This window comes from Oryctolagus cuniculus, chromosome 3 (genome assembly GCF_964237555.1).
Source record: "Oryctolagus cuniculus chromosome 3, mOryCun1.1, whole genome shotgun sequence".
In the NCBI taxonomy this organism is placed as follows: domain Eukaryota; kingdom Metazoa; phylum Chordata; class Mammalia; order Lagomorpha; family Leporidae; genus Oryctolagus; species Oryctolagus cuniculus.
Window position 1 is genome coordinate 53364337 of NC_091434.1, and position 144179 is coordinate 53508515.

General features: G+C 37.7%; 1 protein-coding gene and 1 long non-coding RNA gene across 6 annotated transcripts; one reads left to right on the plus strand and one right to left on the minus strand.

Moving 5' to 3' along the window:
* Positions 1-41905: 41905 nt before the first annotated feature.
* LOC127491733 (uncharacterized) lies at positions 41906-79299 on the minus strand. The gene is made up of 2 exons (XR_011387206.1): positions 79163-79299; positions 41906-56500 (listed from the first exon to the last, which is right to left on the minus strand). It is a non-coding gene; the product is annotated as an uncharacterized lncRNA (long non-coding RNA).
* Positions 79300-79361: 62 nt separating this feature from the next.
* On the plus strand, positions 79362-115007 carry ZSWIM2 (zinc finger SWIM-type containing 2). 5 transcript variants are annotated; one of them, XM_008258821.4, is made up of 9 exons: positions 79362-79787; positions 80834-80910; positions 82279-82319; positions 88410-88620; positions 89621-89872; positions 106504-106588; positions 107475-107584; positions 112623-112776; positions 114027-115005. In XM_008258821.4, the coding sequence occupies exons 1-9, from the start codon at positions 79506-79508 to the stop codon at positions 114741-114743; spliced, it is 1929 nt and encodes a 642-aa protein (XP_008257043.2). In that variant the 5' UTR covers positions 79362-79505; the 3' UTR covers positions 114744-115005. The 5 variants fall into 5 exon arrangements, with proteins under 5 accessions (XP_008257043.2, XP_069926595.1, XP_051705332.1 ...); XM_070070494.1 differs by having other exon boundaries at positions 114035-114182; XM_017342979.3 differs by lacking the exon at positions 82279-82319 and having other exon boundaries at positions 79654-79787; positions 114027-115007.
* Positions 115008-144179: the final 29172 nt, after the last annotated feature.

Below are 144179 nucleotides of genomic sequence, written 5' to 3' on the forward strand. Positions count from 1 at the left end.
TGAAAGCTTGGGCAGGCGCTGTGGCATATCAGGTAAAGTTGCCACCTGCAGTGACAGCATCCCATATGGGCACTGGTTCAAGTCCCGGCTGCTACACTTCCAATCCAGCTCTCTGCTATGGCCAAGGAAAGCAGCAGAAAATGGCCCAAGGTCTCGGGCCCCTGCACCCTTATGGGAGACTGAGAAGAAGCTCTAGGCTCTCAGCTTCCAATTGACCCAGCTCTGGCCATCTGGTGACTGAACCAGAGGATGGAAGATACCTCTCTCTCTCTCTCTCTCTCTCTCTCTCTCTCTCACTTGCTCTGCCTCTGCCTCTCTGTAACTCTGCCTTTCAAATAAATATATAAATCTTAAAAACTACCTGAATGCTTAAAAAGTTGGCGTGTGTGTGTGTGTGCATGCCTTAACAGTATACTCTCTTTGAATATAAATAGTATTTAGCAGTACTATAAAAGCCGCTTTTTCCTTCATTAGATACATAATAGGTATATGATTGAGTTTATTAAATCTTTAAAGTATTTTAATAAGTCCTAAAAGCATTACAATTCAAACCTTATAATTGTTATGTTCAATATAACCTTTCAACATAATCTCATAACCTAATCTAATCTATCGTTAGTCTTGCCAAGATAGAATACTGTGTCACAGAAAGGGTCTTTAAAAGGTAAGAGTAAGCACCTCAAGCTTACAAAGCCAGAGAATAATTTTTTATAATTTTCATAAACATTTCTAAGATGTTTAAATCAAAATCAGCACTAATTTTCCTCATGATATACCTAGTAAATTAAAATTCAGATATACTGTCATCCCCCCAAAAATGACTTGATAATGGGAATTAAAGACGATAATAAAGTTGTAAATGGGGAAAAATTCACTCCTCAGAAAAATTTTGAGGTAGAAGAACTAGAAAGAAGCATAGCTGACATTACAAATTATTACCACTAAGAATGAAAGTGAATGATTATTTTCTATGGAGATTAAATATGCAGTATGATTTTTACCAATTTATGGATCCACTCATAAACAGCTCTGAAAACAAGTTAGTAAAACTAAGTTATTGCTAAACTCTTCAGATATTACAAAAAGATATTCACATTAAATAAACTCTAAGTAACAATTACAGTGTTCAAGCAGTTGCCTTTACTGAAAATACCTTATAAATCTTACTTGTGTAAAGCTCTCTCATATTTAACTTCCAAATTTAATACTATAGCAATCATTTACAACCCTAAATCAAAGCTATCAACCCTGACTGGATATTTAAAAATTAAAGTAAAATATGTATGTAGGTGTTTAATTTATTTTGTTTCTTTATTTCTTTACTACTTTTCTTGAATTTTCTAGGATTCTTTGTCTGAGATACATAGTCAATGTATTAGAATTATTATTTTTTACTATTGACACCTGTGAAAAGAATCTGAATTTTAAAATAGAAACAAAATTTGTTTACTTTAAATGAAATACAAATTTACCCTTTGAGAACAAAAGTGTGTTGTGATGTTCTCTTACAAACAAAAATAAGAAAATCAGTCCATGCATTAGAAGAATGGTTTATTTTTTGTTGTTGTTTCTCTCCTCAGCCTCTGAATATTTATTAGGAACATTCATGCCAATATTCTGTTGTTTTTTCCTGCAAATACGGTGTTGTTATCATTCCTGCAAATTAGATATCACCAGGTAACTTTCTTTGGAAGAAACTGACTTGGTCTCTTCTGGTAGAAACTTTTTTTCTTTCTAGCTTCTTTTTTTTAAAAATTTTACCCAGAAAACTTTTATTTAAGGTATACAAATAATGCATTTAATAAGTGGAGTCCTAGCTCTGCTTCCAATTAAAACATCTGGCTTAATGCACACCTCAGAAGACTGCAGATAGTAACGGCTCGAGTGATTAGATCCCTGCCAGCCTATTTGAAGACTCAGATTGAGTTCCTGGCTCCTGAATTTGGCCTGGCCCAGCTCTATCTGTCATGGGCACTGGGGGAGTGAATCAGCAGATGGCAGGACTTTCTTTCTCTCTTTCTGCCTTTCAAATAATTTTTTAAAAATTTTAATTTAAATACAATGAAAGAAGACACAGTGGGAAAATGCAGTGAGTGTCTAATTATGTCAGTTTTGGACAAATTAATTAGAGGTGTTTAAAAAACAGCCAGACAAAAATGTTAAGTAGGCAGTTAAAAATATGTTTAGAGTTCAGGAAATGTTATGGAGCAGAGACATTTGGTACTGATACACAAAAAGAGTAATAAATGCAATCAGGAAAGATAACATTATGTAGGCAGAGGCTGGCGCTGCGGCTCAGTAGGCTAATCCTTCGCCTAGCGGTGCCGGCACACTGGGTTCTAGTCCCGGTCGGGGCGCCGGATTCTGTCCCGGTTGCTCCTCTTCCAGGCCAGCTCTCTGCTGTGGCCTGGGAGTGCAGTGGAGGATGGCCCAAGTGCTTGGGCCCTGCACCCCATGGGAGACCAGGAGAAGCACCTGGCTCCTGCCTTCTAATAGGCGCTGCGCACCAGCCGCAGCGGCCATTGGAGGGTGAACCAACGGCAAAGGAAGACCTTTCTCTCTCTCTCACTGTCCACTCTGCCTGTCCAAAAAAAAAAAAAAAAAATTTATAAAAAAAAAAAAAAACCATTATGTAGGCAGAAAGACGAGAGACACAAGGGCCCTACCCTGAGCCTTTAGCAACTTGAATTTCTAAAGACCCAACAGTGGACTAGGAACTAGCAGAGACTGGACAGGAGCAAGCAGAGAAGGAGAAACTTCAGGAAAGAGTGATGGGATAGAACCTGAAAAAGGTGAATGCTCCTAAAAACTGAGTATCAGCTGTGTTGCAAGCTGCATTAGATGCCGCTCTCTGCCCAATGAGGACATAAAAGAGTCTTGGGTTGTTGGTAATCTTGACAAGGGCTAGCTCAAGAGGGCAGAGCGAAACAAAGCTGGATTATGGAGTTGAACAATTTATACTGGATGAAAAGTTTAGAAGGCAAGGATACCCTGTTCTATTGAGATACTGCAATGCAAAGCATAATGTAGAAATGATGTGAGTAGCTGGAGAAGAATAAGGAAATTTGAGATCAAGGAACAGTTTTTCTTTTTTTTCTAAAATGGGAATTAGCAGATCATAGTTGTAGTCTGACACAATTCAGAAAGAAGGGAAATGATGTGAGAATGAAAACTTAAGAGGACACTGAGTTATTTCCTAAAAACTTTTTTAACTTTTATTTAGCAAATATAAATTTCCAAAGTACAGCTTTTGGATTACAATGGCTTTTTCCCTCCCATAACTTCCCTCCCACCTGCAACCCTCCCAACTCCCGCTCCTTCACCCATTCCATTCACATCAAGATTCATTTTCAATTCTCTTTATATACAGATGATCAGTTTAGCATATATTAAGTAAAGATTTCAACAGTTTCCAACCACACAGAACAAAAATGTAAAATACTGTTTGAGTACTAGTTATAGTATTAATTCACATTGTACAACACATTAAGGACAGAGATCCTACATGAGGAGTAAGTGCACAGTGACTCCTGTTGTTGACTTAACAATTTGACACTCTTGTTTATGGCGTCAGTAATCTCCCTAGGCTCTTGTCATGAGTTGCCAAGGCTATGGAAGCCTTTTGAGTTCACCGACTTCAATCTTATTTAGACAAGGTCATAGTCAAAGTAGAAGTTCTCTCCTCCCTTCAGAGAATGGTACCTCCTTCTTTGATGGCCCGTTCTTTCCACTGGGACCTCACTTGCAGAGATCTTTCATTTAGGTTTTTTTTTTTTTCCATAGTGTCTTAGCTTTCCATGCCTAAAATACTCTCATGGGCTCTTCAGCCAGATCCGAATGCCTTAAGGGATGATTCTGAGGCCAGAGTGCTGTTTAGGACATCTGCCATTCTATGAGTCTGCTGTGTATCCCGCTTCCCACATTGGATCGTTCTCTCCCTTTTTTATTCTATCAGTTAGTGTTAGCAGCCACTAGTCTTGTTTATGTGATCCCTTTGACTCTTAGACCTATCAGTATGATCAATTGAGAACTGAAATTGATCACTGGGACTAGTGAGATGGCATTGGTACATGCCACCTTGATGGGATTGAATTGGAATCCCCTGGCACATTTCTAACTCTACCATTTGGGGCAAGTCAGCTTGAGCCTGTCCCAAATTATACATCTCCTCCCTCTCTTATTTCCACTCTTACATTTAACAGAGATCACTTTTCAGTTAAATTTAAACACCTAAGAATAATTGTGTGTTAATTACAGAGTTCAACCAATAGTATTAAGTAGGACAAAAAAAATACTAGGAGGGATAAAGTATTAAGTTGTACATCAACAGTCAGGACAAGGCCGACTTCCTTTTCACATTTTTAAGTTCTTCTTTATTCTTTCTGTTCATAAAGAAAATGGATGATGGATTGAAATTCATTCACAAACCCTAGTATAGTCAAGTAACTGTTCCACAAACTAGTGATTTAGTGATGAAAAATATTTTTACCTTAATAAATTTACATTCTGGTGGAGGATAAAAATCCAAAAATAAACAAACAGGTAATGCAATTCCTGACTACAAGAGCTATTAAGGCATAATCAGGAATATGTAAGAGAGAAAACACAGAAGATTTAATTGAGGTAAAAACAAGAGAAGTAATTCTGTGAACCAGAATTAGATAATGGTGGTTCCAGGCTGAGTTCCTTTAGGATGAGATATTCTAAAAATGTTCTCTATAATACATGCACAGTCTCCTGTTTAAAAGTAGAGGGGTAGGGGCCGGCACTGTGGCGCAGTGGGTTAACACCCTGGCCTGAAGTGCCGGCATCCCAAATGGGTGCCAGTTTGAGACACTGCTGCTCCACTTCCAATCCAGCTCTCTTCTATGGCCTGGGAGAAAAGAAGAAGATGGCCAAAGTCCTTGAGCCTCTGCACCCACGTGGGAGATCCGGAAGGAGCTCCTGGCTTCTGGCTTCGGATCAGCGCAGCTCCGGCTTTTGCAGCCAACAGGGGAGTGAACCACCAGATGGAAGACCTCTCTCTCTGCCTCTCCTCTTTCTCTGTAACTCTGACTTTCAAATAAATAAATAAATAAATAAATAAATCTTCAACAAAATAAGTAGAGGGGTAGAAGGGGGCTTCCTTCTCCATTAACAAAAAAGGTTGAGAAATAAGGTGATTTGCTGTTCTGTTTTTGGAGGCCTATGGGGACATTCGGGGAGCAATATAAACAGAACCTGAGCTGAAACTACCCATTTACTGTGTGAAGGATCTGTGATGTGCCCAATGTCACTGAAGACCAAGAGCACTAAATTACATTAATCATGCTCTGACCAAGCACCTGAGCGGTGAACAGATACAATCACAAAACCGTAAATGGTAGGGGACTGTGGTATCACAGGTTAAACCACTGCTTGGTACACCTGCATCTCACATTGGCGTACCAGTTAGAGTCCTGTCTACTCTGCTTCCCATCCAGTTGCCTGCTAATGAGGTCAAATACTTGGGTTGCCAATACTCATGTGGGAGACTCAAATGCAGTTCCTGGTTCCTGGCTTCAGGCAGGTCCAGTCTTGGCTGTCATGGTCTTTGGTGTGTGAACCAACAGATAGATGATTCTCTTCCTCTCTCTTTCTCTCTCTCTTTTTCTCTCTCACTCTCTCTCTCTCGGATGAATAAGTGAATAAACAAATCTTTTTTTTTAAATATATTCACTTATTTATTATGAGTCAGGGTTGCACATTGGGGAAACTCTACAAGATATTGACATAGGCAAAGATTTCTTTGAAAAGACCCCAAAAGCACTGGCAATCAAATTAATTAAAAAATGGGATTACTTCTAGCTGAAAAGCTTCTGCACTGCAAAAGAAACACACAGGAAAGTAAAAAGGGAACTGACAGAATCAGAGAAAATATTTGAAAACTATGAAACTGACAAAGGATTTAAATCTAGAATCTATAAGGAGCTCAAGAACTCAACAACAGCAAAACAATCCAGCTGGGAAATGAGCAAAGGACTTAAATAGGAATTTTCCAGAAGAGGAAATTCACATGCCCAACAGACACATAAAAAAGTGCTCAGGATCACAAGCCATCAGGGAAATGCAAATCAAAACCACAAAGAGGTTTCACCTCACTCAAGTTAGAATGGCTATCATACAGAAATCAATGAACAATAAAAGCAGGTGAGAATGTGGGAGAAAAGGTACCCACATTCACTGTTGGTGGGAATGTAAACTGGTACAGTCACTATGGAAGACAGTATGGTGATACCTCAGAAATCTGAATATAGACCTACTATATGAACCAGCCATCCCACTCCTGGGAATTTAACCAAGCAAATGAAACCAGCATATGAAAGAGTTATCTGTACCTCCATGTTTACTGCAACTCAATTCACAATATCTAAGATATGGAATCAACCCAGATGTCCATCAACTTAAGATCAGATAAAGAAATCACAGTATGTATAACTATGGAATACTACACAATGGTTAAAAAAAAATGAAATCCTGTCTTTCACAATAAAATGATGCAACTGGAAACCATTATACTTAGTAAAATAAGCCAGTCCCCAAAAGACAAAAATGATATGTTTTCTCTGATTTGTAGTAACTAGTAGAGTTTCTTAAAAGTAATCCATAGGAGTGAAATTGACATTTTGAGATTTGATGATTTTTAACAGGCCTTGTCTCAACTATTGAGGAACAGTGTTTTTTCTTCAAACTATTTGTTGAACTCTTTACTTAATGTAGGGTTAATCTTATGAGAATAAAGTTAGCTGAAAATAGATCTTTGTAAAAATTAAGAATATGAATAAGAAAGAGAGGAGGAAGAGGGATGGTAGTGTCGACAGGAGGGAAGGTAGGGTGGGAAGTATTACTATGTTCTTAAATATGTATATAGGTTATACATTAAATTTGTATACCTTAAATAAAATTTAAAAAATCTTTTGAAGAGTAATCTTAAAAGAAAAAGAGTTACAGAGGAAGGATAGAGATCTTCTATCCATTGGTTCACCTTCCAGATAGTCACAACCACCAGCACTGGGCCAAGGCCAAAGCCAGGAGCTTCATTCAGGTTTCCCACATGGGTGGAGGGAACCAAACACTTGGGTCATCTTGCGTTAGTTTTCCCAGGCCATTAGCAGGGAGCTGGAATGGAAGAGGAGCAGTCAGAAATGAATTGGCACATTTGGGGATGCTGGCATCACAAGCAGTGGGTTTACTCATAACACTACAACACCGATCCCATAAATCTTTTTTTTTTTTAGAAAACAATAGTATAAGGGAGGGAGGAATGAGGCAGACAGGGAAGGAAGAAGTAGGGAAGAAAGGAAGGATAGAGGCTAAAAGAAAACCACCATACAAATTGGATTTGCAGTCTTAAATCTCAAAAGACAATTTAAAAGTTAAGCCTAAGAATGATACTTGAGAGAACAAGAACAATAAAAAAGCTGTAACAGGAATTCAGTTTCGATGAACTTAATTTTAGGAAATGAACTTATGAAGACTTTAAAACAAGTTATGTTTTGGGAGCTCAGTTTGACACATGAAAGAACACAGCTATCTAAAGCAAGCAAGAAAACATAAAACAAAAATAGGCAGAAATAAAATAAACCTAAAGTGGAATTTTTTTTAAAATATCAACTAAAAATGGATATAAGAAATGAAGACACTAAAGATAAAGTTTATATGGCAAGTAAACCCTAGACTGAACACAGAGCATCAATAGATTAGCAGATAACTCAGTCTTACCATTGCCAGGATACCTAATTTGCTATTTAAAATACAACTTCTGTTGAGCTACTTTCCACAAATTTGCCAATATTATTCAGTCTAAGACAAAGCAAATCTAGCCAGCCTATCTATACCCAATTCTTCATATAAACACTGAATATATGAAGAAATGATTTTAAATAAATTAAAATGCATTTAACTAAATTAAATATGCCACTTTCATCTTCCTGTTCTAATTGAACCTATCTTAGAGTAAGCAATTATTTTAATTCATAACCATATCATGAAATACAAAGAGTAACTGAAGTCTAAAAGAAAAATTAAAGCAAAATAAGAACATAACTTATTTTGTAAAGATTTGTAATCACCTTGGTTTCTCTATTGAATTATCAATATATTAAATACAGTAAACATATATTATGGTTTCCCATACTACCTAATGCTAACACAAAATAGAATTTATTTAAAAACTGCCTTAGAATTTGTTCTACATGATATCCAAGGTTTGCATTTTATCTGTGGTTGCCTTCTGCAGGTTATGTTTCTATTACCTAATATCTCCCAACACAGTCAAAATCTGATGTAACTATGGGGCACACACAATTTTTGACCCAGAACTAGCCTGCTTATTTAACCCTGGCTTTTGCCACCTTTGTTCTCTTTTTTTCAAGATTTATTTCTTTGAAAGGCAGAGTTACGGAGAGAGAGGGGGATCCCTCTGGGGGTTCATTCACCAAATGGCAGCAAAGGCTGTGGCAGGACCAAGCTGAAATTGGGAGCCTGGAATACCATCTGGGTCTCCCATGTAGGAAGCAGGGGCCTTAGTACTTGGAACATCTTCTGCCGCCTTCACCAGAGCTGGATGGAAAATGGAGCTGCTGGGATTTGAACCAGCACCCATATGAGATGGCAGCATCACAGGCAGTCGCTTAACACAATACACCACTATGCTAGCCACTTTCTTTTCCCTGTTTCTCTCCTCAGAACAGACTTGGCTCCCCAAAAACCAACAATTCTAAGGATGTTCTCTGACATTCCAAGCTCTCTTCCCACCTCTCACCTTCACATGCTTTTCCATAGGTTAAAATCCTTCCATCATCTGCACTCCCTGACAAGTCCCCACTAACCCTTCAGATCTAGTTCAAATGCTGTGCCACTCCCCATGGTAGACTGAGAAGGAAAGGATGCTGCTTTTCTCTCCCTTAATGCTGTACTGTCCTCATTGTGTCAATTACTTACTAATTTAGTTTTTGGAAGTTTCTATTGATATATTCTCAGGCTTAGAGACTGTCTATCATTGGCACATAAAAATGTCCATTGCACTTTAATTAGAAAAAGCCAAGTAGATCATAATGAGTAACAGCCTTGTCTATTTGTTAAATTCACTTTGCTCTATCACTTAATTTTAAGCCTGAAGATACTCTGAAACTATACTTTAATAACAACATTTTTAAAAGCTTAGTAGTCAAGGACACTGGTTGTGAAGTCCAAAAGCTCAGACTCCCCATCCTAACATCAACATTTATAAAATATTTAATCCCAAGTGAAACACATTTAATCAGTAAAAGAAAAGAAATAATAATAGCTAAAATTTACTAAGTGTATACTTTGTTCTAGGAACCCTACATGTATTAACTCATTGGATCCTCACAACAACTATGTAAAGTAAATGTTATTACTCTATAGATGAAGAAATTAAAGCACATAAAGCTATATAACTTAATCAATGCTGCATAGCTTAAATGTGGTAGAGCCAGAGTTCAAACTCAAGCACCTGGTTCTAGGAACCATCACTTTAATATGACCTTACGATGATTCTCTACCATAGTATTGCCTTAATATGGGGATTAAATGATACATGCAGATCATCAACTACATACTTTGTAGAAGGTACATTGTAAACTTTCCACAGATGGTAGATAATACCTATTGTCATAGTAACAGTTCAGGTTTGCTTCTTTTCCAATAAAAATACTGTAAATTCTGCATTTTTATTTATTTTTGGAATATGTATTTTATTTGTTTGTACATTGATTGTATATTCTTTTTTTTTTTTTTTTGACAGGCAGAGTGGACAGTGAGAGAGAGAGACAGAGAGAAAGGTCTTCCTTTGCCGTTGGTTCACCCTCCAATGGCCGCCGCGGCCAGCGCGATGCGACCGGCGCACCGCGCTGATCCGATGGCAGGAGCCAGGAGCCAGGTGCTTTTCCTGGTCTCCCATGGGGTGCAGGGCCCAAGCACCTGGGCCATCCTCCACTGCACTCCCGGGCCACAGCAGAGAGCTGGCCTGGAAGAGGGGCAACCGGGACAGAATCCGGCGCCCCGACCGGGACTAGAACCCGGTGTGCCGGCGCCGCTAGGCGGAGGATTAGCCTAGTGAGCCGCGGCACCGGCCTTGATTGTATATTCTTAAGAGCTACATTGTACCATTTCAATATATACAAATGGGTACTAATCTAAACAAGAGAATCAATATTTCCTTTTCTTTGACATTACTTTATGATTACAGCCTTAGAAATCCAGTCTTCTATTTGCTCATAAAATACATAATAGGTTATTGTGAACTGTAGTCACCCCCACTCTTCTGTGTAATGCTGAAAATTTACTCCTTCTATCTAACTCTGATTTGATGCCCATTATCCAATTCAGTGCTACAAGTGATGGATCAGGAATTGCTTAAGACAAACTTGGTCCTCAAAGTTATTTTAGAGATATTACAACTGACAGGCTGTGTTTAAAGTATAATTTCCCCTCCAAAATTGTTGTTATGAAGTCTTTCCCAAGTTGATTTCAGCAATGGGTCAGAAGTAGAAAGTTCATGTGACTTAAGGTTAGAGGTGAGATAATTACAATAAGATGGTACGTTGGAAAACAAATTTGGCTGGAAGTGCAACAGGAGAAGAGAGTACTTTTGAGCTACATTATCAAATTCCTTGGAGAAATCAAGCAGCCCAATAACCTCATCTAAGATAATTGCAGCACTGGAATCTGTGCCCAAAAAGTTTTATTCCCACACTCAAAGGGTGTGCCCTCTTGGAACAAAATATATATAAGCAAATGGCATAAATAGCACCAGGAACACCTTTTACAAAAATTTCTATGGTAGGAAGGAAGATGTGAAAGATTGGAGTGTTTCTACAATTTCAAATTTAAACTCGGGACTGTATTAAGTAACTGCAACCAGATTATCAGTACTGTTTCACAGATGAAAAATAAAACATTTCAAAATATTTTATCTAATAGAAGGATAATCAGCAATTGCCTGAGCAGTCTATAAATAAATCTTTATATGGAGACAAGGTAATTATAGTTAAAAAAAAAAAATAAAGAAAGAAAGAAAGAAAGCCGCCATAAGAGCTGTGCAAAAGTTCTGCATTGTTTTGGACCAAAGTTGTTAAAAAAAAAAAAAAAGACTGAAATTTTAAACAGTTCACATCACTTATCAAAACATAAGGATTGTATAACTGTCAGGTTGGCTATATCATTTAATTAAAATTATATAAGACAAGTAAAGATATACATATTATTTAGTAATAAGGCAGCAAATTTGAATGAAGAAGGAAATGAAGCAGAAATCAGGCTACTTGGATTCTGATTCCAATTATGTCACTTAAAAGCCAACATCCTTAATCTGAAACGTATTTTTCTCTCTTCTTTTTGCCAATTACCCTAAACCAATGGTAATCCTTTGGTTTTACTGCAAAACTCACATTCAAACAACAAATTACAATGCAATAATAGATACGTGTGAAGGCCTGATTAATTAATGCTCAAACAAATAAATGAATTTTATATGAGTGGTACTAGAAGGTTTAAGCTCTCTGTTTATTACGCATGCTTGTTCTTATCCACTGCTTTCTACATTATCCCATTATTCCACATTACTCAATGTAATTGGAGAGTAAATGTAAAAATGTCAAAGAAATTGAATCTGCCTAAAAATCATAAAAACCATATGGATTTCAGTAGTCATCAGCTTGCAATTTAATGTTCTAATTCTCAAATAAATTAATTTCTCACTCTCATTCTTTCACTGCCCTTATTTATGTCTTTACCATGTCTAAATTATTTTACAGCCACAGTAGGCAAACAAGTGCTCTTTCTCTCTACCCTACACAGCTACCACAGTAATTTATCTGAAACACAAATCCGACCTAGAAAATTCCTAATTAAACTAGTGCAAATAGCTTCCGCCTGCCAACAGGTCAAATTACAACCTCTTTAATGTGTTGCTCAATGGCCTTCATGATCTAATCCCAGTCTGATTCACTGTGATGACAGATATTGTTTATATCTTGCTCCGCATGGTGTCCACACTGCTGAGCAGTGTTTCTGAAGAATAAATATCAAACATCAAACAAATAAAATAATAAAGATCACAATGAATTTGATTGATCAAATATATAAATAAATGAGTAATTCTGTTGGTCTCATGTCTTTTTTTTTTTTTAATTTGACAGGTAGAGTTATAGACAGTGAGAGAGAGAGAAAGGTCTTCCTTCCGTTGGTTTACCCCCCAAATGGCCGCTAGATCAGAAACCAGGAGCTATGTGCTTCCTCCTGGTCTCCCATGTGGGTGCAGGGGCCCAAGCACTTAGGCCATCCTCCACTGCCTTCCCGGGGCCACAGCAGAGAGCTGGACTGGAAGAGAAGCAACCGGGACTAGACGGCGCCGCTGGCGGAGGATTAACCAAGTGAGCCACTGCATCGCCAACGGCCCCTATTGGTCTCATTTCTGACGCTCCCTACGTAGCAATTTGTTTTCCAGCAAGATCAAAGGGCTGCTAATTCCCCACAGGATCCAGGCTGATGCACCCCTGATGTTTCTTCCCCTTCCATCTCTGCCTTGTCTTCTCCCTCTCCTTTCATATGCACCTGGAATGTTGGATACTCCTGAAGTTTCCCCAAATCTTCCTTATGTCATCTGAGCTCCCAAAATACCCTGTAGAAAGTCTTTATAACATAATTGGAGGCAACATGAAGTTGCAAATCATATTTTTATTCCCAAAACTTGACTAATGCCTATGATACAGAAGATACTCAATAGCTACAGTTGTTATATGATAAATGAATGACTAATTCTAATATGAATGTTGCATAGACAAGAGGTCTTCAAAAATATCTTGGAAAATGTTTATTGTGAAAAAACTTCTTGCACCAAAATAAGCTTACATATTAATTCATTTTTCCATGAATTTTTGAAATCCTCTCATATATTATTAATATTAGGAATCAGCTAACATTCACAAAGTTTTTCTTCATAAAGTTGTAGTATTATGCAAAGCAAAATTAACTGTAAATATTCTGACTTAACATCTTCAAAAATAAATAACTAGTCTTTGATTAAGCATAATCAAATTTTAATCAAAGGTTTACCACCTTGACCTCTGTTTTGGTCAGTAGTCTCTGAACAATCTATGAGTTAATTATATCATTTAAAGAAAGAATAATTTTTAAAGTGCTATAAAAATATGCAATACAGTAAGTTACTATTTTAATAGATATTTAATGCTTAAATGGACCAAATACATTGATGTTATCATTATCTGACTGCTATGCTAAGATCACTCCAGTTACTAGCCAGTGAATTAACACAGGTTAAGATATACACAGAATATTATAATATTGATCAGAGTTTGGAATTATGCTGAAGTATCTTAATTTTATAATAAGTTGATAATGTTTCAAGTGTGGGTACATACATACACATAAGCACAGACACTACTAGAATGATAGACACAGAAAAAACAGACCTCACAGGATGCTTTAGTAAGTATATAAAAATACATCATTTTCCCAGTAATGCAAGTATAATGTTAAACATAATATTAGTGAGAGAATTTTATTATATACTTAATTAAAATAATGTTAAACAAAAACTTAGAGAGCATAAACACAGTTTGATATTTTCTCAAAATGCTTGGAAACAGAGATTAAAAGAACAATGCACTAATTAACCAGCTGAACTCATTTATCCAGTGCTTTTTACAAGTATTTTTTGAGTATATATTATGTGCAGAGCACTGAAGAACACACTAAAAAATTATCATATTAAATATTTTCTGTTCTCAAAAGTTTATAATTTATAGGGATATTGTTTGTTGCATGATCATATACAAAATTAAATAGAAGACAAAAAATAAATTTAATGTATAGAAATTTTATATCATGGTTCTTGAAACAATTAAGACAATGGTTTGAAAGAGAAAAGACCAACCAGGCTACAATGCTGGTAGTTCAAGAATAAGAGCCTGTGGTTATGGGATTAAATGTTACATATGAGATAACTATGACCCATAAGAACTTTATCATTAGCTGTTTTTAATTCCTTATTGGAGACATTCTTCCCCAGGATTTTCTTTGTACTCACAATGTTTTTATTTTACCAAAATCATATGACTTATTGTGTTTTGTTTTAGTTATATATTTGTGCCTATCTTCTTAATTAAGTCACAACGTCCTGAGTGCATGTTCTGGTTAAACATATTACCACAAGAAGTAGTAGTTACTCATGTCAAAAATGTTGTTGAGGGTGTTGCTGAATAATGTTTCACAGTGTGCCTCTAAGAATTCAGAGAGAAAATGTTTCATTTTTTTCATGCTCTCAATATCATAAGTTGTACCTTTCTAGAAAAACTAGATTATTCTTATTTTATAAGCAATAAAAATTTTAACTGGTTGTATCTCTTTCCCTTTAACTGTTAGGAAAAAAAGAACAATGTATATTTTCCAATAACAAGTAGAATTCCAGGGCATTTGTTGATATAAACCCTCAATTTCTTATTCCATCTTGTTTTCTTTCATATGCAAGTCTACTTGCTTCATTTATTAATTTTCTCTTCATAAATTATTTATATTTGTATAAATAATCTTACATTCATTTTTCAAAATTTTTAGTTATTTATTTTATTCATTTGAAAGCCACAGAGACACAGATAAGAGATCTCTCATCTGGTGGCTCATACCCCAAATGCACACAACAGCCAGGGTTGGTCTAGGCCAAATTCAGAAACCTGGAACGCAATCTAGGTCATCCAAGAGGATAGCAGAGACCATATTATTTGAGTCATTACCTGTTGACTCCCAGGGTACACATTATCAGGAAACCACAATTAGGAGCAGAACTGGGATTCCAGTGCAGGCACTCTGACATGAGTGAGTATTCCAAGCAGAGTCTTAGCTGCTATGCCAAACAACTGTCCCTTAAACTTGGTTTTTCAACAAGCTGGATTAAAATAATTAAGAAAATGGCAACTGTCCAACAAATGTTTTCAATAGCTGAAAACTAAAATACATTATTGCGTTTAAAATCAAACTGAATTTATACATATACTTGTCTATAAAATTCTCTTATGTCAAGTAAATTAATATGCATACTTTAATTTTCAAACACTGATACAAATTCAAGTAAAAAAGTTAAAGATATGATCAAGACCTAGTGCTAGAACTACTCTGTTGATACTGTATTCTACATTTGTAATACAGTGCATGTAAAGCAACTTTTTCCCAGAGGATAATTCTAGTAATTTAGTAATTCACTAAATAACATGATATTTTAGAATTGTGCTATTTAAAAGTATAATTTGTATCCTTCCTTGTAAAATAACTGTGATCTAATTGCTCTGGGGCCACATATTTAGTCATTTCTTTTGAATTTTTATTACAAATAGCCCATAGTATTCATATTTTAATAAGTTTAAACCCATGAGGGAAAAAAAAAAACTGTGGGAAAGTTTAGGAGTAGTGGGTGGGGTGGGGAAGCACTGGCATTTCTTCAGGATTCCCAGAAGTTTGCATGGAGTTAGCTGACATGTGTAATAGTTAAGGCATTAAAAACAATAACAAGTGGGTTTTTTTTGTTTCTTTGGATTTTTTTCTTTGCAGTTCATAGTTCCTACTACAAAATTAAAGTTTAAAGATGAAAAGCAGGCAGTGGAATTCTTCAGATGAATTTAACTCGAAGTGGCTTGTAGCCAAGGTGCACATTTTTATGGAAAACTTTCCACAGATATTCCAAAGAACAAAATTGCTAGGCAATTTTATATCTGTATATTTAGCCAGAAGTAAGAAAGTATTTATATTTTAAGCCCTATAATTTATTTTAGTAAATAACGTGCTTTACTCATGTTACCTCTGTGACAATGTCAGGTGAAGGAGAAAGTCCTTGGCTTACATTAAAGGCTTTAAATATGTGTTATTTCATCAGCTCATCATGTCTGTCCTCTATTCATAAACCAAACCATACATATGACCCATTCATTAATAAATTTGGAGGGTTATTTCCTTAAAACATAGCTACTAGATACTTGAGTTTTAATCCACTATTTAATATTGAAGCTAGAAAATGCAATCTTCAGGGGGCATGACATTTATTCCATGAAAGAATCAAGACAAATATCCAGATCTGAGCTTCTGAAGACAAATTCTCTGAAGAGAATATAGTACAAATTTCTTTTCTGAAGAAGCTTTACCAAGGCCAGCAATAATGTTCCACTTTGCACAGGAGTTATTTTAAACTCCCATAATAATCTGTGGAATATCAAGGCCTATAAAATGATGAAGTATGTGTTAGCACATAAATTTCTACAGAAACAATGAAATCAGAAGAGGAAACAGCAAATGTTCATAGGTTAACAGACATGCTAGAAAAGAAATTTTGGAGTTTCTCCTAAAAGCTTACGTTCAACTTTTGCAACGTGTCATCAATCTGTTGTATCATCGATAAAACATAGCTCTGTCGCAATAACTTAAATTGTGACAACATGACAGCTAATGTAAGCAGATTAGTCAAACAGTATGAAAAAATATCTTTTTTCAACATTTTTGCAAATTTCTGTCTAAAATGTAAAAAAATCTTATTTTTATACAATTTAGTTTTTATTATTTGGAAATTATCGTCATGTTAGTTCAAAATTAAAGGCTGTTAAGGGAGTTCATAGATAGATCACGGGAAAATGCAAATCATCTTATCATTAGAACTCTACAGAGTTCTTTTCACAATTTATCTTGGGACAGTTTGAAAATATTTCCTATTTAGAGCTCTTGCTCCCTCTTGTGACAGCAAAATGAAATGTGCTGCATGGCAGCAATATTATAAACTTTAAACAGGATTGAGCTAACATAAAACACACTTCTTAAAAGAATTCATTAAGGAGAAATTCATCGTGGCTTAGTGACAATATCAAAAATTTATTCCTCTTTTTTTATTTTATTTAATACACATATTTGCAAGTGCCTAAATATCTTGACATAAAAAACTAGAATGCAAAATAATAAAACAGGAAGCAAAAATCTTTAGATGATTTTAACTAGAACTGACTGATAGCAAGACCTACATTTTTTATTGATGTTTCCACACATATTTGATTTTTTATAAGACTAAAAAGAAGTGTTGGGAGTAAAAAACTGTTGTCACAAAATCTTGTCAAAATTCACAGTCACAGAAATGCTCAAAGATGCAGGAAATAAGGACCCCTTCAAAATAAGTGTTTCCTTTCATGATCTCAGAGGCCAACTGAGATAAACCAGTTGAATTTGCCATGTTAAAATATGAGAAGGTGGAAACATCTTAGATGCATACTTCCCTGTTCAACAGCCCTAATCCCAGCCTCACCCCGACCCTCTTCTTCTTTTCCAAGAATCCATTATTCTCTATAGAAACCCAGGACCAATAAGCATGCTTCAACCTCACTTTAACCAATATCTTTTATTCCAAACTAATTATATCATCACTCATATCTACCGCAAGTCCACAATGTGCACTCACATGTGCATGCACACACACAAACACACACACACACACACACACACTGAAGCTACAATCCTAACTTTTGCTTCTCTTATCCAATAAGTTCATTTGACAGAGAATACCTGGAGATATAATTCTTTAAATCAAAATAATAATAGCATTTTAGGTGCCACTGGAAAATTACTGAGCACCTACTTTATCAAATACTATATTTGGAAATGTACATACATTGTCCCATTTAACTTTCATGGTTTAATTTTTGTGGCTTATAGATTTAAAAACCAGGGCTTAAGAAATAACTTACCCAAGGATACATAGTAGACAGAGGATCCTGTTTTCACTACCAAGTTTATGAAACTCTAAAGCCTATGTTGTTAACGTTTAACAAATAATGACATATTTCTGACCCAAAACATTTTTTCAGGTGACTACAAATTCAATTAACACTGCTCTTCTTCTATCTAATGGTCTACGGTGAGCCTGTGAATCATGCTCAGTGCCTTGAATGTGGAAAAAGTTCTTAAAAGTATAAAAGTGAATATGAGATCACTGAACCAATTTTCACTGGACTCTCAGGGTTTTCATTATTATATGTAGCACTCTATTAGGACTTTTAATTGCATTGTGAAATTCTGTGCTGTTCTACATATTATACATCATGAGGAACATTTGAAAATCACTTGAAATTATTCAATGATTTATTGAAAATCATTGTTAACCAATACTGTGCTAGACACTGTAGACATAATGAACATGATGGTCATGGTTGCCACCCTTAGAGAACTATGTGGTTTATTTTTGTTCATAAATTGAGGTTTTACCTCTTTTTTTAAAAAAAGATTTATTTTATTTATTTGAAAGACATAGTTACTGAGAGAGGTAGAGACAGAGAGGTCTTCCATTTGCTGGTTCACTCCCCAGATGGCCACAATGGCCAGAGCTGCACCAATCCAAAGCCAGGAGCCAGGAGCTTCTTCTGGGTCTCCCACAAGGGTGCAGGGTCCCAAGGACTTGGGCCATCTTCTGCTGCTTTCCCAGGCCATAGCAGAGAGCTGGATCGGAAGAGGAGCAGCAGGGACTAGAACCGGCACCCATATGGGATGCCAACGCTTCAGGCCAGGGCTTTAACCCGCTGTGCCACAGCACCGGCCCCAAAGAACATGTGGTTTAATGATGATGCACCTAAGAGTTAGAATATCAAGGAAAAATGAAACAAAGCTGAGGGGTCAAACTTTGAAGAAAAAAAAAAAAAAACAGTCCAGACAAAGCTATCAAATGACTTCCTATGTCAAACTGAGCCAATGATAGGAAAGAATGTCTGACAAGCAGATAACTATTTCCAGGTATGTAAATAACAGGATTTTATGAGATCTTTAAAATGAGGCCTCAGAGAAAGATGAAGGAGAGATTGTGGAAGGCCTTTTTAAGCTGAGAAACTGATCAGCTAAGGACAGTCATAACCCATATTCATTTAGATATATCTCTCTAGAGAACTGCTAGGAAAGAGTACTCACAGGATGCTGGAACACTTATTGGACCTATTGCAGCAATCAAGAAGAGAATAGCAATGGTGACAGTGGGCATCCTTTTCCAGTTCCAGGTCTTAGTGGAAATGTATACAAGTTTTTTCCATCCAATATGATGTTGGCTGTGGGTTTGTTGCATATTTCTTTGATTGTGTTGAGGCATGTTCCTTCTGTCCCAATTTGCTTAAGATTTTTATTATGAAAGCATGTTGTATTTTAACAACTGCTTTCTCTGCATCAATTGAGATAATCATATGGTTTTTATTCTTAAATTTGTTAATGTGATGTATCACATTTATTGATTTGTGTAAGTTGAACCATCCCTGCATACCAGCCATAAATCCCACTTAGTCCAGGTGAATGATCTTTCTGATGTATTTTCGGATTCTATTAGCAAGCATTGTGTTGAGTATTTTTGAAGCTATATTCACCATGGATATTAGTCCATACTTCTCTTTCTCTGTTGTTTCTTTTTCTGGTTTTGGAATTAAGGTGATGCTTGCTTCATAAAAAGAGTTTGGGAGGCTTCCCTCTCTTTCAATTGTTTTGAATAGTTTGAGAATTCAAGTTAGTTACTCTTTTAAAAGTCTTGTACTATTCAGCAGTGAAGCCATCCAGTCCTGGGCTTTCCTTCATTGAGAGGCTCTTTATTATTCATTTGGTTTCCTTCTTGGTTATTTGTCTGTTTAGGTTTTTTTATGGCTTCATGTCTCAAATTTGGTAGATTGTGCATGTCCAGAAATCTATTCTTTTCTTCCATATTTTTCAATTTGTTGGCATACAGTTCTTTGTAGTAATTCCTGAGGATTCTTTTTATTTCTGTGGTATCCATTGTTACATCTCATTTTTCAACTCCGATTTTATTGATTTGGGTCTTCTGCTTTTTTTTTTTTTTTTTTTGCTTCATTTCACTAATCTTTCATATTGTTGTTTCATTTCAATTTTGTTTATTTCTCCTCTTTTAATTATTACTTTCCTCCTACGAACTTTAAGTTTGGTTCAGAACCAGACAAGGATGCCCTCTTTCATCATTGTTATTAAATATAGTTCTGGAAGTTTTAGGCCAATAGGCAAGAAAAAGAAATCAAATGGATACAAATTGAAAACAGGAGGTAAATTACCATTTTATACAGATAACATGATTCTATATATAGGGGAACTAAAGGATTACCCTAAGAGACTATTGGAACTCAAAAGAGAGTTTGGTAAAGTTGAAGGATACAAAATCAACACATAAAAATCAAAAGTCTTTGGGGCCAGTGCTGTGGCAGAGTGGGTTAAAGCCCTAGCCTGCAGTGCCAGCATCACATATGGGTATGGATTCAAGTCCCAGCTGCTCCTCTTCCAATCCAGCTCTCTGCTATGGTCTGGGAAAGCAGCAGAAGACAGCTCAACTCCTTGGGCCCACTCGGCGTGTGGGCAGCCGAGTTGGGATTGGTGGAGGAGGACTATAAAGGAGGAGAGAGACGGCATGCACCAGGAACATCTAAGGGGAACACATGAGGAACACCTGTGCAGCCCCCGAGAGAGCCGGCCGGCGGTGTGCCACTCCCCTGCGGAAGTGGGGAAAGTGGCCAGGGGGAACCGCCCTTCCACGGAGGTGGAAGGGACAGTAGCCAACCCGGGAAGAACCAGCAGCAAACCCGGGGAGGGCCGAGCAGATAAAAGAACAGCGCAGGGTCCTGTGTTGTTCCTCCACGAAGACGGGGAGCGACATAATGGTGCCGTGACTCGGATAGGAAACCTAGGCAGGGTTCAGTGTTGCTCCTCCATGAAGAGGGGGAACGACACTGGAGTGCCAGCGTCACAGGAGGAGGATTAGCCTAGTGAGCCGTGGCGCCAGTTGCTATATTTTACTTTTTAGACTTTGCTTACAATGTGTCGTGGTGAATATCTTTTCAGGTCATGTCTATTAGGAGTTCTTGTTGCTTACTGTACTTGGATGTCTCTTTCTTTCTCCAAGTTGGGGAAATTTTCCATTATTATTTCACTAAAAATGCCTTCTAATCCTTTCTCTCTTTCCACATCTTCAGGAATACCTAGAACCCATATATTGGGTCATTTGATAGTATCCCATGGATTCCCAACAGTGTCTTTTAGTTTTCTAATTTCTTCTTATTGTGTTTGGTCTGACTGTATAATTCATAGGTTGAGAGAATTAATATCATAAAAATATCAATACTACTGAAAGCTGTTTACAGACTCAATGCGATGCCAATCAAAATACTAACAATATTCTTCTTAGATCTAGAAAAAAAAATGCTAAAATTCATATGAAAACACAAGAGCTCCTGAATAGCTAAAGCAATCTTAAACAACAAAAACAGGATAGAAAGGTAAGTATTACTATGCTCCTAAATATGTAAATGTGAAATACATGAAATTTGTTCACCTTATATAAATTTTTGAAAAATTAAACACCATTAAGTAGAACAAAAAAATACTAAAAGGAATAAAGTATTAGAATTAAAAAAGAGAGAACCATCTAACATGGGAAGCGGGATACACAGCAGACTCATAGAATGGCAGATGTCCTAAATAGCACTCTGGCCTCAGAATCAGCCCTTATGACATTCAGATCCGGCTAAAAAAGCCAATGAGGGTATTTTAGGCATGGAAAGCCAAGACACACTGGCAAAAAAAAGAGGACCCAAATGAAAGATATCTGTGAGTGAGATCCCAGTGGAAAGAATGGGCCATCAAATAAGGAGGTACCTTTCTCTAAAGGGAGGACAGAACTTCCACTTTGACTATGACCTTGTCTAAATATGATCAGAGTTGGTGAACTCAAAAGACTTCCATAGCCTTGGAAACTCATGACAAGAGCCTAGGGTGATTACTGATGCCATAAACAAGAGTGTCAATTTGTTAAGTCAACAACAGGAGTCACTGTGCACTTACTCCTCATGTAGGATCTCTGTCCTTAATGTGTTGTACAATGTGAATTAATGCTATAACTAGTACTCAAACAGTATTTTACACTTTGTGTTTCAGTGTGGGTGCAAACTGTTGAAATCTTTACTTAATGTATGCTAAACTGATCTTCTGTATATAAAGAGAATTGAAAATGAATCTTGATGTGAATGGGATGGGAGAGGGAGCAGGAGATGGGAGGGTTGCAGGTGGGAGGGAAGTTATGGGGGGCAAAAGCCACTGTAATCCAAAAGTTGTACTTTGCAAATTTATATTTATTAAATAAAAGTTAAAAAATGCTACAAAAATTAAAAAAACACCATTGAAATGTAACATGGCTATGAACATAAATACAAACATATGCACCAAAAAAGAGAATAATTAGTTGCCCAACCAAAGGTGACAACTGTCGCTCCCCCTCTTCGTGGAGGAACGACACAGGACCCTGCGCTGTTCTTTCGTCTGCTCGGCCCTCCCCGGGTTTGCTGCTGGTTCTTCCCGGGTTGGCTACTGTCCCTTCCACCTCCGTGGAAGGGCGGTTCCCCCTGGCCACTTTCCCCACTTCCGCAGGGGAGTGGCACACCGCCGGCCGGCTCTCTCGGGGGCTGCACAGATGTTCCTCATGTGTTCCCCTTAGATGTTCCTGGTGCATGCCGTCTCTCTCCTCCTTTATAGTCCTCCTCCACCAATCCCAACTCGGCTGCCCACACGCCGAGTACGCTGCTCTCCTCCAATCAGGAGCAGGTCCTGCTGTTTATTGGTTGAACTGGAGGCAGCTGTGTAGAAGCTGTTTTCTCCTCTCCCAGCGCCATATTGTGGGAGAGCAGATGCATAGAATAAGTCTTAATTCCAGTAACTTAGTCTAGTCCGGGTTGCTCCCCACAGATCCCCCTTTCTTTTTATTTTTGGCGTTGATACGCGCCTGTCTTCGGTGCCCCGCGGCACACACTCTGCTCTGCTTGCTAGAGTTGCCCACAGGTGCTTACAAGTCCTATCAATCAGGCAAACCGAATCCGGGTCCTCTCTTCGCCATGTTGTGAGGAGGTTTTTAGGCGCTGATGCGTGCCTGAGTTCGGTGCCCTGCAGCGCATGCTCTGCTCTGCTAGAACTGCATGCAGGTGCTTACAAGCCCTATCAGGCAAACCGAATCCAAGCCCTCTCATTGCCGTATTGTGGGGAGACTTATTGATGTTAATTCGTGCCTGTCTTCGGTGACCTGCGGCGCATAAGCTGCTAGCCGCCCGCAGGTGCTCACCACTTCCCTAATCAGGCAGACCGAATCCAAGCTCTCTCATTGCCATATCGTGGGGAGGCCTTATTTTTCTGTTTCTCTATCTCCGGGCATTCCTATTTCTCCTATTTTACTTCTATCTACCAGCATTCCTATTTCTCTCATTTTACTTCTTAACTTCTGTTTCTCTTATCCCTGCGGCTTCCCGGCGCCCGCCCCGAGGCTGCTTCTTGGCGGCTTCCCGGCTCTGAGCCGCTTCAGCCCGCGCTGTCGCCCGCCCTGCAGCGGGCTCCCGGCTCTGCGCAGCTCGGCTTCACGCGCACACTCCGCGGTCTCCGCGCCCCTTCGCGCCTACACCACGGCCTCGCACTAGCCCCACGTTCCCTATCTCTTCACGCCCCGTGCTCTCTCTGCACGCGGCGGCTTCCGCGAGTCACACAGCGTAGCTTACGTTTCCGCCACCACCGGTATTCAATCTAAGTTCCCCGGGCTAACCTGGCGAATTCAACCTAGCTCACGCGTCTGCACCTTTCGGTCTGGCTTCCCGTCCTTTGCTCCCCGGGCTAATCTGACGGATTCCAACCTGGCGGCCCACGTCTCTGCCTCTGGTTCCAGATTTTCGCCTTTTGCCCCCCGGGCTGACTTAAAGAATTCCAAACTGGCTTATGTTTCCGCCTCGGCCTGCCCCCCGCGGCTTCAATTTCCCTAACATTTTCTCTACCCGGTATGTTTCCCTAAGTTTTCTTCCAACAATATTCCTCCCTCATTTCTCCTGGCCTCTCCCCACAGTCCGTATCCGAGTCTGTTTGTTCTAGCTTTCACTTTCGCTTTCAATCTCCTAGCTTCCCCGCCATAGTCCGCATCCGAGTCTAAGTTTCTTCTTGCTTTCACTTTAAATCCTAACTTCTTTCCCACAGTCCGTATCCAAGTCTATGCCTAGGCTTTCAATAGCTTCTTCCGGCACCTTTTTCGTCCGGCTTTCCCCTAGGCTCTTTGCTAGTCTCTCTCTCCGGTATTTTCCCACTTCTTCCCGTTTCTTCCCTCCTAAGTTTCCTATCTGAGTCACGGCACCATTATGCCGCTCCCCCTCTTCGTGGAGGAACGACACAGAACCCTGCCTAGGCTTCATATCCGAGTCACGGCACCATTATGTCGCTCCCCCTCTTCATGGAGGAACGACACAGGACCCTGCGCTGTTCTTTCGTCTGCTCGGCCCTCCCCGGGTTTGCTGCTGGTTCTTCCCGGGTTGGCTACTGTCCCTTCCACCTCCGTGGAAGGGCGGTTCCCCCTGGCCACTTTCCCCACTTCCGCAGGGGAGTGGCACACCGCCGGCCGGCTCTCTCGGGGGCTGCACAGGTGTTCCTCATGTGTTCCCCTTAGATGTTCCTGATGCATGCCGTCTCTCTCCTCCTTTATAGTCCTCCTCTGCCAATCCCAACTCGGCTGCCCACACGCCAAGTACACTGCTCTCCTCCAATCAGGAGCAGGTCCTGCTGTTTATTGGTTGAACTGGAGGCAGCTGTGTAGAAGCTGTTTTCTCCTCTCCCAGCGCCATATTGTGGGAGAGCAGATGCATAGAATAAGTCTTAATTCCAGTAACTTAGTCTAGTCCGGGTTGCTCCCCACAGACAACTGTAGTAATACTGAAGAATGAACACATTTTTAAATATATACACCATTAGATTTTTAAAATATTTATATTACAGGGAAGAAAAAGAATAAAGACACAAAAATTATTCAGATTTCTAGCAACTGACTGTTGGGTTGATCCAGGATTGATGCTGTGCTGGTGAATAAAACAGAGTTAGTGGAGCAAATAAATGGGGGAAATGAGAATTGGAAATAGCTTAAGGTTCAGTGTTTCAAAAATAGATGTAGTGAAGCAATTGAACAGAAGAGTTGAAACTGTGCCCCTCAATCTTGGCTGATCATTGGTGTCAACTTGGGAGATTTAAAATAAATTTATTGCATCCTAATTTCAGATACTGTGATCTAAAAAACCTGGGATGAGGCCTGACCAGGCCATAAAGATTTTGAAAATTTCTTGGAGTAACTTATGTTGCTCCATGTGCAAGCCAATGAGCTGTAAGACTATGTTAATGAAAATGGGTTATCTGACTTTAACATTTGACAGTAGAAAAAGTAATGAGGGATATAAAGGCCCAGGAAGTAGCTGAGAAAAGGGTTAGCTGAAGTGCTCTGAAAGCAGGAGTCACTAAAGATGTGAAAATCAAGGACCATGTCATCCACGTGGACACTAAAGCTACCCAAGGTAATAGCAAAACATGAACTGAAAAAGATTGCCTGATGCATACAGTTAAGTCAGTCGTAAGTTCACAAAACACATGTACAATTATTGTTTATAACCCTTTTTGCTTTTTATTTGTTATTTTATTTGGTGATGCTTTAAGCCCTTGACTGTAATGTAAATTAAAAATGTGTTATCTCAAAAACTAAAAAGGAAAAAAATAGAGAAAGAGAGAGGGGGGAGGGAGGGATGAAGGGAATAGCATACATTCTTAGAATACCTATGAACTACATTGAATCTGTCAAAAACTAAAAATAAGAAAATTAAAAATAAAATAAACTCTACAGGTAAATTAAGCCTAAAAAAATATAAACCAAGTATCCATTATTCATTATACAAATTATACTATGTAATTCTAGAAACCTAAAAATTATTTTTGTGTATTCATAAAATACATTCTTGTTTAATAATTTTTAAGCTAAATCTGTAATACTAATAAAATCAGATGAATTCACTGACCTCTCTGCGGGACAAATTATAGTACTACTGTATTAATGACCCATAAAAGAAAATTATACAGGAAAAAGTAGTCTTTAGAATAGGCAAATGACCTTTTATTATTGTGGATTATGTTTTTATTCTAGAGGGTGACAGCACTCCTCCACCTACTAGTTCACTCCCTAAATGCCCATAATGACTGAGATTGGGCTGGATCAAAGCTAGAATCCAGAAACCCAATCCAGATATCCCACATGGATGGTAGGGACTCAAACACTTGAGCCATCACCACTCTCTCAGAGTCCACATTGACAGGAAGCTGGAATCTGTAGTCAAAGCAGGAATCTAACCCAAGCACTCCAATATGGGACATGGACATTTTAGCCAGCACCTGAATGGCTAGGCTAAATGTTTTTCTCTAGGGGTGTGGATTTTAACATGAGCAAATATGTCTGCCCTTTTTTTAGAATTTATATCCATCTATCAAGAAACTGATATTTCCTTATCCCTGATGCTTATCAAGCCAGTCTGTCAAGGTTAACAGGACTTAGGCAGAAAATGCTTAACAGTTTTTATTCTAATTCCAAGATATCACCCTAGTAGTTTTCACCTGTTAGTCTACAGGAGAAAAAATCTAACACTATATATTATTTGACAGTGTTACAATAGGAACTATTTATACTTATGGTAGAATTAAGTATGTGGCTTTTTACAAGACCTACACTCAGTAAGACTATCAAGATCAGGTCCTGTGGGCATTTCAGTAGATAATTTCCTTTGCTTGAGGTTTATTTTGTATTGAAGTTTTAAAGTATTTGGCACAATTCTTGAATTTTCTTTTCAAATTTTAAAGTAATCTAACCTATAGATTATATTGTATATTTGATACCTACTTTATTTCTTAAGCTTCACAAAGGGCATTTATTTTAAAACTTTTGCCACCCTACATTACTTTTTGATAATTTTGGCTATTCTGATATACCCACACACTCACTGAGAGCCTGTGGATATGACTGAATAGGAAAAAATCAATAATAGTAATTCTAGAAACTAATCTCTCAAGTATGTTTTACAGAGTAAATATAGTTCTAAAAATCTAAATCAATTCAAAATTTCCTCTACAGTAATCAAATGCAACTTTTGTTTTTATAAAGGTCCATGGGCAAGCATTTGACCTAGAAGTTAAGATGCCAGTTAAGAATTCTGGGTCCCCTATCAGAGTAACGGGCTTGGACAGTCAGCTCTGGTTTCTCCCTCTAACTTCCTACTAACACAAATTGTTGGGGGCATTGGTAATGGCTTAAGTAATTGGGTTCCTACCACCCATGTGGAAGACCTAGATTGAGTTTCTGGCTCCCAGCTTTGTCTTGGCACAATCCCAGCCCTTTTTGACATTTGAGGAGTGAACCAGCAGATGGGAGTGTGTTCTCTCTCTCTCTCTCTCTCTGCCTTTCACATTAAGAGAAAATTTAAAGAAGGTCCAAAACACACTAGATTTCAATTATAGTAAATATATTTAAAAATATAAAGGAAAAAAATGTGTCCAGAAGGACAAATGTTGGCACTGACCCAGTCAGTATTAAGTAAACAGAGTTTACTAGTGTAAACTTATTTCTATTGTAGAGAAGCTGCCAGACCCTCCAATAAAATATGTAATTTATTGTGATTCTGCTATTATCAAGTCCACTTCTGGTTTCTGTGGCAAAGAACATCTGGTCAGAGAAAAGACGTATTGGATTATATTGGGCGTTTTATTTATTATTGTCAAATAATACACTAGCTTTCTCATTTAAATACTTCAATCTCCTTTGAGTTTAGTGTGTCATCTAATAAGTGTGACTAATTTAAGGGTATTGACAAGAGTCAGCCTTTGACCTTGTAAAGCTTGACCAGGGTGGTCACCAATGTTTTAATTCACTTTGTGTTTGATCAATAGCTTCCCCAATCTCAACGCTTCCAAAGCCCCATAATGAATTTCTTGTATACAGAGACATATTAGATGCAATGCAAATAGTAGATAAGCTCTCTATTTGTTGATCAAGATGTCTCAATGCGATTGTCATATCAACATTATAATTTCAACATTTATATTAAGACTTCCATAATTCATTTACACAGAAAAATCAGAATAAATTACCACATTTATATATATAACAGTATTATTACAAAAATTGTGTTTTCTAAAAGTAAAAACATTCCAAGTATGAAGCAGCTGAAACAGCATTTTGAAGCTATTTTAATGGTATTATGATATATACATATAGAAGAATGGACAAAACTTGCTCTACAAAGCACCCTTCCTCCATTAGTGCCATGGTAGGCAAGGGACAAGAGAATAATCCAATACTGTGCTCTATTCACAAGTATCAGGAATAAGGCCTAAGAGATGCCAAGACAGTGCCTACTATTCCTTACCATCCTCCTCATCCTTCACACCCTTCATCACCAACACACCAGAATATAAAGCTTGAGATTTTGCAACTTTCTGAATCACACCACTATGTAGATCAAGAGAGTTGAGAAAAGTGATTGGCCTGCATGCAATTACTATACACATTTACAAAGAGAAAGATAATAAAGTTCAGCCTCATGCCTCTTAAGGTACAGAGATCTTGCCCACATAATTACTGTCAAATATAGGTGTAGGAGTGATGTGTGGCCAAGGGTGCTAGGCAGTCAAGAGAGCACATAGAGGTGGGGTGGGCATAGAGTAGGTTGATCAAAAATTCCTTAATGCTGCAAAGTAAAGGAAAAAAAAAAAAAAACTACAGGCTTCCATATAAGATAGATCCAATTCACTATCAGTTTATCCATAATCAGCTTTATGATTTCTATATAATTCTTAATTTCCTAATTTGTGGAACACAGGTACTAATCTATACTATAAATATTATGAATGTCAAAGTTACTGATTGGCACAGAGTAGGCCTTCAGTAAATTATGTTTATTATTATTAAATGTTATGGAAAATATTTATAGGTAATGCATAAAAGAGAGTTTATTTAAAAGATGAACAAAATCTTTGTAATTTAACTTATACTAAGAACATTAGAATATTTCACGTAAGAATAATTATTCTTTTCACTACTACCAATGCCATCCTAGTTTATACAAAGCTCATTTCTCTACAGTATCCTAGTAACTGAATTGTTCTCTCACATATATTCATTTGTATCAATACTTAAGAGTCTCTAAGAACACCTTTTGTGATCAGTCTAACAATACAAATTGTGTATATTCAACCTGCTACATTTGTTGACACAAATAATCTTAACAAGTAGACATTTATTCCTTGTCATAATAATATACATAAGCCTTCTTTAATGTTCTAAATATTAATTTTCTTTAGCATAACTATCCCTTGAGATTTAGAGTCATGCCAAAGGTTGCACAGCATCAGGTTATTTCATTTCCCAATTGTAAAATGAAGTCTTGTTCTGCCAGATTCTCCTGCTAGATAATGAACAGTGAAATTTAATGCTCATTAATGAATGTCTTTAGAATATTTTTTAAGGCTGACAATATAGGTCACTGTGCAATTAAATTTGAGCAAACCTTAATTTATAGTTAAATTTTAACTGGCTTTCATTCTTTGTCAGTATCATTTATATATATATACACACACACACACACACACACACACACACACAGAGATATACCAAAATAAAAGTCTATATTGTGAAAACAAAGTTCACAGGAAATGAGATTTCTTCTCTAGTACTAACAAATTTGAACTCAGTAATTTTGGTAATTAACTTACTTATGTTCTGCTTCAATTTCTCATCTGTAAAATGTAAATTATCAACACCTCCCAGAATGTCGTGAGAGTTAAATAAAAAATCTATAAACAGCCTAGACTTTAATAGGTATTCAACAGATGTCAGGTCGCTACCTAACTTCATTCTTATATTCTCTTTCTTTTCAGTAATAATAATAACTGTTACCTACTTTATAGCTACTTTTAGAATAGAAAGAACATAGTCAATTTTAGGAAAACCTAAATTAAAGACACAAATTTAGCTAACATCCCATCAATTTCTTTTATTTGGAACTCTAGTTTCAATCTTAGTTACAGAGAGACTTTATATATCTCAAAGAGTTGTAAAGTATTTCAATCTCAAATTCTCTTCCTTAAGAGGAAGAAGAAAGCAAAAGAAGAAAAGAAAAAGGAGGAGGAGGTAGAGGAAGAAGAGGAGCAAGAAGAGGATGAGAAGATTTAGGAATAATAAAATGTAATGTCTTTAGATTCAAGAAGGCACAGAAAAATTTCCTGGGGACCAAAAGTACTCTGTAACAAACTGTTCTTGAGCCTGTAACATGTTTTTCCTAAGGACCAAGTCCTTTCTTAAGTATCCTGCAACATCTGCTCCATAATTCAAAGAGAGGCAGTGGTAAGTATAATTAGAAGTTCTTCAAAATACATTTTAAACAAAAATTATATGTTCTACAATGTCTATAATTAATAATAAAGCATTGGTACAAATTAAAATAACATTACAGAAATGCAGACTTCTTGAAACAATGTAAGTTTGACATCTGAAATAAAACTATTAGCATACCATATGTCATTAGACTTTTAAAAACAAGTGAAACAGTTCCCAAATTGTCCTAGAGCTGCTGTCCACAAAAGTGCAATGAAAGAGAAATCTTATTTTCACATTTAGGATGAACCAAGCAGGTTACCAATAAACCTCCAGGGGTTACTTCTGAAGTTTCTCAGGCTGGGGGTGGGAAGAGGAAATAGCGTACCACTGACTCGCACCCTCAGATCTAAAAGCTCCAAGTGTAAGCACTCCACCCACACACAGCTGCATGGCCCAATTTAAGCATGTGATCTTGAGACGGAAAGTTAGGGGGAAAAAATAAAAAAGGAGAGATTGCACAATTCCAGAGATTTTTGCCAAAGTGCTCCCTAGCTTGCCCTAGACACCCTGGATCTGGCTCTCCAGACATACTGAAAGGGTTTTCCTTGATCTTCACAAAGCCAGAAGCAGGATGGCTCTAGCAGCCAAATGATTCTCCTGGGTCAGTTAGACCCAAGTTCAATAGCCTTAGAACATCTGGGATGCAGCAAAGACTCCTCTTTGTTATGTCCAGCATAAGCCCAACACAAAACTAAACTTGCTAAATCATATTTTTTCCTTTTGATATTCCCACGGATAACTCCTCCTCCCCCAAAATAAATTAGCCACAGTTGAGTTTTTAATCAAGTTGTAACAATAAGCTCCTCTTTTCTTTATATATATGGTTTCTCAAGAAAAATTCTTTGTATTAAAAACATTAAAAATACTTAATCAATGTTAAGCTATTTGAAAACTGTATTAAATGTGTAAAAAATGGAATTCCACAATGTTAAAACTTCATAAAGTCAACAGAAGTTTACAATCAGAATTGCTAAAACATCTTTATTTTTAAGAAGATAAAACTGATTCTTTACTCCACATGATACTCTATGGCAAAAGATAACTAATAGATTTAATATATTTTATTTTAAAAAATCTGACTGTCAAATCCTCTCCTTTAAATAAACAAAGAGATGAGAGGGGGCAAAACATAGGAATGAAAAAGAAAGGAAAGAAAGAAGAAAGGGAAAGAGGCAAAAGGGTAAGAGGAAAGAAGGGGAGAAAGGAGAGTCAGTGCCAGAGAGTATACAGTAATGTTCCTGGGGATGATGACATGTACTCTCTTATAAAGGAGAGTGTATCAGGACTTTTCTGTTTGGTTCTGATGTAGATAAGGAGCTAGCCTGCAAGGAAGAGCTGAAGTGGCCAGACCCACTTCTCAGTCCAGCCTGCGCTACAGCCTGGCCAGCAAAACCTTAACCATTCCTTTCCAATTGGAAAACCACAACTCCTGTGAAACAACTTCTCATAACTGGCACAGGTCAAAGATAACTATTATGGCTGCCAGTTGCATCCCCGCAATGACCTTTAGCTAATTGTAGTGTTATTATAAAATAACAATCACTGACATTGCTACTTCAATGATGCCCCTGGTATACACGATGCTTCAGAAATTTCCAAAACAGGGTGGTGCTCAATCCATACCCCAAAATCCATTCCTTATGAATATTTATTAAAACGATCCCAGACACACCCTCTCCTTTGTCTCCTTTGTCTCCTTTGGCTCCAAACATCATTGAGTACCCTTGAAGATGCCCACACTCCCCTCTTGAGTGTGTACTTTTGCTTTACATGAAAATAAATCTTATTTCTCTACTGACATTTACCTATACCTTGTCCTCAAATTCCTTCTGGTATTGGAGACCAGAAACTGGACTCAGCCATGGGATAATAAATAGTTTCTTATAAACAAGAGAAGATAATTAGCGTAAAAGTATCAAAATTTTCCTGAGGTCTGAAGTGCAAAAGAACATATATAAAACAACTTTGTCTTAAAGAGTACCTTTATCTGCATGCTTATTTCTAATGGAAAAATCTATGCTATAGCATATAGAAGAGGGCTTTGTACCCTCATGCTTATTGCAGCTCAATCCACAATAGCAAATACATGGAATCAACCCAGATGTCCATCAACTGATGACTGTATAAAGAAATTATGATATATAGACACTATGGAATACTACACAATGGTTAAAAAATGAAATCCTGTCTTTTGCAACAAAATGGATGTATCTGGAAACCATTATACTTAGTGAAATAAGCCGGTCCCAATTCTATATGTGCTCCTTGATCTGTGGTAATTAATAGAGTACCTAAAAGGTAATCTATAGGAGTAATACTGACATTTTGAGATGTGATGATTTTTAACAGCCTTGCCTCAACTGTTGAGGAATAATTTTTTGGTTTTTGGTTTTCTTTTTTTACTTCATACTATTTATTGAACTCTTTAGTGTAGGGTTAATCTTATGAGTATGAAGTTAACTGAAAATAGATCTCTATAAAAAATAAGAATGGGAATAGGAGAGGAGAAAGAAGGGAGGGGTGTAGGGTAGGAAATATCAGTATGTTTCTGAATATGTATAAATGAAATACATGAAATTTGTATACCTTAAATGAAATTAAACACATATATAAAAACAAAGTTTTTATGTGCTATTTTTGCTTATCAATGTTGATATTGTCTCAAACATGAGTTTTTCTCTTTCTATACTTTGGCAGAGGGATCATCATAATTCTGTTCTAATTGATGTCTGAACGATACATAGTTTAAGCTTCTTCACCAGACTACCATTTCTTATTTGCATCTAACCTGTGAATGAATATCTTATTTATAAAGAACCACACTTCCTATACAATCCCATTAACTATCCATCATATACAGCAACTTCATATTTTACTATTGAATTACTTGATGCTAAGGGTACATGCATGACAATGGGTCCATTGCACCCAACAATTAATTCACATGTCATGTCCATAAGAGGATGCAATATATAGAGAAGCATTATCCCTACAGTCACCAGAAGACTTAAATAAGTCTCAATAAAGACACTTGAATATCCTATAATTATTCACTGAATGAATAACTTATGAATTGTTCAATCAATAAAACATGATGTGGATTTTAAAAATGAAGACCATCAAGAATACAAAATATGTGAAAGTGTAATGACATGTTACTTTTTTAAGAAAAAGTGATTGTGGCCAGTTGTGGTACAGTGGGTTAAAGCTGCCTGTGATATTGACATCCATATTGGAGTGCTGGTTTGAATCCTAGCTACTCCACTTCTGATCCAGTTTCCTGCTAATGTGTCAGGGAAGGCAATGAAGGATTCCCAGATGCTTGGGCTCCTGTCACCAATGTGGGAGACCAAGATGGAAATACTGGCAGCCAGCTTCAGCCCAGCCCAGCCCGGGTTGTTGAGGCCATTTGAGGAAAACCCAGTAGATGGAAGATAACCTCTCTTTCTATCTCTATCTCTATCTCTATCTCTGTCTCTGTCTCTGTCTCTATCTCTATCTCTATGTCTACTTATCACTCTGTTTTTACATAAATAAATAAAAATTATAGGCTATTTGTTATTATTCTTGTTTCTTTTCTACTCCAGAAGTTTTTAAATTCATATTGTGCTTAATCTTGTTTAACAGAACTGATTTAAAAAACATTCAAATTCCTCAGATCATTTTTGTTAACAAGCTCAATAAATGACATAAAATCATATTGGTAAATATCTCTGGAATATGCCCTCCATGACACAAGTTATACGTTCAAACCAGATGCAAAGTCCCAAATGAAATAAACAAAATAAAATCCATGACTGAAACGAGTTTCTTTAGTTTGCAAAAGGCACAAATTTTACTTGCAACAAAACTTTAACACACAATGAAAATCCCCTTTTCTTTTGAAATAAGAGGATAAAATGAAGAATTTTCATCATATAAAACAGAAGGAAACAATTTCTAAATTATTAAGAACATTTTAATTGTATGCTTTGAAAAACTGTGCTATTTCCTAACATAACTGTTTTTAATTTAACTTTTATTTTCCTATTTTAAGAAATGAAGTCATCATTCCAAAGGAGGAAGATAATAGGTCCATTTTAATGTGTTTTTTTCCCAATATTTAAAGATTTCTAAGTGCTTTATGCTGGAATCTAATCACATATCTCCAGTTTGTCAGTAATGTTATTAGCATAATATTCTCCTAGCACAGTTCTACCAGTTTTTAACCTGCTTGACACTTTTCCTGTATTTGTGCTCTGTTTAACACAAGCAAGCCTGCAGCTTCCTGTGTGATGGTGATAACATATGCCTGGCTTTGTTGTTGGCTGCTGGAGTGAAGAGGAAGACAATGCCCTTTGACCTGTGTAAAGTAGAATACAGCTTATCAGATCCTCACCAGATATCATTAAAGGAAATGGGCTGAGAAGTCTGCCTCTGGTAGGAAACATATATTTTAGAAAACTGTCACTGCTAATCTTTTTTGTTATGGCACTAGAAAATCACTCCTGCAAATTTCAATACTTCCAGACAATGAAGTCAAACCAAGGTAAACTGAAGACAGTAACATGAAAAGCATAGCAGACAATAAATTATCCACTTGCAATCATTATGGCAATGTTCTTCAGTGAAACAATTTACTTGGTACAATTATTGGAAATGGATTCTGAACTCCATTAAGTTTTTAAAGGACCAAAAGATAAATTTATAAATTTTTATTAAAATAAAAATATAGAAAGTATTTACATTTAAGTTGCAATAGATTTATTTCCAATTAAGTTTATACAGCATCTCAGGAGATTCCACTCAGCAGAAAATTAATAGTCACACATTCAAATTTTCTTTCCCCTTCCCATCCCTATCCTCAAATATACAAATATACAAAGGCCCCTTCCCATCCTCAAATATTTAAATATACAAAGTCTCATCTAAGAGATGGGTATCCTCTGCCTCTTAACCCTTTGCCTCTGCAGTGTCAAGTGACTAGGAGGAAACTCAGCTGCTGACTTCGCTGGGGAGAGAATGTATATTCAGAGTTTAGTCTTTAGACTTCTTTATCCCCTATCACAGATTGCTGAGAGAACCCAGCATACTCTAGAAGCCTGTGGCTGTGGTGGAATGAGAAGGCCGTGCCAAGAAGGCCACTGGCAAGTGAGCATCAGTTACTCAGGAATGGCTTTGGAACCCACCTGGCTGGCAATGGAGCCTGTCTGGCAACAGGCTGTGATTGGTTAGGGTATAAACCACCCCTTGACTGGATTGGCTGCCTCAGCTATATAAGCTGCTATACCAACTGAAATAAACAAGTCTGCAGGCTGCTCGCCTCTGGCCTGCTTTCACCCCACTCCCAGGGTCTGTGTGGTGACTCCGCACCTCTTGCCGCCACCGCACTCCTCCTCTCAGAACGAATCCACAGCATGTGTCCACTTGGAACAAAAAGCTGGGCATTGGGTATTGTTCCAAAGGGACTCACACAGTAAAGCAGACAGTGGCTAATATAGCTCAGTAGCCTCTTCCTCCAGGGTTAAAGAGTGCAGCATGTGTTCTGACTTTTCAGAGGGCCACTCAAAATTTTGATTTTGCCTCTCCTATCTCAGAGCACTGATGGGACCCTGCATATTCTGCAAGCCTGGAGGTCATTCAGAACAACAATAAAAAAAGCTGGGCACACAGCTACTAAAGCTCAGTGGTCCTACCCTTGCAGAGGAGAAGACTGAGATATATGTTCCAACTATGGAAGAAACTTCCTGAGGGATTGCTTTTGGTCTTTGCTGTCTTAGAACATGGATAAGACCTAGCATTCTCTGGATATCCTAGTGTCTGTGAGAAGAAAAAAAGAGCATCCAAAGTTCCAGCTTTTTGAGGAGATGCCTGAAGAACAGGTTTCTGTCTAGCCCAACTAAGCATTCTAATAATACCCACATACTCTAGATGCCTGAGGGCCACTGAGAACAGCAAAGAGCTCAGCAGCTTGCAATTTCTGTGGGACCTATGATACATATGGCTGAGGCCAAAGGGAGTAAGAAATGAAAAGCTTCTGAGAAAGAGAAATCAGCAAATCATTCCACATACATAAGTCCTTGGGCCCCTGAACCCACATGGAAGACCCGGGAACAGCTCCTGGTTCCTGGCTTTGGCCTGGTCCAGCCTTGGCCATTGCAGCCATTTAGGGAGTGAACCAGCAGATGGAAGACCCTCCACCTTATTCCATAACTCTGCCTTTCAAATAAATAATATAAAACTTAAAAAAAAAGAATGCCTAAAAACTTTCCAAATCTCAATAAAATGGACAACCACCACAAGAAGCCCAAAACACCCAAATTAGAATAATTCAAAGAGGCTCACAGTAGCCACATTGTAATAAGATTCTCCAAATTCAAAGACAAGGGGCCAGTATTTTTACGTAGATGGTTTATTTTATTTATTTATTTATTTATTTATTTATTTATTTTTTGACAGGCAGAGTGGACAGTGAGAGAGAGAGACAGAGAGAAAGGTCTTCCTTTGCCGTTGGTTCACCCTCCAATGGCCGCCACGGCCGGCGCACCGCGCTGATCCGATGGCAGGAGCCAGGTACTTATCCTGGTCTCCCATGGGGTGCAGGGCCCAAGCACTTGGGCCATCCTCCACTGCACTCCCGGGCCACAGCAGAGAGCTGGCCTGGAATAGGGGCACCGGGACAGAATCCGGCGCCCCGACGGGGACTAGAACCTGGTGTGCTGGTGCCGCAAGGCAGAGGATTAGCCTAGTGAGCTGCGGCGCCGGCCCACGTAGATGGTTAAACCACTGCCTGCAATGCCAGCATCTCCTCTAGCTTCCTACTACTGTGCCTGAGAAGGCACTAGATGACCCAACTACTTGGTCCCCTGCCACTTGTGGGAGATTAGGAGGGAGTTCCTGGCTCCTGACTTTTGCTTGGCACAGACCTGGCTATTGCAGCCCTTTGGGAAATGAACAGAGGAGCAGGAAGAAGATCTCTCTCCCTCTCTCTCTCTCTCTCTCTATGTCCCCCCACCCCTACCCCGGAACTCCAGAGTCAAATACATGAATAAATAAGCAAATCTTTTTTAAAAATTAAAAAAAATAAAGTTATTGTTGTTCCAATTAAATTTCTTTTAAAAACAAAGACAAAGAATTTTGAAAACAGCCAGAAAAAAGCAACTGGTCATGTACAAGAAAATTACCATTTGACTATCATTGGATTTTTTTGCAGAAGTCCTGCAGATCAGAAGAGAGTATGGGGCTGGCGCTGCAGCTCACTAGGCTAATCCTCCACCTTTCGGCGCCGGCACACCGGGTTCTAGTCCCAGTCAGGGTGCCGGATTCTGTCCCAGTTGCCCCTCTTCCAGGCCAGCTTTCTGCTATGGCCAGGGAGTGCAGTGGAGGATGGCCCAAGTCCTTGGGCCCTCCACCCCATGGGAGACCAGGAGAAGCACCTGGCTCCTGCCATCGGATCAGCGCGGTGCACTGGCTGCAGCGCGCCGGCCGTGGCGGCCATTGGAGGGTGAACCAACGGCAAAGGAAGACCTTTCTCTCTGTCTCTCTCTCTCACTGTCCAGTCTGCCTGTCAAAAAAAAAAAGAAAAAGAAGAGAGTATGATGATGCATTCAAAAAAAAAAAAAAACCTGCTAGCCAAACTCTTGCAAAAATATAGAAAACATTCTTCAATAAACACAATCTGGGAGAGTTAATCACCACTTTACAAGAATCACTAAGAGAACTTCAAGTTTAAATAAAAAGATATAAAACAGCAACGAGAAAATATATGAAAGAATAAAACTTACAGAGAAATAAATATACAAACAGAATATTGCAATACTGTAACACTGGTACATTTATCACTTCTAATTCCTGTATAAAGTGAAGCAACAAAGTGTAAAAATAAGTATAACTATAAACCTTAACCAATTCACAATAAAAAGATGTCTGTAAAATCAATGACAAAGTATGGAGGAGCAAAAGCAAAGTATAAGTATATAACTGAATTTAAATAATTATCAGCCACAAATAGATTTTTACAAGTGTAATATTTTGTCAGTCCCATGATAACTACAAAGGAAACATCAGTACAAGATACACAGAAGAAAATAAGAAAAAAAAATCCAAACATGTTCCTACAAAAAAAAAAAAAAAAAAGAAGAAGAAGAAGACAGGAAAACATGGGGCAAAGGGTTATATGAAAAACAGAAAACAATTAGCAAAATGGCAATATTCAGACCTTCCCTGTCAATAATTTCTTTAAATGTAAATGGATTAAACTTGACAATAAAAAGGCATGGACTAGCTATACAGATTTAAAACAAAAAGACATTCATATAATGAAAGCAAAAGGATGAAAATATATTTCAGGCAAATGGTAACGAGAAAAAAAAAATGAACAGGAGTTGCCATACTTATTTCAGACAAAATAGGCTTTAGATCAAAAACTCACAAAAGACAAAGAAAGATATTATACAATTATAACAGGATCAACCCCCAAGAAAGCTATAACAATTATAAATATATATACATCCAGGCTCAGGACACTTAAATATATGAAGAATACACTGTCAAAACTAAAACAATAAATAATAATGTGATTTAGCAGGCACTGTGGTACAAATTAGGCCTCTGCCTATGATGCCGGAATCCTGTAACAGAGTGCTGGTTTGAGTCCTAACTGCTCCACTTCTTGATAATCTGTGTCATGGGAGGCAGCAAGGAGTCAGGGACTGGCCACCCACGTGAGTTCCTGGTTTCTTGTTTAAGCTTGGCCCAAGCCTGACTGTTGCAAGCATTTGGAGAGTGAACCAGTAGATGGGAGATCTCTCTCTCTTTATTTTTCTCTGCCTTTCAATTAAATAAAATAAATTTTAAAAAACACTTGAAAATATATTTCTCCAACTGTATACAAATAGCCAACAGTATATGAAAAGATGCTACCAGAGAAATAAAAATATGTAAATAAAAGTCATAATGTCACATCACACTTAATCACATGTCACATGTCACATCACACTTGATACAACCACCATTATCAAAATGAAGAAAATACAAGTGTTGAAAAGGATGTAGAAAAAAATAACCCTTTTAAGCAAGAAAGAATGGGAAATGGTGCAGCTGCTGTAAAATACTTTATTTCTCAAAATTCCAGAGAAAAAATTAAAATTAGAACTCCTTGTTTGATTTAGGTTTTTCTTTTTCTTTTTTCTTTTTTTTGGCCTCTTCTTTTTAGCTCCCACATGTGAGAAACAATGTGTTACATTTGTCTTTCATGCTTGGTTTATTTCACACAACATGATGTACTTGAGTTCTACCTATTTTACTGTAAATGACAGGATATCATTCTTTTTAAACCATGAATAATATTCTTATATATTGTTTTCTTTATCCATTTATCTAATGATGGACACCTTAGTTAGTGTCGATCTTTGCTATTTTGAACAGAGCTGCAATAAATATGGTGGAACAAGGTATCTCTGTGATATGCTGATTTCATATCTTTTGGGTATTTGCCCAGTAGGGGATTGCTAGACTATATAGCAATTATATTTCTAGTTTTTTTGAGAAATCTCCATTGTTTTCTACAGCATCTGCACTAATTTATGTTCCAACCAACAGTGTGGAAAAGTTTCCCTTTCTTCACATCCTCAACAGCATTTCTTACTTTCTGATAATAACTATTTCAACAGGGGTGAAGTGACATCTTGTGGTTTTGATTTGCATTTCACTGATGGCTAGTGATACTGAACATTTTTTCTTTTTTTTTTACTTTTATTTATATTTAATAAATGTGAATTTACAAAGTGCAACTTTTGTATTGTTGTGGCCCCCCCCAACCTCCCTCCCTCCCGCGGCCCTCCCCTCTCCCACTCCCTCTTCCATCCCGCCCTTCATCAAGTTTCATTTTCAATCACCTTCATATACAGAAGATCAACTTAGTACACACTAAGCAAGGATTTCAACAGGCTGCACTCACACTATCGCACAAGGTGTAGGGCATTGTTCGACTAGTAGTGTTGTTTTTAAGTTTCATAGTAAAACACATTAAGGACAGAGATCCCACGTTGGGAGCCTGTACTCAGTGACTCCCGTTGTTGATTTAACAATTGGCACTCTTATTTATGACATCAGCAATCACCCGAGACTCTTGCTATGAGCTGTCTAGGCTATGAAAGCCCCTTGTGTTCGCCGACTCTGAACTTGTTTAGTCAAGGCCATATCACAGTGGAGGTTCCTTCCTCCCTTCAGAGAAAGGCGCCTCCCTCCTTGATGGCCTGTTCCTTCTGCTGGGGTCTTGTTCACCAGGATCTTTCATTTAGATTGTTTTTCGCCACCGTGTCATGGCTCACATGCCTGTGAGACTCTCATGGACCTTTTAGCCAGATCCGAATGTCCCAAGGGTTGATTCTGAGGCAGGAGTGCTGTTTTGGGCATTTGCCATTCTACGAGTCTGCTGTGTGTCCTGCTTCCCCTGCAGGATCATTCTCTCCCTTTTAATTCTATCCTTGATTGTTTGCTTACACTGGTCTTATTTGTGAAATCTCTTCGGCACTTACCCTATCTTTTTGATCGGTTGTGTATTTATACTTATCACTTTACCAAGTACACTGACATTTGTACCTGCCTCCTTGGTAAGATTGAGCTGAAATCCCCTGGCACATTTCTAGTTCCACTATTGGAGTAAGTCCGAGTGAGTATGTGCCGACCTATATATCTCCTCCCTCACTTATTCCCACTCCTATGTTTAACAGAGATCAATTTTCTGTTAAACACCTAAGAATGACTGTGCATTGATTACAGAGTTCAACCAGTGGTCTTATGTAGAACAAACAGAGCAACAACAACAAAAATACTAAAAGGAATAAAATAGTAAGTTGTTCCTCAACAGTCTAGATAAGGGCTGATCATGTCATTGTCTCTCATAGTGCCCATTTCACTTCAATGGGTATCATTTTAGATGCTCGTTTAGTTGCCATCAATCAGAGAGAACAAATGATATTTGTCCCTTTTGGACTGGCTTATTTCACTCAGCATGATGTTTTCCAGCTTCTTCCATTTTGTTGTAAATGCCCGGATTTCTTGTTTTTTACTGCTGTATAAGTGTTCCATAGAGTACATATCCCATAGTTTCTTTATCCAGTCATCCATTGATGGACATTTAGGTTGATTCCATGTCCTAGCTATTGTGAATTGAGCTGCAACAAATATTGAGGTGCAAATGGCTCTTTTTTTCTTCCCTTTAATTCCATTTGGGTAAATTCCAATGAGTGGGATGGCTGGGTCCTGTGGTAGTGGTATATTCAGGTTTCTGAGGACTCTCCAAACTGACTTCCATAGTGGCTTTACCAGTTTGCATTCCCACCAACAGTGGATTAGTGTCCCTTTTTCCCCACATCCTTGCCAGCATCTGTTGTTAGTTGATTTCTGTATGTAAGCCAATCTAACTGGAGTGAGGTGAAACCTCATTGTGGTTTTGATCTGCATTTCCCTGATGGCTAGGGATCCTGAGCATTTTTTCATGTGTCTGTTGGCCATTTGGATTTCCTCTTTTGAAAAATGTCTGTTAAGGTCCTTGGCCCATTTTTTATTGGGTTGTTTTGATTCTGTGGTGTTTTTTGATCATTTTATAGATTCTAGTTGTTAATCCTTTGTCTGTTGTGTAGTTTGCGAATAACGTCTCCCATTCTGTTGGTTGCCTCTTCAGTTTCCTATTTCCTTTGCTGTAAAGAAACTCTTCAATTTGACGTAATCCCATTTGTTTATTTTATCTTTGATTACCCATACCCCTGGGGTCTTCTCCAGGAATTCTTCACCTGTTCCAATATCTTGAAGAGTTTCCCCTATGCTCTCAATTAGTTTCATGGTGTCGTGGCGCATCTCTAGTTCTTTGATCCATGTCAAGTAGATTTTTGTATAAGGTGTAAGGTAGGGGTCTTGCTTCAACATGTGGACATCCAGTTTTCCCAGCACCATTTGTTGAAGAGGCTGTTGAACATTTTTTCATATATTTTCTAGCCATTTGTATTTCTTCCTTTAAGAACTATCTATTTAGTTCCTTTTCCCATTTCTTAACTGCATTTTGTTACTGTTTACTTTTTTGAATAGTCTGGATATTCATTCCTTGTCAGATAAATAGCTTCCAAATAGTTTCTCATTCTGTCATGTTTTTTCATTCTATGTATTGTTTCTTCTGCTGTGCTAAAGCTTCTGAGCTTAATATAATCCCATTTGTCTAGTGTTATATTTGTTGCCTTGTTTTTGGACTCTTGTCCAAGAAATCATCACATACACCAACATCTTGAAGCATTTCTGCTGTGTTTTCTCCCAGCATCTTGATGGCTTCAGGTATCATATTTAGATCATTGATCCACCTAGAGTTGATATTTGTATATGATGAGAGGTGGGGGATAATTTCATTCTTCTACATATGTTCAGCCAGTTTTGCCAGTACCATTTATTGACAAGACTATCCTTTCTCCAACGTATGTTCTAGGTACCTTTGTCAAAAATTAGTTGACTATATGGACTTGGATTAATTTCTGGGCTCTCTATTGTGTTCCATTTATCTATGTGTCAGACTTTATACAAGTGCCATCCTGTTATAATTCAAATATCCCACTTATAAATATTTATTACTCCAAACAAATTGAAATTTGAATCTTTAAAAGATATTTGCATCTCCATATTCATTACAACATTATTTCAACAGCCAGAGTATAAATAATCTGAATGTCTATTGACAGTTGAACAGATAAACAAAATGTTGCAACTGTATGCTACCTGCAATAAACTCACTCACATTTGTACACATACACTGAATGTGAATAGAAGGAAAGATATTCTACACAAATGGAAAACAGAAGAGAACAGAAGTAACTAAAATAGATTTTGTCATTTTAAAAGATGATCATTATATAATGATAAAGAGATCAAACCATCAAAGGATATAACAATTATAAGTACAACTACCTGTGCGTCTAACATCACAACACCAAATATATAAACTATATATATATATAGAGAGAGAGATCATAATACAATAACGGTAGGGGACTTTAACACCCAGGTTTCAGCAATGAATAGATCATCCAGACAAAAAAAAATTCAACAAGCAAATTTCAGACTTGAACCACATTTTAGTGCAAGTGAACCAAATAACATATACAAACCACTCCATCAAACATTAGCAGACTATCTACACTTCTCAAGTACATAAAAAACATTCTCCAAGATAGATTATTGGGGGCCTGCACTGTGGCATAATGGGTAAAGCCGCTGCCTGCAGTGCCAGCATCCCATATGGGTGCCGGTTCAAATCCCAGCTGCTCTACTTCCAATCCAGCTTTCTGCCATAGCCTGGGAAAGCAGTATAAGATGGCCCAAGTCCATGGGGCCCTGCACCCATGTGGGAGACCCAGAGGAGGCTCCTGGCTCCTGGCTTCAGATTAGCGCAGCTCCAGCCTTGTGGCCAACTGGGGAGTGAAACAGCAGATGGAAGACCTCTCTCTCTCTTTGCCTCTCTGTGTAACTCTGCCTTTCAAATAAATAAATAAATCTTTTTAAAAAATAGATTATTTATTTGGCTACTGCTATGGTTTAGACATGATTTTTCTCCTGAACCTTAACGTCTGGGGCAGGTATCTGGCCTCGTTGTTAAGATTTCTGTCTGCATGCCTTAACAGAGCATGTAGGTTCAATTCCAAGCTTCGTTTCCACATTCCAGCTTCCTGCCATTATTGTCCCTGTGAGGTTGCAGGTGATAGTATCTGGGTTCCTACCACATAAACAGGAGGTGAAAATTGTGTTCCTTGCTCCTCATTTTGGCCTGGGCCCAATCTCAGTGTTGTAGGCATTTAGGGGCCAAATTAGCATATGGGAGTATTTTCTCTCTTTCTCTCTCCCTCTCAAATACACAAATAATTATTTTTTAAAAAGCCATAAGTTAATGGTACTAAGATGGTAGAAACTCAATCCAATTATGGTACTTAGGAGGTAGGCCTAAAGGGAGTTCCTTAGGTCACTGGAGACATGCCCTTGGAAGGCAGGTATCCCTTTCTATGAGAGGGTTGGTTATAAAGCCTGAGTGGGGCCCTGCCTCTCTCTGCTTTTCTGGCTCCCCATGTGATGATTCCTCCACAAATACCCTACCATTGCCATCTGTCACCCTTACCAGACACCTAACATTCAATGGTGCTGACTGATCTTAATACTGAACCTCCAGAATCATGAGCCAAAATAATCCTCTTTCTTTCATAAATAACTTATGTCAGGTACCTTAGTGTAGTGGTCTAATACTAACACAGCCACTACAGAACTAATTTAAGAAGATTGAAATAATTTCAGTATCAAGTATCTTTTCCCATCAAAATGGTATGAAACTAGAAATCAATCACAGAAGGATTCACAAATGCATGAAAATTAACATGGGGTGAGCATTGTGGTACAACATGTGAAGCTACTGCTTGGAACACCCATATCCCAGCTACTGCACCTCCAAATCAACTTCCTGCTAATGTACCTGGAAAGCAGCAAATAATAGCCAATTATTTAGGTTCCAATACCATGTGGGAGACTCGGATGGAGTTCTAGGCTCCTGACTAGCCTGGCCTAGCCTTGGCTGTTGTGGCTATCTAGGAAGTTAATCCGTAGACAGAAGATCTCCCATATCTCATGTGTGTTTGTGTCTGTGTATATGTTTGTGTCTGTGCATGTGTGTGTGTATCTGCATGTCCCCATCTTTATCACCATGCCTTTCAAATAAAGAAACATATCTTAAGAAGCAAAAAAAGAAAAAAAGAAAATTAAACAACATGCTGCTGAACAACCAAAGGGTCAGTGGGGAAATTAAAAAAATTTCCATACAAATGAAAATGGAAACCCTGTGTACTAGAAATTATGAGAGACAGCAAAAACAGTTTTAAGAGGGAAGTTTATAGCAGTAAAGGCTCACATCATAAAAAAGAAACATCATAAATAAGCAACCTACTTCTATATCTCAAGGAACAAGAAAAAAAAGCTCAAAGTTACCCAAAGGAAGAAACTAATAAAGATCAAAGTAGAAATGAAAGGAACCAGAAAAACAATACAAAAACTTAATAAAGAGTTCTTTTTTAAAAGATAAACAAATTTTATCTTTTGCTTAAAGATAAACAATCTTCAGGTAGGCCAAGAAATGTTTATCTTTTGCTTAAAGATAAACAATCTTCAGGTAGGCTAAGAAAACAAACAGAAAAAACTTAAATAAAATCAGAAATCCAAGAGGAGATAATATAACTGATTCCTGAAAAATACAATGGAGCATGAGAGACTACTGGGAATCACAATATATCAGCAAACTGTATAACCTAGAAAAAATGGATGAATGACTATATCTATAACCTACCAAGACTGAATCATAAAGAAATAAAAAATCTCAGCAAACTAGTAACAAGTGAAGAGATTAAATCAGCAATAAAATTTCTTCCATCAAAGAAAGGCCCAGAACCAGATGGCTTCACATCTGAATTCTATTAAAGATGTAAAGAAGAACTAGTATCTTCTCAAACTCTTTTTAAAATGAGGAGGGAATGCTTTTAACCATTTAATGGAGCCAGCATTACCCTGACACCAAAGCTAGACAAAGACAACAAAAAATCATAGGCCAAGATTCCTAGTTAAGATGGATGCATACACCTTCTATAAAATACTGATAAATTGAATTTAATAGTACTTTAAAAGGATCAAGCACCAAAAATCTAGTCAGATTGATCACAGGAATGCCAGAATGGTTCAACATATGCAAATCCATATATGGTATATATGCAAAAATATATACCATATTAACAGAAGGAACAAAAACCATGTGATCATCTCAAAAGATTAGAAAAAGTATTTGATAAACCCAACATTCTTTCACTGAAAAAAAAACTCAATAAATCAGATATGGAAAGAAAGTACTTCAATACAACAAAAGCCATCCAAGCTAATGTTACACACAATGGTGAAAATTTAAAATATTTCCCTCTAAGATCAGGAAAAAACAAGAATGCCTAATCTCTAGCTCCTTCTATTTGTCAGAGCACAGGAATTCCTAGGTAGAGTAATTAGGTGAAAGAAAGAAATAAAACGTATCCACATTGTATAAGATGAAAAAGAAGTTAAATTATCCTTGTTTGCATGTGTCATGCCCTCATGTATAGAAAGCCCTAAAGATTCCACATATGTAAAAAAAAAAAAAAGTCCTGTTACAACTAATAGATTAATTCAGTAAACAGAATATTGAATCAACATGAAAAAAACTGGTAGCATTTTATACAACTTTAGAGAATTTTTTAATCTCATTTACAACAGCCACAAAAATAAGAACAAATTTAGTTAAATTTGTTCTTAAAATTAAAAACAAATTAATTCTCAAATTAAATTAAATTAAATTGAAAGGTATGTACACTAAAAACCATAAAACATCGATGAAAGAAATTGAAGACACAAATAATTTGGAAAATATCCTATGTTCATGGATTGATTAGAAGAAATAATATTGTTAAAATATCCATACTACTCAAACTGGCCCACATATTCAGTGAAATCTCTAGTAAAATTTCAATGACATTTTTCAAATAAGTAGGAAAAAAAAATCCTATAATGTGTGGGAACATACAAAACCCTGAGTAGCCAAAGCAGTGCAAATCTGAATCTGATAAGGAGGAGCTATCCAAAATATACAAGGAGCCCAAACAACTCAATACTAAGAAAATAAATACATCAACTTTAAAATGAGCGAGGAACCTGAGGGACATTACACAAAGATGATACACAAATGACCAATAGGTATACAAAAAAATGATCAACATCATTAATGAATCATCAGAGAAATGCAAATAAAAGCTACTATGATGCATCATCTCACAACTATTAGAATGGCTATTTTATAAAAAATGAAAGGATTGCGACTATGTGGATAAAAGGGAACACTCGTACATGTTGGTAGGAATGTGAATTGATAAAATTATTTTTTTAAAAAATAATATGATTTTTAAAAAAATATTTAAAATAGAAGTACCATATAACCCAGCAATTCTAGCTCTGAGTACATATTCAAATATGAAACCGGAATATCAAAAAGATGTCTGCAATCCTCCTGTTCATTGTAGCATTATTCACAAAGATACAGAATCACCCTAAGTGTTCACTGAAAGATAAATAAATAAAGAAAATGTGGTATATACACACAATGAAATAATATTCAGCCTTAAAAGAGAAAAGATGCTGTCATTTGCAATAACATGATTGAACCTGGAGAATGCTATATTAAGTGTAATAATCCAGGCATAGAAAGACAAATACTTTATGATCTCACTTATACATGGAATCTAAAAAACTGAACGTATGTAAGTAAAGAGTACAATGGTTGTTAACAAGTATTCCAGTCAAGGAGAAATGTTGAACTGACTACAAAATCTGTAGAAGGGATAAGTGCAAGTGATCTATTGTACAACATGATGACTACTGTTTTAAAAATGTTGTATCCTTTATCATTGCTGAGAGTAAATTTTAAGAATTCTTGCAAAAAAAATAAATATGTGGTGTAATATATGTCAGTTGTACACATTTAGGGGCTGTTGTTGTGGTGTAACAAGTTAAGCATCCTATATAGGTGCTATTCCAAGTCCCAGCTACTCCACTTCTGATCCAGCTCCCTGCTAATGCACCCAGGAAAGCAGCAGAATATGGCTCAAGTCTTTGGGCCCCTGCACCCACAAGGGAGACTGGATGAAGTTCCTGGCTTCTGTCTTGGGCCTGGCCCACCCTGGTTGCTACAGCTATATGGGGAATGAACCAGTAGATGGAATCAATATCTCTCTCTTTCTCTCTCTCTCTCTGTAATTCTGCCTTTCAAATAAATAATAAATCTTTTTAAAAAGATTACCTACATTTAGCCATTCCACAATGTATACATATTTCAAAGTAATTTATACATGACAAATATGTAAAATTTTATCTATTAGAATAAGTAAATGGCATATGCGTACAATTGAGTATTGCTAAGCCATAAAAAGGGAAATCTGTTATGTGTGTCAACATAGATGAACCTTGAGAACATTATACTAAATGAAACAAACATGTCACAGAAGAAATATTCCATGATTCCCACTGATCATCTAAAGTATCTAAAGTAGCCAAATGCAACAAAGCAGAAAGTAAAATGGTTTTTTTCAGGGGCACATGAGGATTTGCTGTTAGACAGATATAAAATACAAGCCATGCAATATGAAAAAGTTCTAGAAATCTATTGTAAAATATTGTGCTTATAGTAAATAATTAGTTAATACTATGTCAAGTACTTACTTAAGAGGGTAAAAATAAGTACTATGATTGCATAACAAAAATAATCTTGTTTGATCATATAATATAATTCAAAGAATCCTCTGGAACAGCATTTGTATCCACTTTTTCATTTTCTCTTAAAGGGAATTACTCAGATCAAGCAGTTCTCTCTACACCACGAGGTAATGCACAGTTCTCAACATATTTTGATCATCTTACAAGCATCAAATAATGGTACAATCTTTTGGTTCTTGTTTCTGTTTTTGCAAGCACCTAAAACAGAAACTTCATTATATTTCCTATTTTGGAATTAAAGGACAGTGTAAAAATTTTGATCCTAAATTAAGCACACAACAATTCTCAGAATATCTAGAATTTCAACATGATCATTACTTCCAGAGCCTCAATGTCTTCAACTCTGCATTATTTCTGAAATCTCCATTTCTTACCTATATCTAGAAAAACCTTTGTTAAAATACTTCTGTGTATGGTATCTCACATACTGTGTAAATAGCTCCAATAGCCTGTCTTCAGTTTCTACCCTCAGGACCTGATTTCCAAATATCCAGCAAAATTTTTTTGTTTAAGGAATGAAGTTAGTTCATGTGAAAAAAAAAAAGGAGGGGAGGGTGGAAGGGAGGTGAGAAGGTACAGTTTTAATATAATAGATCCCAAAAGTATAAAGAACACACAGCATTCATGGAAAACCAGACTTAAAAACTGAAAAACTATTATAAATAGGCTGCTCTACATATCTCTGCTTTTCTCACTGCTTAGGAATATGGGCCCTGAGTCAGGTGATCCATGCAACATCCTGTTCCTCCACACATGAAAAGTATGTCTTATGAAAAAATCATGTGTAAGTGTCAAGATTTTTGTACCAAAACAAATTTATCCTTTAATTTCTTTTTCCATATACTCTAAGCCTCATTTTACCATCTGAAAAGTGTGGATCAAAATAGTTCTTTTCTAATAAAGCTTTGTGACCACAGAAGGTGTAAAGTGCTTAGAATAATGCCTGTGGTATGTGGTAAGTGCTCCATATGTGTAAATTATGATAGCATTTTCTTTGTTTCTTTCTGTGTACACACAGAATCACTCTGGCTCAACATAGCTGCATTCCAACTCTACAATCATAATCACTTCTTCCTTCTCTATGATTGGCTTATCATTCACGTTATTTGAACTATGAAAAACAAAGGCATGGTTAACTTTAGGTTAATTCACCTCTGATGATTTAAATAATTGCTGGCCACAATCAGTATTGAGAGGCCAGAGATATAAGCATGCTAAATTCACTAGAGTAAGAGAACCTGTCTCTGATAGTGTGCTGAATCTATAAATTGCATGTTCTCTATACGTTACTGACCATAATTACAGAGATTAATGTGCATCCATTTGCAAAATATGGATGGCACCTATAGGGCTGTATCCCAAGTGTATTTATTTCTACTCAAAGACTTCTTTATTCAACTCAATGCCCCTAAATGGCTATTTTATATAGTAAGCAAACTATTTCACTTCTTTAATCACTGATTTTTATCAAATGTGTAATGCAATTTATATATATATGTATGTATATCAGTGTTTTTCAAACTCTATGCAATCATAGCAGATGGTGGTTTACACATATGACACTCTCCTGTGGACTGTAGTGTAGATGATATGGACCACAAATTATGGACAATCCCTGGTACTTTATTTGTAACTTCACCCCTTACCTTCAACTCAAAGAAAAATACATAACAGAAGGATAAATCAGGACACTTGAAACATACATAGATGTCTAAGACCTCTTCTATTCAGATTTACAATTCAAGAGAAATTCAAAGATCCCTTCAATAATCCAAAGTAACAAATTCACTACACTTCTCTAGTAATCTAGTAGCCTTATTTCGTCAAATGAACATAGAACTTGCAGAAGCATTCACAAGAATGAATGTTTCATCTGTTACTGTAAAAAAAGCAAAGTCATTGGGCTAAGGGCTACAAATAAGCAAAATTATTTCTTATCTATACATATTAACATTTGCAGAACTAAATTATGCAATGCTGAAAAAGATATGCGGTTTATTATTCAACCTTATCCCAACCTATTTTCTTGTTCTTAGCATTAATTCAAGAAATAATTTGTGGAATATCTAAAATGCAAAAGAATAATTCATTTCTAATATCTTTCAAGTTTATTTTTGGATCATAGTTGATTATTAGCACTTCCTCAGTCAAAAACTCTGGCCTCTTTGCAAAAGAATTTGACATAAAACAGACTTAACTCTAAAATTATCTTTTGTCTAAATAATAAGGATAAAATGTTTTATTAACAAAAACATTTCATAGTTTTATATTATCTTATTCTAATATTTTTTCAGGGCCAATTATCCTTTTAGGCTATTCCCAGTGGGCACATTCCTACATTAATGGTGGAGAGAACAATTCTTTAAGCACAGGATTTCCTATTCAGGGCTGCAAAGTTACAAGGACCTTGGTTTAGAATAACTTTCAGGCAAGTAGTTAATAGTAGATAATAATAGCATACATTGGAAAGAAGATAAAAATGTGGCTCTACGTACAAAAGCAACTTTCATAAAATTTTTATATTATTTTAAAAACATTTACTTATGTTTTCTCAGTCCCACAAAGTAAATTATATAGCCTATTCTTTAAATTTTTACTCTTGTATTGCTAACCTAATACAATAAAATATATCCACTGAGCAATTTATATTAACCATTGTGAAACCATAATCATTATATGATCAACCCCTTCTGATTAAGATTCATTTCATGTTTGTATTAATTCTCTACTCTTTATTTAAAATAATAGGAAAATCATTATTAAAGTTGACTCTAGAAGAGAAATACAATACCTTAATCAGTAAACAATATCTTTTTCACAGATCTGAAACCAGTCCAGAAAATTCTGGAGCAAGCCTAGTAAGAATCTCAAAAGCAAATCCTAAAGAGGTAGAAATATTAACCATTTATGCAAAATGATAGATTGGAATTTTCCACAAAAATGCTTATGTACTAACTCATTTCAAATACAACATGAACTTACTATAGAAAGTAGTTGTAGACATTGTATTTCTTTTGAAAATTGTCTATTCAGGGGAACTCTGACACATTGTTAGTGGAAATGTAAATTAGTACAGCCATTCTGGAAAACAGAATGGAAATTTCTTTAACAAACTAGAAATAGAATTGCCCCACTATAGGGTTTATATCCAAAAGACATGAAATCATAGCACAAAGAGACACCTGTTCCACTATGTATAACATGGCACTGTTCATAACAAACAAGATATGGAATCAACCAAAGTGACTCTACTGATGAATGGATAAAAAAAAGTGTGGTAGGAGCTGACTTTGTGGCATAGCAGGCTGGCATCCCATATGGGCACTGGTTCAATCCCGATTGCTCCGTTTCTGTTCTAACTCCCTGCTAACGCACTTGGGAAAGCAGAAGAATATGGCCTAAGTGCCTGGGCCCCTGCACTCATGTCAGAGACCTGGATGAAGCTCCTGGCTTCTATCTTTGGCCTAGTCTAGCCCTTGCCATTGTGGCCATTTTGGGGGAGAACCAGTGAATGAAGCACCCCCTCGCGCACACGTGCACATGGTCTCTCTCCCTCTCTCTAACTCTGCCTTTCAAATAAATAAAATCCTTTTTAAAAAAGAAAGAAAATGTGGCATATGTATACTATTCTGCCATAAAAATAATGAAATTCCATCATTTGCAGCAAAGAGGAGGACATCAATTAAGTGAAATAATACAGACACAGAAAGAAAAATACAAACTGTTCTCCTTCATATTTGGGTGCTAAAAATAATTAAAAATTTAAACTTTCAATATGAATTTGAAACAAATATATCACACTAATATAAGATGTTAATAATAGGGAAAGATAGATAAGGGGATTGTGGAAATTATTTTTTTTTTTTTTTTTGACAGGCAGAGTTAGATAGTGAGAGAGAGAGAAGAGAGAAAGGTCTTCCTTCCCTTGGTTCACCCTCCAAATGCTTGCTCTGGCCAGCGCGCTGCACTGATCCAAAGCCAGGAGCCAGGTGCTTCCTCCTGGTGTCCCATGCGGGTTCAGGGTCCAAGCACTTGGGCCATCCTCCACTGCCTTCCCGGGCCACAGCAGAGAGCTGGACTGGAAGAGGAGCAACAGGGACAGAATCCAGCGCCCCAACCAGGACTAGAACCCAGGGTGCTGGTGCCACAGGCGGAGGACTAGCCAAGTGAGCCGCGGCGCTGGCTGGAAATTATTTTATAAATTTATTATGAAATAATACTAAAACACAGAGAAAGAAGCTCTAGATATTTTCTAATTATGGCAGTCAGACTTCTAAAACTGACCTTAATTTTAGTCTGGACTGGCTTCTAGACTGGATGACATTTTCTCTGGAAGAAATGCCATCAACTACAAATAACTTCAAAAAGTAACTTATATTTTAAAAAATGCTTTCAATGATCACACATAATAAGAAACCTGAAAGTGGACAGTTTTAAGGTATGTTGATAAGTTAGTGATTACAAAATTCTTAGATTTTCTGCAGTCTTCTTGGAACTTTATTCATGCTTTAATAAGCCTGCCATAGCTTCAGATATTACTTCTCTAATGGCAGAAATATGGAATGAAGAGAGAGCAAATAAAAGTATGGCAAACTTGTGTTCACTCCTCCTTTTTATAAGGGAGAGAGACATTTTTCCTAAAGGTTTGCCAACACAGTTCCCCATTATTCTCATTCATCTGAATAATCACATGGCCATTCCTGAGGATAAAGAATTTTTGGATACGGAGTACTTACCTAAGAAAAACAATTATTGCCATGATTGGCTCAGGTCACTTTCAAATCTGCTCAGATAAATTTCAAATTTCATTATCACTAAAGGAGAATGCATAACAGGAAAAAAAAGAGATAACGACTAATACTTCTTTGTGTGTATGGGTGTATATCTGCTTTTCAAAATCAGTAATATATGCATATTGCATGGATTAATCCCAAAAGCATGCCAAGTGAAAGAAGCAAGACTCGAAGACTACACACTGTATAGTTCACTTAAGATACTCTAAAAATGAAAATTACAGGGACAGAAATAAGTTTCGTGGTGTGCAGAGGCTGAGAACAGAGGAAGAGAATAGACTAAAAACTGACATAAAAAAGATCTTTCAGATAATGAAAATGATCTGTCTTGATTATGTTAGAAGTTAACAACTGTACAAATATCTCAAAATTCATTGACTGTACAAACATACTTTTATAACCTGTATATTATACTCAGATAAACAAATTTAGATTTCTCTTACAAAGGTAACCAGGAGGATATGTTACACTCCTTTCAACTGATATTCCTCTTTGAGTCCCTTATTATAGGTTTTCTGAAACTCCATCTGGGATCTAAAATTAAATCATTTTTAAAAACTGTAGTTGAAGTATAGAAACTCATTTCTGTAAAGGCTAGTTCATTAAAAAAAAAAAAAAAAGTCCAGTTGCGCCAAAAGATCCCTGCAATAATTTTAGCATTTGTGTTCTCCAAAATTTGTTTCTCAGAGTCAGTGGCAACATGTGGAGCTAACAGTTGGCCAGAAAATGTCCTTCTGGCTATGCTCTCTGTACTCAGCAGTCAAAATCTCATGTGCCTTAAAAGTGGCTAATTAATATAAAACTGTTATCTAATATATACAATAGTCATATTTCAGTATAAAAACTTTCAGAAAATGTTAATAATATACAATTTCCTTGTATAGAATGTCTTATATAGAAAAAAATCTCAATTTTAGGGTGATAGTTTCTTTTTTAAGATTTATTTATTTGAAAGGAAGAGCCACAGAGAGAAACAGAGAGATATCTTCCATCTGCTGGTTCCCTCCCCAAATGACTGCATCTGCCCAGGCTGAGTAAGGGTAAATCTAGGAGCTTGGAATTCCATCTAGGTCTCTCATGCGGGTGGCAGAGGCACAAGCACTTGAGCCATCTTCTACTGATTTCCCACACACATTACTAGGGAGCTTGATCAGAACTGGTGCAACCAACACTCAAACTGGCATCATAGGGATGCTAGCATAACAGGAGACAGCTTAACCTGCTGCACCACAATGCCTGCCCCAGGTGTTTGTTTCTTTACACTTATTCAACTATATCATCAATACTCTAGCTCAAGAAACTAAAACATCAAATACTAAATTTGTTTTTACACTCTTGAAGGTTCAGTACTTAGTCCTGTTGAATGAGATACTTGAGCTTCTCATTTTGGATTTAGATGATGCCTCTGAATTAACAGCTAGGATCATACTGGATAAAACTGTAGAAACGATTTCTTAATGAGTAAGCTATTGGCTCAATGTTTAAATGAAAGCAGTGTTGACACAATGAATTAAACAGAGCAATCAATAAAACTAGGCAACAAGCCTAAAAGGCTTATAAATTACTTCCCTATGACGTTACCCCTTTTGGTTTTGTTCATATGGCTGTATTTTTTTTACAGTTACTAACATGCTAATTAAAAACAGTTGTGAGTTTGAATAAAATCAAAAATTCAATCATTTATTGTATTTTATAATATCCAGATGTTTAAATTCATTGATCATATATTTAAGTATTTCTTCTTCACTTTATCCATATGTACTGAAAATTTAGACAAAAAGTATACTAAGAGTGAGAAGCAATGGGACTAAAATAAAACAAGTAAAATTTTTATTTTGGATAGATTTTGGGAAACAGTCTGTAGACATGACATTTGAATGAATATATGTACCTTTTGAAACACCGGGACATCTCCAATATCTATTATGAAACTTGAGTAATTATTTGGTACTACAGTGCAACCATTCTCTAAATGTAATTAAGCTTGAAAGGCCATTTGGAGGCTAAGTGTGCCCCCATTATTCTAGCTTTATCTTAAAAATGTGAAGCAACTTTCACCAAGTTTCCCAAGCTTCCCTAGTAGAAGACTTAAACATAATACCCTTATAAACATAGCAGTTCTGCTGAGTAACCAAACTTAACCTCTCAAAACAAAGCATTTCTATTAAAATACTTGTTTGGCACATCATTAGGGTTGTACTATTATTAGTTCCAGGCAAACAGATGTCTTCCTGGATAAAATCCAAACCAGGCATCTTTTTCTTTCTTTTTTTTTTTTTTTTTTTTTTTTTTTTTTTTTTTTTTTTTGGCAAACGGGTAACATTAAATTAGACTTTTTTTCAGCTCAGTTAACTTTTTAGCATTAGAAAAAGATGCAACCTTGCAATTCCATTTGACTTGAATTTTTGATCTATCCTTTCACAATCAATATTATAATAATTCTTTACAAAGGCAAAACAGTGAATCCTATGTTTTAGAATATAATATCCAATGACATCAGAAGTACAAAACCAAATTATTTATAATTCTTTTTATAGCTTCAATATCCATTCTTTCATAAATAAAATTTTTCATAAATGTGAATGTTTCTAAAGTATGCATAATAATGCCAAAAATTAAAGCATCCCGCAACATTATCATAATGTGGGAAGAACTTTAAAATGTACTAAATGTTTAATATAGCAACTTTTTTTAATATAAAAATTTCCTTTTCCATTTTGCTTTATAAGCATACATCTTAGCAATGTTTACATACTAAAAATAAATTTCAAAATCCATTCTAAATGTTTATGCACCTAAAAATTACAAGTGTTGCAGAGAAACATTCTGACTTTAAGTAACCAAATTCTACTGAATTTATGTCAATGCATGAGTTCTCAGATAAGTATATTTTTTTCAGCCATTCTTGACACAATGAATAGCCACATGTCTATTTTCTGGACACTGGCATATGAAGGGAAGTAATGTGAGCAATTTCTAGATCATTTCCTTAAGTGGACATTACTTTTCTCTTCTTTGCTCATTCCAATGGTCTGCTGCCAATCTGCTAGCTTCAACACTAGAGAAGAAGGAAACAATAAAATGAAAAGAACCCTTAATCTTGATTATTAAGAAGATGAACCACCTACACTGCATGAATAGCTCACTTACCTCTAGAATATTCATAGTCTTACTTGACCACTGGGCATTAAATTTCTTTTGTTACATGATGTATCAGTTTTTATAATGTGATTAATTAACACAAATATAATGTGAAAACATTTTAGAGTTTATGTTACTTTGTCTGCCAATAAAACCACTTATGAAGGTTTTTAACTGATATGTTTTAGACAGGGATGTCTTTGTCATCAACTGCTGTGGTCTGAATGATATCCCCTTCAAAATTCGTGTTGAAACTTAATCCCCAATGAAGGAGCATAAAGAGGTGTAGACTCTGAAAGTCTTAAGTCATGAGGATTCAGCATTTATGAATGGAGTGAGCATCTTTGTATAAGGGCACAATGTTGAAGATAGTACTGTTTTTTCCTTCCCTCCAGATGCCATACGAGAAGACAGCATTGCTCCCCTCTGGAAGATGCAGTAACAAGATACCATGTTGCAAGCAGAGACAGCAGTCCTCTGAAGAGAAAAAACCTATATCTGCCTTGATTTTGTATTTCCTGGTCTCTGGAATCTTGACAAATAAATTTATAGTGTTCATAAATTCCTAGTTTGTGGTATTTTGTTATAGCAGCATAAATGAACTAAGATACCAACCTTTCTTATACAAAGAAACCAGTTATGTTCACTCAGTCTTTTTTTATGCTGATCATCATGAATATTTCATGACTAGACACATGGCCAATACTGGCCCACCCAAATTTTTTTGTTAAAGCTATAGGAAAAAAAGACACGTTGTCTCCTTCAGAGTTTAAAATCAATTAAGTAGCAAACAAGCTTGGACTCTTGAAGCTCTCTTGACCACCAAGTGGAAAAAGTTTGCCTAGAAATAAATACAACACAAGAAAACCAGGCCAAGAGAGGAAGAAAGAGGGTGGTCTTGATTATATTATTTTATCCCTTGTATCCAGTATGTTAAATCAACTTGTACACTTGGTTCTCCCATTGCATGGGCCAATAAAGTTTCACTTTTAGTTAAAGCTTGTTAGAGTTGGATTTCTATGAATTACAACTTCACAGTCCCTGATAAAATTAGCTGCTAATTATAATATTTTAATGAATAGAAAAATATCAAGACTTTCACCTAAAAATAGTTCTTAACTTTAAAGTCATGCCCATTTTTCCAATGTCAATTGAATATTGTTGTTTTATTTTACATGATCACTCTGATCTATTAAAAACTAAATCTGTCATTTTCAACCCCATGTAACAAGTTGGATTAATACTTATAGTCTAGGGGCCAGCACTGAAGCAGAGCAGGTAAATCCACTGCCTACAATGCATCATATATAGGCACCAGTTCAAGTCTCAGCTGCTCCACTTCCAATCGAGCTCCATGCGAGTGCTCTTGGAAAAGCAGTGGAAGATGATCCAAGAACTTGGGCCCCTGCATCCATATGAGTAACCCAGAGGAAGTTCCTGGCTCCTGGCTTTGGACTGGCCCTGTTCTAGCCATTGTGGCCATCCAGGGAGTGAAACAGCAAATGAAAAATCTCTCTCTATCTCTCTGTAACTCTGCCTTTCAAATAAATAAATCATTGGAGGGTGAACCAACGGCAAAGGAAGACCTTTCTCTCTGTCTCTCTCTCTCACTGTCCACTCTGCCTGTCAAAAAAAAAAAAAAAAATACTTAGTCTATTATTGTTCTGATGTCATCCAAACACAAAAATCCTCTTTTCATTTATAGACATTGCCAAAACAAATCTTTTAATTCTGGTGTATAGAATTTAATATGTATTAGTTGAAGTAAATTTTTTTGCAATATGTAACACTTATTTTTTTTAAAAAAAACTAATAAACAGGATATGAGATTTGTTTGGAAGAGAAGTTTCAAACTAATTATATAAACACAAATATTTAATCAGGCCCAATTTCTGTTCTCTATGTAATATCAACACAGAATATATGAATGAAAACAGGTTTTATATTAAAAATGGGGTCGGTGTTGTAGCATACTAGGTAAAGCCACTACCTGCAATGCCAGCATCTTATATGGGCATTAGTTCATGTTCTGGATATTTAACCTCTGACCCAGCTCACTGCTAACAGGCAGGAGAAAGCAGTAGAAGATGAATCAAGTGTTTGCCATCCACATGGATACCTGGATGAAATTCCTGGCTCCTGGCTTTGCATCGCCCCACCTTGGCCACTGTGGTAATCTGAGGATTGAACCAGAGGGCAGAAGCTCGCTCTCTCTCTTCTCTTTCTCTCTCTCTCTCTCCCTGCCCTACCCTTTCTCTGTATCATTCTACCTTTCAAATAAATAAAGAAATCTTGTAAGAAAATGGCCAAAGTAGTTCCAGTAAAAGAAGAGTAAGGAGTCTTGGCTATCTCCAATCAATGCCAACTCACTCAATGGAAAATACTTGAACACCTTGTGCTAAGCAGGATACTAAGAACTGAGAAAACAGCATCCAAGAAAAGTGTCAACCTCTCAATCCACAGAGGAGAATTTTCTCAGATGCACTGAGTTTCCTTCTACTGCTTGATGTGCTGACTTCAGGATCCCTCCAATCAAAGCAATTATTGTCTTGAGGGTATTTTAAAAAGTCATGAATCCTGAAAGAAATCTAGACCCACAGATAGTTGGCCTCATTAGACAGCTACCTGACATCACCTGTAGATATTATTCTTGTTATGATACTGTTTACCCACTTCAGCCAAAATCCATTGATCTTAGTGATCTTTCCTTTCATATGGTTTCATCCCCATACCACTGAATTCCTTCAACACTATCAATGTTCTCTTCCCCAATCTTTTCCTTTGTGGTCTCTGGGATTCTTTGTATTCTGTTTTTTAAATTACTTTATGTAACAATGCATAAATTTTTATAGTAGAAAGCAATGAACTTAATATTTTGTTTTATAAACAGTGAGAAAAAACGTTTACATAACAATGTGTGATGAAAGCAGATGGAAATCGAAGTTTTGGTATTAGCAATAAAATTCAATTTATTGAAATTCTTTCAAGTTACATGCCAAAAATCATGTAGGGATCTATTACCAAACATTTCTTGGTGATCAATCAGTTCCTTCAATTGTTTTGAAACCAAAGAATTAGAAATCTCCTGACTTTCAAAGGAGATATTTCTGAGTCATTACAGATATTACCTTTCTTATCAACAATACAAATTTTCCTTTATTTGACATCCTCATGATTTGTATCCTGAGATGATGAATATCAGATTAAATGTGATACATGAATTTGTTTTATAAAGTGATAAAAGTGCAGATGAAAAAAGTGGGGAAAGAGGACAATAATGATATGTTAACCAAAGTTCTCAGATTTATTAATACTAGAAAAGAATGTTATGGAAGTTGAAGATCTGGACATTGACTTTGCTAAAATTAAACCAAGCCTATGTGCTTGCTAAAGTCTTGCTTGATCTCCAGAAGTGCACACATCTCAGTATGAAGTCTACTGATCCACAATGTCTCCCCAAAAATCCCAACCTTGGGGAAGCTGGCTTTAGCAAATCTCGAGTTTCCATGATCATCTGTTCTCTTTCTTTCAATACACACATTCCATGAAAATATGAGTATAGCCATAGTCTGTATTCACTGTCTTCATTTCCTCACCTCCTACTTGGTCTTCAGTCATACTGTGAATAGCAATTCACTTTCAAAGAACTCCACTGAGCCAGCACATGAAGGAGTCATCACCAATTTTCTAACTGGCAAGTTCATAATATACTGTTCATATGCTTGGCCTTCTTTGTGGAATTTGATTCTGGCAATCACTCCATTTTTCTTGAAATTCACTACTCTCTATGTCTAGTTTATTCCTTCCTTCCTGGCCTGTTTTCCAGAACTTAATTTCACTGCATTCCTAAAATGTTATTCTCCTGCAAGGTAACTGCTCTTAGCCTTTTTTTTTTTTTTCTCTCTCTAAATTTTTTCTCACTGGCCAAACTCTGCCCAGTTGATCACTCCACATCTCTAACCATGTCATTGTATTTTTCTATCTCCAGCTCAAACATCAGACATGAGGGTAGCTGTCTGCTACATTGTCTCATAATGCAAAAATCTGAACTTATCTCTCCCACATAAATTGTACCTCTTCTTTGGCATCCCAACTAATAATGAATGCCATCACTAACTCTTTTAAACTTTAAAAATAATAGAATCTTCTCAATTGCTCAAATTTCAGCTTCCACAGTGGCCAAGTCTTACTAAATCTATAAGTAAATCTATTTATGTCTTTAACTCATTGGTTTAACAAATAGTTATTGCATATCTATATTCCTGACACTGTTAATAAATAATATATAATAAAAATGGACATATTTATTATATTTTTGCATTTAATATATGTATATATGTGTATGTTTATTGTGTTTACTCGTAAACACATATTCTCATTTTAGAGATGTATCATACAAAATTTCTTTAGACTAAAATGTTAAAGGTTGTTTGCTAGGACCACCATTGTGGCACAGTGGGTTAAGCTGGGACCTGAGACACTAGCATCAAATACAAACACTGATTTGAGTGTCCACTCTTCCACTTCCAATACAGATCCCTTTTAAAGTGTCTGAGAAAGCAGCAGAAGATGGCTCAGTGCTTATGCCTGTGCCACCCGTGTGACAGACCCAGATGTAGTACTTGGCACCTGGCTTTGGCTTGGACCAGACCTGGCTGTTGTGGCCATTTGGGGAGTGAACCAGTGGATGGGAAATCTCTCTCTGTCTCTCCTTCTCTGTCTGTAATTTTCAAATGAATAAATATTTTTAAGAAAATAAGGGATGTTTTTAAAAACCTGGGAGATTCTTTAGAGATTTCAGTGTATGTATTTCCCTATATTCTTTCCCTACACAGTATGGAATAATTCAACATTCCAAAATTTCTGTATTTGGATTACTTAATATTAGATGATTATATAATTGATTAATAATGTGAGTATATTGATCAATATTATGAGAATTTTTATTATGGAAAAATGGCCTGGGAAGTGGAATTTTCCTGTGAATTTTGAGTTAAAAAAAAAGGAAATTACAAAATTATAACTGAAAACCACTAATGAATAAGATTAATATATCTAATAATATTCATAATACCCTACCAGTGAGCATATCTTTGTTTCTTGTGACCGAGAACTTATTAAAATGTTAACCACAGGCCGGCACCGCGGCTCACTTGGCTAATCCTCCACCTGCAGCACCAGCACCCCGGGTTCTAGTCCTGGTTGGAGCGCTGGATTCTGTCTCAGTTGCTCCTCTTCCAGTCCAGCTCTCTGCTGTGGCCCAGGAAGGCAATGGAGGAAGTGCTTGGGCCCTGCACTCACATGGGAGACCAGGAGGAAGCACCTGGCTCCTGGCTTTGGATCGGCACAGAGCACCGGCCATAGCGGCCATTTGGGGGGTGAACCAACAGAAAAGGAAGATTTCTCTCTCTCTCTCTCTCTCTCTCTCTCTCTCACTGTCTAACTCTGCCTGTCCAAAAAAAAATGTTAACCACATTAAAAAATTATCCAAAACTGAACACTTCAATGAATTTCACACATTATTATTTTGGAAATATTTCACTATGTAATTTTTTTCCTTTAAAATATGGTAAGAGTTATATTAACCAAAATGGTGAATTTTTTTACATACTAAAGAAAGCAGAGGAAAATATAAAACTCTCATAAACACACTGCTATTTCTGGCCTATGAAAATATAATTCAATTTTTTTTATCTGTGGTGAAGCTGATATTCCAATGAATAAAGGTCAACCCAAAGCCAATGATGCTACATTGAGTAATCAGACAGGAAAAGAATAAGTTAAAAATATCTAGTTTGTGAATTACCTAACACATCCTCTTAACAAGAAATCTTATCAGTCCCAATGACACCAACTTAGTCTATTATTGCTCATATCCTTTAAAGCATATTTATAAACTAGATAATAAAGGTGGAAATGTTATACTTTTGATCTTCCCCACTAGCCAAATGTCTTTTATAATCTACTGAAGAAAAAAAGCCACTGACTGAAAATCCAAAATACAGATGCAGGAAACATACTCATTAATGTTATTTCTGTGTGTGATTGCTTCCTTTTTCTATTCCCTTGATGGAGATTAGGACCAAAGCTTAACTACATTAAGCTGCTAACATTAATTTGAATAGGTTAAATAAATGGGTAGATAATCATCATTACAAAGCACAAGATAATTACATCATTAAAACTGCATTCCACATCACCATCCTTTGAAAGACATAAATAAAATCATGTTTATGAAGAAGCAGTAACTTAGTAATTGTTAACCCAAGAGCATGCATGTTCACAGTGCAATGCTGACATCTAGTGGAATAAAACATAGGAGCCCTTCACTGCCAAGAAGTTAATGTTTTTAAGTTTTCCACACTTAGCTAAAGAATAAATAACACATATGTACTCTACACATATCATAAATATATATAAAAAGACTATATGGCTTTAAGGCCAATTTTGTAAGAAATTACTTGAAAGGAATTGAAAGCAGATGCTATTGGATCTTAAATAATACCTCATTAAATTCCATGAAATTTATTCAAAAGAAACTAAAAGACTTTTCTTTATTTGTATTTTAATCAAAGCTTTAAACTAAACAAAGAATCAATGTTTGTGAAGGTAAAAGTGGTTCCTGCTCCCTAGATACTATTTCCCTAGCCTAGAGGCAAATACTTTTCAATTATTTAGGTTGATTATTTTTACATTTATGTTCATATAGTCTAACAACTTCATAATTTTTTATTTGATTCTTACTATGGAACTCACAGAGTTTATTTTAAAACTTTTTCACCACTACATACATACATGTACCTTCCTCATCCTATCATTCCACAAGAGTTACTTATATCTAAAATGTCATCATATGTCAAAGATAATCAGAGTAGAGCTGTGTAATAAACTATAAGTACATTTCACTTTTCTGCACAATATTTTTACTCCTAGAAGTAGTATTGATGAAGAAGTATTTGGCTGTCTATTTGTTTGCCACTAGGTCTTCTGGATTCCCTAGGCAAAGGAACCTAAAGTAAAATTTTGATGAAAATATTTTACTAATTGGTCTCCCCTTGGCATTAAATGCAGCCAATTGCTCCATTTTGTAGGACCATCTTCAGAGTTTATTTCTCAGGACAGTCTGGGGTAGGGACAGGTAAACATCTTATCCACTGGCTCCTATCTCCATTAGCCTCCCAGGGATATATAATCATCAATATTTTCAAGTTATGATTTTATTAGGTTTAATTTTAGAAGCCCTGCTTCTTAAGTACACCCTGTCCCCCGCCTTGTACTGCCCCCCACTCCTAGGGAAACCAGGATGATTGATCATGTGAACGACATCTCACACCTAACAGTAACAAGTCAACCTGAGGAATGACAGGCCAGACACAGAAGGAGGCATTGTCAGGTTGGGCCCACACTGCTGCTGCTGGGACAAAATAAGTGCCCAAAGGACACCAAGAGATTTCTAGCCAAGATAATCTGAGACAATTTATGAGAAGTGTATGATACAGTTTGTTTCATATTTTTCTGTCTCTATCTTCAACCAGAAAATGAAAATTACTTAAATATCCTCTCAAAACTTTTAGATACCTCATATGTTCTGTTATTTTCATCAACTTGAAAAAAGAAAATTTGGAGCTTTCTGAACTGCTCCAGTCTCAACTACTCTGTTCTGCATGGTAATTACCCTGGAGATTCCCTCCTCCTGTGTTCTGTGTCTTTTTCTTGACTCACTTCAGAGATTTAGTGAAGAACATACTCCAGTAGTTTCACTGGAATAAAATAAAAACTCATGAGAGGTAAATATTTTAAAATCTTCCATGTCTGAAAATATTTGATCCTATCTGCACAATACTATTTGCCTCAGCATGAAACTCTAGGTTAGAAATCACTTTCATTAGAATTTTTAAGGTACTATTACTTGTTTTATAGCTTCAGTGTTGATGAAAAGTAAAAAGCAATTTTGATTCAAGATACTTTAATCTTTTTCTTTCAAATGTGGTAGGGTAGGGTGGAGTGGGAGAGGGAGGGAGAGGGAGGGAGAGGTGGAGGGGGAGAGAGAGAAAAGAATCTCTTTCAGTGCTTAATATTATGAAATTTTATACCCATAGGCCTTGGTATTGGACACTCAGGATCCCCATGTACAACACAGATATGTGTAAAGCAGAACTACAGTTGTGCACACAGGATACACCCTTGGAAGGGCATGATGCCCAATCTATACACACACTCTGCAGGCATGTTACAATTGACAAATCCTATCTGCTAACATGTCTTTCATTTCCAGGTAATTTTCTTACAATTATTTCTTTAGTGTTTTCTTCCCTTTCTTTTTCTGGAAATCATATTATTTAGATATTGACCTCACTTACAATATTTTCTCACTTTAATTATATTAGTATTTGTTTATGAAAGTGGGGATGATTAATTGGATTTTATTGTTTTGTCTGATTTGAGTTTTTCTTTTTTGAAGATTGTAATTTCCTCAGCACTCAATAATCTACATGAGTTTTCTTATACCATAGTTTAAATTAATAAAAGCTCTTCATTTTCTTAATATTATAGTCTTCTATTCTTATTTATGGTTTAAATAGTCATCTCTCTAAAATGATTGCACAAAAGTTTTCTCTGTTTTTCTCTCTGTAGAATGTTTCTTACTCTAAGTTTTGTGCTTTTAGCTATTGAGTCTCTATCTTTTATATTACAGACCTCCCTTATATTTTTAATGCTTGGTTAACAGTTCATGTTTAAGAATGGGTGACGAAAAATGAAGTCTAAAGCTATGAATGCAAAGATGGGGCTTTCTGGCTGCAATCATCACTGCAGGTGATCTGTATGGATTTTGTCATCAGGAGGCCCTGCTATTAGAATTTGGGGCTTTTATCTGGGACTCTATTCTCTTTTTGCTTTCTGTGTCCTTCGAAGGTAAATACTTGACAAAGAGTAGTTTAGTAATGGAGTATACAGGCAGCTGGAATTCAACCTCTATTATGCATATATCAAGTTAATTTGACTCTTTTCAGTATGATACCACCACCTTCCATTAGGTTTTGGTTGTACCAGTATAGGACCCTTATGTTATGTTATCTCTTCCAGAGAATAAATTCCTGATATACTTGAGTGGAGGTAGTTGCATAAATGTCCGAAGTGAAGACAGGAGTGAAGGATAGAACTCCTTCCTAAGCAGCTTTCCTCATTTTTTAATATCCCACTGCACCCTACAACTGCAGGATGTAACAGATCACATAAACCCTGAGGCACTTTTGGAACTCTTCAGGATAAACTGGACTGATTCTTACCTTTCCCAACACAAGTGCAGTATCAATATAGCTTTGGCAGGATTCCTATGACGCCTACCACACATCAATCATTGCACTTTGCTAAAGTACGTCGCTATTGACCCCACTCTCATTCGTTTTATACTTGAGTCCCTGCCTTTCAAAACATTCCTCATAATAGACTCAATAGAATCGAAAGGTGGCTTACTTACACATATATTTTTTAATTTACCAAGAAGCAATTCTGTATCTCTAACAGAATTTTTGACCTTTGGATCACTGAGAAGGAAACCAAAATATCTTACTCAAGACATTGTATCAATGTTTCAATGCAATACAACCAAAGATGACATTTAGAGTCCAGCTGTGCACTTCTACTCCTAACTTACCTTAATACATATAAATTTATAACTAAATTCTCAAATTTGTACCTCCAAAAATAGTTTTATTGGTGGCTTGGAATTTCTCAAGCCTTTGGAAAATAGCTCACACTAACAAGAAATTCACAAAGAACAGCTGTATAAAAAAGGATTATAATTTATTGACAAAATCAAAAATGTAAGATCAAATGAATAAAACACCCAAGTTTAATGAATTGCAGTTCTGCACTCAAAATACTGAAGGCCAAAATTTATATCATTATAGACTATTTCAGGAGAATGAAAACTCAATTATTCTGCAGTGCCAGCATCCCACGTAGGCACTTGTTCAAGTCCCGGCTGCTCCTTTTGGGATCCAACTCTCTGCTATGGCCTGGGAAAGCAGTGGAAGACAGCCCAAGTCCTTGGGCCTCTGCACCTGCATTGGAGACCCAGAAGAAAGCTCCTGGCCCCTGGCTTCAGATCAGTGCAGCTCCAGCTGTTGCAGCCAATTGGGGAGAGAACCAGCAGATGTTAAGACTTCTCTCTCTCTCTCTCTCACTCTCGCTCTCTCTCTCTCTCCCTCTCCTCTCTGTGTTAACCCTGATTTATGACTCTAATATATCAAGCCCTGTAGAATCAGATGGATCGAGCTTCCTCCAAGATGGCAGAATAAGGAGGGAGCACACTGACAGTCCGGGAAAAGATAGTTTGATAAAAGTGGAGATACTGTAGTTTCAGGAAAGAGTTAGGGAAAAAACTGCAGAGGAAACTCTTCCGGAACTAGTGGGACACGGTGGACCAATGAGGAGGGCATGAGCGCCCACAGCTCGGGACCCCAGCCGTCGAGTCTATGCACCAGCGCTAGAAAGGAGGGTGAGGCAAAACCTCAGTAGCCCAAGACACTGGCAGGGAAGTGGCAGGAAGAGCCTAGAGGGAACAAGGCTTGAAGCCCCATGGGGGAAAGTTCACAAGGCTAACTAGAGGAGAGAAAAAAAAAATACAAGGGACGAGTACGGACATGATTCTCTCTCTCCACTCATCTTACAAAGGCGAGCAAGACAAAGAGCAGGTATCATTTTGGACATACATAAAAGCTGTGCCATCTCTGGGATGTGCCCGCCCACAGCCAAGCAGAAAAACCTGTCTCTGCTGGGGAGAAATAACAGCAGGTTAAGACCTAGTGAATGTGTGGAGCTAATGAACTGAGACTGTGAAAAAAAAAAAAAAAAAACTGAGAGTGTGTGAGAGAACTCATGGAGAGCCTGAGACGCCACAAACTCAAGCAACCTTGGCAACCCAGTGGGAGATTACAGGGGAATTTCAGCTTACACTGAGGACTGCACAAATTCTTTGTGTGGTCCTTGGGACAGAGCAAACGAGTATTATACCCACAGGGGCCAGAGCTCACACACTGACTGCCTTCATTCCACTCAGCTGTGCGGAATTACTTCTCTTCTGAATAAAAAAAAAAAGAAAGAGAGAGAGAGAAGATTTACCACATGTAACCTGGGTGTGACACCTTTGGTACACCCTTAACCCTGAAGAACAGAACAGAGTTCTCTGGCCACACCCATCACAAGCTTCTAAGGATTCATCAAAAGCACACAGTCCACTTATTCTAGAGTCATAGTATAACAAGAAAGACCACCATGACAACAAAAGTAAAAAAAAAAAAAAAAAAAAAAAAAAAAAAAAAAACACCAAGGATTATCTCCACAATGCCAAGCAACAAATGCAGAAAATGAGGAAACAAGAACAGGAAGACATTATGACATTATGACACCCCCAAATGATCAAGACACACCAATTCGAGATTATGAAGATGATGAGATAGAAAAAATAAAAGATACAGATTTCAAAAAATTATGAAGTTCTCAAAAACAAATTCTTGAACTACATAAATCCTTTCTGTACAGGATAGAAAATCTCTCTCATGAAAATGAAATCTTAAGAAGGAATCAAAATGAAATGAAGAAACTAGTGGAACATGAAATTGTGATAGTGAAGAGAAATCAAAATGAAATGAAGAATTCAATAGATCAAATGAAAAATTCATTAGAGTGCCTTAAAAACAGAATGGGTGAAGCAGAAGACAGAGCACAGGAGAGTATACAGTCAAACCAAAGAAGAGGAAATTAGAAATCTGAAAAATGTTGTTGGGAATCTATAGGATACTATTCAAAAATCCAATATTCAGGTTCTAGGAGTTCCTGAAAGCATGGAAAGAGAAAGGATTAGAAGGCCTTTTTTAGTGAGATATTAGCAGAAAACTTCCCAGGTTTGGAGAACAGAGACATCCAAGTACAGGAAGCTCATAGAACCCCTAGTAAACATGACCAAAAGAGATCCTCACCAACGACAAGAGGTAATCAAACTCACCACAGTGAAACAGAAAGAAAAGATCCTAAATGTGCAAGAGAGAAATGTCAGATTACTCTCAGAGGATCTCCAATCAGACTCACAGCTGACTTCTCATCAGAAACCCTACAGGCTAGGATGGAATGGTGAGATATAGCCCAGGTACTAAGAGAAAAAAACTGCCCACCCAAAATATCATATACTGCAAAGCTCTCATTTGTGAATAAAGGTGAAATAAAGACCTATCATAGCAAACAGAAATTGAAAGAATTTGTCGCCACTCGTCCAGCCCTGCAAAAGATGCTTAAAGATGTGCTACACTCAGAAACACAGAAACACGGACATCAGTACAAAAGAAGGTAAAGGAAGAAAACCTCCTAGTAAAAGGTCACAGAAGCTCAAAGGGTATATTAGAAATATCTTTGGGAAAATGGCAGGGCAAAGTCACTACTTATCAATAGTCACATTGAATGTAAATGGCCTCAACTCTCCAGTTAAAAGACACAGACTGGCTGAATGGATTAAGGAACAAAACCCATCTATTTGCTGCTTACAAGAAACACAGCTTTCCAACAAAGATGCATGCAGACGGAAAGTGAAACATTGGAAAAAGATATTCCATTCCAACAGAAACCTAAAAAGAGCTGGTGTAGCCACATTAATATCAGACAAAATAAGCTTTAACACAAAAACTGTTAAGCGAGACGAGGGGCACTATATAATGATTAAGGCTTCAATTCAACAGGAAGATGTAACTATTATAAATGTATATGCACCTAATTACAGGGCACCGGTCTATTTAAAAGATATGTTAAGGGACTTAAAGGGAGATTTAGATTCCAATACAATAGTACTGGGGGACTTGACTACTCCACTCTCAGAAATAGACAGATCAACAGGCAGAAGAAACCGGAAAAAGAAACATCAGATTTAATCGACACTATAGCCCAAATGGATCTAACAGATATCTACAGAACTTTCAATCCTACATTTAAAGGAATTACATTCTTCTCATTAGTGCATGGAACCTTCTCTAGGATTGATAACATACTAGGCCATAAAACAAGTCTCAGCAAATTCAAAAGAATTAGAATCATACCATGCAGCTTATCAGAACACAGTGGAATGAAGGTGGAAATTACCAATTCAGGAATCCCTAGAGAGTATGCAAACACATGGAGACTGAACAAAATGCTCCTGAATTAACACTAGGTCATAAAAGAAATCAAAAGAGAAATCAAAAACTTTCTGGAAGTAAATGAGGATAACAACACAACATATCAAAACTTATGGGATATGGCAAAAGCATTGCTGAGAGGAACGTTTATAGCAATAGGTACCTACATCAAGAAATTGGAAAGGTACCAAATAAATGAGCTTTCAAAGCATCTCAAGGATCTAGTAAAACTGCAGCAAACCAGACCAAAATCCAGTAGGAGAAGAGAAATAATTAAAATCAGAGAAGAAATCAACAGGATTGAATCGAAAAAAAAAAAAAATACTAAAGATAAGCCAAACGAAGAGCTGGTTTTTTGAAAAAATAAACAAGATTGACACCCCGTTGATCCAACTATAAAAAAAGGAAAGACCCAAATCAATAATATCAGAGATGAAAAAGGAAATGTAACAACAGACACCATAGAAATAAAAAGAATCATCAGAAAATACTACAAAGAGTTGTATGCCAGCAAACAGGGAAATCTATCAGAAATGGATAGATTCCTGGACACATGCAACCTACCTAAATGGAACCATGAAGACATAGAAAACCTAAATAGACCCATAACTGAAACAGAAATTAAAACAGTAATAAAGACCCTCCCAAATAAGGAAAGCCCAGGACTAGATGGACTCACTGCTGAATTCTACCAGACATTTAAAGAAGAACTAACTTCAATTCTTCTGAAACTATTCAGAACAATCAAAAAAGAGGGACTCCTCCCAAATTCTTTCTAGGAAGCCAGCATCACCTTAATCCCTAAGCCAGAGAAAGATGCAGCACTGAAAGAAAATTACAGACCAATATCCCTGATGAACATAGATGCAAAATCCTCAATAAAATTCTGGCTAATAGAAAGACCATCCACCCAGACCAAGTGGGATTTATCCCTGGTATGCAGGGATGGTTCTGTGTTCGCCAATCAATCAATGTGATACACCACATTAACATACTGCAGAAGAAAAACCATATGATTATCTCAATAGACGCCGAGAAAGCATTTGATAAAATACAACACCCTTTCATGATGAAAACTCTAAGCAAATTGGATATAGAAGGAACATTCCTCAATACAATCCAAGCAATTTATGAAAAACCCACAGCCAGCATCCTATGGAATGGGGAAAAGTTGGAAGCATTTCCACTGAGATCTGGAACCAGACAGGGATGCCCACTCTCACCACTGCTATTCAATAAGAGTTCTGGAAGTTTTAGCCAGAGCCATTAGGCAAGAAAAAGAAATTAAAGGGATACAAATTGGGAAGGAAGAACTCGAACTATCCCTCTTTGCAGATGATATGATTCTTTATTTAGGGGGTCCAAAGAACTCCACTAAGAGACTATTGGAACTCATAGAAGAGTTTGGCAAAGTAGCAGGATATAAAATTAATGCACAAAAATCAACAGCCTTTGTATACACAGGCAATTCCTCGGCTGAGAAAGAACTTCTAAGATCAATCCCATTCACAACAGCTACAAAAGCAATCAAATACCTTGGACTAAACTTAACCAAGGACCTCAAATATTTCTACAATGAGAATTGCAAAATCTTAAAGAAATAGGATTCCAAAAAATGGAAAAATCTTCCATGCTGAAAAGTGATCCCTGTTAAATATAAGAGCTGGAATAAGAGAGGGAGGAGATGTACAATTTGGGACATGCTCAAGCTGACTTGCCCCAAATAGTAGAGATAGAAGCATGCCATGGTATTCCAATTCAATCCCATCAAGGTGACATCTTACTACCCAAATGCCATCTTACTACCCAAACTGATCAATTTCTGTTCACAATTGATCATAATGATAGGATTAAGAGTAAAAGGGATCACATAAACAAGACTAGTGGCTGCTAATACTAACTGATAGAATAAAAAGAGAAGATCCAACATGGGAAGTAGGATACACAGCAGACTCACAGAACAGCAGATGTCCTAAGCAGCACTCTGGCCTCAGAGTCGGCCCTTAAGGCATTCAGAACTGTCTGAAGAGCCCATGAGAGTATTTTAGGCATGGAAAGCCAAGACACACTGGCAAAAAAAAAAAAAAAAAAACTTAAATGAAAGATCTCTGCCAGTGAGATCCCATTGGAAAGAATGGGCCATCAAAGATGGAGGTACCTTTCTCTGAAGGGAGGAGAGAACTTCCACTTTGACTATAACCTTGTCTAAATAAGATCGGAGTTGGCAAACTCAAAAGGCTTCCATAGCCTTGGCAACTCATGACAAGAGCCTAGATGATTACTAACACCAGAAACAAGAGTGTCAAATTGTTAAGTCAACAACAGGAGTTACTTTGCATTTACTCCTCATGTAGGATATCTGTCCTTAATGTGTTGTCCAATGTGAATTAATGCTATAACTAGTACTCAAACAGTGTTTTACATTTTATGTTCTGTGTGGGTGGAAACTGATGAAATCCTCACTTAATATACACTAAATTGATCTTCTGTATATAAAGAGAATTGAAAATGAATCTTGATGTTATTGGAATGGGAGAGGGAGCTGGAGTTGAGAGGTTTGAAGACAGGAGGGAAGTTATATGGAGGAAAAAGCCATTGTAATCCATAAGCTGTACTTTGGAAATTTATACTTCTTAAATAAAAGTTTTTTTTTTTAAAAAAAAGAATCACATGGATCAAAATTTCACCCTTTCACATGTCTGCCTGTTTAAATAGTATTTCCTCTTAACTATTGTTAAGAAGTTCAGCAGTATCCAGGGACTTGCACAAGCAGTTGGCAGCTTAGAAAAATGCACTTGTCTCTACTTTACTCATTTTTGAAATAGAAATTACAAGAATTCAAAACAATAGGATAAAATGTGAACAATGATATTCATTATTGGAAGAGAACTATACCAGTTGTGTCAGGAATATACATCATGCAGACAATAAAAGGATCAAGGAATTAGTTACAAAAATAAAATGATTCTAATCTTGACTATGTGAACAGCAGCAACAGTGGAGTAAGCAAAATGATTTCAAGAACAGCTGTGTCAGGAGAGCTAGAAGTAAAGAAAGCAACACAAAATTAAATAATAGTGTCATTAGTAAGGAGTGTCCTCTAACATCAAGATTCTTCTTTGATGCTGTAGGCAACAGACGTGAAAGGAGCTTTTACACAGTGGGTAAAACTCCTGAAAATTGAAAAAAAAAATCTATTTCACAAAACATAAGAAACCTCACAGAGACAAGTTCCCCTAGTGGTACTGACCACAGTCCTGGCTTCTTCCTATTTCCACATCACAGAGCTGTGAACCATTCCAGCTACCTAAAATGTTAATGAATTCTACCAATTCCAGAGTAATTGAGGCAAAGCAACAAGGCTCTAGTTTTCCCCTTTTAGGGATAAACATTGAAAGCTATTCTTTGCTCATGGAATGGAACGATGAATATAATTAAAATGTCTGTATTGCCTAAAGTAATTTAATGCAATCCCTATGAAAATACCAATGACATTCTTTAAAAAAATTAGAAAAAAAATCCTAAAAATCATATGGAATCACACAATACCCAGAATAGTCAAAAACAATCCTGAGTAAAAAACACCAAGCTGAAAGCATCACAATACTTGACTTCAAAGGATACTACAAAGCTATAGTAATTAAAAAAGCCTAGAACTGACAAAAAAGCAGATACATAGTTCAGTGGAACAGAATAAATATCCCAGAAATTAACCCAAGTTATTTTTGCCAAAAGTGTCCAGGCCACACTTTAGAGAAAGGATAATCTCTTCAAAACTAGATGTACAAACATTGAAGAATGAAATTAGATTCCTACCTCTCAATCACGTACAAAAATCAACTCAAGATGAATCAAAGACCTAAATTTAAAGCATAAGAAGTTGTTGGAAGAAAGTTCAGAGGAAACACTTACAAGACACTGGTATAGATGATGACTTCTTGGATAAGACTACCAAAACAGAGGCAACAAAAGCATAACTGGACAAAAGTGATTATATCAAATTCAGAAGCTTCTGCACAGCAAAGGAAACAATCAATGGAGTGAAGAGACATCCAATACAATGCAAAAAATTATTTTCAAGCTACTTATCTGACAAAAGATTGCAACTCAAAAAGCTCAACAACAAAAAATTAATCCAGTTAAGAAATTGGCAGTGAATCTAAACAGACATCTCTAAAGGACAAATAAAAATGGCAAACAAATATATTTTGAAATGCTCCATATCACTAGCCATCAGAGAAATGCAAATCAAAGCATGAGCTATCACCTCACCCCTGTCATAATGACTTTTATCCAAAAGACAATGCAACAAATGCAGGTGAGGAAGTGGAGAAAGGGGAACTCTTACACAGGGTTGGTAAGAATGTAAATTAATGCAGTCATTATGGAAAACAGTATGGATATTTATTTAAAAACTGGAAATAGACTTGCCATATGATCCAACAATCCCACTACTGAGAGAGACAGCTATACCACAGTGTTTACAGCAGCACTGTTCAAAAAATGGAATAGTCAAAATATGGAATCAACCAAAGTGTTCATCATTAGATGAATGGATAAAGCTATAAAAAAAAGAAATTCTATCATTTGCATCAAAATGTTTGGAACTAAAGGACATCATGTTGAGTGAAATAATCCAGACACAGAAAAACAAAGATTGCATGTTCCCCTTTATATGCAAGCTAAACTTTTTTTTTAACTTTTATTTAATGAATACAAATTTCCAAAGTACAGCTTATGGATTACAATGGCTTCACCCCCATAATGTCCCTCCCACCCGCAACCCTCCCCTTTCCCACTCCTCTCCCCTTCCATTCACATGAGGATTCATTTTCGATTCTCTTTATATATAGAAGATCAGTTTAGCATACATTAAAGATTTCAAAAGTTTGCTCCCACACAGAAACATAAAGTGAAAAATAATAGATGATTTTTTAAATGATGATGAAATCAGATCAGACCTATTGTCATGTTTAATCCCAGTGAGAGTCAAGTTGGGAATTGATAATTTCTTCTTTTTTTTTGTTTTTTTCTTTTTTTTTTTTTTTTACAGGAGATCAGTTTAGTATACATTAAGTAAAGATTTCAACAGTTTGCACCCCCATAGAAACACAAAGTGAAATATACTGTTTGAGTACTCGTAAGCTAAACTTTTTTAAAAAATTAAAAAACAAAAACAAAAAAAGAAATACCTGTATCAGTTTTACTACAAATAGTGTTCTGTCAAACTTTGTTTTAAATCTTTGTCAAATAAATTGTTAAGAGTTACATACTACTATAATTTAAATGATGTGTAACTTCTAAAATTTTGTTTATATGAGTGAAGTTGATGATATTTTCATTTGATTAGTGTTTACAGTCCTTGCCTGTTTTTCTATTCAACTATGTTTTTCTTTTTACTTTTTATTTGTTGAACTCTGTTTAGTGAAGCATTAATCTTCTGTCTATAATGTAAATTGAAAATGTTATCTCAAAAATAAAAAAGAAAGAAAAAGTCTAAGGTCTAAAAGAAATTACTGCTATTAAGGATGAATAAAAAGAAGCAATAAGAAAAGATTCTATAACAAGAAAAAAGTTACATCTATCAAAAGGTAGAGGAATAGGATTTTATAAAAATACAGTATAAATATTAGATAGCATATAGGCTTAATGTGCTTAGTAAAAATCATCAAAGCATGATCTCTCTAAAAAAAGAAAAAATAAAGGGTGGTATAATAACTCTGCAATCAAAGACAGACAGGTGAACCATTCAAACATAAAATTAAACTACCATGATTTTTCTAGTATATATATCTTCTTTTACTTTATCACTAATCATACATGGTAGATAAGCTTTCTGAATCCTTTGCATCTGAAAATGATCTAACTTTGTCTGTATTTACTTAGATACAAAATTGTTGCATTAAAGCCATTTTCCCTCAGAAATTCTCCACATCTTTTAATATCCCATATTAAAATGAAAAATTAGATTTATATCTGATTTTTGTTTCTTTGTATCTGTTTTTTAATTCTGTAAATGTTTAGGTTAACTGTACTGAACACTTTTTCCTTTTCCTTTCCCTTTCTAACCTTGGTACAAGTCACACATTTGCAACTGTAGAAAAGTACATCTTCATTTCCTTTTCACATATTTTTCATACAAAATTAACAAAAGCTAACATGTGGTTAACCAGAATGTTTTCTCAATATACAACATAATAACAATTTTAGGAGAAGATTGAAGGGACATAACTATAACAGAAGGACCCAGATAAAAAAAAGAACTTATGACCACCAGCCAAAACAGCCACATTTCATATCAAAAAAGCTTACACTTAAGTGGCATCAACACCAACCTTGGAAACCTAACGATCTTCTTTAAGCACCCACAAGTGACCCTTCTCTTTTAAATGTCCTCCTGTTAATCTGTAAACAGAGATCACATATTTGTTACTGAAGAAGTCTACCTTCTCCAATGACTGCCAGCTTCTTGAACAAACTTGTTCCCTTACATCAACTCTCATCTCTGAAATTGGCTGTCCAGCAATTTAACAGGCACCTTCTGCATCATTAAATTCATCTTTCAAAAGTTCTACTGAACATTTTATTGGACAGTCCTCTGTAAGATCAAAAAACTCTTTCATACTCTGATTATTTAAATATCTTGGCTTTATGGATGGATAAACCATTTTAACATATCCATCCCCTTACTAATTTTGGTAGCTCCCCAACAGTTTATACTATTTCATATAAAATTACAAATACGCAGAGGAAGGAATTATACAAGAGCAACAGTCCTTGGGGTCACTCTTAGGATTTTGGCTATTCAGAGGAGCTTGCCATTCTGGTGCAGCATGCTAAGCCACCTTCTGCAATGTCCACATCACATATAAGCATTCATCGAAGTCCCAACCGCTCCACCTCCAGTCCAACTCCTTGCTAATGTGCCTGGGAAAACAGCAGAAAACCATCTGAGATTCGGGTCCCTGTCACCTACATGGGAAACTCAGATGGAGTTCCAGATTTCTGGCTACAGTCTGGCCCAGCCTCAGCCGTTGCAGCCATTTGAGGAGTGAACCAGCATATGAAAGATCTCTCTGTAACTCTGACTTTCAAATAAAGGAATAAATCTTCTAAAGAAAACAAATGGATTTTTCCTACTTGGCCCTCTTAGTTCTTTGTCAGAAGTTGATACCCTTTTAATTTTCTTAGGCTCTTCAGGTGAAAGAAAAACTGACATCTACTCAGAATCTTAAAGTAAAAGTCCCAAATCACGTTCACAGTGGTTTGACCCTACATTCCCTCAAAGACGAGGATGTAGAAACATTATCTTTTTGAGGATTCCATTTCAAAGAGTTTGCTCCTGGGTCCATTAGAAATCAGATTGCAGTATTGGCAAGAGGTTGGGAAAATATATCAAAAAGGACCAAAGAAAATATTGATGACTGAATATTATCTAAAGTAAATACTCTGAGAAAAAGAAGGTCAGGAGTCTATAGTGAGGAAGAAACCTATCTAAAGTTTGGTCAAGCTAAGTGGAACATTAAGCCTATCTTAGTTACTAGCAAAGAGTAAATACCTTGAATTTCAGATGTCCACCCATTCCCCTTTCTCCCCTTAAAGGCATATGATGTATGAGGAAACTGAAGCTTATGTAATCCTGTGTCTGATAACAAAAGATATGGATCCTGAATTCATGTAATGTCCTCTGGATTTTCGTGGGTCTCTTCAGTAGTGTGACTAGCTTAACTGTTCCCTGCTGTTGATCATTTATTTGTGGCTGGCCCTATTTGACTTTTTTTAAAGATGTCAGATTGGAGTGGTTTTTCTGGCATATGCCACCACTTGGAATGCCCACATCCAATATCTGAGTGCTTAGTTCCAGTTCCACTATTCTAGTTTCCAATCCATCTTCCTGCAGTAATGCTTGGCAGACAGGATGATGGCCCAAGTACTTGAGTTCCTGCCATCCACGTAGGACAAACAGTGGGAGCACTTGGCTCCTGGATTCAGTCTGGCCTAGCCCTAGCTGTTGTAGACTTTTGGAGAGTGAACCAGCAAATAGAAGATATCTGTTTCTCCCACTTACTACCTCTAGTTTATTTCTGATCCAGTGCCCTGCTAATGGCCCAGCAAAAGCAGCAGAAAACGGCCTGAGTGCTTGAGCCCCCTGCCATCCTCAGGAGAGACCAGGAAGACACAACTGGCTCCTGGCTTTGGACTGGCCCAGCACTGGCCATTGGGATCATCTATGGAGTAAACCAGCAGATGGAAAATTACTCTCTATATAAACATGTAACTATTTCAAATAAATAAATATTTTTAAAAATATGTACTTTCCAATGAACCTTTAAAATTCTAAATATTATTAATACTTTAAAAATTAATAAGTTAATTCAATTTATAATTTTGGTTCACAATATGAGGGCTTTCCCTAATGTATAAAGTTTTACTTTATCAACTAGCACCAATAAATTGATGGAAAGTTGGAAACAACATAATATGAATATTAGAGTTATTAGTCAGAATAGAAGGGTAGGGGCTGGCGCCGTGGCTCACTTGGTTAATCCTCCACCTGTGGCGCCGGCATCCCATATGGTGCCGGGTTCTAGTCCCGGTTGCTCCTCTTCCAGTCCACCTCTCTGCTGTGGCCTGGGAGGGCAATGGAGGATGGCCCAAGTGCTTGGGCCCTGCACCCACATGGGAGACCAGGAAGAAGCACCTGGCTCCTGGCTTCAGATTGACACAGCGTGCCAGCAGGAGCGGCTATTTGAGGAGTGAATCAACGCAAGGAAGACCTTTCTCTCTGTCTCTCTATGACTCTAGCTGTCAAAAAAAAAAAAAAAAAAAAGAATAGAAGGGTAGTAACAAAGTTCAATGAGTTAAAATCTTAGATTTGAAATTTGATAGCGTTTATTTGGATAGTCTGCATGGAAAACTGCCTTTTGCCACCATCTTTCATCTTGTGGTCTTAGCCATTTTGTCTTCTTTTAACATAATCTAGTTGTGCTTCTTCTCATGATAAAACAGGATTTTCTCTATCCCTGGCTGTATTTCCTGGCCACCAAGTGGTGCCATCTCCTGCTTAGTTTGAGAGAGATTTCAGGGATATGGCTTTTTTTAAGCACTTGTGGCTCAAAATGTTGGCCCACACTTTACCAATGCTTCCCCCTGGAACAAAACAAAGCTCAGAGACAATATGAATTACTGAGTCAACATCGCATAGCTTGAAAATCTTTCTTAGAACGAAGACTAGTACATTTAGAGTGACGTATGAGTTACGTGCCACCACTCCCCACACACTCTACCCAAACACACCATTTGAAATGCTCTCACTTTAAGACTCCCCCAAACACACACACACACACACACACACACACACACACACACCCTTAAAGGACCTAGCTTCCTAGAGGCTAGACCTGTCGGAATCTTACCCAGTGACACGTTCAGTCTGTGTGAATGGTGAGCAGTGGGGAAATGTTTGTGGAACACTGTTGGACGTCAGCAGTCACTCCGGGCTGTCTGACAAGACGACTAATCACAGGTTAACTTTCGCAAATAGCACACTGTAAATGGGCTTGCGACTGATTGTGACACAAAGAATTCACTTGCAAGGACTCAGGAGGAGCTCAGAGCTGTGAGTGCTCTGAGCTCAGGCTTTCAAGGCGCTTACTGGAGTCACCGCCTCAGTCGCAGCGCCACTTTAAAACGCAACGCAGCCTGCGCGCGCCGCAGACCGCCCTCATTCCCGGCCTCGGCGCGAGCCGCGCGCAAGGCATGCCGGGACACCGCGGCGTCCAACCGTCGTCCCCACGGCAACCGGCCCGCACCTGTTGTCATGGAGACACCTCCGGGAACCTCACCGAGGAGCGGCCCCCGCTGGCACCACGCAGGATGAATGGCCGAGGCGCTAAGGCCCCTGAAAGGCGAAGACACGTGAGCAGCCGCCTCAGCCAGCAGCAAGACCAGGCACTGAGCAGCAGCATCTACCTCCTCCGAGAGTTGGGCCCCACTGGCTTCCTGCTGAGGGAGGAGGAGCCGGAAAACAGGGATTTCCGAGTAACTACCCGCCCCCATTTCGCCCAGGGTCCCCCCTGGCTCTCTGGCGTGTTTAGCCGCTCTCAGCTTCGCTGCAGCCCTAGGGAAGGTTCCAGACTCTAAGTACCTGCAAACTGCAGAGGGAAATAGCATGTATTAGCTAAGTTTCTTTGTTGTTAGGGTCGCAGATTGCGTCTAACTCTTGTAAAATGATGAAAGGCTTGAAAGGGTCAGGTTTTATGTGACTATTTGGTTTTCATTACGTGAGTTCAGGGATCCATTGTTAGCAATCACTAGCCCTAAAAATCCAAAGAAATGAAAATCGTGCACTCTATATACAAACCGAAAATATTTGCTGAATAAATAAAAACACTTACCTTTACTCTTTATTCTCTTGAAGCTCCAACAAGTCTCTATTAAAGGAAAGTGCCAATACCTTGGAAAGATCTTAATGAGGAAAACATTGCTTAAATGTTGCTGAAAAACCAGATGTTTCAAATTTGGATGTACCACTCTTGCCACTCAAAAATGATCAGTCTCATCACCTCCCAGGAGTTGTCTCGGGAGATATCATTCTAGTGCTATGCATTTTAAATACAGAATCTCTGCTATTAAATACATGCATTTTTATCACTGAGTTTTCTACTCTATGATTGTTTAAAACATCCCTTTTTCATTGTTGTTTTCACAAGTTATGGTATTTAATAAATTGTCTTAGCCAACATAGTGTTGGTGAATAAAAATAGTCATCTTGAATAAATTTCTTTACACTAAGAAATTTATAAGTGTTTTTAAGTTTAAAATTAGATTTCTTACACCTGTCTGAGCTCATGTCACATAAAAACTGTTTTAACTGGTAATGCAAGTTATTAATCAAAGCAAGGAATAAGGAAAAATCCTGGAGACTGATGTCAAGAGTTAAGATTTTCCAGTGGACTCTATTCAACATTTTGGAGTCATGAAAACTAAATTTTCTCTTTAACACCTTTTAAATCAGTTATATAACAACTTAGTTTTGCCCAAACTGTAATTAATTAGCATTTTTAAAAAATAGTTTTCTTTTAAAGGTTTTCTTAGGAAATCCTCATGTTTGTAACTGTTCCGTGTTTCTGAAAGGAGATGAGCTTTGTAAACATATATGCTGGTAAGTGACTTTTTAATGAAGGTCTTCCCCAAAGGAATATCTTGGTGTGTTGTATATTTTGCCTTTGTGTGTTTGTTGTTTTAATACAGCAATATTAAAAAAAAATTCTTGTTGGAGGAATAATACATTAAAAATATTAGCTTATCCATTTATTTTTCAGTATTTCATTTAATTATGAAAATTGAATGGATGAGTTTAAATTGAGAAAAATTTTATAATGCTTTTACACAGGAAAAATCAAGTTTTAGATTCCTATTAGGTGTAAGTGAAATTTAAATACAATCAGGGAAAATAAATGTGTGATAGTTTGTATTTCATGATAATTATATACTTCATTTTGAGGCAATATTATGTTTCAAGGACTTTGTGCTTCCAACAATACATTTATTAAGAAAATGAAATTATCTGTCTCCATGTATAGACATAGGATTTGAAGGCATTCATTCTTTATTTACTGGCTCATGTTGGTCAATTTTCAGAAAGTTGTCCTTTGCAATGAACATTCAACTATGAGTTTTTCAAGATTGAAGTAGGACTCTATTAAAGGTTACTTTTGTTAAATCTGAAACTTTTCCCCTAGTGTTAGAACCAACTTACAGGCTAATTAATAACCAGAAATGGGGTAAAAAACTCTTCATTTAGTTTAAACCCAGTCGATCTCATTTCGTTTTGCCTACCTATACTCATGTCAACAAATTATTGATTATATTATCAACAGTTTGAAATTAATACGTGAAGAAAAAAGAAATTAAAAAAGAGCACATGTCATGTTTCTAATGCTTTTCTTTATAGGTAAAAAATAGTGTCTTTTTAAAAATGATTTCATTTATCAAGTTTGCTTCTTTGTTTTGATCAGTTTTTATTGAGAATCTACTAACACAACTTATTTCCCTTCTTGACATGAAGATAAAAATATGGTCCTTTCAAATCTTGCAGTTTGGTATTATAAAATATCTTTTTTACATTTTCATTTTAAGTCTGGGCAAGGGCATTCTATTCTGATTTTTTTATAACTTGTTTTGTATAGTATTTTAACCATGTATTAAATACAAATATAATCCAAGTACTTAATATATTTAAAATATTTAATAAGTTAATGTATTACCACGTTTTTAAAAGTCACATATTTTAATTATAGATATTTGAAAAGGTTTTTTTCATCATGCATTAAATTAGTATATATAGGAAAATAGTCATTTGGTACTCTATCCAGAAAATTACTCCATTTCCAGGAATTTTAAAAGAATTAGTTTGAGTATCATAACACTTTCAGAAATGTAAATCTTATAATGCTATCTGTATTCTAATATTTTTTAATCTTTCTGATTATGTCAAAAATGTTTTAATTTTTCTGCCTATGTATATTAGGGTCTTGTTGAAAAAATTCAAGCTTCCAAGAAATCATGAATGTAAGTTTTTTGAGTTTTTTTTGCTAATTAGAAGTTAACAAATACAGCAATTTATTTTATTTAAACATATTCCAAATTTAGATGATCATTTTTCTAGAGCACCTTAATTGTCTGTAGTCCAGTTTATTACATTTAAGACAGTTGAAGCATTTTTCTTTAATAATAAAAGTAGGGCCGGCGCCGTGGCTCACTAGGCTAATCCTCCGCCTTCAGCTCCAGCACTCCGGGTTCTAGTCCCGGTTGGGGCGCCAGTTCTGTCCCAGTTGCTCCTCTTGTAGTCCAGCTCTCTGCTGTGGCCCAGGAAGGCAGTGGAGGATGGCCCAAGTGCTTGGGCCCTGCACCCCATGGGAGACCAGGAGGAAGCACCTGGCTCCTGGCTTCAAATCAGCACAGCGCGCCAGCCATAGCAACAATTTAGGGGGTGAACCAACAGAAGGAAGAGCTTTCTCTCTGTCTTTCTCTGACACTGTCTAACTTTGCTTTCAAAAAAATAACAATAAAAGTAACTTTATATGCCATTTTAAAACTTGAAGACACTAAAAACAGTGATGAACAATGGACATTATTTGTTAGAATTTATGAGGGAAATTGTTCTCCAATACTCACTGTGTCTCCTTGTATCTATAAAACTGTAATTGTGAGAAAAATAACAAATTAGTTTTTTTTAGGTTTGTTTTCATTTACTTGAAAGAAAGAGATATCTCCCATCCACTGATTTATTCCACAAATTCCCACAACAGCCAAGACTTTTTTCAAAATCTAGTATGTGTCTTACAGTTACTGTACATCTCAGCTCAGACACTATATTTTCATGGAAATACTTGATTTGCATGTCAACTTCATGAAATTTTCAACTGAAAGACTCACATAGTACCCAAATTGTTACAAATATAAAATTTTCAGTAACTATAGGTTTTGAGCTTTAAATTTAAGTTAAAATTTAAATGGACAATAGATATGAGGCCAATACCTATAATATTGAATAATGCAACTCTATATTTATTGTATGCATATTATATAAAAGCTCTACTCATACTCTTAATACATCAAAAGAAATTGCTAGTATTTATATTTTATCACAAAAACAGAAATTTCATGTGGATTAGTCTACTACTTTATGTTGGATTATCCTTTGTACTTCTTAAAAGCAGATCTAATTCTTTATAAATACTAGTCTAGGGTAGATAAATTTTATTGTTGAAAATTAAAATCCTATGTGTTAATTTTTTAATTTATATTTCCTAATGAAATAAATATTTTTCATATTTTCTTAGTTAACACTGAGTAAATTCTATATATACAATATAATACTGGACAAGATAGAAATCTTTAATAATGATGACCTTTAAATTTATCACGTAAGTGATAGATGGAACATTTATGAATATTAACAAAATTCAAAGAAAGCTATATACAGTTGTTTACTAAGATTATATAAATTATGTAAATAAGTGTGGAAGGAATGTTTACCACTGATGGAAGAGGAGTCTTTTGAACATCATTCAGAGATTCCTTTTTTTTTTTTTTTTTTTTTTTTTTGACAGGCAGAGTGGACAGTGAGAGAGACAGAGAGAAAGGTCTTCCTTTTGCCCTTGGTTCCCCCTCCAATGGCCGCCACGGCTGGCGTGCTGCAGCCAGCGCATCGCGCCTATCCGAAGGCAGGAGCCAGATGCTTCTCCTGGTCTCCCATGGGGTGCAGAGCCCAAGCACTTGGGCCATCCTCCACTGCCTTCCCGGGCCACAGCAGAGAGCTGGCCTGGAAGAGGGGCAACCGGGACAGAATCCGGCACCCCAACCAGGAGTAGAACCCGGTGTGCCGGCGCTGTTAGGTGGAGAATTAGCCTATTGAGCTGCGGCGCCAGCCCAGAGATTCTTTTTTAAAAGGAATCCACAATCAGTTCACTCCTATGTTGCATATAACAAACCTTAGACTCTTCTTTTTTTAGAACTATATATACATGATTGATTATGTAGGAACTTTGAGAAATATTAGCTTTTTGAACACTGAACATTTTTTGTCCAGTTATGCCCAATCAAACCTAGATGATTTATTACCCAATATTTCTTCTAGATACAATGACTAGTAAATAATATCTCTTCTTTTTTAATCAAGTATTTATGGATAAAATAAAAACTGCATTTAAGGAAATCTTGTAAATTTCCATCAAAAATATATAGTACACTGTTTTTTCCTATTTTCCTCTTATGATTTTAACAGTCTGTTGGAATTCTCCGTTTATACATATTTTACTATATATATATATATATATATATTCTCTCTAAATGAAGTCATCAATGGCAAATACTCCACCTGAGCAGGGTATATCATAATTAATGTATCACTCTTCCTTTTTTAGACATTTATTTCTAACTAGTTGTGATTTTCTTTGCACAGAAATCATTTCATCATTTCAGTTCCTTCTTTCCAAAGTTCATTAGTTGGTTTGGAGCAATTCTAATATTTTTATGTGTGGCTTCCACATGTATTGCCAAATTAACCAAGTGAGCCATGGCGCTGGCCCCATGAATTGCAAAATTAATCTTTAAATTACTTTTACTGGTTTGCAATAATATCAGCAATGCATCATCTTTGAGTTTTGTTTTTCTGGATTCATGTTTTAAAATACTTAAGCATATAAAAAGGTATTAATTACATAGTTAAGTCCTCAAATAAAGATGTATAGAAATATTTTGATGTTAGTAATATTTCTATAAGTAGGGAAAAAGACAAAGTCACACAAAGCAGGAAGAACAACAGATGCAAGATTCACGTTAATCTACTCATCCTTAGTACATTAAATAAGAAAATATAGAAGATATAAAATATTTTCAAATAACTTTGTAAATACAAAGAAAATATAAGGCAAGCAAAACCTTTTTTATTTCATTATTTTATTTTGTGTCATCTTCTTTTAATAAAATTGAACATTTTTAATTGCCTCACAATTTTTATTTCATCACGTGAGTTATATGTTGGCTGTTTATTGATATTAAGCTGCGAACTCTTTTTTAAAATTATAGTAATTCCTCTCTCTGTAAATGTGTTCCTAATTCATTGTAAGCCTTTTTCTCTATGGCTTTATGATTTTTTTTTTTTTTTGTATATTTGAACTCTTTTGTATTGCTAAATCTGCCCAGGGCGGGCATTTGCCCCAGGGTTGAACACACTAGTTAGAACACCTGTTTCCCATATCAGAATGCCTGAGTTCAAGTCCCAGCTCTGGCTTCAGATTCTAACTTTCTGGTAATGCTGACCCTGGGAGGCAGCAGGTGATGGCTCAAATCATTGGATCTTTAACACTCACCTGGGAGACCCGTATTGAGTTCCCCACTCTTGACTTCAGCCTGTCTCACCTCTGGCCCTTATAGGTATTTGGGGAGTAAATTAACGGATGGGAATTTTCTCTCTCTCTCAAAAAAAAAAAAAGAAAGAAAGAACAGAAGCCCTATTTTTTTCCTTTCCTGTATACAACTATTGTTTCAATCCTGTAAATGTTCTAATGATATTTTTTTCCTGCTGGATTTTCTATTATTTTTATTTTTCATTGTAGCATCTTTGTGTGGTTGTACTATTATAATTTTTAGGTTGGTATTTGGTTTGAATTAATTTTCTCTATATTGCCACTGACTTACCCCAGTGAAAATCATTACATAGTCCTTTTATTTTGAAAGATTTATTTATTTATTTCAAAGTCAGAGTTACACAAGGAGAGACTGAGAGAGAGAGACAGAGAGAGAGACAGAGAGAGAGACAGAGAAGTCTTCCTTCCGCTGGTTCACTTCCCAATTGACTGCAACAGCTGGAGCTGCACAGATCTGAAGCCAGGAGCCTCCTCCAGGTCTTCCCAAGAAGGTGCAGGGGCCCAAGGACTTGGGCCATCCTCCAGTGCTTTCCTAGGCCATAGCAGAGAGCTGAAAAGGAAGTAGAGTAGCCAGGACTCAAAGTGGCGTCCATATTGGATGCTGACACTGCAGGCGGGGGCTCTACCCACTATGCACAACACCAGCCCCCTGTTTCTTTTTTATTATATAGTGAGTTCCCACTAAAATAAGATTTTATTTACTATGTATATAACACAAGTTTTTAAGAAAGGTTAGCTCCTTGCTTTTCCCTTTTAGGATATTCTTAGTAAGTCTCATGGTTTGTTTTTGTTTGTTTGTTTATTTGTTTTTTTTTTTTTCAAATTCATTTCAGGAGTGTGCTTCTCCCTTTTATTTTCCAATTCATGTTATACCACATACAAGAGTGTTCAAGGAAGCTCCTATTATGAAATTTTGTTCTTCAATGTTTCTGATGCCTTAGGCAATCTTATTTTTTTAAAAAACTTATTTATTTATTCAAAAGTCAGAGTTACACAAAAAGAGAAGAGACAAGGAGAGAGAGAGGGAGAGGTTTTCCATCCAATGGTTCACTCCCCAATTAGCCGCAACAGCTGGAGCTGTGCCAATCTGAAGCCAGGAGCCAGGAGCTTCTCCTGGGTCTCCCACATGACTGCAGAGGCCCAAGGAATTAGGCCATTTTGTGCTGTTTTCCCAGGCCATAGCAGAGAGCTGGATCAGAAGTGGAGCAGCCAGGTCTCAAACCAGCGCCCATGTGGGACGCCGGCGCTTCAGGCCAGGGCATTAACCCACTGCACCACAGCGCCGGTCCCCTTAGACAGTCTTATTAACCAAATCATAATCTTTTGTACTTTATTTACCTCTTCCTTTTTTTTTTTTCAGAGAGCAGATATTCCTGTCTCTCAATAACAAATGTTCCTTCTCCCTGAAAGAAATGGTTAAAGTAGGATATCCTTCCACAGCCCAACTGGCACACCACCTCACACAGGAATAAAAGTTCTATTTAGGGGCTGGCGCTGTGGCACAGTGGGTTAATGCCCTGACCTGAAGCACTGGCATCCCATTATGGGCACCGGTTCTAGTCCCGGCTGCTCCTCTTCCAATCCAGCTCTCTGCTATGGCCTGGAATAGCAGTAGAAGATGGCCCAAATCCCTGGGCCCCTACATCCACATGGGAGACCTGGAGGAGGCTCTTGGCTCCTGGCTTCGGATTGGCACAGCTCCAGCCATTGCGGCCATCTGGGGAGTGAACCAATGGATGGAAGACCTTCCTCTCTGACTCTGCCTCTCTCTGTAACTCTGTCTTTCAAATAAATAAAACGAATCTTTAAAAAAAAAAAAAAAGGTTCCATTTGACTGTGGTATCATCAATACTTGTAGTGTTTAATTGAGAATCTTACCAGGAAAACAAATTTTTATTGTCTTTTGAATAAGTGTTTAAACTGTATACACTAAAGATTATAAAAAAATGAACAAAATCCAGAGGACTGAGAACAGCCAACATTTAACCATATGTGTTAAGGAGAAGGAAAGGGGAAGGGGTGGGATCATGGGGCTGCGATGGCCCTGGGAATAAGTAAGTTTCTCCCAGTCAAAACATGGGCACTTAGAACACAATTTCTTACAAGGTAGCAGGATGGAGAAAACCAGAATTCAAAGAATGCACATACCAAGGGTAAAGGCAATTCTATCCCTAATAGATTATCCTGACAAATACTAATCAACCTATGAAGGCTATAGTGGCTGCTGAAAGACCCTTTTATGGGGACATAAAACTGACACTGAGAAATAGCCATAATTAAGACTTGCTCTTCGATTTTTTATTCATTTGTTCAAGTAAAATATTAATTATACTAACTATTCAGATAACCTTCTTTCCCCCTTATTGTATCCCTGTCTTTAATATTCTTGTGCATTGATAAATTGATAAAATATTTGCTATAGACAAATGAACAGATCAAAACAAAAGGATTAGGACACCAAGGATGGGTATTCTCACATCCAAAACCCTTATAATGCACTGTTTTCAGTTAACAAGGAAAAAAAGATCTATCCTTTCTTTTTACATATTACTCTCTTGTGATCTTTTGGTTCTGAAAAGAATACAAAGAAGTAAAAAAATGACAGTATAATCATTAACCAAATCAAGTTTTCTGATATTTGAAAGAAAATTCTAAATTTCAGTATAAATTATTACACCTATGTGTCTCCAGTTTTGCCATCAAATTGTAATACTTCTGGATTTGTTAGCTGCTCTCCAGTTAGGTCTTGTGGAAGGAGACATAGATAACTTGCTGAGGGGAGTACATCGAGTTCAAACTCCCCAACCAACAACAATTGATGAAAATACACATGTTGAAGAAGATGGATACATTCAACAGAAGGAAATTGATTCAGAGGATGTCTGCTCTATTTGTCAAGAGGTATTTTTAGAGAAAAAGCTTCCTGTCACCTTTTGCAGGTAATGTATTTTCCCTTTGGATTCTAAAAATTTATGAAACATTATAATTTAACATGCTTGCTATTAATTACATTATGAGACATATTGATAAAGAAGGAAAAGGAAAGCTTTACTTACAGCCAATTTATGGTTAATCTGTGTTCTTTTGTTTCCTAACATGTTATAAGACGTTCTGTTCTTACTCTAAATATTTGTAGATGTATTTTAAACATAAAAATTTTAACTCCATAATTATTCCTCTGATAATTTTCAAGTTTTTGTTTTGTTCACATGAATAAGTGCTATGGTAAATATTTACTTTGAAATTATAAAATTAATTTTAATGTTTCAAAATTTTATCTCTAACCTAAGCAGTTTAAAATTTCAGTTATGCACAAATCTTTGTTGAGAATCTCATATTCATACTATTTTGCATGGCACTATAAATTTGGACTTAGAAAACTCAGGCAACCTCTTGCTATTAAAAGTTTTTTTCTTCTAATAATTTGCCAAATTTTTCATCCACGTTTTAGCTTTTCATGTGGCTATTTCTGTTGCACATTATAAAATTATTAGGCACTGCCTCAAATATTATTTTCAGCAGATAAATACACATATGTATTGGGTAACTTCTGGAAACATAAGATGGTACCCCTGCTCTCCAGTGAGGCATTTATTTAAAGAATAATAAGTAATTATTATAATTTTCCTTTGTGTTAATTAGGACTATTATCATTCTTACCTTACAAATGAAATCATTTTAATGATGTAAAATCTTTTACAATTTCATTGAAATGAAGAGAATTTATGTTTGAAATTCTGATATACTAGATTAAAGATGATAGATTGGATTGATAGATTGTGTATACAGTAGTGCATTTCTTTCTATTTTATGGGGAGTAAAGATGGTAGCACAAAAAACTTTATATTATATATATAAATATGAATATATAATACCATTTATAATGCATTCATATACAACTTATATACAAATGATAAACTTGAATTTTGTTTCTGATAGGTTTGGCTGTGGCAATAGTGTTCATATAAAATGCATGAAGATCTTAGCTAATTATCAGGACATGATATCAAATACTTCCATGTTGAAATGTCCTCTGTGCAGGAAAGGGTTTGCACCATTAAAACTTATTTTGGAGGAATTCAAAAACTCTAACAAATTTGTGACTGTATCTGAGAAAGAGCGACTAGATAAACACCTTGGGATCCCCTGTAACAATTGTAAACAATTTCCAATTGAGGGGAACTGTTACAAGTAAGTGTTATCAGTACAATGCTAAGAATGTATGCTTGTTTGGGGGTTTTCTAGGGTGTCTGTAAAGGGGGGGGTCTTCTGCTTTTGTTTTATAAAATAAAACAAATTCTTTTACTTTATATATTTTTTTTTAGTTTAGGAAATACTGAGGCCTGCAACACCAGGCCTTTAGCCTGGTTTCCTCCTCCGATCACATGTACCATGTTTGCATTATGTAACAGGTTATTTAGGATTTCTAGAGTGGTGATCTAACTCAGTCCAGTAACTCAAGAACCCCAATCATTTTACTGTCTTCACTTTCGCTAAAGAATTTGTCGCTCCCCCTCTTTGTGGAGGAACGACACAGGACCCTGTGCTGTTCTTTCATCTGCTCGGCCCTCCCCGGGTTTGCTGCTGGTTCTTCCCGGGTTGGCTACCGACCCTTCCACCTCCATGGAAGGGCGGTTCCCCCTAGCCACTTTTCCCCACTTCCGCAGGGGAGCGGCACACCACCGGCCGGCTCTCTCGGGGGCTGCACAGGTGTTCCTTCAGATAGATGTTCCTCTTAGATGTTCCTGGTGCATGTTGTATCTCTCCTCCTTTATAGTCCTCTTCCACAAATCCCAACTCTGCTACCCACATGCCGAGTACGCTGCTCTCCTCCAATCAGGAGTAGGTCCTACAGTTTATTGGTTGAACTGGAGGCAGCTGTGTAGAAGCTGTTTCTCCCTTCTCAGTGCCATATTGTGGGAGAGCAGATGCATAGAATAAGTCTTAATTCCAGTAACTTAGTCTAGTCCGAGTTGCTCCCCACAGATCCCCCTTTCTTTTTATTTTTTGGCGTTGATACGCACCTGTCTTTGGTGCCCCGCGGCACACACTCTGCTCTGCTTGCTAGAGTTGCCCACAGGTGCTTACAAGCCCTATCAATCAGGCAAACCGAATCCGGGTCCTCTCTTCGCCATGTTGTGAGGAGGTTTTTAGGCGCTGATGCGTGCCTGTATTCGGTGCCCTGCAGCTCATGCTGTACTCTGCTAGAACTGCTTGCAGGTGCTTACAAGCCCTATCAATCAGGCAAACCAAATCCAAGCCTTCTCATTGCCGTATTGTGGGGAGACTTATTGGTGTTGATAACGTGCCTGTCTTCAGTGACCTGCAGCCGCCCACAGGTGCTTATCGTCTTACTAATAAGGCAGACCGAATCCAAGCTCTCTCATTGCCATGTTGTGGGGAGGCCTTATTTTTCTCTATTTCTCTATCTCCGGGCATTCCTATTTCTCCCATTTTACTTCTATCTTCCAGCATTCCTATTTCTCTCATTTTACTTCTAAACTTCTGTTTCTCTTATCCCTGCGGCATCCCGGCGCCCGCCCCGAGGCTGCTTCTCGGCGCCTCGCCCCGCGGCGGGTTCCCAGCTCTGCGCCGCTTCAGCCCGCGCTTCTCTCATCTGCGCGGCTTCCCAGCGCCCGCCCTGCGGCGGGCTCCCGGCTCTGCGCGGCTCGGCTTCGCACGCTCCGCGGTCTCCATGCCCTTCGCGCCTGCACCACGGCCTTCGCGCCCGCACCACGGCCTTCGCGCCAGCCCCGCGTTCCCTATCTATTCACGCCCCGTGCTCTCTGCACGCAGCGGCTTCTGCGAATCACACAGTGTAGCTCACGTTTCTGCCACTGGCATTCAGTCCAAGTTCCCCGGACTAACCTGGCGAATTCCAACCTGGCGGCCCATGTCTCTGCCTCTGGTTCCAGATTTTCGCCTTTTGCTCCCCAGGCTGACTTGAAGAATTCCAAGCTGGCTTACGTCTCCACCTCAGCCTGCACTCGCGGCTTCATCTTCCCTAACATTTTTCTCTACCCACTATGTTTCCCTAAGTTTTCTTCCAACAATATTCCTCCCTCATTTCTCCTGGCCTCTCCCCACAGTCCGTATCCAAGTCTAAGTTTCTTATAGGTTTCACTTTCACTTTCAACCTGCAGTCCGTATCTGAGTCTAAGTTTCTTCTTGCTTTCACTTTAAATCCTAACTTCTTTCCCACAGTCCATATCCGAGTCTATGCCTAGGCTTTCGATAGCTTCTTCCGGCACCTTTTCTGTCCAGCTTTTCCCTAGGCTCTTTGCTAGTCTCTCTCTCCGGTATTTTCCACTTCTTCCCGTTTCTTCCCTCCTAAGTTTCCTATCCGAGTCACGGCACCATTATGTCGCTCCCCCTCTTCGTGGAGGAACGACACAGGACCCTGTGCTGTTCTTTCATCTGCTCAGCCCTCCCCGGGTTTGCTGCTGGTTCTTCCCGGGTTGGCTACCGACCCTTCCACCTCCATGGAAGGGCGGTTCCCCCTAGCCACTTTTCCCCACTTCCGCAGGGGAGCGGCACACCACCGGCCGGCTCTCTCGGGGGCTGCACAGGTGTTCCTTCAGATAGATGTTCCTCTTAGATGTTCCTGGTGCATGTTGTATCTCTCCTCCTTTATAGTCCTCTTCCACAAATCCCAACTCTGCTACTCACACGCCGAGTACGCTGCTCTCCTCCAATCAGGAGTAGGTCCTACAGTTTATTGGTTGAACTGGAGGCAGCTGTGTAGAAGCTGTTTCTCCCTTCTCAGTGCCATATTGTGGGAGAGCAGATGCATAGAATAAGTCTTAATTCCAGTAACTTAGTCTAGTCCGAGTTGCTCCCCACAGAATTGGCTCTTTGTTCCAGTATATGTTGAGTTTGAGGTAGCTCTCCTTCCTAAAAGCTCTGGACACAGGCTTTTATTGCTTAAGTGTAGATGAGTTTCAAAGCTCAAAGCTCTATGGATTTCTTACCCCGTCACTTTCTTGGAACCACCAATGAGATCTTTGCCAAAAAGTTGCAGACTGAGCCAGAGGAAATTGACTAAATTAAATTATCGCATCCAATTTCCCCTATTACAAGTTTCAGTGAGTCCGTTTTGTTTCCTTATCTTGTACCTCTACATTAACAACAAAAACAAGATACCCATTAGAGCAATTTTCACTACTTTTGTGAGTAAACCCCCAAATTTCCCACAATAAAACAACAATTAATTGCTATACCTGTGAAAGTGTGTTTTCTTTTCTTCTTCTTTTTTTTATTTTATTTATTAGAAAGTCAGAGTTATAGACAGAGGTAGAGACATAGAGCTCTTCCATCTGCTGGTTCACTCTCTAGATGGCCGCAATGGCCAGAGCTGTGCTCAACCGAAGCCAGGAGCCAGGAGCCTCCTCTGGGTCTCCCACATAGGTGCAGGGGCCCAAGGACCTGGGCCATCCTCCACTGCCATCCCAGGCCACAGCAGAGAGTTGGATGGGAAGTGAAGCAGCCAAGACTAGATCTGGTGCCCATATGGGTTGCCAGTGCCTCAGGCCAGGGCTTTCACCCGCTGCACCACAGTGCCGGCCCCAAAAGTGTGTTTTCTTAATTAAAATTTTAAGTTAGTGCTAAATTAAAATGTAAGTATCTTATTTCCATCTTTGTTAAAATTTTCTCTTAAATGCTTAATTATACTTTCATTGTTCCTGGAATTATATTTTGATGAACCCAAGTTAAATTATATATGGATTTTTAAAATTCTGTCATAAAACCATGAAACTATTTTATCATCCCACAAAGCAAATGATACCTTATTTGAATTTTGTCCTCTGTTTCCTATATGTGTCACTATGAAGAAAATTAATTGTTAACAAAAAAAAAAAGTCTCTTGGAAAATGATTGGCCAGAAAAGGCTCTAAAGGAGCATCCCAACCTCAGGAAAAAATATAGAATGTTTATTTGCATTTCACAAGAAGTATTCAACTAATGGCAGGAATGTTAGATAAAGAAGGTTCTAACATGAAGAAGGACTTGATCTTAAGTATTAGCAGCCATTTGGAGGGCAATACAAATGTTCTCTAGAGAGTTCAATAGTAACAGGTAAGGGCTAAAGTCAGATGTGAAAGGTTGGCCTTGTACACTTGTTGGAAGGAACAAGTGTAGCAGACAAGGGCATTCAAGGGCCAAAGTATAAAATTCTCACTCCTTACAATCATATATTATTTTTATTTAATTCAGTCTTTAAAATATTGAACCATTTTTCAATGAGTAATAATTTTATATATTTATGAGCTACAGTGCAACATTTCCCCCCATTTGTCATTAATTTATGATTGGAGACTTGGAGCTCTTCTTTATTTTCTCAGAAAATAAAGTATTGATTATTGTGAATTATAGTCACCCTAATCTTTCTGCTGCTTTCTATCCTTACAGATTATTCATCCTGTTACCCCTCTGAAAATACATTCTCCACTGTTTTTCCCAGTGCTTTACATTGTACTTTAATAATGTTGTCTCTTCTTATCTCTTCTCCTTATGGATACGGCTATTAATTATATTTACAAGTCAAAAAATCCATTTGCAACACTTTTGACTCTATCATCCTCTCATTCCCTCAGAAAATGACACTTCAAATATCAGCCTGAAAAACTATTTCCAATAATTAGGAATAGATTGAATAGGAGACAAGATAAACTAGACAATATCTCAGTACCTACTTCATTAGAGTTTCACAAATAGCTACTTCATCTTTTAAAAAAATCAATTCAAAAAATTTCAGATTTATGTTAAAATAGAATCAGAGATTCTTAATAATTTATAGTCTAACATATGTTGGTATGTTGAATAAATTGTACTATTTCTCTGACCAAACCATTGATCTTATTAAGAATCTTCCTTGTATGTATAAATAGCAATAATGAATTAAAAAGGGAGGGAACTATCCAACATGGGAAGTGGGATACACAGCAGACTCATAGAACGGCAGATGTCCTAAAAAGCACTCTGGCCTCAGAATCAGCCCTTAAGGCAGTCAGATCTGGCTGAAGAGCCCATGAGAGTATTTTAGGTGTGGAAAGCCAAGACACTCTGGCAAAAAAAAAAAAAAAAAAAAACTTAAATTAAAGATCTCTAAAGATCTCTGCCAGTGAGATCCCAGTGGAAAGAATGGGCCATCAAAGAAGTAGGTACCTTTCTCTGAAGGGAGGAGAGAACTTCCACTTTGACTATGACCTTGTCTAAATAAGATCAAAGTCAGAGAACTCAAGAGGCTTCCATAGCCTTGGAAATTCATGACTAGAGCCTAGGGAGATTTCTGATGCAACAGTGTCAAATTGTTAATTCAACAACAGGAGTCACTGTGTACTTACTCCTCATGTGGGATCTCTGTCCTTAATATGTTGCACAATGTGAATTAATGCTATAACTAGTACTCAAATAGTATTTTACACTTTATGTTCTCTGTGGGTGGAAACTGATGAAATCTTTACTTAATATATACTAAATTGATCTTCTGTATATAAAGATAATTGAAAATCTTGATGTGAATGGAATGGGAGAGGGAGCGGGAAATGGGAGGGTTGCGGGTGGGAGGGAAGTTACGGGGCGGGGAAAGCCATTTTAATCCATAAACTGGGGGCAGAGCCAAGATGGCGGAATAGTGAGGGCGCACACCGATAGTCCGGGAAAATTTAGTTTAATAAAAGTGGAGTTACGGTAGCCTCTGAAAAAGGATCAGGAAAAAATTGCAGAGGAAACTCTTCCGGATCTAGTGGCTGTGACTCGGAGGACCTACTGGGAGAGCAAGGTCACCCACCGCACGGAAGCTGAGCCGCGAGAGCCGCAGGGTCTGCGTGCCAGTGCAGGAAGGGGAGTGGATGTCACACAAACACCAGTGGGGAGAGCAGGGACGCCCAGGGCTCCGAGTCCACACATCGGCACTGGAAGGGGAGGTGAGTTCAGTAACCCAAGACATTGGCGGGGAAACGGCGGTCAGAATATAGAGGGGAGTGGGAAAGTTCACCATACTGACTACAGGAGAGAAGGAAAAAAGGTCGGGGGGTTCTGGTACAGACGAGTTTCTCTCTCCGCCAACCTTGCAAAGGCAAGCAAGACACAAAGAGCAGGCCCCACTCTGGATTTACATAACAACAGGGGAGAGCTAAGGAACTGAGTCGCTACAATTCAGTAGCCTAGGCAAACCAGTGGGAGTCCAGAGGAGAAACGGAGCCTGCACAGACTCTTTGGGTAGAAGCCAGAGATCGGAAGCGAAATACCATCAATTCTGCACAGCCGTGTGGTGCGGTATTACTTACCTCCTGAATAAAATAAAATAAAATAAAATAAAATAAAATAAAATAAAATAAATAAATAAAAAGAGAGAGATTTGCCACGCATAACCTGAGGGTGTCACCTTTGCACACCCGTAACCTGGAAAAACCAAGCAGAGCTCTCATGCCACACCCATCTCAAGTCTCCAAGGTTCCTCCAACAGCAGGCAGTCCACATAACACATAGTATAAAATAAAAAATAAATAAATAAATAAAAAAAATGCACAGTGATGAAAGAAGAATTAACTATGCCAAGCAATAAACACAGAAATCGAGGGAACAAGATCAACGATGACACTATGATGCCTCCAAATAAACAAAACACCCCAAGCCAAATGATGAAGATGATGAGATAGAAGAAATGCAAGATACGGATTTCAAAAAATTTATGATAAGAACATTTAGAAGTTTACAAAAGCAAATCCTTGAACTACAGAAATCCTTATTGGACAAGATAGAAAATCTCTCTCGTGAAAATGAAATTTTAAGGAAGAATCAAAATGAAATGCAGAAACTAGTAGAAAAGGAAAGTGTGATAGTGAAGAGAAATCAAAATGAAATGAAGAGCTCAATAGATCAAATGACAAACACATTAGAGAGCCTTAAAAACAGAATGGGTGAAGCAGAAGAGAGAATATCGGACTTAGAAGATAGAGAACAGGAAAGGATACAGTCAAACCAAAGAAAAGAAGAGGAAATTAGAAATCTAAAAAATATTGTTGGGAATCTACAGGATACTATTAAAAAAAAACCAACATTTGAGTTCTAGGAGTTCCTGAAGGCATGGAGAGGGAGAAAGGATTAGAAGGCATTTTTAGTGAGATACTAGCAGAGAACTTTCCAGGTTTGGAGAAGGACAAGGAAATCCTAGTACAGGAAGCTCATAGAACCCCTAGTAAACATGACCAAAAGAGATCGTTATCAACGACAAGTTGTAATCAAACTCACCACAGTGAAACATAAAGAAAAGATCCTAAAATGTGCAAGATTACGTCAGATTACTCTCAGAGGATCTCCAATCAGACTCACAGCAGACTTCTCATCAGAAACACCACAGGCTAGGAGGGAATGGCGAGACATAGCACAGGTGCTAAGAGAGAAAAATTGCCAACCCAGAATATTATATCCTGCTAAGCTCTCATTTGTGAATGAAGGTGAAATAAAGACCTTTCATAGCAAACAGAAATTGAAAGACTTTGCGGCCACTCGTCCGGCCCTGCAAAAGATACTTAAAGATGTGCTACACTCAGAAACACAGAAACACGGCCATCAATATGAAAGAAGGTAAAGGAAGAAAACCTACCAGTAAAAGAGCATGGGAAGCTCAAAGCATATACTAGAAAATATCTCCGGGAAAATGTCAGGGCAAAGTCACTACGTATCAATAGTCACATTAAACGTTAATGGACATAACTCTCCAGTTAAAAGACACTGATTGGCTGATTGGCTCAAGGAATAAAATCCAACTATTTGTTGCCTACAAGAAACACATCTCTCTAACAAAGATACATGCAGACTGAAAGTGAAAGGTTGGAAAAAGATATTCCATGCCAACAGAAACCAAAAAAAAAAGCAAGTGTAGCCATATTAATATCAGACAAAATAAACTTTAATACAAAAACTGTTAAGAGAGACAACGAGGGGCACTATATAATGATTAAGGGTTCAATTCAACAGGAAGATGTAACTATTATAAATGTATATGCACCTAATTACAGGGCACGGGTCTATTTAAAAGATATGTTAAGGGACTTAAAGGGAGATTTAGATTCCAATACAATAGTACTGGGGGACTTGACTACTCCACTCTCAGAAATAGACAGATCATCCGGACAGAAGATCAACAAGGAAACAGCAGATTTAATCGATACTATTGCCCAAATGGATCTAACAGATATCTACAGAACTTTCAATCCTACATCTACAGACTTTGCATTCTTCTCAGCAGCGCATGGAACCTTCACTATGATTGATCACATACTAGGCCAATAAGCAAGTCTCAGCAAATTTAAAAGAATTAGAATCACACCATGCAACTTCTCAGACCACAGCAGAATGAAGCAGGAAATGAGCAACTCAGGAAACCCCAGAAAGTATGCAAACACATGGAGACTGAACAACATGCTCCTGAATGAACACTGGGTCATTCAAGAAATCAAAAGAGAAATCAAAAACTTTCTGGAAGTAAATGAAGACAACAGCACAACATATCAAAACTTATGGGATACAGCAAAAGCAGTATTGAGAGGCAAGTTTATAGCAATAGGTGCCTACATCAAGAAATTGGAAAGGTACCAAATAAATGAGCTTTCAGTGCATCTCAAGGACCTAGAAAAACTGCAGCAAACCAAACCCAAATCTAGTAGGAGAAGAGAAATAATTAAAACCAGAGAAGAAATTAACAGGATTGAATCCAAAAAAAATTACAAAAAATCAGCCAAGCGAGGAGCTGGTTTTTTGAAAAAATAAACAAAATTGACACCCCATTGGCCCAACTAACTAAAAAAGAAGAGAAAAGACCCAAATCAATAAAATCAGAGATGAAAAAGGAAACGTAACAACAGACACCACAGAAATAAAAAGAATCATCAGAAATTACTACAAGGACCTGTATGCCAGCAAACAGGAAAATCTATCAGAAATGGATAGATTCCTGGACACATGCAATCTACCTAAATTGAACCATGAAGACATAGAAAACCTAAACAGACCCATAACGGAAACAGAAATTGAAACAGTCATAAAGGCCCTCCCAACAAAGAAAAGCCCAGGACCAGATGGATTCACCGCTGAATTCTACCAGACATTTAAAGAAGAACTAATCCCATTTCTTCTCAAACTATTCAGAACAATCGAAAAAGAGGGAATCCTCCCAAATTCTTTCTATGAAGCCAGCATCACATTAATCCCAAAGGCAGAGAAAGATGCAGCACTGAAAGAAAATTATAGACCAATATCCCTGATGAACATAGACGCAAAAATCCTCAATAAAATTCTCACCAATAGAATACAACAACACATCATGAAAATCATCCACCCAGACCAAGTGGGATTCATCCCTGGTATGCAGGGATGGTTCAACATTTGCAAATCAATCAATGTGATTCACCACATTAACAGACTACAGAAGAAAAATCATATGATTATCTCAATAGATGCAGAGAAAGCATTCGATAAAATTCAACACCCTTTCATGATGAAAACTCTAAGCAAATTGGGTATAGAAGGAACATTCTTCAATATAATCAAAGCAAATTATAAAAAACCCACAGCCAGCATCCTATGGAATGGGGAAAAGTTGGAAGCATTTCCACTGAGATCTGGAACCAGACAGGGATGCCCACTCTCACCACTGCTATTTAACATAGTTCTGGAAGTTTTAGCCAGAGCCATCAGACAAGAAAAAGAAATTAAAGGAATACAAATTGAGAAGGAAGAAGTCAAACTATCCCTCTTTGCAGACGATATGATTCTTTACTTAGAGGATCCAAAGAACTCTACTAAGAGACTATTGGAACTCATAGAGGAGTTTGGCAAAGTGGCAGGATATAAAATCAATGCACAAAAATCAACAGCCTTTGTATACACAAGCAATGCCACAGCTGAGAAAGAACTGCTAGGATCAATCCCATTCACAATAGCTACAAAAACAATCAAATACCTTGGAATAAACATAACCAAGGATGTTAAAGATCTCTACAATGAGAATTACAAAATCTTAAAGAAAGAAATAGAAGAGGATACCAAAAAATGGAAAAATCTTCCATGCTCATGGATTGGAAGAATCAACATCATCAAAAAGTGCATTCTCCCAAAAGCAAATTATACATTCAATGCAATTCCAATCAAGATACCAAAGACATTCTTCTCAGATCTAGAAAAAATGATGCTGAAATTCATATGGAGGCACAAGAGACCTCGAATAGCTAAGGCAATCTTGTACAACAAAAACAAAGCCAGAGGCATCACAATACCAGATTTCAGGACATACTACAGGGCAGTTGTAATCAAAACAGCATGGTACTGGTACAGAAACAGATGGATAGACCAATGGAACAGAATTGAAACACCAGAAATCAACCCAAACATCTACAGCCAACTCATATTTGATCAAGGATCTACAACCAATTCCTGGAGCAAGGACAGTCTATTCAATAAATGGTGCTGGGAAAACTGGATTTCCACGTGCAGAAGCATGAAGCAAGATCCCTACCTTTCACCTTACACAAAAATTCACTCAACATGGATTAAAGACCTAAATGTACGACCTGATACCATCAAGTTATTAGAGAACATTGGAGAAACCCTTCAAGATATTGGCACAGGCAAAGAGTTTCTGGAAAAGACCCGGGAGGCACAGGCAGTCAAAGCCAAAATCAACTATTGGGATTGCATCAAATTGAGAAGTTTCTGTACTGCAAAAGAAACAGTCAGGAAAGTGAAGAGACAACCGTCAGAATGGGAAAATATATTTGCAAACTATGCTACAGATAAAGGGTTAATAACCAGAATCTACAAAGAGATCAAGAAACTCCACAACAACAAAATAAACAACCCACTTAAGAGATGGGCCAAGGACCTCAATAGACATTGTTCAAAAGAGGAAATCCAAATGGCCAACAGGCACATGAAAAAATGTTCAAGATCACTAGCAATCAGGGAAATGCAAATCAAAACCACAATGAGGTTTCACCTCACCCCGGTTAGAATGGCTCACATACAGAAATCTACCAACAACAGATGCTGGAGAGGGTGTGGGGAAAAAGGGACACTAACCCACTGTTGGTGGGAATGCAAACTGGTCAAGCCACTATGGAAGTCAGTCTGGAGATTCCTCAGAAACCTGAATATAACCCTAGCGTTCGACCCAGCCATCCCACTCCTTGGGATTTACCCAAAGGAATTTAAATTGGCAAACAAAAAAGCGGTCTGCATCCTAATGTTTATCACAGCACAATTCACAATAGCCAAGACATGGAACCAACCTAAATGCCCATCAGTGGTAGACTGGATAAAGAAATTATGGGATATGTATTCTTTAGAATACTATACCGCAGTAAGAAACAATGAAATCCAGTCATTTGCAACAAAATGGAGGAATCTGGAACACATCATGCTGAGTGAAATAAGCCAGTCCCAAAGGGACAAATATCATATGTTCTCCTGGATCGGTGACAACTGACTGAACACCAAAAAGGAAACCTGTTGAAGTGAAATGGACACTATGGGAAATGGTGACTTGATCAGCATACCCCTGACTGTTAATGAACAACTTAATACATTATCCCTCCTAGTAGTTTTTGTTGTCTGTTCTACTTAATATGACTGGTTTAATTCTGTAATTAATACACAGTTATTCTTAAGTGTTGAAAATTAACTGAAATGTGATCCCTGTTAAACATAAGAGTGGGAATAAGAGAGGGAAGAGATGTACAATTTGGGACATGCTCAAGCTGACTTTCCCCAAATGGTAGAGTTAGAAACATACCAGGGGACTCCAATTCAATCCCATCAAGGTGGCATGTACCAATGCCATCTCACTAGTCCAAGTGATCAATTTCAGTTCACAATTGATCATAATGAAAGGACTAAGAGTCAAAGGGAGCACATAAACAAGTCTAGTACCTGCTAACATTAACCGATAGAATAAATAAAGGGGAGAGTGATCCAACATGGGAAGCGAGATACTCAGCAGACTCATAGAATGGCAGATGTCCTAAACAGCACTCTGGCCTCAGAATCAGCCCTAAAGGCATTCGGATCTGGCTGAAAAGCCCATGAGAGTATTTCAGGCATGGAAAGCCAAGACACTCTGGCAAAAGAAAAAAAAAAGACCTAAATGAAAGATCTCTGTGAGTGAGATCCCAGTGGAAAGAACAGGTCTTCAAAGAAGGAGGTACCTTTCTCTGAAGGGAGGAGAGAACCTCCACTTTGATTATGACCTTGTCCAAACAAGATAAGAGTCGGTGAACTCAAAAGGCTTCCATAGCCTTGGAAACTCATGACTGGTGCATAGGGAGATTACTGATGCCATAAACAGGAGTGTCAATTTGTAAAGTCAACAACAGGAGTCACTGTGCACTTACTCCTCATGTAGGATCTCTGTCCTTAATGTGCTGTACATTGAGATTTAATGCTATAACAAGTACTCAAGCAGTATATTTCACTTTGTGTTTCTAAGGGGGTGCAAACTGTTGAAATCTTTACTTAATGTATACTAAACTGATCTTCTGTAAAAAAAAAAAAAAAAAGAAAGAAATTATCAATTCCCAACTTGACTCTCACTGGGATTAAACATGACAATAGGTCTGATCTGATTTCATCATCATTTAAAAAATCATCTATTATTTTTCACTTTATGTTTCTGTGTGGGAGCAAACTGTTGAAATCTTTACTTAATGTATGCTAAACTGATCTTCTGTATATAAAGAGAATCGAAAATGAATCTTGATGTGAATGGAAGGGGAGAGGGAGTGGGAAAGGGGAGGGTTGAGGGTGGGAGGGACGTTATGGGGGGGAAGCCATTGTAATCCATAAGCTGTACTTTGGAAATTTATATTCATTAAATAAAAGTTAAAAATAAATAAATAAATAAATAAAAATAAAAAAATAAGAAAATATTTCTTACGGGGCCGCCCATGGCTCACTTGGTTAATCGTCCGCCTGTGGCACCAGGCATCCTAATAGGCTTAGTTCTAGTCCCCGTTGCTCCTCTTCCAGTCCAGCTCTCTGCTAAAAAAAAAAAAAAAAATCCATAAACTGTACTTTGTAAAATTACATTTACTAAATAAAAGTTTAAAAAAATTATCATTTGCTTCTAAGATGTCTGAAGGACATATTTTCCCAGATTTCTTATAAAATAATTTAAATTTGAATCTTTGATAACTTGAAAAAGAAAATACATTTATATTACTGCTCCTGCAAATATTATTTATTTGGTGAATTCTGTTCTAAGTAAACTATAATCCCTTGCTGTGCCAAAATGTTTATAAATGATATAAACTTAAGGTTGAGTTTTGTGAAAAATAAAGTGCTTTGTAAAATTGATTAGCAGCTTTTATTTAGACTCTTTATATATTTGCTTTTTACTTTCTGTCGGGGAAAAGATGGAAGGTAATATAATTATTCGATCTCCACAAATAAGTCGAATCTTAGGGATAAATCTATCCAAGATAAAATATCTCTGCAATAAATATTATAAAATATCGATGAAATAAATAATCAATGACATACAAAAAATGGAAAGACTTCTTTGATAATGGATTGGAAGAATTAATATCATTAAAATGTCTATACTACCTAAAGCAACCTATAGATTCAATGAAATTCCTAGCAAAAAATCAAACACATTCATTACATAATTAGAAAATATAGTGCTAAAATTCATAAGGAATGACAAAAGAGAAAATAGCCAAAGCAATCTTGAGCAGAAGAAATCCATCAGTTTTAAGTGAATTAGTTTTTAAGATCAGTGCTTCTTAACAGAAACAACTTGTACAAAAATTTGTCACAGAATTTTGAGACCCATTAAAACAAAATTTAATGAGAAAAAAAAGAAATCAACCTGGAAGTATTACAACATCTGACTGCTACAAAAATTTATAGAAATTAAAACACATTATTGGGATAAAAATGGACACATAGATCAATAGAATATATATATAATATATATATATATATATTCAGCTAATTTTTGCCAGAAGTGCCCAGCCCATATATTGGAGAAAGGATAATCCCTTCCATAAATGATGCAGGCAAAACTGGATGTATATATGAAAAAGAAAAAAATTAGATCCTTACCTCTTACCATAAACAAAAATCAATTCAAGAAGGGTCAAAGACCTAAAGTTAAGACTTAAGAATATGAAGCCGCTGGAAGAAAATTTAGGGGAAACATTTCAAGACATTGATGTAGGTGATGACTTCTTGGATAAGACCCCCAAAGCACAAGAAACAAAAAGAAAACTAGGTAAATGGTATTAAATCAAGCTCAGAAGCTTCTAAATAGTAAAGGAAACAATCAAAAGAATGAAGAGACAGCAAAAGTGATGGGGAAAAAAATCTGCAAACTACCTCTCTGATGAAGGATTAATGTCCAGAGAATATCAGCAACTCTAAAAACAAAAAACCACCAGTCAATTTCAGAAATGTGCAAAGAACTGAGTAGACAGTTCTCAAAAGAAGAAAAACAAATAACCAATAAATAAATGAAAAAAAATGCTCACCATCACAGTGCATCAGAGAAATGAAAATCAAAACTATAACCTCACCCCCGCAGAATGCCTTTTATCCAAAAGACAGAGAGTAACAAATTCTGGTGAGGAAGTAGAGAAAGAGGAACCCTTACAAACTGTTGGTGGGATTGTAAATTAGTACAGCCACTGTGGAAAACCCTATGGAGATTTTTTATTCCTGGAAATAGATTTGCCATGTGATCCAGCAATCCCACTAGTGAATATGTACCAGAAGGACATGAACACACTGTATCAAAGAGATAGCTGCACCACCATGTTTATAGGAGCACTGTTCCCAATGCCAAAATATGGAATCAACCAAGGTGTCCATCATCAGATGAGTGCATAAAGAGAACGTGATACACATACACATACACATACAGAATAATATTATTCAGCTATAAAAAGAATGAAATTCTGTATTTGCATCAAAATGGCTGAACTGAAAGACATCATATTGAGTGAAATAAGCCTGACACTGAAAGAGAAATACCACATTTTCTCCCTTATATGTGAGGACTAATTTTTAAAATTAAAATTAAAAATTAATATTAAAAAATAAAAATATATCTGTGTACCAATATTGCTAAAAATACAGTTTTATCAAATTTTGTTTTATATCTTTTTCAAACTAATTGTTAAGAATGATATACTACTATAGATGTAATGATCTGTGGTTATTTTAAAATTTACTGTATATCATTTGATTGTTCAGAACCTTTACCTACATGCCTACTGAACTATGGTCTTTTATTTTTTATTTGTTGTACTATTTAGTGGAACATTAAGCCTTTGATTATAATAAAAATAAAAAATGTTATCTTGGGCCAACATTGTAGCTTAGTGGGTTAAGCCACTGCCTGCATCACTAGCATTCCATATGGGTGCCAGTTTATGTCCTGACTGCTCCACTTATGATCCAGCTCCTTGCTAATAAACCTGGAAAAGCACAAGTATTATAAGTACTTGGGCCCCTGACCCTGTGGAATACCCAGATGAAGCTCTTGGCTTTGGCCTGACCTAGCCCTGACTACTGAAGCTATTTGGGGAGAGAACCAACATATGGAAGACCTTTCTCTCTGTCTTTCCCTTTCTGTCTGTAACTCTGAATTTCAAATAAATAAATGAATATTTTTTAAATGTTATCTCAAAACTTAGAGAGAAAGGAAGGAGGAAAACAAAGATTATTATATTTTTAGAATTTTATCTGTCAACATCATGAAATCCATTCCCTTTATATTACAATAAAAATTGTCAAAAAATGTGTTACTAAGTGTAATTATTGGAAAGAAACACTGGATAATCAAATACCAATATCTAATAGTCTTTAAATCCTATAAGAGTTTAGATTAAAAATGAAAGCTAAGATAGTCTGGAAAGGCATTTAGAGGGAGCATATGGTAGGCAAATTAATGGCCTCTCAAACACGTCCACATCATTTTACCCAGAACTTAGGTTACTTGTTAGGTTACTTGCTAAATTACTTGTTAGGTTACTTGTCATAAGGAAATTAAAGTTGCAGATGAACTGAAGTTTCTATAGATAAAGAGGTTATCTTAGACTATCTCAATAAGCCCTGGGTAGTTACAAGGATTCTTAAAAGAGGAAGAGTAAAGCAAACAATCGAGAAAAATATGTGAAGAAAGGCAGAGATGCACTACACTGCTTTCTTAGAAGATGGAGGAAGGGGCTACAAGTTGACAAATTTAGATGATGGGAAAGGGGGGGCAGTGGATTCTCACCTAGAGCCTTCACAAAGTAATACAGCCCCCCAACACCTTGATTTTAGCCCCTTACAGTCATGTCAGACTTCCACCCACCAGAACTATAAAATAATAAATTCGTATTGTTTAAGCTGATTAGTTTACTATAATTTTTTACTGCAGCAATCTGAAACTAATGCACATTGCAGGCACACAGGTTTCTAGTCACGGTCGAGGCACCGGATTCTGTGCCGGTTACCCCTCTTCCAGGCCAGCTCTGTGCTGTGGCCCGGGGAGTGCAGTGGAGGATGGCCCAGGTCCTTGGGCCCTGCACCCGCATGGGAGACCAGGAGAAGCACCAGCTGCAGCGGCCATTGTGGGGGTGAACCAACAGAAAAGGAAGACCTTTCTCTCTGTCTATCTCTCTCACTGTCCACTCTGCCTGTCAAAAAAGAAAAAGAAAAAGAACTTTGCCATGTTTTCATAGTTCTCTGAAAAGTTTGGTCAGAAATTTTCAACCAAAACTATGATAATAATTGGATTTTTTGTTCTTGTATGCTTTGTTGTTTGAAATTTTTAGGTGTTCCAAATGTGTGGAATATCACTTATGCCAGGAATGTTTTGATAACTGTTGCCATCATTCTCATACTTTTACATTTCGTGAGGTACAGTATCCTTAGTCCTGTTGTAAAAATAACTATGTGCAAACCTAAGAAGAATAGATAACACTCTGGAATGGAACTGATTATTTTTTAATAGAAACTTAATATTTTTAGGAAAAGCTTGTTTTATAGGGATGCACAAAACAACCAGCATGTACACTGGTAATTTACAAAATCCATCACAGTAACAAACACTTTAAAAAGAATTATAGCCATCCAATTTAAAAATTAGTTTTAAAAACTCTAACATTGCAAATTGGCTTATCATAAGTATCTTATACTAACAATAACAAAACATGGAATTTTACTGAAATCATGTGAACAGAACATTTAAAATGTAACTCCCGGGGCCAGCACTGTGGAATAGCACTTCCAATCTAGCTCTCTGCTATGGCCTGAGAAAGCAGTAGAGGATGGCCCAAGCCCTTGGGCCCCTGCACCTATGTGGGAGACCTGGAAGAAGCTCCTGGCTCCTGGCTTCGCATTGACCCAGCTTGGGCTGTTGCAGCCATTTGGGGAGTCAACGAGCGGATGAAAGACCTCCCTCTCTCTGTTTCTGTCTCTGCCTTTCAAATAAATAAATAAAGCTTTAAAAAAAAATCTCCTGATGCTAAATAATAACACTACTTTGTTACTATATAAGAACATAAAACCTATATAATTATCATTACTAACATTATCTTGAAAAGTGATGTCATTTTAGTGGCTGCAAAATAGCACATGAGACACACTCATAATTTGTAAATTCTACGATGTGGTAAAAATAAGTATGCTTATATTTATGAGTATTCACATTATTATGTTATTAATGTGAAGCCTATTAATTTTAAATAATGAAATAAAAATTTCAATGATTTGCAATGTAACATCTACTTTTCACCTGTTACAGAAGAGAAACCAAAAATGGAGATCACTAGAAAAAAGATCAGATATTGTAAAATACACAACTATTAAAAATGAGGTAGAAGAGAAGATGCCGCAGTTTCAAGAAAAGAAAGGGTGAGATTTTCTGTAAAGTTTACATTTCTTGTATGACATGGAATTTTTAAATAATTTTTTAGTTCAAATAAGTTCTCTTCATTCCTTTATTTATTAAATATTGAGAGTGGTATATTTTCTGGGTGACACTGTATCATGCAAGTAAACAGCAAGACTCTGAGTCACACTGCCTGAATCCTATCCTAGTACAGACACTGTCTGAGTTTTGGGCTAGTTACATCACTTCTGCCTGTCACATTTTCCTCATCTTTTTTTTTATTTTTGGACAGGTAGAGTTATAGACAGAGAAAGAGAGACAGAGAGGATAGAGAGAAAGGTCTTCCTTCCATTGGTTCACTCCCCAAATGGCCACCACAGCCAGCGCTGCGCCGATCCGAAGTCAGGAGTCAGGTGCTCCCTCCTGGTCTCCCATGTGGGTGCAGGGCCCAAGCACTTGGGCCATCCTCCACTGCACTCCCGGGCCACAGCAGAGAGCTGGACTGGAAGAGGAGCTGTCAGGACTAGAACCCGGCACCCATATGGGATGCCAGTGCCACAGGTGGAGGATTAACCAAGTGAACCATGGTGCCAGCCCCATTTTTTTTTTATTTGACAGATGGAGTTATAGACAGAGAGAGAGAGACAGAGAGGACAGAGAGAAAGGTCCTCATCTTTAAGATATGAATAATTATTGTAAAATAACCTCATGAGAATCTTTTATATATGACATGAATTAATATATACAATAAATATTCATGCTATGTTTATCATTAATTATTCAAGAGATTGAAATAGTTATTAGAGTAGTTTCCTGATCAGATAAATGTAAAATTAAAGTGACATAAGTTATATAAAGAAAAAAATACAAGGGTTGGGGTGGGCATTTGGCCTAGCGATTAAGATGCCAATTTAGATAACTGCATACCACGTTGAAGTGCCTTGGTTTAAGTCCTGGCTCTGCTCACAATTCAGGCTTCCTGCTAAAGTGTACCTGGTAGGCAACAAACAGGTGATAAGTATTTTGGTCTGTGTCACCCATGCGGGAGACCCAGATTGAGTTCCTGATACAGTCCTGGCCATTGCAGGCATTTAGGGAGTGGGCCAGGGATGCAAGCTGTGTCCATCTGTCTCTCTGCATCTCAAATAAAGTTTTAAGAAAGAAAAATACAAGGTAATTTGCTATTTGTTTTTGAAATAGTTGTACTCTAGGAGAAGAAAGTCTTGTTTTGTCTCATATCCCAGACCCCTTCACCACTTCTGCCACTGTACTCCACCCCTGTGGGAAGAGTGCTGGGAAGATTTGTTGTATTTCAGGACACTGACTGGGCTGTTTACTAGTAAACAACCAAAAGGTTCTAGACCTTTTCTCATACTTCTTATCAATGAAATAAAATTAAGCATGCTGTATGTTATTAGCAAGTTATGTACATATCAAGCGTATACAGAAAGACTATTTTGGATGGGATAAATTGAAATTTGTTAGAAAATAATTTAAATGAATCCACCAAATAAAACTGTGCTTGTTCTCACTAAATGTGTGTGTGTGTGTGTGTGTGTGTGTAACCCTGCCATATGGACCCCTCTCACCATATACATGTGCCCTCCACACTTATGCATATACACATATATGTACATTTTTATCTAAATCCCAATGATATTTTATCTGTGCCTTGTGAGAACTCTACATACTTTGGACAGCAGAACTCTGTGGGACATAAAATGAGCATGCACAAAGGCACTTCATCTCCATTTCCCCTGACCAGGTATTGTATCTTGTCCTATTAAAATGATGTTGTATTACTAAAGATTGGACTTGTGAGATGTTGGAGGGACAAGGGACAGGTGTGCAGAGGAACAAGTTTATAGGAAGAAAATCATTCTAGGCAGAGAAAACTAAATAAATAAAGAGTTTCAAAATGAAAGAATTGAGTCAGCGCTGTGTTGACAGACCAGAAGGAAGGGGCGAAGAAGGAAAAGAGAGAGGAGAGCATAACAGAGAGACCACAAGAGAGCAAGAGAGAGAGAATGATCAAGAGACAGAGAGAGATCGAGAGAAAGACAGAGAGAGAGAGAGAGATCAGGAGATGGAGAGAAAAGAGAGCCATGTGTTCAGGAATGGGTCCTCTTAAAACTTTGGCAGCAGGGCCAGTGCTGTGGCGCAGCAGGTAAAACAGCCGTCTACAGTGCCAGAATCCCATATGGGCACCAGTTCATGTCCCAGCTGCTCCATTTCCGATCCAGCTCTCTGCTACAGCCTGAGAAAGCAGTAGAAGATGGCCCAAGTTTTGGGCCCCTGCAACCATGTGGGAGACTTGGGGATTGGGGTGGGGTGGGGGGGCGCTCCTGGCTTCTGGTTCCTGGCTCCTGGCTTCAGATCAGCACAACTCCGGCCATTGCGGCCAATTGGGGAGTGAACCAGCGGATGGAAGACCTCTCTCTCTCTCTCTGCTTCTCCTCTCTCTGTGTAACTCTTTCAAGTGAAATACATAAATCTTTAAAAAAAAAAAATAAAACTTTGCCAGGGGGTGGGCAGGGAAGTAGGAGCAGCGAATCCCATTAGGGTGGGGATGGGACTGACACCGGTGGTTGGGCCATGGGGTCACCTGACTTCCAGCAATCGTGGCGGGGACTAGAGCCTAGGATGGGATCCAGGGTGTTGATCGCACCACAGATAAGACTGTGCCATTTTACTAACATTCCCTCCTATTGTTTTTTATAAAGCAGGAGTTATATAGGATTACATTAGCCCCAGAAGTCCAGGAGGGGTAGAGGGATGATGATCTGTCTTTAGAGTTACTTCTTGCTGACATGGGGTGACGAGGTATTCTTCACTGGCATTGGGCGATGTCTCAACTTGCTGTCTCCTGGGGGGAGCCGAGTATATCCCTGTAGCAGCATTTGGTTTATTGCCTGGTTGATGAAGGCCTTGGTTTGTTCCATTATCACATTATCAACTCCTGTAAACAAACAGACACAGTAGTATAAAAAACAGGGTGAGGTTAGCAACCAATGCTCCTAGTAGTGGCATTAACCGAGTAACGAGAGGATTTCATAGAGGAGAGGAAATGAGGGGTGTGAAGACTGTTTGATGGATGTGGTTTAAAGGTAACCCCAACCAAAACTGGGAGAAAGGATCTCTAGTCTCTTGCAGGTAGAGGGGTTCGTCTGTGGAGAAAATCCTGAATAATCATACAACATTAAGTGTGGGAAGAGGACCATCAATACATACGGGTTGGGGGTAGAGCCATTGATCTTAAAGTAGAGGCTATAACAACATGTTTCTTAATTGAAATTAGATGACCTTGGTAAAAGTAATTTCTGTGGCATAATGAGGATATACCTATAGAATCATGAGGAGAGTGAAGTTTGCTAAAGAGTGTATTTGAACTTTGTTCTGAATGATATTTGAGTAATAAAAATGCACCTGACCTTTGAACCCACTTTTGTTTTAAAAATTTGATTTCTCTATTTTCCAGTTGTTAATAGCATCAAATAGAAGTTAATTAATATTATATTATCTTAGTTATATCAGTCAATACATTTGGTTCAAAAATTTGTATTTTTATAGTTACATAAACATAGTTCAACATTATCAAAGTAGCAACCATATATATGCAATGGAAAATTAATTTCCTCATAGTTATTTGGCCAATTTATCAGAGTAGCCTGGAATATTTTAATGAGACTTACTCTACATCTCACTTTGTACCAGATGTCAAAGTGAATTGGGTTATTTTTCTAATCATATGCCTAAGTGTTGGCTCAGACTGAAGCAATATGAGTAAATGGTTCTCATAAAAATTTTGTTCTAGTTTTACTGACCTTAAAGTAAAAATCATAAAATTTCAGGAGCCAGCATTGTGATGCAGCAGGTTTAGCCACACTTAGACCAACATCCACTTTCTAGCATCTGGAGTCCTGCATGCTTTACTTTCAATCCAACTCCCTGCGTGAGAAGACTGCACATGATGATCCAAGTTCTTGGGCTTCTGCTACCCTTATGGGGGACCAGAATGGAGTCCCAGGCTTCTGGCTGCAGCCTGGCCCAGACCTAGCTATTGTAGCCATTTGGGAAGTGAACCAGCAGATGAAGATTCTCTTTCTCACTCTCTCACTCTCTCTTTCTCTCCCTTCCTCCCTGTCAAATAAAGAAATATTTTTAAAAATTCAGGTTATTGGTATGGGCATTTGGCACAGCAGTTAAGATGCCACTTGAGATTCCCACATCTAATATTGGAGTGTCTAGGTTCAAGTCCCTGCTATGCTTCTGATCCCATTTCTGCTAATGCACACCCTTGGCAGGAGCAGATAATGACTCAAGTAGTTGGGTCCTTGCTACTCATGTGAGAGACTCAGATTGCATTTTGGTCTCAGACTCTTGGCTTTGGTCTGGCCCAGTCCTGGCTGTGGTAGCCAGTTGGGGAGGGAACCAGTTGTCACTGTCTGCACCTTTCAAGTAAATAAAAAGAAATCAATAAAAAATTTTTTTAAATGAGATTATTTTTATTTAATATGACTAAACTAAACTTTGTTCTTTTTTTTAAAAGATTTTTATTTATTTGGAGATCAGAGTTACACAGATATACAGAGAGAGAAGGAGAGGCAGAGAGAGAGAGAGAGAGAGAGGTCTTCCATCCATTGGTTCATTTCTGCAATAGCCAGAGCTGTGCCAATCTGAAGCCAGGAGCCAGGAGCTTCCTCCCGGTCTCCCACACAGGTGCAGGGGCCCAAAGACCTAAGCCATCTTCTACTGCTTTCCCAGGCCATAGCAGAGAGCTGGATCGGAAGTAGAGCAGCCAGGTCTCAAACCGGTGCTCACATGGGATGCCAGTGCTTCAGGCCAGGGTATTAACCCTCTACGCCACAGCACCGGCCCCAAGCGACATCCATCTTAATTAGATCAAGACAATATATTTTTTAAGCCCTATGAATGAAATTTATTATTTTTCATCCAAGAAAATGGTGGGTTCAATATTAGAAGATTTTTACCTGTGCCACTGATGATTTCCAGATCTGTAATTACCTATGAACAGTCATCTCTCTGCTTATTCTTATTCAGCCAAGTTTTCACACCAAAACATGTGGTAAAATCACTGCCTCTGCTACTGATTACAAAGAATAGTAAACTGCTTGCTCCGGGCTACCAATGCCGACTTTGTTTGAAGGCATTTCATCTTGGTCAACATACACGATCACTACCATGTACTCACAAGGTAAAAATATAATCATTTTTGTAGCTTGACTTCCCCTATAGGACCATTTTTTTTTTTACAATTAACTGATGATTTAAGTCTCATTTTTTACTTATACTTGCAGAGATGTTCATGTTACACTGAATATGTAGAACAGTTGCAACAGAGACTATGAGGAGGCAGTTCTACCTACTTAGGATGTATTCTTACTGATTAGAATTCATTTCCGCATATATCACCTGGGAAATATAAAATGGCAATATAGGGTTAAATTCATTTAATTACTTAGGTTATATGAAAAGGAAAACCACATAGCATACTAATGTTTTGTTCAGTATTTTTGTGATTCTTTAAATGAAACAGAAATGCCTAAATTGACATGGTTGATTATTTCATATGTACTCACTAGAATCAAAGTCAAATATTGCACATATATTTGATAACCAAGTTTCTTCTTGTGTAAAATTGTTTCTATAAATAAGCATTTATAGTTAACTTTTACTTATAATGGCTGATTGTTTATTTTATTTCCAAAAATATTATTTGATATTTTATATCTTGCTATAATCATATCAATTTCCAACTCTAGTTGGTTATGACTTTTTAAATTTTGTAATACTTTTCATTTTTTTTTTTTTGACAGGCAGAGTGGATAGAGAGAGAGACAGAAAGGTCTTCCTTTGCCGTTGGTTCACCCTCCAATGGCCGCTGCGGCCAGCGCACCGCACTGATCCAATGGCAGGAGCCAGGTGCTTCTCCTGGTCTCCCATGGGGTGCAGGGCCCAAGGACTTGGGCCATCCTCCACTGCACTCCCTGGCCACAGCAGAGAGCTGGCCTGGAAGAGGGGCAACCAGGACAGAATCCGGCGCCCCGACCGGGACTAGAACCCAGTGTGCCAGCGCCGCAAGGCGAAGGATTAGCCTAGTGAGCCGCGGCGCCGGCCAATACTTTTCATTTCTTGTAAGTTAGCAGTGAAACCAACAGATTATGGAAGTGAATTTTTAGCAATCTTGATATAAACAAATGTGATAGCCATATAAGACTGTGCATTTTACTGTTGAAAATGGAGATCTGTTTATAATTAATTACATTTATAAGTAAGTTTAAAAAATTCTTCAAAGTATTTTTGTAAACTTGATAAATTATAATTGTCTCCCATTTGTGCTAAATGCTTTTCATATTCATGCAATTATAAAACTGGGGAAAATATAAATAATATAGATTATAAATAAGATAGTTATAGCTCTGAATAACATGACTTTTTTTTAAGTTTCATAGGAAATGTATTGACAGTTGGTTACTCTACAAGTGCAACTCATGCCCTATTGATGGACAAGTTATATATAACCCTTTAATCTGGAAAGATATAACAATGAATGGACAAACACATTTGTGTGTTTCAAACACAAACATCACTCATCCCTCAAAGCAGGAAGAACCAGAGCTTTTCATTCCTTGTATTGGATTAGTCTTGAGACAAAATAGATGTGGAATTTTACCAAGTATACATCAATGTAATTCTGAAAAACTGAATACACCTCAGAGTCAAACTGAAACCTGTCAGAATTTAGCAAAAGATGATTCATGCTCTGTCCAATTAGATGATTTGAATTCAAAAAAATTAATCTATGAATATAAAATTAGCCAACACTTCCCCACATATCTTCAAGATTTACCCACTAGATCATTTGGGAAAATATCATCTCAAACATTTCTTCCTTCTATTGCTCACAAGAATGTTACTTGTCCTACTGAAGTGGAACGCACATGTTTCAGTGAAAAATACTCTATTGGCCCAAACCAGAAGATGACAAAAGGCTATAAACGTATTAACCACAAACCAAAGAAGACCCCTGGTACTGAAATAAGAGAAGAAAACAAGAGACCAAATACTTTACTTCCAGAAGATTTAAGTCTTATTGTCAATTGGGGTATAACTAAACTTAATTTGTCAAAAAGATATAATAATTATATGGGAAAAAATTAGACAAAACTGAAGTCCTCTCTCAAGATGACCTGTAATCTCACTCTTTAGTACAAAGCAAACTAAGATATCTTTAATAATGGAAGAAGTTCAATTGTGGAAAATACTTTCATTATTATCAAAAAATTTGTTAATGAATGTAAACATGTTTTATTTTTAGAACCTAAAAAATACATATACACTCTTGAGAAATATATGTAAAATTTTGTTGTCATTTTGCTTTCTTATCTATGATTCACAACACTTACAGGTAATTACCCTATAATACATATAAGACTTAAAGCATCAGTTGTCTTAATCAGTATATTCAAACTGTTGTAAATTATGAAAAAAATTTTAGAACTTTTATAAATTATTTCACACTGATTTAATTTTTAATTAAATTAAGGAAATACATTTGTCCTGTTTTGAATCATTCTTTTTCAAATATTTCACTTCATAACATGTAACATGCAGGAATTATTGCCAGATACTTGTGTATTCCTTTCCATTTTTCTTGCACTAATAACTGCTAAAATGTATACAAAAACACGTTTTTTTCTTACACTATTCAATTAAAGGAGTTTTCTTATACATAAAATGAAAACATTTTTGCACCAAAATAAATTTATTTTATTCCATTTTTCACAGAAAAATAAAATATAATGCTATGAATTGTTCTAGATTTATTTTACCATTTTATTTCCAAGTAACATAGAAGTACTACCTAATTTCTTGATACAATCTCTTTTAAAGGATCTGCTCTTTTAAATCTACTCTATTTTCAAAATAACAGTTATTTCAAAATGTTCATATGAAAATTATAGCCTTTAGATTTTCATTTTTTTAATTCTATCTCAGTAGCTTTTGAAGTTTTGTTTTGTTTTGTTTTAAGGATCAGGCATTGTGGTACAGTGGGTTAAGCCACTGCTTGTGATGCTGACATCTTGTATCAGTGTGTGGCTTAAGGCCAGGCTGCTCTGCTTCTAATCCAGCTTCCTGCTAATGCACCTAGGAAGACAGTGAAGGTTGGTCCAAGTACTTAGGCTCCTGCTACCCATAAGAAGATCTGAATGCAGTTCCTTATTCCTGACCTTAGCCTGACCCAGTGCAGGCTATTGCAGCCATTTGGGGAGTGAACCAGCAGATGGAAGATCTCTCTCTCTCTCTCTCTCTCTATATATATATATATATATCTCCCTCCCCCTCCCCCTCCCCTTCCCCTTCCCCCTCTCCCTCTCCCTCTACCTCTACCTCTTTCTCCTGATCCATTGTCCTCTCTCACTCTGCCTTTCAAATAAATAAGTAAATTTTGTTTACAAACTATTTTTAGGGGCCAGCACTGTGGCACAGAGTTAACCCACTGTCTGAAGTGGCAGCATCCCATATGGGTGCCAGTATGAGTTCCAGCTTCTCTACTTTTGATCCAGCTCCTTGCTAATGCACCTGGGAAAGCAGTGGAGGATGATCCAAGAGCCTGGGTCCCTGAACCCATGTAGGATACCTGAAAGAAATCCTGGCTCCTGACTTCGAACTGGCCCAGCCCGGGTTGTTGCTGCCATTTGGGGAGTGAACCACCATATAGAAGACTCTCTCTCTCTCTCTCTCTCTCTCTCTGTCTCTCTCATTTTTCTGTGTATGTAATTCTGACTTATAAATAAATACATTTTTAAAGAGTTGATATAATTGATTTTCTTTTGTTTGTAATAAGGAAAAATCTTCATATGATTGTGGGGGGGGGTAATGGAACATGTGGTTCTGTGAAACAAATTTGACAAAAGCAAAGTTCTTTAAAAATAACTTTTGAATTTAAAGAAATCATTAAATTGAGGCTAATCATAACAGAAACAAATTACTAAAATGTAGTTCACAAATAGTGACAGGTAATTAGCGTACAAGTTGTATTTTGTTTTAGGATTGATTTATTTATTTGAAAGGCAGAGCTACAAAGAAGCAGAGGCAGAGAAAGAGAGAGAGAGAGAGAGAGAGAGGGAGGGAGAGAGAGAGGTCTTCCATCTGCTGGTTCACTCTCCAAATGGCTGCAATGGTCTGGGATGAGCCAAGCTGAATCAAGGAGCCAGGAACCCCGTCTGGGCCCCCTACACCAGTGGCAAGGGTCCAAGTATTCAGGCCATCTTCCACTGCCTTCCCAGGTGCACTAGCAGGGACCTGGATCACAAACATGGCAGCTGAGACTTGAACTAGTGCTCCAGTACAGGATCCGGTGTCACAGGTGGCTTAAGCCATAGCATTACAAAGCCAGCTCTATGAACTGCGTTTTAAAATTGAATAAAGTTTGACTTGCTTCTGATAAACAAATGGATGGCCAAGTGTATCTGTCAGTAATCCAGGATTTTATCAGCCTGTTTTTGAAAGGTAAGAAAAGCACAAAATAATTTTCCATTTAATTAAATATTATTTTATGTTCTAATAAATATTACACTCTCCTTTTAAAAGAATTCTTCAAATGCAGAAGATAAAAATGCTTAGAAAGCAAAACGTATGGAAGAGCCATGAAAGAACAATGGAAAATTGGAATGCTTGTCAAGAAAAACAATGATGCTACAAAATTCATTTTCTATTTATAAGAAATATAGATACTATTCTTGACTAGTCAAACTTGTTAATGATTATTCTGCAATTACTATTCTATTATTGCAGTAATATATAATATACAAAATACCCATGATTACAAAAGATTTTTATAAATTAACTGTTAGGATAGCAATTCCTTATGATTCTACCAAGCTTTGCACAGAGTTGAGGATGTCAACAGGTAGTTCAAAGAGCGAGAGTGAAGAAATTTGTTTATTGAACAAAATTCACAAGAAGTATCTGATTTCTAAGAATGAACAGCACCCAGTTTGTGAGCAAGAAGAAATGCCCTAAGATTAGCGTAACACAGACTTAAGGGAAGTGGCAAATGACATGATTGTGGATCAACAGGTCTAGGGTAAAGACATACAGACGAGTGCACTGCCATTTAATGTCACTTGTAGAAAAGGAGGGCAGTTGCTGTGTATCTTCAGTTTGCATCCAGATACCCAGCTGAGCTATCTGGAAACAAAAGCATTGAGTCATAGGTATGACTTAGAGGAGGGGCATTTGTACAGCATTGGTAGATAAATCAGAAGTCTAGTAGATTTGCTTAAGCAACTTCTGATACTGCTCAGGATCAAGACTAGAAGTGCCAGTTCCACATTACGATGCATGGTTGCTGTGCCCAGCAAACTTTATGTTGCAATGAATCTGACAGCTCAGCTTATTGATGGCTGTGTATTGATAACTGATAGGTTTCACTCTGTACCACAGCATGCCATGAATTGTTTTTCAAGAGCCAGGTTGTATGGCCTTACCCTGAAACCTCAGGGAACTGCATGTGATTCCTCCACTTGGGCTTGCCAAAAGCTCCATAGGTCACTGATTTAGACATTAGCTCCACCACCTCTAATATGATAGCACTCGCATTGCAGATGCTTATCCCACAGCATAGACCTACAGATCTCTTTTCTGTCCTGGGTTCTACCAAAGTTGTCAGCCATTGGTGTCATCCAGTATATTAATCCCTGTAATTCTCAGATGTGGAATAGTGGAATATAATATCTCTATAACTCAGAGTCTTCTTTTTTGTGGTAAGAAGTGCAAGATGTGATCATTTATCTTTTATTTTGGAGTGAATATCCCAGCATGTCCTTATCCACAGCAACCCTAAAATTTTAATATTGCGAAGGCCTCCTAATCTTTGTAGGGTTATCTCCACGCGCATCTCCCCAGTATTCTCTCTCCAGGTGTCAGGGTCCCGTTTTTTCCCAGGCAGGGCCTAAATTCATGACTGACCTCTTTTGCCAGGGCATTTTATCTTCTTTAGAATTATACCACACCAATAATAACTCTGGCCCTTTGCTTGCTCTGCCTTCCTACTATCTGTTTCTGTAAGCTATGAAGATACTCTACTGCATTTCATGTTTGGTATTTCCCATGGCTTTTCATATTTTCCTAAGGTAGCGACGGGCTTAAGCCCATGCTGGGGCCAGTGCTGCGGCGTAGTGGGCTAAGCCTCCACCTGTGGTGCTGGAATCCATATTGGGTACTGGTTCATATCCTGGCTGCTCCTCTTCCGATCCAGCTCTCTGCTAATGGCCTGGAAAGCAGTAAAAGATGGCCCATATCCTCATGCCCCTGGCTTCAGATCGGCTCAGCTTTGGCCATTGCAGCCACCTGGGGAGTAAAAGAGTGGATGGAAATCCTTTCTCTCTGTCCCTCTTTCTGTCTGTAACTCTATCTCTAAAATAAATCTTTTTTTTTTTTAAAGAATCCATTCTGGCAATTACTAGAGTTACTAATTCCTCTGTTCTTCCCAAAGGCCCTATAGGTCACATCAGCTGGAGAATACCTGGAGGCCCTGATGGCATACTTTGACAATTCACCAGTGATTATTTAGTAATTACACATTCATTTTATGCCTAGGGAAGTCTAAGTTCTACTTACCAGAGGCAAGGTCTTCATGGCAGCTGTGCCCCAACAGCTTTTTTTTTTTTTCATGGGTTCTTGATGTGTGCCCCAACAGCTTTTTAGACTGCTTTTCTCAGACTCTTATCTTCCAACTGGCATAAGTTCTTTCTTTCAAAATCAGATGCCTAAATGGAATTTGTTGTGAAGGCTATATGCTAAGCATTAACACCTGTGCTGAAAAGGGGGCCTAATCCTGTCTACATTTCAAATTTTGATGTTTTAATCATCCCTACTTGCCAGAGAGTTTCTTCCTTGGGAAGGAAAACAAGATTTGGCAGAGGAAAAGGCAGAACTCCAAATCCTCGGTCATGCTCCTGTCACAGTCACTGAGGGGATCTAGGATGTCTCAGTGAGGGTGATGGGTTGTGTGGATTAGGTGATGCCCTGCAACTGAGGTGGACCCTGGAGAAGATGACAGCTGCAGGCTCTCTGCTGGTAAAATTCTCAGCAGCTGGGGAGAGGAGTCCCTCACTGGAGGCTCATCGCTACCTAAGATTCTCCGTAAGTAGAGATGGATAAAATCATCCAAAGGATGGGCCAGCGCCGCGGCTCACTAGGCTAATCCTCCACCTTGCGGCGCCGGCACACCGGGTTCTAGTCCCAGTCGGGGCGCCGGATTCTGTCCCGGTTGCCCCTCTTCCAGGCCAGCTCTCTGCTGTGGCCTGGGAGTGCAGTGGAGGATGGCCCAAGGGCTTGGGCCCTGCACCCTATAGGAGACCAGGATAAGTACCTGGCTCCTGCCATCAGATCAGCGCGGTGCGCCGACCGCGGCGGCCACTGGAGGGTGAACCAATGGCAAAAGGAAGACCTTTCTCTCTGTCTCTCTCTCTCTCACTGTCCACTCTGCCTGTCCAAAAAAAAAAAAAAAAAAAAATCAGACAAAGGAACGTTTTAGAGATGACTGGTAAGGGTAAGGAGGAAAAATAAGTCCAAAACAATTTTTTTTAGTAAATACTACTTGTGCTCATCAGCGTCTGATTTCTTCCGAGGCATCTGGGAACTGACACTTCCAAGCCTATTAAAGTTAATCGGAATCCCATGACTGCCTCTGGCCAATGAAATGGGGGAGAATATAAAAACTATTCCTTCCAGAAAGCTCATACACCAGCCAGTTTCTCTTCCCTGGCCACAGTAATGGAGGAGCCACACACATTTATTTTAGGTGATGAAGCCAAAGAACAATGGAGCCTCTCCACTGTCAACCTGCATTCTTGAGGTAAACAATTAAATATCAGTTTTGAGTATAAATATAAATATAGGGGTCATAGGCACGCAGATGAAAGTTAATATGTTATCAGTCAAGAAGTGAATAGACATAGGTCAAAGTTCTGAGGAATGCCAATATTTGAAACTCAGGAATAGTTGCTACAAGGGAGTCTGAAAAAGTATGAGAAACACTCTAATCTGGGACTGAAGAATGTAATCTTTCTTTGCCAATAGGAAGGCATTAGCGACTTTCATTTTGATAGCTTAACTAGAGTAATGGGAACAAAGATCAGATTGGATTCAGTTCAAGAGTGAATGGGCACTGTGGCGCAGTGGCGCAGTGGGTTAAAGCCCTAGCCTGAAGCGCCGGCATCCCATATGGGCACCGGTTCGAGACCCGGCTGCTCCACTTCCAATCCAGCTCTCTGCTATGGCCTGGGAAATCAGTATAAGATGGCCCAAGTCCTTGGGCCCCTGTACCCATGTGGGAGACCTGGAAGAAGCTCCTGGCTCCTGGCTCCGGATCAGCACAGCTTTGGCCGTTGCGGCCAATTGGGGAGTGAACCATCGGATGGAAGACCACTCTCTCTCTCTCTGCCTCTCTTTCTCTCTCTCTCTCTCTCTCTGCCTCTCCTCTCTGTGTAACTCTGACTTTAGAATAAATAAGAATTTAAAAAGTGGCCGGCGCCACGGCTCAATAGGCTGATCCTCCGCCTGCGGCGCCAGCACACCGGGTTCAAATCCCAGTCAGGGCACCGGATTCTGTCCCAGTTGCCCCTCTTCCAGGCCAGCTCTTTGCTGTGGCCAGGGAGTGCAGTGGAGGATGGCCCAAGTGCTTGGGCCCTGCACCCGCATGGGAGACCAGGAGAAGCACCTGGCTCCTGGCTTTGGATTAGCGTGATGTGCTGGCCGCAGCGCTCCGCCCGCGGCGGCCATTGGAGGGTGAACCAACAGCAAAGGAAGACCTTTCTCTCTGTCTCTCTCTCTCACTGTCCACTCTGCCTGTCAATAAAAATAATAATAATAACTTAAAAAGTGAATGACCGGGTTGAGGAGTACTCAGACAGAACAGGATGTGCACATAACTAAAGAAAGAAGATTATGAATGAGAAAAGAGAAAAATAATAGCTGGAAGAGGGATGTTTATTTCAGAGCTGCCACTTGAACCTGTGTAGATACCATTGAAGATAACAGCTGATGTGTGTGATAATTGATAGAGCAGCATTCCTTGGAAGGGAAGGATTAAAAACCCAGCCACTGGGATACTTTGCTATTTTTAATTTCCCCTGGTTCTTCATCAAAGAGTTCAACAGCTGAAAGAAATGTTGGAGAACATTTTGTTATCTTCCTGAGGAAATGAAATTTACACTGTTTTAATGTCTCACACAATGTCAAAGAGCAAGAGAGGAATCAAACTACCAAAAAAACTTCCCATTTCCTTGTTCTGTGTCTTATATGCTTAATTTCTCAGCCTTTTAATAGCAGGAAAATTATATTATCATTTTTAAATTTAAATTTTTGTTGATAGTTTTTCTAGAGAATGTTTTCCAAAGCTCACAAAGGCAAAGCATTGTTCCTAACAATTGCAGTTTAGTTAGCTTACATTTATAGCCAGTTTTCTACTGAGCAAATATCTATGTGACTATCATGGTTATACTATACACATATACTACATGTATGTGTTGCTTGTACATATGGTAATAAATATTTTATTCAAGCCAGTATAGTGAAATATTCAGAGGGACATATTTGTAGGAACATTTGAAAAAGCAATCAAAAACTGATGGAACTGCTTTTTTTTTTTTAAGTGATGACTTCTGTGAACACTCTACTTCTAATGTGTTCTTTGAGGATGATGATCAATTTCTTAAAAGTGAAAATATCATTGTTCAATGAGTGAATGATCTCTCTAGGGTGGAGGGAGCATTTCTCAAGCTACCAAATGAAACATTGATTCTTACAAAAGTTTGGCATAACACAAGTTTTACATCAATGGAGAGGCTCAGTGTTTTAAAGTTTAATTTCAGTTAGTAAGCTTTACTATTGGTGGCCATCTGTTTTATAACTGAAGCACATTTCCTAGATGTATGCTTGTTCAAACCTTGTAAACCCGGGGAGTAAGGCCTGTGTGACATAATGCTAAAGATCAAATTGAACCTTTTAAAGTAGTAGTGACTTGCATTGGAACACTGTCAATAATGCATTAAAAGTAGGTTTCAGTGATAATTCAATATTTGAATAAGACAATGTTCAGATAAAATGAAAAAAATTCCATTGCATTATTTTGAATTATAACTAAGGAATCATGTACATGCTGGAAATAATGAAATATGTTCCTTTTATTCTTTATTAAGCCATCAAATTATTATTTCCTAATGTTTCACATACCTACATAATTGATTCTTTAAAATCATAATTTGATTCTTATGATGAAAAACAATAATGGCAATGGTTTTCAAATATAAAATAAGATCAATTTTCTGAAGAAAAATCAAAGTCATTAAAATGGATATCTTGATACAAATTATTCAAATTTTTATAATACAAATTATATATTTCAAATTAAACTAATGAAGTCATTATAAATATAGCATGGATTTTGAAAACAAAATATGGCACTGGATTTATATTCTTTCATTTTATGAAAAGTTTTTCAAAAAGTATGATTTTAAAAATCTCAGTTCCAGCTGGCGCCGTGGCTCACTGGGCTAATCCTCCTCCTGTGGCACCCGCACATTGGGTTCTAGTCCCGATTGGGGCACTGGATTCTGTCCTGGTTGCTCCTCTTCCAGGCCAGCTCTCTGCTGTGGCCCAGGGAAAGCAGTGGAGGATGGCCCAAGTGCTTGGGCCCTGTACCTGCATGGGAGACCAGGAGGAAGCATCTGGCTCCTGGCTTCGGATCGGCGCAGTGCACTGGCCGTAGCGGCCATTTTAGGGGTGAACCAATGGAAAGGAAGACCTTTCTCTTTGTCTCTCTCTCTCTAACTCTGCCTGTCAAAAAAAAAAAAAAATCTCAGTTCCTCATTTACTAAACAGTATGGAGGGCTAAGGAATTATGAGCAAAAAATAAGAACAGTATAGTGATAATTCTCAACTGTCATTTTTTTAATCTTCAATTGATTTTTTTTGACAATGAGACTTTTAAGATGCATTATTTTATATTATAATCCATGTAAAATTCAACCAAATTCAATCTGAATAAATATTTTATCAAATGTTTAACTTGTTTTAGAATTAGTTCTGAAATGCATCATATTTTCTACTTGCTGTCATTACCCAAAAGTCTTTATTATTTGATAGGATATTATAAAATGATAATGCTTGATAAATTAAGAGTCAGAGAATCCTTTAGTAGAGCACTATGCCTTTGACTATTTTGTAAATTTTAAATATTCTAAACAAATAATAAAGCTTTATATTGGAAAAACTTTGATATTTGAATAATGTGCTGTTGAGTAGATTATATAGACTTTCAAATAATAAAAGATGTCATAACATGGGGAAATGTATATAATATATATAATATGATGTCACAATTATGCAGAAAGGAGAAATATTTGCATAGGAAGCAACCATATAGGAAACACAAAATTGCAAAAGAAGTATAATATTAGTTTTTCCTCAAAAAAATTTTGTATTGTCAAATGTTTATTTATGCACACATAAAACTTCTTAAAATGCACTATCTTTACCTCCTTCAGTAAAATTTGATGTTACTTGGTTGAATTTAAATGCTTTATAAGTGCTAATAATTGCAGGAATATTGCACCAATTTTTTTTTACCTTTTATTTAATGAATATAGATTTCCAAAGTACAGCTTATGGATTACATGGATTTCCCTCCCACCTGCAACCCTCCTCTTTCCCGCTCTCTCTCCCCTTCCATTCTTATCAAGATTCATTTTCAATTCTCTTTATATACAGAAGATCAGTTTAGTATACATTAAGTACAGATTTCAACAGTTTGCACCCACATAGAAACACAAAGTGAAAAATACTGTTTGAGTACTCGTTATAGCATTAAATCTCAATGTACAGCACATTAAGGACAGAGATCCTACATGAGGAGTAAGTGCACAGTGACTCCTGTTGACTTTACAAATTGACACTCCTGTTTATGGCATCAGTAATCCCCCTATGCTCCAGTCATGAGTTTCCAAGGCTATGGAAGCCTTTTGAGTTCTCCGACTCTTATCTTGTTTAGACAAGGTCATAGTCAAAGTGGAAGTTCTCTCCTCCCTTCAGAGAAAGGTACCTCCTTCTTTGAAGACCTGTTCTTTCCACTGGGATCTCACTCAGAGAGATCTTTCATTTAGGTCCTTTTTTTTTTTTTTATTGCCAGAGTGTCTTGGCTTTCCATGCCTAAAATACAGTTTTGCAAACTTAAAAATCCGGAAAGCTTGTATCACTAAATTATTTTGCACTCTAAGGGAAAAATTTTACTTGATAATATGATCTCTTGTTGACTGTTATTTTCACTATTGTAAACAGTCTCTCTCCAATTCCACCAAGTGACAAAATACTGTTTTCTAATGTATTAAAAATTTTAAGTGCAAAAGACAAAATACAAAAATAGTGAATCTAATGTTCCATTGCTGGGATCAGTAGTAGTAAGAAAGGTTTGTAAATTTGATCACGGGAAGACAGGACCATGGATTCACATAGAGGCAGTGATTGTCCAGATGGATAGTGAGATTCCAAACGCATATGGTTTAGATCCCAAAAGACAGTACTTTGCAAAGTTGGAGTGTCGAGATGTGCTTCTCAACCTTTAGTCTGCTTCCAGTTACCTAAGCGATCTTGTTAAAACAAAATATGAATTAAATGCACCTGGGGTAATGTTTATACTACTGCAATTATACAAAGTTCTCAGGTGGGGCTGATAATGTACTAGCGAAGTGTACCCTTCAGCCCCATGGGATGTGAGGAGAAATGAAGCCTCCCCTTCTTAAATGCCTGCTCCCCAGAAAGGGTGTGTTTTCTGCTTCTGAGACCCCACTCACAGTGATGTGGGTAGTGGTCAGCAGATTAGCAACAATTCAGCTGAAAGGGCACCCCTCAGCAAACTGTTTGAGAAGATGACTGGCTTGATACCTGAAAGTTCTCTAAACATAAAACACCTGGTTCTGTTCTTGTTTGTGGACTTGAGTCTTTGGGGTAACAGGAAAACTCAACATTTTAGTCCATCCTCCTACAAGTTTTAGGATACATTCACAGTATCAATGATGAGATCAAAAGGAAAGTTTTCCGGAAACAAATTTTTTTCTGAAGGGAATATTATAAAAAGTTAGAACAGAACTTTGAGTGTGGATAATGATTGAAGATAACCAGGTTCCATTGCTTAATGAATCACTGAATTAGAATGCTTGCTAAAAACCCTCAATGTCTTTTATACAGTTTTTGCTATTTTTTTAAAAGAATCGTGCAGTTATTATTTTATACAACATCTAATAGGAAGTACAGGAGGCCAACTTTGTGTGAGAGACCTGAGAAAGTCTACCCCAATCCTGTTAAATTCATCAAGGTTTTTTTTTTTTAATTTTTTTACTTCTTTGAGAGACAGATTTACAGAGAAAGAGGGAGAAAAAGGAGTGAGAATTATTTCATCTGCTGGTTCACTCCCAAATGGCTGCAACAGCTGGTGCTGGTCTAAGCAGAAGCCAGGAGCCTGGCACTCCATCTAGGTCTTCCACATGGATAATGGAGACTCGATCACTTGGCCTCTTCCACTGCTTTCCCAGGCAGGTAAGGGACTTATATGAGTTCATGTTCTATTTTTCTTATTTGGCATTTAATAAACATTTGAATATAGTATATATAGCATACAATAAGTATCATTACAGTTTAATGATTTAGATGATTTTCCATATATTCCACTTAACATAGTATATATTCATATTTTCCTTTATTTTTAATGGATTGCATTGAAATATACACATTTTTTCATGTAAGCATGATACCTTGAGGCATATATAAACTGAAGAATGGTTAAATGTAGCCAATTAACATGTCCAACATCTCACATCATTATCATTTTTGCAGTAAGAAAACTTACCTACTCTTCTGGCATTGCATAAAATACATCATCATTAACAACACTCACTGTATTACACACCAAATCTCTTCAACTTATTCCTCTTTTGGTAATTTGCTATCCTCTTACCAACATCTGCCCAATTTCCTCCTGTTCCCAAACCCCAACCATCCCAGCCTCTGGTAACTTATCTTCCATTATATATATAAATATTTTCAGATTCTACGTATGAATGAGAATATGTAGTATTTAACTTTCTATGCCTGGTTTACTGAATGTATCATATCCTCCAGATCCCTCCATGTTCTTCTTTTTGTGAATGAAAAGTAATCCATTATTCCATTCTTACATGTTCTTTTGTCCATCAACTGAACATTTTCGTAGAAAGCCCTTCTAGCATTCTGAAGGGAACTGTTCACCAGGTAAAAGCTTTTAGTAAAATTTGAAAATATAAGATATTTCAAATACAACCAATTAAAAGTATTATCTCAACTCTGACATTCCTTACATTATACTTTGCCTGTAAGAAGTCAATGGCAACCAAAGGGTACTTTGAGGAACCAGAGAAGTAGAGAATAAGTTGCCTTGCCAGCCACCATAATGCAGGATTAACAAGGTTAATATGTGAAATTTGTCTTTTTGGCCCTGGGATATTTCCCTAAGTATAATAGGTTCCAGTTGCAACCATTATGTTGTGCAAGACAGGATTGCATTCTTTGTTATGGGTGAATAGTATTCCATAGTGATTATATACCATGTTTATCTGGTCACCAGTTGATGGACATCTGGGTTGATTCCATATCATAGCTATTGTGAATTGAGCTGCAATAAACTTGGGGGTACATACAACTCATTCACATGCTGATTTCATTTCCTTTAGGTAAATTACCAGGAGTGGAATGGCTTCTAAAAAATAAATAGGTTGTTCATATAACTGTTCCTGAATTTCTTCAGCTCTTTATAGATTCTGCATTGTTAATTTCTTTTTTTATTTTTTTAACTTTTATTTAATACATATACATTTCCAAAGTACAACTTTTGGATTATAGTGGCTTTTTCCCCCAATAACCACCCTCCCACCCAGAACCATCCCATCTCCCACTCATTCTCCCATCCCATTCTTCATCAATTTTCATTTTCAATTCTGTTTATATACAGAAGATCAATTTAGTATATATTAAGTAAAGATTTCAACAGTTTGCATCCAAACAGAAACATAAAGTGTAAAGTACTGTTTTAGTACTAGTTATACCTTTAATTCACATAGTACAACACATTAAGGACAGAGATCCTACATGGGGAGTAAGTGCACAGTGACTCCTGTTGTTAATTTAACAATATGAAGTCAGTAATCACCTAAGGCTCTTGTCATGAGTTGCCAAGGCCATGGAAGCCTCTTGAGTTCACCAACTCTGATCTTATTTACACAAGGCCATAGTCATGTGGAGATCCAGTTTTCCCAGGACCATTTGTTGAAGACATTGTCATTTCTCCAGGGACTGATTTTAGTTCCTTTTTCAAAGATTAGTTGGTTGTAGATGCTTAGATTGATTTCTGGGGTTTCATTTCTGTTCATTTGTTCTTGCCATCTGTTTTTGTGCAAGTATCAGGCTGTTTTGATTATAACTGCTCATAGTAAGTCTTGAATATCTCCAGTTTTGTTTCAGTTGTTTAAAATGGCTTAGCATTTTGGGGTCTCTGGTGATTCCATATGAATTTTAGCATTGTTTTCTCTAGAGCTGAGAGGAAAGTTGTTGATACATTGATACATTGATTGGGATTGCATTGAATCTATACACTGCTTTCAGTAGTGTGAACATTTTGATTTTTACTTCTTAAAATCCATGATCGTGAAAGTTCTACACAAATGACTTTAGTCCAGTCTCTCTTTGCATGCCTTCAGGAACTCCTAAGGTCCGTAAGTTGGGTTGTTTGATAGTATCCCAGAAATCTCCAGCACTGTTTTTAACTTTTCTATTTCTTCTAGTTTTTTTTTTTTTTGGTCTAAGATTTCCAGTAATTTGCCTTCTAGTTCAGATATTCTTTCTTCTGCCTTGCCAAGCCTGCTGTTAAGGCTTTCCACCAGATTTTTTATTTTGATCTGTTGATATCTTCAGTTGCAATATTTCATTTAGAATTCCTTTTAAAATTTCAATATCATGGGAAAAAAATTTCATGTCATGTATGGTTTTCTTTAGTTTGTGGATTTGCTTCTGATTTTTTTTTTTTGACAGGCAGAGTTAGACAGTGAGAGAGAGAGTTATAGACAGAGAGAAAAGTCTTCCTTCTGTTGGTTCACCCCCAAAATGGCTGGTATGGCCGGCGCGCTGCACCAATCTGATGCCAGGAGCCAGGTGCTTCCTCCTGGTCTCCCATGCGGGTGCAGGGCCCAAGCACTTGGCCATCTTCCACTGCCTTCCAGGGCCACATCGGAGAGCTGGACTGGAACAGGAGCAACCAGGACAGAAACAGAATCTGGCACTCCGACCGGGATTAAAACCCGGAGTACTGGCACCACAGGCAGAGAATTAGCCTAGTGAGCCATTTTTTAGTTACCCTATTTTTTGAATTCCATTTCTGGAATTTCCTGAATCTCTTCATGTTCACATTATAATTCTGAAATATTGTTCCTTTCCGGGGGGGTGGGGGGGGAGTCATTGTGTCTTCCTTATTGTTTTTTTAATTTCCACATTTGTTTTCAGGTATTTGTGGTATTTTTATTTTTCCTCTTCTGATGCCTTTTATCTTTGAAATATGCTTCTGTGGCTTAGTGGAATGTCTGCACTTTAGTGAAGACCAAGAGGTGTGTAGTGGGTGTGGCCATGAAACTCTGGTCAATGTTCCGGAGTGGGCAATCATCCAGGGTAGCACCCTAGTTGGGCTTGTTTTTTACATCTATTTTCATCAGTGATGTTGGTCTATACATCTCTTTCATTGTTCTTTTTCTGGTTTAGGAATTAAGGTGATGCTGGCCTCACAAAGGACTTTGGGAGAATTCCCTCCATTTCAGTTGTTTTGAATAGTTTGATTAAAATTGGAATCAGTTCTCTATTTTTAGATTAATTTATTTGAAACAGTTTTTCTAACTTTTATTTAATAAATATAAATTTCCAAAGTACAACTTTTGGGTTATATCAGCTTTTTCCCCCCATAACCTCCTTCCTCCCGCAACCATCCCATCTCCCGCTCCCTCTCCCATCCCATTCACATCAAGATTTATTTTCAATTATCTTTATATACAGAAGATCAATTTAGCAGATACTAAGTAAAGATCAACAGTTTGCATCCACACAGAAACACAAAAGTGTAAAGTACTGTTTTTGTACTAGTTATACCATTAATTCACATAGTACAACACATTAAGGACAGAGATCCTACATGGGGAGTAAGTGCACAGTGACTCCCGCTGTTGATTTAACAATTGACACTCTTGTTTATGACGTCAGTAATCTCCCTAGGCTCTTGTCATGAGTTGCCAAGGCCATGGAAGACTTTTGAGTTCGCCAACTTGGTCTTATTTAGACAAAGCCATAGTCAAAGTGGAAGTTCTCTCCTCCCTTCAGAGAAAGGTACCTCCTTCTTTGATGGCCCGTTCTTTCCACTGGGATCTCACTTGCAGAGACCTTTCATTTAGGTCATTTTTTTTTTTGCCAGAGTGTCTTGGCTTTCCATGCCTAAAATACTATCATGGGCTTTTTAGCCAGATCCGAATGCCTTATGGGCTGATTCTGAGGCCAGAGTGCTGTTGAAACAGAGTTTTAGAGAGGGAAGAGTCCTAGGCAGAGAGGGAAGTCTTCTGTCTGCTAGTTCACTACACAAATGGCCACAATGGCCACAGCTTGGCCAAAATAAATCCAGGAGCCAGTAGCTTCATTCAAGTCTCCCAGACTAGTGCAGGGACCATGTACTTGGACCATCTTCTGCTGCTTTGCCAGATGCATTAACCGGGACCTGGATCAGAAGTGCAGCAGGCCAGTGCCACGGCTCAATAGGCTGATCCTCTGCCTGCAGCACCGGCACACCGGGTTCTGGTCCCGGTCAGGGCGCTGGATTCTGTCCCGGTTGCCCCTCTTCCAGGCCAGCTCTCTGCTGTGGCCAAGGAGTGCAGTGGAGGATGGCTCAAGTGCTTGGGCCCTGCACCCGCATAGGAGACCAGGAGAAGCACCTGGCTCCTGCCTTTGGATCAGCATGGTGCACTGGCCGCGGCGGCCATTGGAAGGTGAACCAATGGCAAAGGAATACCTTTCTCTCTGTCTCTCTCTCCCTCACTGTCCATTCTGCCTGTCCAAAAAAAAAAAAAAAAAAGTGGAGCAGCCAGAAATTAAACCAGCTCCCTTATAGGATATTGGCACTGCAAGGGGTGGTTTAACCTGTTATGCTACAATGCCAGCCCCTTAATTCTTCTTTAAAGGTCTGGTAGAATTTGGCAGTGAAGCCATTTGGCCCTGGGGTTTTCTTTGCTGGGTGGGACTTTATTACTGAATCTGTCTCCATCTTGGTCATTGGTCTGCCTGGGTTTTCTCTGTCTCCATGATTCACTGTGGGTATATTGTATGTGTCCAGGAATGTAAACATTTCTTCTAGATTTTCCAATTTGTTGGCATATAGCTGTAGTAATTGCTGAGGATTCTTATTATTTCTGTGGTATCCATTGCTATGTCTTCATTATTGTCTTTTTTGATTTGGGTCTTCTCCTCTTTTTTGGTTAGCTAGACCAATGGTGTATCAGTTGCTTACTTTTAAAAAAAAAACAACAGCTCTTCATTTCACTCATCTTCTGTATGTTTCTTTGGTTTCAGATTTTTATTCTCTAATTTTAATTATTTCTTTCCTCCTAATTTTGGGTTTGGCTTGTTTTTTTCTAGGTCTTTTAGAGAATTGATAGGTCACTTTTTGATGCCTTTCCAATATTTTGATGTAGGCACTAATTGTTGAAACTTTCTTCTTAACACTGCTTTTATGGAATATCATGAGTTTTGATATGTTCTATTGACATCTTCATTAATTTACAAAACTTCTTATATTTCCCTTTTGATTTTTTTCTATGACCTATTGTTTGATCAGGAATGTGTTGTTCAAAAAATATGCAAATACATGGAAACTGGAGTTTCTTAATTTTTTAGCTTCTAGCTTTATTATATCATGGTCAGAGAAGATACATGGTATGTTTCAAATTTTTTTTAACTTGCTGAAACTTACATTATGGCCTAGCATGTTTTTGATCTTAGAGAAAGTTCCATGCACTGATGAAAAGAATTTGTATTCCTCAACTGTGGGGCAAAATGTTCTGTAGACATCAGTTAGGTCCACTTGACCTGTAGTTAGATTATCTCCATTATTTCTTTGTTGATTTTCTGTTCAGTTGATTTGTCCATTGATGAAAATAGGGTGTTGAGTCCCCCATAACTGTTGTATTGGAGTCTATATCTCCCTTTATATTCATTAACATTTGTTTTAAGTAGCCAGGCACCCTGTCATTGGGTGCATATACATTTATTATAGTCACATTTTTTATTGAACTAATCACTTAATTTTTATATAATACCTATGTCTCTTCTGTTTTTGTGTTAGTCTATTTTATCTGATATTATGGTGGCTACAACTGCTTGCTTTTGGTTCCTACTAACATGGAAAATCTTTTTTCATCATTTCACTTTCAACTGCATATATCTTTGTTCTTGGGGTGTGTTTAGGTAGGCAGCAAATAGATGACTCTCATTTTTAATCCATTCAGCCTGTCTGGATCTTCTAATTTGACAATTTAGGCCATTTATATCAAGGGTGCTATTGATAATGACTTGGTTCTACCTTTTTCCATAAATATTCCTATTATTTGCTTTGGGTTTCCTTTGTACTTTTACTAGGAGACTTTCTGCCTTCACATTCTTTCATAATGATGGCTATCTTCCTGTGTTTCTGTGTGTAGCACAATTTTAAGCATCTTTTGTTAGGCTGGATGAGTGCTAATAAGTTGTCTCAATTTCTGTTTGTCATGAAAGGTCTTTGTTTTACCTTCATTCATAAATGAGAGCTTGGCAGGGTACAGTATTCTGGGTTGACAGTTTGTTTCTTTTAAGACTTGGTCTATGTGGCTTGATTCTCTTCCAGCCAGTAGGATTCTGATGAGAAAGCAGCTATAAGTCTAATTGGACATACCCTGAAGGTAATGTGGCATTTCTCTTGTGCACACTTTAAAATATTTTAAGTTTCACTGCTGAAATTTTGACCATAATGTGTTGTGAAGGTTTTTTCTGGTCTATTTGTAGGTCTATGAATTTCGTGTACTTAGATGTCCCTTTCTCCAAATTAAGGAACTTTTCTGTTATTATTTGACTGAATAGGCCCTCCCCTCCAATTCATTCTCTTTTCACACTTCAGGAACTTCTACGACACATATGTTGGGTCATTTAATAGTATCCCAAGGGCCGGTGCTGTGGCACAGTGGGTTAATGCCCTGGCCTGAAGCACCAGCTTCCCATATGGGTGCTGGTTAAAGACCCAGATGCTGCACTTTCGATCTAGCTCTCTGCTATGGCCTGGGATAACAGTAGAAGATGGCCCAAGTCCTTGGGCCCCTGCACTCACATGGGAGACCTGGAAGAAGGTGCTGGCTCCTGGCTTTGGATCAGCACAGCTCCTGTTGTTGCATTCTCTCTCTCTCTCTCTCTCTCTCTCTCTCTCTCTCTCTCTCCTTCTCTCCTCCCTTTTGTAACTCTGACTTTCAAGTAAATAAATAAAATCTTTAAAAAAGATTAGTATCCCATAAACCTCGAACACTGTTTTTAAAGTGATCAGTTTAAGTTCATAATTGATCAAAAAGATGGGATTAAGTGTCAAAGGGATTACATAAATAAGACCAGTGTCTGCAAATAATTGATAAAATTAAAAAGTAGAGAATGATCCTACATGGGAAGTGGGATACACAGCAGACTCATAGAATGGAAAAAGCCCTGAATAGCACTCTGGCCTCAGAATCAGCCCTTAAGGCATTTGGATCTGGCTAAAAAGCCCATGATAGTATTTTAGGCATGGAAAGTCAAGACACTCTGGAAAAAAAAACAAAACAAAACAAAACAAAACAAAACAGACCTAAATGAAAGATCTGAGTGAAATCCCAGTGGAAAGAACGGGTCATCAAAGAAGGAGGTACCTTTCTCTGAAGGGAGGAGAGAACTTCCACTTTGACTATGGCTTTGTTTAAATAAGATCCGAGTTGGTGAACTCAAGAGGCTTCCATGGCCTTGGCAGCTCATGACAAGAGCCTTGGGTGATTACTGACCTCATAAACAAGAGTGTCAATTGTTAAATCAACAGCGGGAGTCACTGTGCACTTACTCCCCATGTAGGACCTCTGCCCTTTGTGTGTTATGAGAATTAACGGTGAGACTCCTACTTAAACAGTGCTCTATACTTTGTGTTTCTGTGTGGATGCAAACTGTTGATCTTTACTTAGTATCTACTAAACTGATCTTCTGTATATAAAGATAATTGAAAATGAATCTTGATGTGAATGGGATGGGAGAGGGAGTGGGAGATGGGGTGGTTGGGGGTGGGAGGGAGATTATTGGGTCCCAAAGCTGCTATAATTCAAAAGTTGTACTTTTCAACTTTTATTTAATAAATATAAATTTGCAAAGAAAAAATCAATTAGGTTTGTGAGCTGGAAGACCATGCCTATGCCATGGCTCTATGTGGCCTCATGCCCCTACCTGGCCATACCTGAGTGCCTACCAGCCAATCAAGTTAATTAACCACTCCCCTTTGGAAGTGGGTTAAAAGCCTAAGACACTGTGTTTTCTGCCCTTCTCTTCCTTTCCCTATCCTCTTGCCAGGAGGGGGCTGGCTGTAGCCCTGCACCTCCAGGGTGCGTGGCCTTCAGGCCACCCACCCTAGGCTTCCTGGCATAGATGCTCCTCCACATGGCTAGTTCTTGGTGCTCGGTATGAACCCAGATTTACCACTTAGATAAAGCTCTCACTCTCCCATGCATCTTTATCACTAAATAAAAGCTTAAAATGTAAAAATTTCTAATTTCTACCTTTTTTTGACTGAGATATTTCCAAAGATTTGTCTTCTAGCTTGAATATTCTTTTCTCTGCTTCACCATGTCTATAGTTAAGGTCTTACACTGTATCTTTTATTTGACATAATGAATTCTTCAATTCTAAAATTTCAGCTTGATTTCTCTTAATCTCTCGCTTAAATTTTTCATCCATGTTATGTATAGATTTAACTCATGAATTTGCTTCTCATTGCTTCTGATCATTCTTTTTAACTGCTTTTCAAGCATTTCATCAATCTCTTCATCTTCACATTCTAAGTGTTATTATGTTACTTGTTTGTGTCATGTTGTCTTTGTATTCTTGTTTATTTCTGCATTTATTTTTAGGCATTTGTGGAGACATTTGTTGGTTTTCTCAACTTATGGGTTTTGTCTTTGCAATATTCTTCTGTGGCTTAGTGGAGTATCTGTTCCTTCAGTGAATACCCAGAGGTGTATGCTGGGTGGGGTCAGGGAGCTCTGGTCAATGCTCAAGGGTGGGGCAAGAATCCAGAATGACACCCAAGATGGGCATAGTAGTTCTCCTTTATTGTCAGCAGGAGGTAGGTATGATCACACAAGTTGGCATAATCACAACTTCATCTCTTCTTTTTCCAAGGTGATCAATGCCCAGGGTTATTCTACAGTGGGTACAACACTCATCCACACTGGCACATGAATAACACGAAGAATCTGTGCAGTTCTCAGTGTGAATATGGAACCCTCTGAAACGATTGACCCAAGACAGGGAGCTCTGAGCCTCTGATGCCAGAGAGTGATTGCCCAGATCCCTATAGTGTAGTCGTAGAATTCCCACAGTCACAGTGCACAAGGTTCCTACAATGATGGAGTAGAGATTCCCCTCTCAGCCCCACTTACCTTCCCAATACATGGAGAGAGCAGAGACATTCTCAGAATCAGCTGCCTGTTGGTACTCACTTTGCCAGTTTGAACCACCAAGCCTGTGGTAGAGTGAGAGGATATGGGCACCACAGAATTTTAAGTGGATATCCAGTCCCTTTCCAACCCTCCTAGACAGACTCAAAGTCAGTGGGAAACAGGATTTTTCAAACTGATAAAATACCCTGATTACTCACATGAGAGCTGCTGCAGGAGCCAGGAGCTGCTTCTGGGTCTCCCATGTGAGGGCAGGGGCCCAAAGACTTGGACCATCTTCTACTGCTTTCCCACCCTGTAGCAGAGAGCAGGATCATAAGTGGAGCAGCCGGGACTCGAACTGGTGTCCAAATGGGATGCCAGCACTGCAGGCGATGGCTTTGCCCACTACGCCACAGCGCGTATTGATATTGATATCAAGATGGCGCCTTCTCCCCACTAGTTGCTGGGTGCCCTTGTGAGGGCAAAATGTGCTTTTGCCTTAGTGGATTAAGTGGGTACCCTGCCCCTGCTAGGGCTCCAAGCTTCTTTCAAAGTCAGTGTGGTCCACAAGGTTCTCCCTCATGCAATATCACCAGTGGCATGGGTTAACAGTCTGCCTTAACCCAGCTCTCAGAAGCTGGCATGTCCTCCAGTCCTCAGCTGCGGGAGTCATGTGAGATGACCCTGCTTGCTGTTGCATGTCCTCTCTTTCCATGCTACTCCATGGTGTCCCTCTTCTTTCTGTAGAACTTCCACTGCAGCCTTTTCTCCAACACTCCCCTGGGAATACAATTCCTCTGGGATTGATAGATTGATTGATCATCGCTTCTCGGCCTTTTGGCTAAGATCAAGTGTGATAGATTGATTGATCGATTGATTGATTTTCACTATCTTTCCTTGCCGTGGAAATTCTGGGGGAGCCTGGCTGCTCTCTTTAGGACACATTGGGATTAAGCTCCACTGTGGAAAGTTTTAACCCCACTAGTTAATATATTTCACCTCCCGTGTTTATCAGGCTTTTGTTTTGTGTTTGTTTCTGTTGAACAGTTAAAATCTTTTAGCAATTTTGAAGGCTACATTGTTAACTATAGTCACCATGCTATAAATAGATGTTTATAATTTATTCCCCTTGTCCAAATGAAATTTTGAATCATTTTTAAAGAATTTTATTTATTTATTTGAAAGAGTTACAGAGAGAGGGAGACACAAAGAAAGGTCTTCAATCGGCTAGTTCACTATGCAGATGGCTGCAATGGCTGGAGCTGGGACAATCTGAAGCCAGGATCCAGGAGCCTCCTCTGGGTCTCCCACATAGGTACAGGGGCCCAAGCACTTGGGCTCTCTTCCACTTTTTTCCCAGGCCACAGAAGAGAGTTATATCAGAAGAGGAGCAGCCAGGACTTGAACTGGAGCCTATTTGGGATGCTGGTGTCACAGGGGGAGGCTTAGTCCACTATGACACAGAGCTAGCCCATAAACTTTGTTATTTTTGTGAAGATTTATTTATTTGAAAGAGTAACAAAGAGAAGGAGAGGAAGAAGCAGAGAGAGAGAGAGAGAGAGAGAGAGAGAGAGAATCTTTCATCTGCTGGTTCACTCCCAATTGGCTGCAACTGCCAGAGCTGTGCCAATCCGAAGCCAAGAGCCAGAAGCTTCCTCTGGGTCTTTCACATGGGTGCAGGACCAAGAACTTGGGCCATCTTCTACTGCTTACTCAGGCCATAGCAGAGACCTGGATAGGAAGTGGAACAGCCGGGATTCGAACCAGCGCCCATATGGGATGCCAGCACTGCAGGCAGCAATCTTACCCACTATGTCAGAGCTGGTCCCTAAACTTTGTATCGTTTAACCATTATCTCCGCATTGCCCACCTATCCCCAATCCCTGGTAGTCACTCTTCTACTCTATGTAAATTCAGTATTATTAGATTCTAAATGTGAGTGATCACACAGAATTTCTTTCTGTGTGGGACTTAATTTGTTGCAAATGACAAGAGTTTTGGTACTTTCTGAGGCTAAATAGTGTTCCATTGTGTATAATCCAGTTGTTGATCTATTCATCTATAAATGGACATTTTTGTTAATTCTACAGCTTGGCGATCTTGAATAAAACTACAATGAACGTGGAAGGGTGACTATCTCTTTGAAATATTTATTTTATTTCCTTTGGGTATAAATACAGATGTGAAGCTTCCAGGTCATAGATGAGTTTTATTTTTAATTTTTTTAGGCAACACCATGTTATTTTCTATACTAGCTCCCATGCACACCAATAATGCACAAGGCTTCTCTTTTCTCCATATCCTCTCCAACACTTATTATCTTTTTGCCTTTTTGGTAACAGCCATTCCAACAGGTTCTAACATAGTTCATTGCGGTTAATTTACATTTCCCTAGTGATTACTGATGTTGAGCATTTTTTACGTTACGGTGGGCCATTAATATATCTTGCTTTCAGAAATATCTTTTAAGATCCTTTGCTAATTTTTAAATTTCATTTGTGTCCCTTATATTTCAATATTAACTTTTGCTAGACTTTACTCTGTTGCAAATGTTTTCCTCATTTTGCAAGTTGAGGTATTTTAAAATTAATTATCTTGTTCACTTGTTTGTTTGAAAGGCAGAGCAACAGAGAGGGAGAGACAGATCTTCCATCCACTGGTTCACTCCTCGAATGGCTATAATAGCAAGCGTAAGACAGACTGAAGCCAGTTGCCAGTAACTCCATCGTAGTCTCTCACATCAGTGACAGAGGACTGAGCACTTCACCCACCAAGTATTGCCTTTCCAAGCATATTAGCAAGAATCTGGATTGGAAGCAAAGGAGCTGGGATTGGGACCAGCATTTCCATGTGGTTGTCAATGTCACAAGCTGCAGCTTAAACTTTTATTACATAAGGCCAGCCCCTATAAGTTATTTCTTTATTCTTCTAACTATTTCCTTAACTGTGCAGAAGCTTTTTCATTTAATGAAATCCTGTTTAATTTTGCTTTTTTAAGGATTTATTTTCTTATTTGGGAGGCAGAGTGACAGAGAAGGAAATAAAATAAAAGATGCAGCAGCAAGGGCAGGGCCAGGCCAAAGCAAGGAACTTCATGCAGGTCTTCCACATGAGGGGCAGGGGTGCAAGCACTATGGGCAGTCTTCTGCTGCTTCCCTGGCACATTTGCAGAGAGTTGGATTAACAGTGAAGGGACTTGAACTGGCACTCATATGGAATGCCTGCATCACAGTCAGTGGCTCAACCTATTGTGTCACAACGCCAGTCCCATAATGTTGCTGTTTTTTTCTGAGTTTTGGAGTCATGTTGAAAAAATCATTCCCTAGATCAATGCCTTGGAGATTTCCTCACTGTCTTCTATTAGTTCTTTTTTTTTCTCCCCAGGGTAAATCATGTTTTTTTCTGAGGCAGCATTGTTACACAATGAGCAAGAGCAGAGCTGCTGTTTAAATCAATATTTTAGGACCTTATAATAATCTACATTTTTTTCCACTTTTCTCTAAAAATTTTGGTGTATGATACTTGTATAATTTTCTGGGTTGTCATGAAATATTCAACACCTTTATATAGCACAAACTATTCAACTCAGATAATTAACATTTCCATCTCCTTTTCTCTCTTTGGTGCCTTCCAGCTCCATTCTGCATTTTTAAAATACAGTATATAACACATTGTTAAGAACTACACTGTACCACTGTGCTGTGGATCCTAGAACAAATTCTATGTTTTGGAACCTCTTATCCAACCTTTCTTGATTTTTCAATCCAATTGGGGCTTAAAAAATCTACCTCCTCAAACCTCTAAACTTTCCTTTGTTTTTAAACTGACTGGTTGATTGATTTGAAAGACAGTAACAGGGAGATGGGGAAATACGCTCATTCTTCAAAGGGCTCAATAGCCAGGTCTGGGCCAGGCAAAAGCCAGGAGCCAAGAACACCATATCAGTCTCCCACATGAGAGGTGGGGTCCAAGTACTTGGCTATCCTCTGTACTTTTCCAGTCTCTTTAGCAGGAAGCTAGATAGGATGTGAACAGTTGGGACTTGAACTAGTACTCTGATACAGAATGCTGGCATAGCAATCAATGTTTTAACCCACTGAACCACAATGCCAGCCAGCCCTCTTTAATGTTTGATCATTTCCTTTTCTGTGCAGATACCGTTTAGTTTGATGAAATGCCATCTACCTATATTTGCTTTTGTTTACTATAATTTGGGGATCTGATCCAAAAAACCCTTACCAATTCCAATGTCCTAAAGCATTTCATATATATATATATATATATATATATATATATGAAGATTTTTTTCACTTGAGAGACAGAGAGGTTCTCCATCCACCGGCTCATTCCCCAGATACTGGCTTACTCCCCAAATGGCCACCTGGTGGGATCTTGGCCAATCCAAAGCCAGGATCCAGGAGCCAACTCCGGGTCTCAAATGTGGGTGCAGGGGCCCAAGAACTTGGGCCATCTTCCACTGCTTTCCCAGGCCACTAGCAGAGAGCTGGATCAGAAGAGGAGCAGCCAGGAATGAACTGGTGCCTGTATGGGATGCTGGCACTGCAAGTGGTGGCTTTTCCCACTACACCACAGTGCCAGCCCCTGATCTTCATTCTTCATTCTTTTCTCTCCTCATACTGTGTATTTTCAAAAAGGCTGTATTCACATTAATGCATTCTTTTTTGTGATTGTTCTATTCTGCTATTCTATTGTCTTCTACCTCATTTGTACTCTGTTTTGTATACTTTCTGGTTGAGGGATTTGGTGTTTTAAAAATTACTTCCATCTATCAAATTTCTGTTAGACTATTAACTTACTTCCTTCTTTTCTTGAAATTCATTGATTTTCCTTAAAATGGGCATTTTTGAATACCACTGTGTTACTATTGTTACTGTTTTAGTCCTAGAGGATGCCTAAAACTCAAATTTGTCCTAAATCCATAGTTGCTATGTTGTTCAGAATGGATTGGAGAAGTTCTAGAAGGGGTAATGGCCACTAATCTTGCAATACTTGATCACGTATCCCACCAAGACCAACACAGCATGGGTATCAGACACAAGCCCACACTGCTGTGGCCTGAGGCTGCTGAAGCAGATCCACAAGCTGAGACCACTGAAACCAACCAGCAAAGGTGACCCTGCCACTGATAAAAGATCCAGCTAGCTGGAGCCATGGGACTGCACTTGGTAATGGGTGTATCTAGAGACTCCTTCTGCAAGTACTGACCTGGAGACAGGGATCATTAGGATCTGCTCAATGTTGGGTTTTGCCAGCCTGGCACTGAATTCCAAGACACAGTTCTATGGTTTCTTGTTATCTGCACAAGGTGGGGGTAAAGGTGACAAAGGTGTCCCCTTGACCACCCAAGCTGGCTCTGAGTCACACCTATGTCTCAGACACTAGCTCTGCGCATCTTGGGAGTACATGCCACACCCATGTGAAGCTAATGATACATGCCAAAATGAATCTCTCCCTCCAGGGAACAGGTCTGTGCTTGATTGCAGGGCAAATCTGGAATCTCTATCTGCAAATACTCACCAGGGGATAGAGGTTTTTTTGATCTTCATAATGTATACAATCTCATCCTGTTAGACCCAACTCTGATCTCAAAGTGCTGATGCCAAATTCTCTTTCCTTTCCTGCTCTCTAGAGGCTAATATGTAGCTCTGCAGTCTGCTGGAAGTTGAGGGAGGACTGATGGAGACAGAACCTTAACATCTAGCTAAGCAGGATCAAAAGATTCAGCCTGAGGGCTGGCATTGTGGCATAGTAGGTAAAGCCACTTCCTGCTATGCTGCCATCACATATGGGCACCAGTTTGAGTCCCAGCTGCTCTACATTCAATCCAGCAGCCTGCTAATATCCCAGGAAAAGCATTGGAAGATGACTCAAGTCTTGTCAGCCCCTGCCACCTACATGGGAGATCTGGATGAAGCCCCTGGATCCTAGTTTTGGCCTGGCCCCGCACTGGCTGTCGGTGGTCTGCTGGGAAGTGAATAGTGGGTGGAAGATCTTTGTCTCACTCTGTTTCTCCCTGTCTGTCTGTCTCTCTCTGTAACTCTTTCAAAATAAATCTCTTTTTTTTTTTTTTTTTTTTTGACAGGCAGAGTGGGCAGTGAGAGAGAGAGACAGAGAGAAAGATCTTCCTTTGCCGTTGGTTCACCCTCCAATGACCGCCGCGGCCGGCGCGCTGCGGCCGGCGCACCGCGCTGATCCGATGGCAGGAGCCAGGAGCCAGGTGCTTTTCCTGGTCTCCCATGGGGTGCAGGGCCCAAGCACCTGGGCCATCCTCCACTGCACTCCCTGGCCACAGCAGAGAGCTGGCCTGGAAGAGGGGCAACCGGGACAGAATCCGGCGCCCCGACCGGGACTGGAACCCGGTGTGCCGGCGCCGCTAGGCGGAGGATTAGCCTAGTGAGCCGCGGCGCCGGCCTTCAAAATAAATCTCTTTTTTTAAAAGAAGAATAGTCCCAATCTAGAGATTAGCTCAGTGGCTCAGTTCAGGACTATGGAACAGTCTCTGGTACTGGTGTTTACTATGGTGATCCTTGTCCTAAGTTTCACTTCTAAGGTCTGGACTTAATCCCCCTCTCCTCTCCCAAGAAGGAGGAAAGGTATCTACATGCTGAGCTCTTTGGAGCTGAAGTAGAGGTGACACAGGCAATTCTTTCCTTTCTGCTTTCTTCAGTGCATATTTTCTTATTATATTTAAAATTATGAACTTGGACTCTTCCTCTGGCTTTTGTAGCACTTGTGCAGGTGATGTGACAAGTGGATTTCTGTTCAAATTGATACTTCCGTAAGGAGATGAATGGCAGAGTCTAAATTAGTTTAATTATTAGTATATTAAACTGTTATTGATTTGTGTATTGATATTTTACCCTGGAATGCAACTGGGTTTATCAGTTCTTTATTTTTTTGGTGAAGTATTTAATTTTTTTTATAAATAGAATCATGTCATATGAAAGATTTTGATTTTTTTCTTTACAATTTTTATTTTTAATTGCTGTAATTAAAACTTCCATTGGTGAGGCTGGCACCATGCTGTACCTGGTAAAGCTACCATTTAAAGCCCTGGCATCGCATATGGGCACCTGTTTGAGTCCCAGTTGCACCATTCCAATCCAGCTCTGTGCTAATGTGCCAGGGAAAGTAGCAGCTGATTCCCCAAGTGCTTGGTCCCCTGCACCCATGTGGGAAACCAGGAAAAAGCTTCTGGTTGCTGGGTTCATATTTTCCCAGCTCCAGCCATTGCAGCCATTTGAAAGTGAGCCAGAGGATGGAAGATCTCTTTCTGTCTCCCTCTCTTCTCTCTCCCTCTCTGTCTCTCTCTCTCTCACTCTGTCTTTCAAATAAATAAGTAAATTTTTAAAAATAAAAAAAAAACTTCCAGTGGTTTATTGAATAAAAGCAGTGAGAGTGTACATATTTGTTTAGTTCCAGCTATTAGAAAAAATGCTTTCAGGTTTCCTCTTTAAATATGATGTTGACAATGAGTTTTCATATCCTTTATTATACTAAATCATGTTACCTCTATAACAGATTTGATCAATGTTTACCAAAAATGGATGTTCAAATTCATTAAACGCTTTCTCTGCATTTGAGATGATCATTCTTTTTAATTTCATGTATTTCTGCTCTGATCCTTATTTCTTGCCTCCTGCTGATTTGAGATTTGGTTTTTACTGTTTATATATGTCTTCAAGATGCATCATTAGATCTTTGAGACATTTCTCTTTTTAATGAAAGCACTTAATGCTGTAAACTTCCATCTTAATACTGCTTATGCTGTTTCCCACACGTTTTGATGAGCTGTGTTTTCATATTCATTTATTTAATGAACATTTTTATCTTTTTTAATTTCTTCAATAGCCCATTGATCATTCAGTAGCAGGTTGTTTAATTTCCAAGTGTTTATGAGCATTCTATTGTTCTTCTTGTACTTGATTTCTAGTTTTATTCCTTTATTCTCAGAGAAGATAAATGGTATGATTTCAATCTTTTTAAATTTGTTGAGACTTGATTAGTGGCCTACTATATGGTCTTTTCCCATGTATATATAAGGATATATATTTTGTAGCAGTTGGGTGAAATGTCCTGTAAATGTCTGTTAGGACCATTTTCTCAACTCTACAGGGTGTGGGGCTTTTTTTAAAAGATTTCTTTTATTTATTTGAAAGAGTTACAGAGAGAGGTAGAGCCAGGGAGAGGTCTCCCATCTGCTGGTTCACTCCCCAAATGACCGCAATGGCAAGAGCTGATCTTATCTAAAGCCAGGAGCCTCCTCTGGATCTCCAACTCAGATGCAGGGACCCAAGGACTTAGGCCATCTTCTACAGCTTTCCCAGGCCATAACAGAAAGCTGGATTGGAAATGGAGCAGTCAGGACTTGAGCCAGTGCCTATATGGGATGCTGGCACTGTAGGCTTGGGCTTTAACCCGCTTTGATGTGTCTTTATTGATTTTCTGTTTGAATGATCTGTCCATTGAAGAGAGTGGGGTGTTGAAGTCACCCACTATTTTTGAATTAGTTATCATTTTTTTCAGACTAAGATTTTTTTGTATCTATATATGGGTGGTCTTATATTGAATTCATTTTATATATGTGTGTGTATATATATATACAAATTTGCATATATATATGATATGTCTTTTGGTTGATGAATTTAATCTGTTTACAGTCCTGGTTAATGTATATAGATAAGCATTAAAACCTGTCATTATATTGATTGGATAATGATTCTACCTGTTCTATTAATGAATCTGGTGGTGTCATGTGTTTTTATGA

Excerpts from the sequence above, each read along its gene's own strand:
- ZSWIM2 (XM_008258821.4), top strand. The coding sequence starts at position 79,506 with ATGCCGGGACACCGCGGCGTCCAACCGTCGTCCCCACGGCAACCGGCC. Across the intron at positions 80,911-82,278 it reads CTTTGTAAACATATATGCTG|GGTCTTGTTGAAAAAATTCA; the intron begins GTAAGTGACTTT and ends TATGTATATTAG. Across the intron at positions 106,589-107,474 it reads ATACTTTTACATTTCGTGAG|AAGAGAAACCAAAAATGGAG; the intron begins GTACAGTATCCT and ends CACCTGTTACAG.